Consider the following 144,179-nt stretch of genomic DNA (forward strand, 5'->3'; position numbering starts at 1 on the left):
TATCTTTTATTCAAGATAGAGAAACATTATGTTTGAAAGTGAGATAAGATCAGTTGATTGGATTTACTCCTAAAGATTTTTTAATTACTGGAAAGACCTGAAAGAGGATACTTGGTGAAGTGCCTCATGGTTCTGAAGTTGACTTCATCCTGTAGAGCACTTTTTATCAACAATTTTGTGGATAAAGTAACTTCATCAAATTGGCCAATAATGCAAGCCTGAAAAAAAAGGGGGGGGGCTAAAAGTTTGGATGACTGAATTAAAAATTTGAAGGACTAGCTAATTCAACCATTCTAAAAATGTTTATTGAACACCTATTATGTTTCCGGAAACTTTCTAAGTGCTGGGGATCCAGTGAACACTTCAAAGTCCTTGGCTTCGTGGAGTTTATATCCTAGGGAAGAAGATTGACGATAAACAAGTAAGTGTATAAAATAGTGTCATGCACTGACAAATGAATTGAAGGAAACTGATACATTATCAAAGGGGAGAGGGAGTAATGGCAGAGAGCGAAATTCTGGGGGAAGAGCGGTCCAGGCAGAGGAACAGCAAGTGCAAGAGTCCTGAGGTGGGAACAAGGTTGGCACGCAGGGAGGCTAGCATGGCTGTGGCTGGCGAACGACAGGGAGAGTGATAAGAAATGGAGTCAGACAGGGGCTACTCAAAATGCTGTATCAGTGATTCAGAACAAACCAGACAGCCCTGAACCACAGCGTATATGGAGTCACCTAAAAATAGTTGGACAGTGTTAGGATAATAAAAATATAATAAGTTCTGGGTTTTATTTTGTGAAAATCAATCACACAAGGAAACGATGAAGGAGATATATGCTATCAGCAGTTTACATGAAAAAGATCTCAAGGCCTTGGTAGGTCCACAAGCTCTGTGAGAGCTCATATGAAGTGATGGCTTTAACAGACACACGGACCCACACTTAGCACCAATTTAGACTAAAGTAACAGAAGTATACCCAAATTAAATAACAGAATAAACTAATATTCATTTTACATACAATATTTAAAGTATAACATTTGATTTGGTATGATAAATTTTAAGAGAGCTATTGATGATTTAAAATGTTTCCCATTATTCGATGACAAAGATGCTGAGAAAAATAAAAATACCCACTCATATATCTTTTTTCGGCTTCTCATCTCGTCTGTTCTGAGCTCTGCTTATTCATGTATTTATGTATTTATGTATGTATGTATGTATGTATGTACTTACTCCCTCTACACCCAACGTGGGACTCGAACTCACAACCCTAAGATCAAGAGTTGTATGCTCCACCAACTGAGCCAGCCAGCTGCCCCATGAGCTCTGCTCATTTAAAACTCTTAGTTCTGAAGTGAGAAATGATCCCATCTGGACACAGTGGTTTTATCAACCGGGAGGTTGAGACTGCTATTTTGGGCTCTGCATGCCACTGAGCCAAGAAGAAAGACGTAGGTTATTATCCTGGTTCTGGCTATTGATTGTAGCTCTCAAGCGGGGAAATCAGACTGGTGAGCACAGGGAGGACAGGGAGGCTTATGGCTGGAATCCAGGGAACTCTACCTACTAACAGTTCCATAGCCAGTGATGAAAGCTAGCGTGCAGTCATAGCGCTCATAAAGACCGCTGACGTCTCACACCCTTTAGGGATGAAGAATTGGTTCACACCGTCAGGGAGGGGACCCTACACAACCAATGTTAGCTGGCCGAGGCCACGGGGAACGTGGAAGGAGAGTGACATTGCAGCCTGTGACAAATTACAGAAACAAAGACTAGAGCAGCCGTGTAGGTTTCTTTTGTTTTGTATGTATTTGTGTATATTCACCAATTACTGATTTTCCCTCTCTCTCTTCCTATAGTATATAAGAAGTGTTGGTGATGGTTGCCTTTATTCTTAGAAATTTTAGGCAGAAGATAGATTAAAATCACCTGGAGACAGAGATCATGAGTGATGAGATCCTGTGCCTCCTTTTTTGAAAGAGTGACAGCATCTTCAATTAGTTAAGGAATATTTGTGCGATATCGTTATTGTTACTGGAAGTGTGAATGTAAGGTAGAAAGGTGAGAATAAATGCTGAATAGCCAAAGGGCAGGATTTGTCTGTTCTTGCCCTTCTGTGCTTTCCTTTGTAGTTTAGAGAAAACTGCATCTCCTGGATGCCCCTGACAGCTGGCTCCTCACTATGGAATGTAGAAGAACAGGAAAAGCCTTTTCTTTCTCTGCTACTTGTTGGGCCCCTGGCAGCAACGTAGGGGCTGCACAGGTGGTGGTCCGGTCCACGGTCCTGCTTTCCTCCGTGGCAGCACCGTTCCAGAAGCATCAGCAGCAAGCTCTCTGCAGCCTCAGCAGAACAGTGGTCATGGGCTCTTGGTTACACCTTGTCTCTTTTTTCTCCTCCATCCAGAACCGTGAGAATGGCTTCCTGTAGTTATTAGTCTCTGGATAATTTCACATTTTCCTTTTTTTTTTCTCTTCTAGCCTTTCCAACCTTTTGATAAGCAATTCCCAATAAAAATTCCATCTGTTCGAAATAACTAGTAGGGCTTCTATTTCTCCATAAGGACAGACACTGATACAGATGAACCCCTGGCTCAACCTATGCAAAGAGAAACATGGAATAGATGGGGAGGGAAAGGATGGTCCATTGACAGGCCAGGAAAACTGGAGAGATCAGATAATAGGATGTCTTTATCAAGTGCAGGACAACATCCTACGATTTCTGAGGTGTAGCAGCTGCAGGTAAGAATGGGGTCCAGAGTGTGCCTTGGAAATAGTGGCTGAAGAAGAGTGGAGGTGTCGTTTCAGTGGGATTGATGAGATCATTTAACTGTGATGCAGGGACGCTACTTGGTTCACTCAAATGGCCATTGACACAAGGACCAATGATGCTGGGATATGAGATAGGGAGAGAGATGAGGACATGCCAGACCATGTCTTATAAAATATGGTAATAATTTTTTTATTAGAGAAATACCTTTTATTTATTTATTTGTTTATTTCAGAGAGAGAGAGTGTGAGTGGAGGGAGGGGCAGAGAGAGAGAGGGAGAGAAATCCTCAAGCAGGCTCCCTGCTGAGCACGAAGCCAGACACGGGGCCCGATCCCAGGACCCTGAGATCATGACCTGATCAAGAGCTGGAGGCTTAACTGAAGGAGCCCCCCAGGCACCCCTAGAGAAATACCTTTTCATAGCCAAGACAGGATACCAGTAATCACATGAATTATTTCCCCCTCTTCAAACTGCTGGACAAATGCGTAATGAAAATGTCACAGATTGCTCTGCCTTCTGTCTCAAGCAATAGCCTTAGAGCTGCGGGCAGTGACTTAATATGAACATGCACACTTGGCTTTGTAAGCATACTGGAATCTTACATTTTCCTCCAGGTGCATAAAATAGAAATAATAAAGGTCACAGATTAATATTTGCCTTTGGCTGAAGTCACTGCCACTCTTTAAAAAAAAAACCCCGTGCTACAAACATAATATAAAAAGAAATATCACAAGATCCAATGTTTAATGGTCCAGCAAGTGCACTATAATTAGCCGATACACTTTTAGGATGACATGAAATTATCTTTAGTGAATAATGGGATTAAGAAGAAGAGTACCAGAAGTTATGCATGCTTCTCCCAAATGTGCTGTGGGAATGACTTCATTTTACACTATATTTATGTATTAGATTCCTTAACATCTCTCTCTCTCTTTTTTTTTTTTAGAGAGAGAGAGAGAGTGCAGGTGCATGAGAAGGGGGAGGGGCAAAGAGAGAGGGAGAGAGAAAATCTCAAGCAGGCTCCACGCCCAGCACAGAGCCTGATGCAGGGCTCCATCTCACCACCACCCTGACATCAAGACCTGAGCCAAAATCAAGAGTCAGACGCTTAACTGCCTGAACCACCCAGGCGCCCCTCCTTAACCTCTCTTTTGCCGACATCTTTGCAGTGATGGTACAGTGGTATTACCTGGAGTTTCTCTTCCGGGGAACACAAAAATAGCAGCAACACATTCATTTGGTATCAAGAGAACAAAATTTGTGGCAGTGTTATGCCCTTAAGAAGCCAGCACTAATTTATCTTTTAGCTGGATTTGCCTGGGAAGTGTTTATATCATATTTACACCCTCTGTAACTTATGCCCACAAAACCGTCCCTCCAGATAGAACTCATTAGAATTGGTATTTTACCCTGGAGTCCACTTTGCTATTTCCCTTTATAATTAATGTATCGGGGGCCCCATTAGCATTGTTACATAGGCTCCAACTCTACCAGCTGGAGAAAAACACTGTATTTAGTCACATGTTCTCTGCACTAAGTTTTCTTTTCAACTGGTAACTACAGCCCCGAGTCCACTAAATTCAGCAAGTTAAAAATTTTATGTAGGCTAAAAAGGGATAGGGGGACACAAGTCTGAGGAATGAATACTTGATGATTAAAAATCTGTCTCTCCAGGGGTGCCTGGGTGGCTTAGTCAGTTAAGCGTCTGCCTTCATCTCAGGTCATGATCCCAGGGTCCTGGGGTCGAGTCCCACATTGGGCTCCCTGCTCAGTGGGAAGCCTGCTTCTCCCTCTCCCACTCCCCCAGCTTGTGTTCCCTCTCTCGCTGTGTCTCTGTCAAATAAATAAATAAAATCTTAAAAAAAAACTATCTCTCCAAAGATCTTTTTTTTTTTTTAATTTAACTGTAGGCTACTCCTTGAGGTACTGATTTGTAAGTATAGAGCTGAAGGATAATTTTTTAAGATTTTACCAAAATCAACTAATATTTAATTATAAAGCATTCTCAGCTGTGCACTGTGATCTGTTCTCTACTCTTTTGTATTTCAGCTTGTCTGGTTTTTACATCTTGGATTGCTTTTCTGTAAGTCCTCTCAAAACTTGTTATTTCAGGGGATACCAGACAGATCTATGTGGGAGCTTCAGCCACGAAGGTTGGAAGACAGAAATAATAAAGGACAATGGAATGGAAGATTATTGGTAGTTGCCGGTTGTTACCGGGAGCGCAACAAAGCAAAGAGCCAGGCAAATGTAGAAATGTATAGAATATATTTTCCAACATAAAAATAGCTTTATTATTTTCTGGTAACAAAAATGATACATGCTCATTATAAAAATTTCAAATACACAAAAATCACCCAAACACCATAGTCTGCAAAAGACGTCATTTTTGGCAAAGATCTCTATATGAAACACATACTATTTTAAAATATTCAGTATTATAAATGGGCCCATATTGAACATATTATTCTATAGCCTCCTTTTTCATTTGCTAATATTTCAGGTACAAATTTCCATAGCAATAAACAAGACCTAAATAATTTTTAACGATAGTCATATATGACTCAATGGTATATATGTGCTAGAATTTATTTAATCCATTTTCTATTAAAGGATATTTAGGCTGTTTCCAAAGTTTGTTATTGTTGTTGTTTCAAGATTTATTTATTTGAGAGAGAGAGAGAGAAAACAAGCAGGAGGGGCAGAGGGAGAGGGAGAGAGAATCTCAAGCAGACTCTGCACTGAGCATGGAGCTCGACACAGGGCTTGATCTCACAGTCCTGAGATCATGACCTGAGCCGAAATCAAGAGTGAGATGCTTAACCGACTGTGTGACCCAGGCATCTCCGCCAAAGTTTTAAAATCATAAACATCATAAAGTACTTCTTTACCCTCATGTTTACATACTTGTGTAATTTTTATTCATTAGGATAAAATCTAAACAAATTGCTGGGTAAAAGTATATCATTTAAATTTTTGATACATATTGCCAAATTTGATACATACTGTCTTCTAGAAAGTTGTACCAATTTTCACTCCTGTCAAGAATGAACAAGAATGCCCCTTTGCTCATATTCTTATAAATTACTTTAATATTTGCCAACCTGGGAGGATACAATTAATGCAAATAAAATAATAAACATATTTATTACCATTTATATTTTCAAATAGGAGATACCTTTAATTTTTAAGTTACCCCTTTTCAGAGCAGATATTTTCCTGGATTTGAACAGAGAGTCTTCGGTTTGCATCCCCATTCCAATATTGGTGTGACTCCGGACAAGAGTCATTTTTTTTAATATCATTTTTGCTGATCTTATAGTAACAGAACCCAGCTCAGTAGGCATTCAAAGCATAAATGATGAATGCATCTACCACACTATTAGACATCTCAATTTTTTTTTTTTAAGATTTTATTTATTTGACAGAGAGAGCACAAGCAGAGGGAGACAGAGGGAGAAGCAGACTCCCCGCTGAGCAAGGAGCCCGATGTGGGACTCGATCCCAGGACCCTGGGATCACGACCAGGGCCAAAGGCAGCCGCTTAACCGACTGAGCCACCCAGGTGTCCCTAGACACCTCAGTGTTAACTGAATCTCAATCTCCCTCCCACAAGTAAGCTCTTTCTACCTGCTTACCCTCCATTGCAATCAATGTTGCTCTATAGGAAATATTAAAATTAAGGAGTCCATAAAAGACTTTGGAAATATTTCCTTGCTATTTATAGAGATAACCACAAAGTTTTCAATGAGACAGATGACATCAAGAAGAAGGCTCTGAAGTGAAGATTTGGTAGGCAATGTAGATCTTTGGAGCAAAAGTGTTTCCCAAGAAAATACTTGCATGTCAAGTTCAATAGACCATCAAGTATATATAAATAATTTGACAGAAAGATGGAAACAAAATATCACAAATATCAGTTTATCCCCTATCAAAATGTTGGTTTACTATTGCTTAGAAATGGTTTGGGAATATTTTCCACCATGAAGCAAATTTATAAGCAATGTACACAATGTCTAATTCCTCTTTCCAAAGATATCTCAGATATTAATATTTGACATTAATAACTTTTTATCCACAAATAGCGGGATGGAAACATCTAAGCTAATGAGTGCTGGTAGTATGGATAATAGAAAGATTCACTTTGGGTGCAAGGTAGATGACAGTCTTGATACCTTGATATCAAAGATTTGAAGATGTTTTAAAGGACTATTTGGTTCACACACTTTACAAATACTTATTGGGCCGTATTACGTGCCAGGTACCCTGCTAGTTGTTAGACATACAAAAAGGAGCAGGATATCGCCCCTGCCTTCAAGGAAGTTTCAGTTTTGTGGAGAAGAGAGAAGTCAACAATTCTATGATGGGGTGATAGGAAGGCGAGGTAAGTGTAGGTGCTCAGAGTCCTTAAAAGAAGCCAGTTGAAGATGCCATCAGTAGCCAGATAAATGTCCTGAAGAAATCCCAGGTCAGTGGAAGAATAGGGTCTGTTATGACTGCTACAAGACACGCCATACCACCTCATGCACACTAAGAGAAAAGCAGCAAGCTACCCTGGAGACATCAGCTGTCCAACAGGGTAAGGAGAAACCTCTGCGAATCCCTAGAAAGAGCTGGCAAAGAAGCCAGAGTCTAAGTCCAGATAACACCCTGAGATAGCTCCGTGAGGCTGGTCTCTGAGTGCCACCAGTGAGCACTAGAATCAAGACTAAAATTCTCCCATGGTAGTTTCCTTTCACCCATGCATTCATTTATTCACTCGAACATAAGCTCCATGAGGGCAGGGATCTTTGTTGGGTGTGATCTTCACTGTGTCCCCAGCTCCCAGAACAGTGCCTGACACAAAGGAAGCTGTTGATAAATACTCATTCAGTGAATGAATGGTTGGATCAGCGAATATATTTAACTCACATCTAAGGACTGTAGACGTGGGTAACTGTTAACAGAGGAGCAGGATAGTGAAAAAAGGCAGAAGACCTGGCAAGGCTTGTGTGCTTACTGAACACTTGTAGAATCAACGAATGACTTTTCACATCAGAGCTTGAATCTACGGGGGCTTCTTTGTACAGTGTGGAGTACGAGAAAGAGCGTGGGCCTTGAAATCAGACAGATGTGCATTCAAATCCCAACTCTTCCAGATCTGGGAGTACCTCAGGCACATTCCTTAACCTCTCTAAGTCAGTCTTCTCATCCCTAAAATGGGATTTGGACCTTCGGGGTGGCTGCGAAGGATAAAGAGGAAAAAACACGGAAAGCTCTGGACCCAGCTCCCTTTGCTCTCACCCATCCTTCCGGCCCCAGAGCCGGTGTTGTGCAGAGCTCTGGGAGAGTGCTGGGTCCCCAATCCCTGGATGTCCATCCTGGAGCCCCGTTTCTATTTCTTCTCCTCCCTCTCTCTCTCCAGCAAACTTCCCCAAAAAGCCTTCCTTCCCCTCTCGAAAGTGCACAGTAACCTCCTCACCCTTTTACTTTCAGTTCCATTGGTTTGGGGTTCAAATAACAGATGTCACCAAACTGTTGAGTGGGCTAGTTGCCTTTTCCTCTTTCCTCTGTATCCTAGGAGCCAATACAGTGCCTGGATTCTGGCAGATGCTTAGTAGATGCTACTCATGGTAACCCTCACTTCCTATACTCACCACACCTCAGGTCATAAAAGCTGTTTTACACAGGCTAACGTACCACCCCATGAAACTACACCATTATGCCGTGAGTCGCAGATCATTATAACAATTCTCAAGAAGTCAATAAAAGTGATAATGCCAGAAATCCCATACCTATTTTCAAAAACAACAAAATATTTTCTCTATGCTTTGGGGCCTTATAAAATGGGACAAAAACCTAACAAGTAAATAGGATCGGCCTTGGGGATTGCCCATGGTGCATTATGAGGATGAAAATGAGCAGAATTCTTTACTAATTCATGTTTGCTGATCAAAGGGAACACTTGGAGGCTCATTCTTGGTTTCTTTGTGTACCTGAGTCTCCACCTCATGAAGCCATGGAGGTGTCCTCCCATTGCCCATAGCGGGATGCAAGATTAAATTCCTATCAATTAACACTTTTTAACACACCCACCAGAAGGCAAATCAGGGAGGACTGGATCACACAAATTCTTCTCATTTCCAGCCACACTGACATCTGCTTGCCATATCATTGATCAGGTTATTGCCAGCTAATCTGACTTGCTCTATAAGATGTCCAAAGTAGTCATACCCTAGAAAGGTGACCTCATCAAAAAAGATTATTGATTAACAATATTTCTAGGGGCACCTGGGTGGCTCAGTCGTTAAGCGTCTGCCTTCGGCTCAGGTCATGATCCCAGGGTCCTGAGATCGAGCCCCACATCGGGCTTCCTGCTCAGCGGGAAGCCTGCTTCTCCCTCTCCCACTCCCCCTGCTTGTGTTCCCTCTCTCGCTGTGTCTGTCAAATAAATAAATAAATAAATAAATAAAAACAATATTTCTAGAGCTCCTACTCCAATTAAGCAGAATCCTAAGTAATAGGGTAAATATAAAAGAATTTTTAAAAATGATTACTCTCTCAAAAAACATACACCTAGATGGCAAGGTAGAATCTACTGATCGATAACCATTGGAGAACACTTTAAAGCAATGGTTCTCGAAGAGAGGTCTACACAAGCAACAGCATGAGCAGCAGTGGGAACTTGTCAGAAAGCCAAATTCCTAACCCCAGAACCACTGCATCAGAAACTGGGTGGGGTCCAGCAATTTGTGTTTTTAACAAGACTTCCACATCATTTGGATGCACATTAAAATTTGAGAAACACTGCTTTAAGTCAAATAAGCACATTCAAATCAACATAATTCCAACAGACTACAAATGTGCTGAGCCATGGTTGGGGGCTTGTGTTAATCACAGCTTCCTTTATGACCTCTCATTGAAGGTACTGGGAGGTCCAGATTCAAAGTGAAAAACAGTTTAACATAAAGTCAATTCTTGATTGTCTTGATTACCTCTTTTGAGTTATTAGTGGCAACTTCACACAATCCCAGGCCAATTTCCCCAATTCAGCCAAAATACTTTCAGACTTTCAGACTATATTTCTAAGATAAGCTAAATCAGCTTCATAATGGCTTACAGTATATAAAGCCACACATCAAAGACTTTTATGCTTCCTTTCATTAACATGTATAATCAAGAGTTTCCAAACTAGGACAGGTCACAAGAATTGAAATCATACAAAGTCTAGTGCAACCCTTTGCCTCTACTAGTTTTGGCACATGGGCAATTTGGGAGCATTGTCAACACATGCCATGAACCTATGGGGAAGACCGCAAGGGGCAGTCAGGGCCCCTGAGGACCAGCCTGAGCATGACCTCTCCCAACTGCTTCCCTGAGCCTTTATGTGGCCTGCCAATCAAACTAAGGCTTTCAACCTCACCATGAGGCCCTTTTTCCCAGAATTATAGCTTCATGTTTCTGACCTTGGTCTGTTAACCTGACCCTGATTCCTGATGACTTCCTTCTTTAATCATGTGTTCTTAAATCTGGACTCCAATCTGACTATGATTAACCCAACCCTACTAATTCACAAAGAAGGAAAGAAAAGGAAGAAAAGTGCGTGAGCCTATTCCTTTGATGCGCAGAAGACTAGAGATCTACCCTTTTATTATAAATGTTCTAGAGAGGGAAATTCCATTAACCCCATGGAAATGGTTTTCTTGGAATGTTTCCATCCATCATCATAAAGACAGTCCTTATCCCCACTTTATTCAGCAATGTTTACTAGCTGAATTTTTTATTATGTGGGTTCTTAGAGATAATTTAATTCAACTTCACTTGTAAGCAAACAACAGCTGTGTACAGGCTACCATGCTAGGCCTTGAAGAGATGGCCCCGACATACTCAGAGTCTGAGAGAGTAATGTCTCCTCCCCCCGCCCCCCCCCCCGCACCCCCCCTCCCCCCTACTCCCCCACCTCCTTGCAAGATATTCATGTCCTAATCACAGAAACTTGTGAATTACTTTACAGGAGAAAAGAGACATTGCAGATGTGATTAAGTTAAGGGTCTTGAGATGCAGAGATTTCCATGGATTATCTGAGTTGTCCCAATGCAATCACAAGGATCCTGACTAGAGGCAGGAGGGCCAAAGTAAGAGAAAGAGGTGATGAAGAAAAGGTCAAAGAGAAAAAGAAAGAGAAATCTAGATTCAAAGATGCTACATCGCTGGATTTGAGGATGGAGGAAGAGGCCACAAGGCAAAGAATGCAGGCAGTCTCTAGAAGCTAGAAAAGGCAAGGGAATGAATTCTCCCCTAGAGCCTCCAGAAAGAATGCCGAGGACTTCTGACCTCCAGAATTGTAAAATAATTAACATATATATATATATATACCCAACATGGGGCTCGAACTCACGACCCTGAGATCAGGAGCGGATGCTCTACCGAATGAGCCAGTCAGGCACCCCAACTTATATTGTTTTAACCCACTAAGTTTGTCATAATTTATTATAGCAACAATAGGACATTAATACAGGTAGTTTACAACCTAGTAAGAGAGAGAAGATGGCATAGGTAACTTTGGTACAATTCAGAAAGTGACAAGTATATAATAGAAACACAAAAACAATGCTATGGAAATGCTGATGAAGCGAGTACTTCTGGCTGGGGGAAGCTTCCCAGAAGACGCAGTTCTGCTGGGCCTTGATGGACTGGGTAGGATTTCAACAGGGGGAGACCCAGTAAACAGGAGGAGTAAAGGCACAGAGTTGGCAGGTATAGGATCAAACAAAAAGCTGACCTAGGCCCTTGTGACCAGCCATTTTCTCAGAAACAAAATTTACTTGATTAAAATTTCATAAATTCTACTCAGGATTATGAATGTCAAATTCATTCCTAAGTTTGTAAAAAAAAATTGTAATAATAGCTAACAACTATATGATATGTGATAAACTATCCTAACAGCTTAAATACAGAAATCCAGATCTTGGGCAAGAATCCCCTCTCTACAGAGAACATGTCATAGTCAAGAGTGAATCTGGCTCATTTTCAGGCAGGCAGGCTTGACAGGGATGAGCAGAAAAAATACTAAGTGTTAATTAAACAAAAAGGTAATTCTTTAAAAAGGCATCTGTTAACATTTACAAATTAGACAGTTCCTACGACCTTCGTGAGCAAGCTAAACACAACAATGGGATTTAACTGAATTGAACCTACTTAGCAGACTGGAGGCTCTGAGGGCTCATGCTGCTGCTGATGAAGAAGACAGGAGAATCCAGTCCCTTTTTTGGTAGGTTTTGTTTGTCTGAGGTCAGAGCTCATGATCTTAAGTAATTTTGACCGGCTCTAATTTAGCCAAAGTGTAAGCCTAGGAATTGGGAAGGAAGGAATAGCATTGTCCAGATTATTGATCTGCATGCCCCAAACTCACCATTGATAGTCCTCATAGCATGACTTACGGTGACAATGTTTTCCCAAGATGGTACCTGTACTCAGGCGCCTTAGCAATACTTGCTTTCTTCTTTATCTTCTGGTGAAATCGATTCCCTTTTGTGCGGTTCACATTCGTTCCAGGAGAATTCGCAGGAACAGCTGGTCTCCACTGGGCTGCTCCTGTAAGAATGGCCTGGAGCTTCTGCAGAAGGGTCCATAAATGTACCATAGGCCCTTGGGTCCTGGGATAGAGCTGAATGCTTTGGAGGCCAATTTTCTTGACAAGAAGAACTGGGCCTGTTGCAGGCATCCTCATTTCTCTCACTGCCTGTCTTTCTGTCAAAGCCCAGAAACGTAACCTCAGACTGGCTACATTCAAATGGAACTTTCTGAGTCACTCCATCTTTTCTCGAACCTTTATCATGAGGTGGTGAACGATTATTCTGGTTTTCATCATCTTCCACTGGAATACTTGGTACGTTCTCCAAGAACAGAGGAGAAGGACACCTGAAGGACTTTAGAGAGGTGGGAGGATCCTCAGCAAAATATAACCTGGCTTGAGTACTTTCAAGAGTGGTTAGGACCTAGTTAACCAAGAAGCAAAGAAACATTTGCATTAAGCTTCCATAACCTCTCCTTTCACCTTTTTTCTATCTACCTATTAAGGAATATTCTCTTATTTTCATGAAATAAGTTCAACTATAGAGTTCTGAATGGGAAGGTATTATTAAAGATTAGCTAAACCCTTTCAGTTTCATGAGTAAATTAAAAGACTTGAAGCTAAGTATAAAAGAAACCGCACTAAAGTAAATATCAAGAGACCTGAGTTGAGGCTTAGATTCGCCACCAACTCTGTGTGACCTCGGGTGAGTCTCTGTACATTTTTTACTTCAACCTTAATATGCGGAGTACTAGAAAGGGTCAGGGTACAGGGGATCCAATCTGTAGTTCTCAAATGTCAGAATTACCTACAGGAGCCTTCTTAAAATACAGATTCCCTTGGCCCCAACCTATAGATCATCACCGACAAAATATGAAGATAGGGGCCCAGGAATCTATATTTAAAAAGCTTCTCACTTGATTTGGATGTGCAGCCCAAAGTGAGAACTTTTGACCAGATTTAAAAGAACATGTAACATCCCTTCACGCACACATGCAATTTTTAAAAATACATTTAGAGAGCTTTACTATTTACAAAGTGCTTTCACACACATTATCTCATTTAATCTGCACAAACACTATTATTCCCATGTTACAGATAATAAAGCTGAGGCTCAGATAAAGGGAATAAATATCAAGAGCCAGTAAGGAGCAGATGTGTTGCTTGACCTCAGATCTGGCTCCCAGTTCCATGTTTCTTCCACTATGTATCTCAAAGCTCTTTTTGGCCCCAAGATTCCAGGTCACATAGCTCTTACTGGTGGTGCCACGCCTAAAATATAGCTCTCCTGACTCCCAGGCCAGTGCTCCTTACATTCTGATTATGCTGACCTCTTGTTTAAAACCCTTTCATGGCTCTACAATAGACTCAGGATAAAACCCCAAATCCCAGAATGGAATTCATGTCCCTCTATCACCTGGAACCTTCTATTATTTTAAGCACTCCAGCTTTTCCCTCACCATATTCCACTTCCATGAACTGCCTGCTGTATTAGTGTCATAAAATCCATCACCTCTGAGGTTTGCAGGTATAGATTCTCTCGACTAAAATGTCCTCTTACTGCTGCCTAAATTCACCCTGTTCTTTAGACTATAGCTCAGCCATCACCTCCATCGACAAGCTTCCTTCACTTGGCTGGTATGTGTTCTGACTCTACGTTCCCATTTGACCTGGGCTTCCACCTATCATTACGCTTATCTCTCCGTACTGAAATGCCACGTTACCTAATCTGACTCTCACTTTGGACTGTGAGTTTGAGGGCAGCAACTATATCTTGATTACTGGTGTACCCTCAGCACCCAGGACCAAGTCTGGCACATGCAAAGTAAGCACTAGCTAAGTATCTGTTGAACAAATAAGCAAATCAATGCATGGATGATTAAATTGATGAGTAAATTTAAAAAATCAATAGAAGAAATATGTAATGCATTTTTAATAGACCAGATCTCTAAATGAGCGTTGAATAAATTCTCTCCAAACTACTCACTTAAGTCTTTTCATTAAAATTACTCATTTAAGTCCCACCCAACAATGACCTCTCTACCAGAGTACCAAATAATGTGACTTGTGACTTGGAAAAACTATGAGGTTAGAATTCTGTGTTAGGGGCTGGATTTGCCTCATTGATAAAGAATTCACTCAGACACAATTTATCCAATTTAGATTTTCCATGGTTTTGTGGGCTTGGTTTTGAATAAAATCATGTGTACGCACTTCATCCATTGATGGTCTTAACTTTGCCCGCGTGGTAGCACACTGGCCTGCCAATGAGAAGAGCTTAGCAGAGAAATTCCGAGGACAGGGATGCACTTTCTTATCTAGAAATGAAAGACATGAATCGAGGCCTCTCTTCTCCATCAACTCCATAAGGAGATCCCTCTAGGAAGAGAAGAAGACAACTTTATCTTTCAGAACTCTACCCCAAAAATGACCGAGAGATAGGAACAGAGATGAAGACAATTCTCACCAGCTGGATATGCTTTGGATCATCTAACACCACTTTACAACCTGTCAGAACTTCCATTATTACCTATAGGGAATATAGAGAAAGTCAGCTACATATGTTAAATATATACATAGAATTAGTTGCAGCGATTAACCTTGACAATAGGTAACGTTCGTTCTAATTAATGACTATATTTTACTATTTGACTGATTACATAAAATTAATGTATAAGACAATGAGTAACAGGAAATCAATAGGTCTAAAAGTGAAAGCCCTTAAAAAAATTCTTAGAATTTAGAGCATTCCTGGCGGTAAGCTTTCCTCCTTTGTTGACTGGTACTTGGTACTCACAATCCCAAAGCTATAGACGTCCGTTTTAATGGAAAGTTTGCCCTGTCGGATGTACTCTTCGGGCATATACCACAGATGTTTACTGCTGCCGCTGGTCATGCTTATGGTAGAGCTCTGATGGTCCAGGTGGGGTCGGAAGTGTGCCATGCCAAAATCAGTTAGTTTGGGGTGGAACTGATCATCCAAGAGTATGTTTGCACTAAAATTGTAATCAAGGACAAACAAGACAAAAACACAAAGGCATTCCGGTGAAAAACAAAATGACAAACTCACCTTCATATCTGGTTAATTCCAAACGCTGACAACACAAAGCCATACATAATTTTCTATGAATTAGAGGGCATCTTCTCATTTTTCTTAAAGTATAAATACAAGTATTATATAAAACTCTAAAATGAAAACCTGGGGCGCCTGAGTGGCTCAATCAGTTGAGTGACTGACTCTTGAGTTCAGCTCAGATGGTGATCTCAGGGTCCTGGGATCAAGCGCTGTCGGGCTCCGTGCTCAGCAGGGAGTCTGCTTGGGATTCTCTCTCTCCCTCCGCCCCTCCCCCCATTCATGCGCATGCTGTCTCTCGCACTCTCACTTTCAAATAAATAACTCTCTAAAAAAATAAAATGAAAACCTGACCTAAGAACAGTGGACTTTTCAAATTTATAGATACATGTAGGGAGTTGGTGGATAAAGCTGATCCTTTGCCAATAGGAGAAACTAAAGTTAAGCAAAGTAGCTTTCCTTGTGCTCTTCTGATACATAATGAGAACATGAAGTGGGTTTTAATCAGCTAATAATCAAATACCTGTTACGTGCCCAGAGCTGTGCTGTGGAATGTCCAGCCTATCAGCAGAGAGCCACTAACCTGCAATGAGGTGAGGAATCTTTGGTAGCTCTGCCTTAAGGATAAACCTAGTCCACTGTCCCATCTCTATGGACTTTCTATGGAGTAAAGGCAAAAATGTCTTTGGGACTTATTTAAAATATAAATATCTGCAGAGGTAAAGGCTAAGTGCCTAAAGTCAGTTTTAGCTACCTGTCACATTAAAAGCCTTAATAATCACTTAACATCTTGGCTGACAGGTAAGCATCAGCTTACTTTTACCTTCAAAGGGCTGCCACAGCAGGGATGCAAAAGGCTAAGCCCACGCATTTCACATGGCCCCCACTGGCGTGAGTCCCGCCTCTGTCTTACCCTGGCTCCGTGACCGCAGGTGGCTAACTTCACCCCCTACGCCTCAGTGTCATTTTCCTCACAAGTGAAATGAGGCAAACAACAGAACTCACAGAACTGAACACAAACAGCCTACTACCCGGCATACAATAATGCCCAATAAAATGGTAGGGAAGATGAAAATCAGTAACGAATCATAAGGGAGCAGATGGATATTGACAAAACAGGTGGGTGGGCCAAGAGAAAGTAATCTATTTCTCACTTCTGCGTGGGGGCTCTTCAGAGCTTACTTTTTGTTCCCTGAAACCAAAGCTTCTAATACTAGGCCTGCCCATCCAAAACGCAAGTGGTATATTTGTAGTGCTACACGTTGTTATTAAAAGTGGTAACAGCGGGGCGCCGGGGTTGCACAGTCAGTGAAGCGTCTGACTCTTGATTTCAGCTCAAGTTGTGGCCTCAAGGTCATGGGATCGAGCCCCTCGATGGGCTCCATGCTCAGTGCAGAGTCTGCTTGAGATTCTCTCTCCCTCTCCCTCTGCCCCTCCCGCTCATCTCTCTGTCTCTCTAAAATAAATAAATCTTAAAAAAAAAAAAGTGGTAATAGCTATGGGATAAGAACAAGAAATTCTTAATCCTGAACAAATACTGGTTCTTACAAAAGTTCCAGAAGTCCCTTGCTCGCCCTGTATAGGTAGGCTGACAGGCAGAACCTAGTTTCATAGGTCTGAATTGCAGGTGTCCTAATAATCCAGAGTACTCAGAGTCCTAGTTCTGTTTTGAGGATTCAAAGCTGAGACCTTTAAGAATTCTAGCCCGGGGTTGCCTAGGTGGCTTAGTCGCTTGGGCATCTGCCCTCTGCTCAGGTCATGGTTTCCAGGTCCTGGGATTGAGTCCCATGTCGGGCTCTCTGCTCAGTGGGGAGTCTGCTTCTCTCTCTCTCTCCCTCTGCCCCTCCCCACTGCTCGTTCTCTCTCTCTCTCTCAGAGAGAAATCTTTAAATCTTTAAAAAAAGAAAAAAAGAAGAAGAAGAAGAAGAAAGAATTCTAGCCCGGAGTTTGTCTAGAACCGAGTTAACAACAGACAGCATGAAGACATTTCTCAGGACCCTTTAAGGATCCAGAACACATTCTAAACTTGATGTCACTCTCTGTCTTTAAGGGTGGCAGGAGAATTGCAAAATCCAAAGAGCCCACCTCATGTATCAGTCCCAAGGCTCTTACCTGTTGTGTGGTCCTTGCATTTATGAGAACCTCAGAGAGGGCCCAGCCCTCCAGACTTGCATCAATAATCACAGTCCTCATTTTTCTCCTGGCCTTGTCTTTTCTCCGTATATTTCAGACCTGGCAGCTCCTAAGGCCAGCCTGGGTCCCGCACATCTAGGGCACTCATCATCCATCTCATTTGGAAAACAGCGTTGACTATCCTGACAAACCTCTGAAGATGTGGAGTCCACTAGAGCCGGATCCTACCTTCTCTCCAGCTCCAGATAAGAACAGGCATTTTAGTTCAAAATTACTTCTTCCATAGGTATGTGTACACCTCAAGGGCTCCGGTCAAGGAGGAGCCTTCTGAAGATCCCAGGATCATTTCGGAGCGCCGGGGTATTTAATGCAGGAGTTTGCCACGTGTGCGGGGAGGTGAGATGGGTAGAGAGTTTCGTTAACTCCCATTAGCAGGACCCCACCTTCTGCCCCTCCGGCTTCTGCCGCACTGACAGCCTAGCTCTCTTCTGCACACACCCCCTCCCCCTCACGCACACACTGGATTTCAGCACAGAGGGACAGAAAGACTCGAATGCCAGAGTCTCAGTGTCAAACATCTTGCCCTCTTCTTCCTCAACTCCGGCTCTAAAGAAGGTATAAAATCATAACGTAAAATGCTAGACCCATGAGGATGCAAAAGCCGAATTTGTAAAACACTTAGAATTCCTGAAGAATAGGTCTTTTCTAAGCACAAAAGAAAAAAAAAAAAAGCCTCAAAACCAAAATCATTATCTAATCCCTTTATTTGCCCCTCAGCAAAGCTAGTGGGAAGCTTTCAGCAGCTGTTGACTCATGCTCTTGACAGACTTAGGGGGAACAGGTAACCACAATGTGTGACACAGTAACACGCACAGAGGGCTTCGGGCCAGTGAGGGGCTGGCAGTCAGAATGTGAAACCGCTCTAGGGAGCTGCATTTACACTTTTAATGGTGATATTTGGTGAAAAGACCAGCAGACTTTTTAGTGCATTAACACGAATTTTGAGTGCAGTGATTTACTCCGTTCTAAAGAAAAGTCAACAGGAGCTGAGGAAGAAGAATGTTCTGTTTTAAGAAAGTAGGAACTGCAAAACCCCTTCAACAATGAGGTCTACCCTAATTCTTTCCCTTACTGCAGCCTTAAATAGAACATTCATGCCGTGCCTTCCACTATCATGCAGGTCAATGGAATATGTTTATCCTATGGGGCTAAGAACAGATTAATGAAATAAAGACAATATAAACTAACTGCAATCACATAACAGTATAATTGAACAAAAGGGGCGGCTTGCTAGCTATCATGCTTACCAAAGAGATAGACAAGACACATGTAATGGCCCATTCAATTCAATTTAGTGTCTCCACAACCTATTTCTGCTATTCTTTCCCACAATGCTCCTTACTGTAACACAGACCATCGCCTCTCTAGATGATACTTCTAGTACAGGATCAGTGGTGGTACACTGAGGAGAAGGGGCAAATCCTACACAAGGTGGTCAGTTTGTGTCCTGACTCTGGGGAGTAACATACTTCATGTTTCTATTGCCAGGGGTCTCCACGACAATTCTTTTTGAGGGACTTGAACCTCCCAAAGGCTACAATAATTGCCTTCTTTGCACGTCAGTTTTTCTCCTGATTTAGTCGAAGCCTTTGGGCCTAAAATATAAATACAAAGCATGATGATGCATCTAGATTATAATGCAGAATTTGAATGGAAGTGCAAATACACACTTGACATGTAAGCACATGACTGGTTTTTAAAAAGACATATTTGTAAAGGATTTGAGGGGGAAGTTATTGGTACAAAGTAGCCCAGTCCCTGAGTGCCTGGCAATTCTCCGGAAAAGTCTGGACTCCAACAAATTGGTCCCAGAGATAAAGAGGATCCACCGGCCTCTTGGTGACAGCCTGAGGCAACAGGACATCTTGCTGTTACAACACCGAGACACCTCTCACCAGATGAGGCAAGATCTGACTTCTCAGGGAAGCTACAGGTTACTGGAAAAGGGCATACACACCCCCTCCCCCACACTTCAGCATGCCCAGCATCTGATGCAGCTGAAGCCCTTTCTTCCCCCTTCGATTGTACGACCTTCTCTTTCTTTTCCATTGAACCCAGGCAGGACTCAAAGACAGTATTAAAGGTTGTTACTGCTTTATTGATGATTTATGAGTCCTAGACTCTCTGTGTAAAGGCCCAGCCAATTAGGCATACTCCTGTGTTAAATGTGAGATTTCGTCTCTAACCAAACTAGCGCAACTTCCCTAAGGCTGAGTTTCCTCATGGGTAAAAAGATCGGAGGAGGCTTACCTCTCAGGGTTGTTACAAGGATTAAATGAGAAAATGTATTCAGAGTGCCTGCTACACAGGGAGGGCCCTGAAATATACTCTGAAGGATGTAGGCTGGCCTTTGTCCATCCTACATTCACCTTAAAATCCCAAGAAACTTGGTTGGGGATCTCTAGAAGTTCAAGGCACCAGTCTGAAATAACAAAGGTACAGGGGTTGCACGATGACCCTGGAGATCTGGGGATCCTTGGGTTAATAATTAGTTTCAGGGTGTCTGCTGAGTTTCAAAATAGTTCCAGAGAAGTTCTGGAAGAACCTGACTAACGTAACATTTCCAGATACTCTAAGATCATGGAGAGAAAAGAAGAATCGTTTGGCATATATGTGTGCATGCATGTATGTATGTACACACGTGTATAAATAAATGGATGTTGGGGTTTAGAGACAGTGACGGCAAACAAAACTAACAAGGACAATTTAAATTTATGTACTATTTAATTGTGCTGGCAGCCCTTAGAAAAAATAAACTTATCTGGAAATTTTCGAAGAAGGGAGACACTAGGGGAAAATAGAAAAATTGGAGGAAAAAGAATTGTTTATATCTAAAATGTTTCTGAAAAACAAAAGTACATTTTTGGTGGGGGAGGAGGGAGGTGGGAGAGGAGAGGGAGGAGATTCATTAATTAAACAATCAACCCATCAAACAAACATACTTTGCGTTCCCTGTAGGTTTTGCATCCCTACTAAACACTGAGCTGAGTGGGGTCCTCGACACACACATCAGGTCTGGGGGGTAAATGCAGGCGGAGCTTGGGTCCTCAGGCAAGGGTGTCACGATCGTAGGAAGGGGCCAATCTGTGACTTCCTAGCCTCCCTCCCAGCCACTCAGTGTTTCTAGTCCCTCACAAAGGAAATTCTCCACACATTCACTACGGCCCTACATCTCTGATCAATCTCTCTTTTTTAAGCATCCATTTTTAAGCATATGGCTTTTCCCTTCCTTTCTTTCCTAGACCACCTCCCTCGTATGAAAGGCTGTTTCACTTGGCAGGAGACACATGGCAATACGGACTGAGAACATGATCTTATAGGAAACATTAGAAATGTTCACCGAGATTATCTCGGCTTTGGAAACATTAACAGGAATGAATGCCTGGGATGAAAAAGGCCGAGGATAAAATGCATTTCAATTTAAAATCGTTCATAAATGTGAAAACAATTAAGCTGGCTAAGGGATAGGATGGAAATAACAAGGTTTACTGCTTTCAGATGCTTTTATGTGATCCTGTAATTCAAAAACATCTTCGTTTCCCAAATAACAGAGCCTTTGCCAAGAACAGAGACTTCAACTCTTTATGATTCTTTACTTTAAATCCTTTTCCTCCTTAAATTCCACCATCTGGACGTGAATTTTGTTTTTATAACATTCTCTTTGAAGAGTTGAAATTACTAAGACGTTTTTGGGCTAACCAAACCACTAGACTTCTTGAAAGTACCTTTGAAATGTGGGCTTGGCTTCCTCCTTGGGTGTTCCGCAGCTGCGTCCCTGACGGTGTCGCCTTAGAAGACTATGTATTCTCACTGCTTGAACAAGACAAAGATTCCCAATGCTGACCTCCAGGCTTAATCTCCCCTCAAAGTCTGCTGCCTACTGCCATTTTCACTAGGAGTCCAATGTCAACATTTCCAAATTTGCACTCGTGATGGTCTCATCTCCTGCCTGATTTCCCTGTCTCTGCCCATGAAACCAACATGCTCCCAGGAATCCTGGCTAGGAACACTTAATTGCCTAAAAAGACCATGATTCGGACCCACACAAACATAGAACCCCACCTCCTTCCCCATCTGCAGACATGGGATAGAGGTAGATTACAAACCTCTGTAAATCAGCTTTCTCCTCTGTCATACTGAGATAAGACCAATGATATCCAAACTCAGGGTTGTTGGGAGGAGTAAGTTATTCATTCAGCTTTTATGTCAGGTCTAAAGTCAGGCTGGCCTTCACCGAGTTCCCTAATCTGTCTGCAGCCTATCAGCTCCCCTGAATGCATTAGCACTTCCCAATGGTCTGGCTAGACAGTGCTTAGTACTGTTCGGGGACTTTCTTTATACTGTTCCCCTCACCTGCAAAGTACTCCTCCCTCCCTTATTTTCATTCAAATCCTCTTTGCAGCCCAAGATTCACTTCCTCCCTGAAGTTTTCACTCCGCTACTCTGAATTCCAGTGGTTCTCCTTCCCCCCAAGTTCCCATTGTGCCTCCTCCACTATACCATCTGGCACTTACTCAGAAGCCAGCTTATGTTGTTTACCTAAGCATAATGTTGAGTCTATAGCAGATACCAAGCAAGCAATCGTTGATATAATCACTTAGTGACTTAAGAGAATTTGAAACCATAAGTGGACCTAGACCACTCCGCATATGGCAAATAGATGGCCCAAATGCTGCCAAAGCATCTTCCCGGTTCCTTGGCAGACATCACTAATTGAGTTCAGAATGCCCCCACCCCAGGTTCCCTTTCAACACTGCAGGTGGGAAGTCATTACCAATCCACCAACGACGGAATGTGGGATGAAACAGATTTGTCTTCGCTGCTCTAGGATCATCACTTCCTTTTCAGATGCGGTAAATGAGCCCACATGGTCGAAATGACTTGTTTTTTGCAAAATAGCTTGTTAATGGCAGAGCCGGGACTAAAGCCTAACCCTCCTTTTTCCGTTTGCTACTCTTTCAATTTACTACAGTTAACCGAAAGAAACATCTTTTTGTTCAGCTACTCATAAAAGATAAGAAACTGTTGATTACCGAGCAAACGTAAAATGAAATTTCTCTCTTCTTTCCTTCAGGTATATACAGATAACCGTCGAGGCAAAACAACGGTTGATGGGTGAGTCACAGGAAGACAGATTTTAGCTCAAAAGAAACGAAGTTCCAATCGTTAGAGCTGCACCCAAATGGAGCACTAACAACACACCGTGCAAGGGTCCAAGGACAGGCTGGATGAGACACTTAGAGACAGTCTCCATGACGCGGCAGGAACGACAGCTTACTGCCAAGCCTGGCCCTGGGCTTTACACTCATTACCTCACTGCACCCCCACAGCGCTGGGAGGAGGGTGCAGGCGTCACCTGCCCTCTTCCGGACGAGGACTTTTATTTTATTATAACAGTAGAACATAACCCTTAAATAAAAATTTTAAAAACATGATAGAAAAGTAAAACATAAACCATTAATCAAAAAGCCATAGTCTCTCCATCTACATAAAACCTTGTTCATATTTTGGTATGTTTTAATCTTTTTTTTTTTTTTTTAAAGTAGGCGCCATGCCCAGTGCAGAGCCCAACACAGGGCTTGAACTCATGGCCCCGCGATCAAGACCTGAACTGAGAGCAAGAGCCAGTGGCTTAACCGGCTGAGCCACCCAGGCGCCCCTTAATCTTTTTGAAAAATTCATAAATTTGTAGTTCTACAAAGTTATAACTGTATACTGTATACTAGTTCAATTTGGCTTTTTTCACTTAGTCTTACTTTATGTGCATTGTTCCATGCTATTTCATACTATTAAAAACAAACAAAAAAAACATTATTTAGTAATGTCAAGTGATGTATGACAAACTCTCCTGTGATTCATCAGTCTGAGGTCCAAATGCAGAAAAGAAAATAAAGGTAACAATATCTTCCATTTCTTACTCCATCAAAAACAGAGCCCTGACTTAGTCCCAGAAAAGGTCACTGCTGAACACATTTCGAGATGTCCTTTTTCGAGCCAATTATCAGGGCCGTGCAATAAAATGACATCTCTCCTAGAAGCTGCCTCTCCTTCCAAAGAGTGAGAAAATGTATATGACACGAACAAAAGAATAGGAATCTCAGACTGTCCTCAAAGCACTAGGCTGTACAAACAGGGACCAAGAATCAGGGAGGCCCAAGTTTAGAGCAAAGTGAAGAGTTCATTTAAAAGAATCGGGAGGGTAATCTGGGTCAGCCAATTCACATTTGGTCAAGACTGCTGGAGGCTGAATGTCATCACCATCAGATGTTCAGTGCCCTGAATGAAATGGGTTGGTCCCATTCCAGTTCCCAGAGAACAGGTGCACACAAAGAAAGGGGGGGTGGGATGTACTGTTATAGTTGGTACTAATTAACATCCTTGCTGGCAGGCTCAGCAGAAGGGTCAAGAGTTCGTTGGCAGTAGAAAGGGCTGATTCGCTCTGGAATCACTGATTCCAGGGACACACTGATGAGCTGTGTGAAACCACAATCTCAAAGAAATGCCCACAGCCCTGGAACTCCATACCCTGACACGTGCCCAGGCGGGCATAGTCCATAGATAGTTACGTTTGAGTCCTCAACTCCTTTGGGAAACCCAGAAAGGCAACACTCCTCAGCAGCCCCTTCACCAACTAACAAAATAGAATATGCTGGTAGCACATATCCAGACTAAACCCTGCCTCTTCCATGAAATTCTCTGTATTTGACCAGATATCTTTTGGTGCTCTGTATCTGTAATACTGTTGGGCACTCTGTCTAGCAGTGTTACTGAAATTATTTTATAGTTGGCCACATCCAGATAAGTACCTGAGATACTGGCCTGGAAGAAACAGCCTCCTTCTAAGTGTGAGACATCGTAAGAGACTCCAGACCTTTCTGTTCCCACCTCTAGTCCCAGAAACGCCTCAGAGTCCCTCGTAAGGGCTTAGCTTATCCTACCCAGGTCCTCAGCCTGGTTAGCATGCACACCCACTACACCCCTGCCCCCCACATTCCTCATCCCTCCCAGGAGCCCTTTCCTTCTCCAGTCTTGTCCCTTCCTTTCCAGTCAAGCCATTTTTCTCACTTTCATTATACACTTGGCAACTCTTTAGTTGACTCCTTCCCTTGAACAAATGATTGCCTCTGCTAGGAATATTCTTTCCTGTTCTTTTAACCAATCCACTGTCATGACCCATCTCCTCAAAGGCTGGGCTTGGAACTCTGCAATTAGAATGAACCTTCTTAGACCAGGCAGGCATTGAGCATCTTAGGTGTTTCACTATATAGTTTCTGTGTTTGTGTTATCTCTCTGATCACCAGGTTGAAACTTCAAGGATAAGACGATGATCACCAGCATCTACCCCACGTGGTCTAATACAATGCTCTGCATACAACAGATGTTCCACATATATTTGTAAACTAACATAAACATGATTTTCAAAATGTTCAATAAATATATGTTGACACAGAAGTGATTTTTCTTAAAACAGAGCTTAGTTTGTGGGACCTACTTTTCAAACACAGTAAGTTGATGATGGAGGTAAGTGCCATGTATAGAATGTTTGTGGCCCCCCCCCAAATTCATATACTGAAATCCTAACCCCCAATGGGATGGTGGGTGGAGGTGAGACCTTTGGGAGGTGATTAGGTCAAGAGGGCAGAGCCCTCATGACTGGGATTAGTACCCCTATAAAAGAAGGCCCAGAGAGATCCCTTGCCCCTTCCACCCTGCGAGGACACAGAGAAAAGATGGCCATCTATGAGTCGGAAAGTGGATCCTCACTAGACACAGAATCAGCTGGTGCCATGGTCTTGGACTTCCAGCCTTCAGAACGGTGAGAAATAAAAGTGTGTTGTTTATAAGTCACCCACCTTCTAGTATTTTGGTTATAGCACCTGGGATACTTACCACTTGGTTAAGAGTGGTAAGTAAAAAAGACAGATTGGCCATCATATCTCTTAGCCTTTGCCATCAGATTCCTACCACATCTTCACTAATTATAAGAGAAGCTACCATTTGATGAGTGCATTCTCTTTGCCAAGCATCGTATGTACTTTATGGAATTTAATTCTAAAAGATAGATGCTATTATTCTTTTATGAGCATCTTGCAGAGGGAAACACTGATGCTTACAGAAATTAAGCAGTTTGCTCAGAATCACATTAAATGGAAAGTCCGTTTCTTAAATTAGATGTCTCTGAAACATTAGGGGATAGTGAGCTAAGAGGAAAGGATGGGAAGAAGGTGGGGAGGAAAGTCGATGAAAAAGAAAAATCACTTGGGCCCATTTTGCAGAGCACCAGGCAGTCATATCTCTCCCCGTGACGGCAGTGGCTGCAGCAGTGTGGCCCAGATCCCTCCTCCAGGACCCAGGGAGACAACAGTTCCCCAGCCAGGGAGAGGGGGCTGTTGATGGCACACAGCTAAACCCGTACCTGGAACCTGCCCTTGGTCGAAGGGAGCTGCCTCGTCCAAGTCATAGTGCAAGTCACAGCCCCACGCAGGGCTGGTCAGACGCAGGGGTGCAGAGACCCGAGCACCCTGCCGCACTTCAGGATATCTTCGAAGGGCCATCCCAGCACCAGTGCTCCCCATGGCAGTGACTGAGGCCTCTACTACCATATCCCAGCTCAGCTTCTCCAATTGCCCAATTCCGCCTTCCTCCTTCCCTCCCTTACTCCTGTTGTTCCTGAGAGCCCTCTAAAAAACCTCCTGCGGGCAAGCCTCTCCTCTGAGCCTATTTCCTGGGAACCTGCCTGAAGACACCTATCCATAATGAAAAAGCGGGTGTCAAGGCCACGGCCCAAGCTCTCACCTGATCCCTGGAGAGAGATGCTGGGGGGCATGTCCACAGCTGCGGAAAACCCTGGACGTGGGCAGAGGCTGGATCTGTAGCCCTCCACCCTGACGCTCCCTTTGTTCCAGCTGGTGGCCTTCCCTGTCCCCCAGGCCCGTCAAGGACCAGAACCTTGACACTCTTGCTTCTCACCCCTCTCTCCCATCAAGCTCTGCGTTCAGGAAAGGATGTGATGAACTCAGTCACACAAAAGAAAAATTAATAACATTAATGTGTTACTGCTTGGGATGGAAAAGAAGCTAGACTTACTTTAAGTTTAAACCAGAAGAAGAATATATGTACAGAAAAATTCCAGATATTTATTTACTCAGATAAAATATATTTAAGAACCTACTGTGCTGAGCTGGTGGCGAGGTAGGTGGATTGTTTCTGGTTGGGGGTGACCACCTCAGCCCTTCGGAATAGACTTGACTCTGTTGCTGTGCATCTTTGACCCAGGTCCCCTGAGGGAGCACCCACTCTGTGCTGATTCAACGGGGCCAGCAGAGTTGATGACTTAACCACAATGCCACAGGAGCAGACACCTATGGGCTGTTTCCGCACACGCCCAGGACTCAGGAAAAATCTAGAGTCTTTTTATATGGAGTTCATTCCACCAGAAAAACAAAGAAGTAAGTAATCAGTCCCTCTTTTGCTCAACTCAAAAGCACACTAAAAGCTTTTTCAAGATACCAGGAGATGGTTCAGAAGAGGCAGAAGCCTTTTAAATTCAGTCATCCCTGCTATTCAGCAAAGGTATATTTACCTACTTTTGGACAGATTAGAGATGAAGGGCACACAGGAAAAATTCACCAGGGGGATTTTGCTACAGAGTATCTACTCTCTGTCTGAATGATTCTTTAGGTCTACTAAGAAAAAAAAAAGAAAAAAGAAAGATGGAAGATGTTGCTTCTAATGTTCTGATGTCTCAGAAATGCACACCGGGAGCTGCTGCTTGGCTGGTCACAGGTGAATACGTAAAGCTAAGAGGCTGCAGGCTCAGGGGAATCAGCAAAACACTCAGGGACAAAGAATTTTAATTACTGTCTACTGTCTACTGCTGTTATCTTGCTGGGAATCTCTGTATAAGTCACTTAACCTTTCCTTAAAACTCACTTAAAAAGAAAAAAGGGAGATTAATACAGGTTCATTTCAAAGTTTAGTGTCAGGTATAATTAGTAAAATACACAAAACTGTCTATCCTATGTTGTTCATTAGTAATTCCCAAAGATAATATAAACTCTCCCTTTGGCCATGTAAATGTAGCTTTTTAAATTGGGTAGATAAAATTTTCATTAATAAAAAAAATAAAATCACTGTAAGGTACACCTGAAACTAACTGGATATTGTATGTCAATTATACTTCACTAAAAAAAAGTAAGATTTTACATACTTAGATGAGAATTCTTTTTTTTTAAGATTTTATTTATCTTGAGAGAGAGAGAGAGAGTGAGCGCACATACGCACGGAGGTGGGTGGGGAGGGGCAGAGGGAGAGGGAGAAAGAGAATCCCAAGCAGATTCCACACTGAGCACGGAGCCCGACACGGGCTGATCCCACGACCCCGAGACCATCACCCGGAGACCATGACCCAAGCCAAAACCAAGAGTCAGACCAGACGCTTAACTGACTGAACCACCCAGACACCCCTCTTCGATGAGAATTCTTAATCCTTAAACACACACACATACCACGGAAACTACAGGTAGAAAATAGTGTGAAGTCTGACTCATCCGCGATGATGAAAGGGGCTTTCAGGTGCAACCTAAGGCTCTGGGATAATTTACCTTGATACACTGCCGCTGATGAGCGAGCATGGCTCCGTGTTGTGCAAGTACTGAATGGCTTTGGAGGTTCCTATTAAAACACTGATTCGAATGTGCCAAGAGAGTGGGGCCGTGTTACCCTAAAAAGACAACAGTAGTTGGTTTGGTAATGAAATGTGTATACTCATTACATAGGAGTATGCCAGAAGAAAAGCAGATGGTGAGGTGGGGTAAGGCGAGGGTATGAACATTTTGGTTTCCCACAACCTATTTGTAATTCAAGATACATTTTCCTCTGCTGCCAATGGTACTAGGCCTTTTTATAGCCAATGGAAATACCCAATAATTTTAACATTAGCTTAATCAAAATATGGCCAGTAAGGTAACTCTGCTTAAAAGTTCACTAATAAGGGGCACCTACGTGGCTCAGTTGGTTAAGGATCTGACTCTTGATCTTATCAGGTTCATGAGTTCAAGCCCCACATCAGGCTCTGCACCCAGTGTGGAGCCTACTTAAAAAAAAGTTCATTAAATAAGACTTAAAAATTATTTGTGGCATAATAGTGTGGGTAATTGAGAATAATATGTTTTTATTCTTACCCTAACCGAGACTTAACCTATTCAGAATGAATTTTTAAACTTATCTTTCAAAAACATGAGAAATCAAGGCATTTATTCAACCTCTTTCTCTTTAAGGAGTCTGTATCACCTTTATGTCTATCCTTCGTATTCAATGGTACTTTGTGTGAAGTTATGCAAATAGAAATTATCTAAGAAGAGTAGTTAACGTAAACTCATTTGAGATATGGAATCAATAAGGACTAAGGACCCCACAAATCTTTTGGCCACCATGCTGCACAACACACAATAACTCAGGTATTTATGCAGTCTTTTTTTAGAGTAAGATATTAATTCATGGAAAAGTCCTCTACTTCCTTGGGAAACCCATTGTTGGCTATCTCTTTCTGTGAATACATGTTGGCCCCCTGGATCCCACAGGACGTTTCAGCAGCTTCTTCAGGGCTTCAGGGGGTCAGAGCGTCAGGGAGAGTCATAGGTGTGACTTACTACACACTGTAATCTGTCAAAAAGGGATCCATTTCTCATATATGGATAAACCAGGCAGAACTTCTCACTCTCTGTAAAATAGGCAGCCAACTCCAGTATGTTTGGATGATGAAACCTTGAAAGAAAAGATTTTTAAATCCATCAGATTGTTTATTCAAATAGGAAATGAGCAGCACTGTGGTTTGGGGGTGATAAGGTGAGATGGGGAATAGGTCTAAAGCAGAATATACATTTGGCCAAGGGAGAAGTTATCTCATTGGACACATGACAGATTTGTTTCCCAAATTGGTCTAAAGAGCTCTAACAAATACTAGCCATTTTTTGATTGATTGTGATCATGCAAATATAAATAAAATATCCAAATATAAGACAGAAAATTTAAGAGAGTGACGATTTCTTAAGATTTGGGAGTCTTGGGAACTTGACAATAAATAGATGACACTACCTGATATTAAATTATGTTTATCAATACGAAACCCAACGTAACTTATTAATAAAGATAATACAACTGAAACTATTTCATTGCTTTAAGTATACTGTATAAGTCACCAAAATAGAAGAGTACGGAAGACTCTTTTCATTCATCCATTTAAGCATTACTATGTCAGATACTGTGCTAGGCATCAGTCACACAGCTAAAGGAGACATCCAGTGTCTTCATAAAGCTGTACTGTTATCTAAAATTCATGTGATTGGGGCACCTGGGTGGCTCAGTCGTTAAGCGTCTGCCTTCAGCTCAGGTCATGATCCCAGGGTCCTGGGATCGAGCCCCGCATCAGGCTCCCTGCTACGTGGGAAGCCTGCTTCTCCCTCTCCCACTCCCCCTGCTTGTGTTCCCTCTCTTGCTGTGTCTCTCTCTGTCAAATAAATAAATAAAATCTTTAAAAATAAAAAATAAAAATAAAATTCATGTGATTAGTAAAGTCTGATGTTGAAGAACATATCACTGATTTTGAAATGCCAGCGTTCTATGTCAGTGTAGAATACATTTTCAGGCTCCTTTCCTTTAAAACTCTATTTCTTTTTTTTTTTTTTTAAGATATATTTATTTATTTGAGAGAGAGCGATAGAGACAGAGAGAGAGCATGCAAGCAGGGGAAGGGGCAGAGGGAGAGAGAGAATCTCAAGCAGACTCCTCACTGAGCATGGAGTCTGATGTGGGGCTCGATCTCACAACTCTGAGACCAAGAGTTGGATGCTTAACTGAACCATCCAGGTGCCCTGAAGCTCTATTTCTTTTTTTTTTTTTTTAAGATTTTATTTATTTTTTTGAGACAGACAGAGAGAGAGCACAAATGGGGAGGAGGATCAAAGGGAGAGGGAGAAGCAGACTCCCCACTGAGCAAGGATCCTGATGTGGGGCTCGATCCCAGGACCCCAAGATCATGACCTGAGCCGAAGGCAGGTGCTCAACTGACTGAGCCACCCACGTGCCCCAAAACTCTATTTCTTGAATGCCTGTATCATCACTGTGAAAACCAGTGGAATCCAGGTAAAAACTATAAAATATAAAATGTGAAATTCACCTGTACCATGAACTCAGTTCAAATTAATTATTTACTGAATGCCTACTATGTTCTAGACATACTTGGGGATATTAAAATAAAGCTTTTTTTAAAGACTCTATTTATAAAGACTTATTATTAGTTTCTTCAATAGCAAAACTTTCCTCTAAAATGCCCACACACATCTTCAGATTTCTCGTAGTCCTCCTTCCTTAAAGAAGGAAGTGTGTGTGTATGTGTGTATATGTACCTACACAAACACAGACATCTTTTACTTTTAGATATGTCAAAAATGCCTGTGACACAAGATCCCTACACCTATTATAATTCAGACCATCATTCCATAATGAAAAGCAAGGGACTGGAAAGCAGTTGAGCTGGCATATTCGGCTGCCTGAACAGCTGATCTATACCACTATCTGCGAGTCCTGCACCTTAAAATAATTCAAAAAGATAGAAATCTTTTTAGAAAGAAGATAGCAGTCCTCATATAGACATAGCCATGGCCTGGTGCTCTGCTCTCCTGCTCGCAGAGCGGAAATGACCATTTGCTTATTTTTAGATATTACCAATCCAGCAGAAAAACGGACACTGTACCAGTTAGTGAGGTATGGAACGTGAAGCAGCCATCGAGAAAGACTACTGGCTTTGCATCTACGGACCCTTCTCACCCATCCTTTCACTGCAAATTTTTAAGTCGGTGGGATCTTAGATTATGTAGATCTTAAGGTCTGCAGATACGATAGCTTCAAAATCAATTCGACAAGTACTTGTGAGTGCCTCCTACAGGTAAAACACCATACAGGCACCCAGGTGGGGGAGAGCAGACAGACCTGAACGACAGACAGACCTGGGTGTGACTCTCTGGCCTTCTTTTCATCAGCTCTGTGGACTTGGGCAAGGATTTAATCTCTGTGAGCCTGTATCTTTGCTGGGGTCTGAACTGTGTCTCTCCCCCACACGCAGCTCCCTCCCCCAACCCAACTCCTATGTTAAAGCCCTAACCTTCAATGTAAAGGTGTTTGGAGAGGCCTTTGGGAGCTAGTCACGCTTAGGACTGGAACCCTCACGATGGAATTACTGCCCTTATAAGAAGAAAAACTGGAGAATCTCCTCCCTCTCTCTCCACCATGTCAGGACAGAATTAGAAGGCAGTCGTCTACAAGCCAGGAAGAGCACCCTCACCAAGAACCTAATCTGCCTTGATCCTGGACTTTTCAGGCTCCAGAACTGAGAGAAAATAAATTTTGTTCAAGTCCCCTGTTTCTTTTGTGATGGCAGCCCTAGAAGATGAATATTCTTCAACTGTAAACAATAATTATGACACCACTTCCCAAGTTTCTTATGAAAATTAAGTGAAAAGTTAAATATGTAGCCAAATGCCAGGTCCTCAAAAATTATTACCTCCTCCCTTCCCCTTGGGAAAGAGGGGAAAGAAAGGAATCAGAAGCCACACCCTAAGGAGTTTACAATTCTGTTTAAGGGACAAGGGTTAAGTAACTCTCTTAATATTGAACTAAAAAAACTCATCTTCAGGCGTCGGCTTAGATGTGACTTTTTCCGAGAAGCCTATTCTGCTGCCCAGCCCCCAGGTTACCATGTTCCCCTCCCTCAGTGCTCTATATGTCTCCATCTTACCACTTTGTTTACTGAAATTGCTGTTTACTTGTGTACTTCTCTCCTAACCCCACTCCAGGTAGCATGTTCTGAGAGGAGAAGGCTACATCTGATTTATTCATTAATAAATATCTGAGGAGACTGAAGAAGATTTAGGAAATGAGTTGAATTTTCTCAAAAAGGTAGGATCTACCTCAATTTCCCCATCTCCAAAAAAGGGATGAGGGCAGTATTTACTTCACAGGATTGTTGTGAGGATTAAAGAATTAATACATGTGATGTACTTGGTATAAAGCCTAAAACTAAGTAAATATTAGCAATATAAATAATAATAATAGTGGGGTGCCTGGGTGCTCAGTCGTTAAGCGTCTGCCTTTGGCTTAGGTCATGATCCCAGGGTCCTGGGATCGAGCCCCACATCGGGCTCCCTGCTTAGCAGGAAGCCTGCTTCTCCCTCTCCCACTCCCCCTGCTTGTGTTCCCTCTCTCGCTGTCTCTCTGTCAAATAAATAAATAAAAATCTTAAAAAAAAATAATAATAGCACACCAAGAATATTCACCATCATAGAGTTGTTAATTCTCTCTAGTCATACATAAATACCTCACCAGAACAAATCCAAATGGATCAGATGTATAAATGAAAAAAAATGAAACCATAAAGGTACTTGAAAAAACCATGGTAGAATTATTTTATAACCTTTCACTGGGGAAGGTCTTTGAAACTGTGATATAAAATTCAGAATCTGGGGCGCCTGGGTGGCTCAGTTGGTTAAGTGTCTGCCTTTGGCTCACGTCATGATCTCGGGGTCCTGGGATCAAGCCCCACATCAGGCTCCCTGCTCAGTGGGGAGCCTGCTTCTCCCTCTGTCTCCTGCTTTCCCTGCTTGTGCGCGCTCTCTCTCTCTCTCTCTCGCTCTCTCTCTGTCAAATAAATGGGTGGAGTCTTAAAAAAAAAAAAAGAAATATATAAAAATAAATAAATAAAATAAAATCCAGAATCCATAAAAGAAAATATAGATTAAATTCACTACATTATTCTGAAACCAATAATACATTATATGTTAATTAATTGAATTTAAATTTTAAAAAATTCACTACATTAAAACCATTTCCACATAGCAAAAACTAGAATAGGCAAAGACAAATGTCAGTCTGGTAAAAAAAAAAAAAAATTTTGTATCTCACAACAAGAATAAGGCTAATTTTCTCTAATATATAAAATGCTCCTACAAATCATTAAGAAAAATACCAACAGCCTATTTTTTTAAAAAAAATGGGCAAAGAATAGTATCAGATATTTCACAGAAAAGAAAATAGGTCTCTTAATATGTGAAAAGATTCACTCATAATAGAAAAAGAAATTTAAACCATACTGAGAAATCATTTTCACCTAGCACACTGGCAAAAATTAAAAGTTAAGAATAAACGCTATGTTGACAAAAATATGGGGAGCCAGGCGTTCTTATATATGCCTGCTTTAAGTGTAAAGTGGTATTTCTTTTGGAGGACAATTTGGTATTATGCAATGCATATAACCATTCGACCCTGTAATTGTATTTATGGGAACTCAGATATACTCAAACAGGTACAAAATAACATATATACAAGCTTTTCTTGTTGCAGCATCATTACTTTCTAATATTAAAAGATTAGAAAAAAACTAAAAAATCCATTGATATGAGAATTGTTCATTAAATTACAGTACAGCACACAATGAAATACTAAAATAAGCAAAGTGAACAATATATTTATGCTACCCGTGGTGTGAAAATAAGAAAACAAAATACACACATGCTTATGCATAAAGTATCTCTGGGAAGATATACAGAAAACTGATAACTGTTGCCCTTGGGGAAATCAGCTGGGTGGCTGAAGATAATAGGGGGGAAAAAAATCTGTTCTTGGTTTACCCTTTGGCACTTTTGGAATTTTGAAATTTTCCAACTTATTACTCATTCATTAGCAAATAAATAAAGCTTAAAAATAGAGACCCTCTACTATTACAATTTGGGTTTTAGTTTTTGGTTGACTAAATGATATGTGTTAAGTTTTTATGATTAGACTTCTAATGTTTTGATTTCTGGTCCCGGGGATAAAAGAAGGATTTAGTACAATGCCTCCTCCACCACCACCCATTTCACTTATTGCTTTAGAAAATATCTGAAAAGAATATTTTCTTTTCATAAAGGGTGATGAGTGAGCTCCATAGGGTTAAGGGCCTTTGAGGAGCAGGCTGGACGGCTGCAGATATGAATATATATGAACATGAAGTCATTTTAGTTTGTCTCCAAGGACTCCCGGGCTCATGAATGAATTCCCAGAAAACAGCACTTGATTTCTTTGTCTAAACTCTCTTCCTGAAGAGGGTTATACTGATGAAACAGTTTCTTGACTAAAATGTCTCTTAGGAAGGAGGAAATGGTCAAATACATACAATTCTAATGTTCCAGGAGTTATTTGACATTGAGCCATGTTAAGCACACATGATTTAACCCACCTCCTTGTGACAGTTTCTTGTTAAAATATGTTCAAGTGAATTATGTGGATGGTGTATTTTAAAATGTATTCTAAGGAACAGACTAAAGCAGACGTCAAAAATGTACCCAGTGTTCTCACAGCCAACCCACATTTATTACCTCTAAGCATCAAAGATGCACAAAGCTGAAAACCAGGCAGACAGAGAAATTCCAGACAAAATATACTCACAGTAGTAAAACTTCAAGCTCAGATAAAAACCTCTTCCAGTGTTTCTTACACTGCATTTTTTTCTCCTAAATATCATATAGAAAAATGAGAAAAAAAATTAAGGAAAGGATCTCTATTTCTGGGATTCTTAACCCAGGGTCTATAGTCTTCCTGCAACTTAGCTGCCCTTTTTGATGTAAATGTATATAAGCATTTTGTCTGGGGAGAGGATCCTTAGCTTTCATCAGACTTTGAAAAACCCATTACCTCCCAAACAGATTGAGAACCACTGCTCTTGAGGTAGAAGTTTTTCATGCAATGTGTCCTATTGCTGTATTTGATATTCAAACCCTTTTACCATATTTTGTACACATTTACATAAATTCAAAAATTTTATATATGTATTTAAGGAAAATCCCATGACAGAAACTCCCCACTTGGTCTCAGAAAGAATCCAGTTTGTTGTCGCTGTATTCTGGTTAGGAGTGATTTCACTAATTTGGCATTTCTGATTTGGGTCATTTGGAGATGATGACTCAAGTTTACCTTTGTAATAATTTTGAAAAAATGGGCTCACTAAGACATTGAGAAATATAACTCCTTATTTCAAAGGCATTTCAGAAGCTAGCCCAATGCCTGACACATGAATATTTATTGAATATATTAATGAATTCAATAATATTGTACGAGCACCTACTCGGTACCTGGTATTGTTCTTGATGGCTTTGTACACCTTATGTCACTGCATGTCTCCGCATCTCCAGTTCCTAACTTCTACCACAAAAGAGTTAAATATTCTTAGGCTCCATCAGCTGTAAGTTTCTATTATTTGTAAATTGCGAGACAGGGCAGGGATTTTAGAGCTCTGTTCTCAGGAAGAAAGGGAGAGAAATCCAACAGGAATTCTGGAAGCTATTTTCCAAAAATTAATACAGGAAGTCAGAAACAATAAACTAGGCTAACAAATCATTTTCAAGAACCGCTTTACGAGAATTTACATTTTAAAAAGCCGTTGTCCCGGGAGCCAAGTGGATTGGGTCTCAGTCCTATTTCTAATACTCAATATTTGTGACTTTTTGTCACTTAACATCCCTGAGGTCGTCGTTGTTTTCTTAATCTGAAAAATGAAGGGGTTAGTTTTTGTGTTCATGCTAACCTAGCACTCTTAATGCTCAAAGTTTGGTCTGTGCACGAGGAACACAGGCTTCCCTGGGAGCTGGTGAGCAATGCTGAATCTCAGGTCCCTACCCAGGTGTGCTGAATCAGAATCCGCATTGTAAGATCTCCAAGTGATCCGTACGCACCTAACGATTCTTGTACATTTCCCCACTTCCGTCCCTTGAAGACAGGTTACTGAGGTACTGAAGTTAATGTCCCAATTTTAGAAAACCACATTTCTTTAAAAACAAATGCTCTGTGGCTAAGTCTTTGTTAAATTATCCCATCTTTCCTGATGTGAGTGTAGGACTTTGTACAGTCTCGAAGTCTCTGGTAACTTCGTTAGCTCCTGTCTTTTTACTCCTAGAGATTAGCAGCTAAATTCATGAAAAGGACATACATGCTTCATTCAATTCACCTAATGAGCATTTACTGAGCAACTTCCATGGGCCAGGCCCTGTAATAACGCTCTCGGATACAAAGATCGGTAAGACTCTTTAAAGAAAACCATCAAGCCCATTGGGAGAGGTGGGTGATGAAGTCGGTATGGGAGATAACGCTATGAGGCTGCGGCTGCACGTCGGAGCTCTGGCTGTCCCTCCCGGGCTCCCGTGACCTTTTATACAAATCTCTGCTCAACTACTTCTCACCCTGCAGGTTCATCTTTTCTTTACCTGACCGTTTGTTTGCCCCGTAAGACTGAGTTCCCCAAAGTCAGAGGGGGAGACGAACCATGAGAGACTCTGGACTCTGGGAAACAAACTGAGGGTTTCAGAGAGGAGGGGGTGGGGGAAGGGGGTAGCCAGGTCATGGGTATTGGGGAGGGCACGTGTTGTGATGAGCACTGGGTGTTATACGCAACTAATGAATCATTGAACACTACATCAAAAACTATACAGTGGCTAACTGAACATAATAAAAAAAAAAAGACTGATCTCCCTGAGGACGTAATTATGCCTCATTCATTCTTGCTCAGCACCCAGCCCAGCAAGAGTTTAATAAACGTTTATTCACCGTTGACTAACAATGAGGAACATGAAGAGCAGCTCTTTGGGGTGTCTGTGTGCACCCCTGTCTCCTGACTCCTGAGTTTGACTCCCCAATACCCTTTCTGCTTTCCTGGCTGTGGCCACTCAGCTTTCTCCTGAGCTCCTACTCTGATCATTGCCTTGCTCCTCTTACCCGAAGCCTCCTCCTTCCAGCCCTCCTGAACTGTGATACATGACAATTTATAAATATCAACCTGTGGCTTAGCCTGTGAAGCTACTTGGAACAGACACTGTCCATCCCAAAAAGAACAAGAAAACTGGAGCAGACCAGAACAAGCAAAGTGCCAATGGTCCTGCAAGGCTTCTCAGAAAAGTCCTCCTCCTTCGACACATCTGGGGATGGGAAGAATTTCACTTCCACATTCCTGCGAGACAGGCATTCATTTCACAGTCTTTTCTCCAGTCACCTGAGCTCATATATCTTATTTCCATTTATGAAACTTTGTTTTCAAATATACCTCCTTTCAGTGTTGATGAAAAATGACACATTCTAGTATGAAATATGAGCAAATAAATGGAACTGATCTCCTGTGATAGTAATTCTTTCCATACCTGTTTAAATAATTTAATGGCATATGTTCGGTTTTGGATCTCCGCTCTGTATACCTCAAAAATCTCCCCTTCTCCAATTAGGAAGTCTTTGTGGAAATTTTTGGTTCCATCTCTGATGTTTTGAAAGCTCATGGAGAATTTAAACAATATTCCTTAGGAAGGAAAGTTGGGAGAAGATAAGTTACTTTTTCTCTTCTTAAGAATCAATGCCACCATTATAAAGAACCAGGACTTCCATATTAGAAATATATCAGAGCCCAGCAGAAAACCAGCAGGGCCCAGGAACCCAAACTGAAGCCCACCATGTGCTCTCTGCCCATTTACTCGGGTCTGGCACCCACCATTCCAGAGAGCAAATGGCTTTTTAGATATCTGAACAATAGCACTGTGATTCTATTACCCTTCCAAAGAGCTCAGCCAAAGAACTTAGTTGGGGAAACTTTTCCAAGATTCGATTTCTTTGTCATTAGATCAATGGGTTGCTTTTGACTCACTATGAACCTAAAACCATTTAAAAAAAAAAACAACCAGAAACTATAGAAGTGGAAATTTTGTTATGACTAAACAATATTCTCCAAGCATGACTGATAGAAACATTTTTCATGAGCCAAATCCTCTCTATTCCTAACTTACTTCCTCAGAGTAAATTAGGAAGATGCTTTAGCTTTTCAAAAAATCATCTAAAGCAGAGATTGGGAGAAAACATTTAAAAGGTAATTGAATACATATCCAAAGGGAAAAGCTTAGCTAACTCCTTCGGAGCCCAATTTTGGCTCTATTTCCACATTTTATGTTTGATTTAGAACTTATTGTTAAATCTTAAAGGACCAAAACCTTATCCAACTTTATCCAACTTTTCTAATTCTCTTTTGAACCAAAGAATATGCAGATCTAGTGGTAAAGAAGAGGCAAAGCAGCCTTACTAGCCATTAAAGTTTATCAGAATGATTCCCAGGTAGAACTAAATTATTCTCCCTGCTAATAAAGTAATAAAGTTGATAAGGAAAATAATGGGATTTTCATAGTGACCTTCAGCATTGCTCTACAGACATCTCTAAAGATCTCTGCAAGGGCTATGGAAATTTCTAAAACTATATAAAACCCAATGTAATTTTTAAATGTTTTCTGATGACACATAAAAATGCAAATTTCACTAATGGAAAATATGAAACCCCCCTAAGGGAAGAGACCACTATTATATTCTCTATTGGCCAATGGATTTTTAAAATATCACCATAATATATCATCCATCAGAGCTCTGTGTCAGTCAAAACTGCAAGTATTTTGATATCCATGAAAATTTTACCCTGAACCTGCATATTAATGAATAGTTAATAGGTTTATTGGCTATTTCTCTGTGTAAGTTAACTTAAAGCAAAACACGATTGAAAGTAAAAAAAAAATTTTTTTTTACCTTTTTCATTACGTTCAGGAATAAGAACATTATCCACTGTGACATTAGCTGTTTCCTAAGAGAGGAAATACAGACTGAAGTAATTCCCTTTCATAAGTCTAGAAAGAACAGAACCTTAACAGAAATCCAAAGCTCCCTCTGGACTATACAGTGCAATAGAGTAGAATCTAATTTAGAAAAAAGCTAGTAGAAAGAAAAGTTACTTTATTTAATTCAACAGTATTCATTGCTATATACAGTTAAGTCTTTCATACCACTGCAAAAACTCAATGTCATGGTTATAGTCAATTTTAAATGACTTCTAATGCTATAAAAACGATCACTGCCAATTTATTTGTTCCAATAAAACCAACAGCAACATGCAGAACGCCAACTAGAACAGGAAAATTAAAAACTGAATTAAGACAAATGCACAGCTCACAGAGCTCTTAACAGTTCTAAGCCTCATCTGTGATAGATCACTGTGAGGAGAAAGCTCTTCACTCTTAAAACACTCACAAATCTCTAATTTCCACAATCCCCAACTAAACAAAGAGTAATGAGAGAGCTGAGGCTTTTCTGGTTTGAGAAAAGTACCTGCAAATCCAGCATTTTTCTGTCTGACAATTTCATTCCCCATGCTCAATTATATATGCAACAGGATTCAAGGTTCATTATCTATGCACATACACTCTACCTTGGGTAACATGTTTGGAAATCCATCTCCCTGATGACTCTGCTCTGAAGGATTCAAGACTGCTCCTGAAAGAGAAATAAGGGAAGCTAGATACAGAAAAATTTTATGTCTCTAATAAGCATGTTTTTTTTTCCTTTCTTAGACTGTGAAAATAAACACCTTGCTAGTAATGTTAATTTCTAAAGCTCAGTTTCATTCTCTTTGAATGGTTACAAATTTGCATATGTGAATAGCTTTCTAAGGATCAAATATTATGCAAACATGCTTTTGTTCAGTTAACACATAAATACCTACCTTAGGTTATTGTTAGATAAAATATTAAAGGATAAAGCAGAAAACTGAAAGGAAAAAGCAACATTGTATCAGCTTTTTGCCCATATACTTTAAAGTTTTATAATCATGGGATCATATCTCCCTAGGTTACTTTATTTTTTATCCTATCTTATGCCATAAGGTGTTAGAGGTGTGTGTGTGTGTGTGTGTGTGTATGTGTGCACACGCATGGTCAACCACAAACACCTACCACCCCTTCCCGAATGCACACTGTAACTTCTGTCTGTTCTTTTTGAATTGAGGTAGTCTATGTAGTTTCCTACAAAAGACGAAAACCCTGAAATATTTTGCTGTCACATTGGACATTTTCATTCAGACTTCAGAAAAAATTTAATTCATCTTCTAGTTTTCTGAGATTGTATTCTATTTTAAAAATTATTTTGCTTAGAAGACCGGCAACAAAATGTAATCAATTAATAACAGACCTCCTTGAACAAACTACAAACCAATTAGACCTGGCAGACATTCTATAGAACATTCCATCCAAAAACGGAAGAATATACACATATTTCACAAGTGTACATTGAACAAGCTCCAGGATAGACCATATCTTGTGCAAAAAAATGAGCCTCAATAAATTTGGAAGGATTGAAATAATTCAGAGCATATTCTCTGACCACAACGGAACTAAAATAGAAATCCATAACAGAAGGAAATTTGGGAAATTCACAAATACATGAAAATTAAACAACAAATCCATAAGTAACCAATGAGTTCAAGAAGAAATCACAAGGGAAATTAGAAAATACTCTGAGATGAATGAAAATGAAAACACAACATACCAAAACTTATGGGATGCAGCAAAAACAGTGCTTAAAAGGAAATTTATAGCTGTAAATGTCTACCTTAAAAAAGAAGAAAAATCTTAAATCAATTACCTGAATTTTTACCTTAAGGAACTAGAAAAGAAAGAGTAAACTAGACCGAAGGAAGCAGAAGGAAAGAATTAAGGTTATAGTGGAAATAAATGAAATAGATAACATAAAAACAAAAGAGAAAACGAATGCAACCAAAGTGGGTTCTTTGGAATTATCACAAAATTGACAATCCTTTAGCTGGACTAACCAAGAAAGAAAGAGAGGAGACTCAAATTGCTAAAACCAAAAACAAAAGAGGAGACACAACTACCAACCTCATAGAAATAAAAAGAATTATAAGAGAATATGATGAACATCTGTATGTAAAAAATTAGATAACTGAAATGACATAGACCGATTCCTAGAAAGACACAAACTGCCAAAACTAACTCAAGAAGAAATAAACAATCTGAATGGATGTATTGCAAGGAAAGAGACTGAATTAATAATCTAAGATTTCCCACAAACAAAAGCCCTACCACACATTTAAACAAGAATTAACATCAGGTCTTGGGGCGCCTGGGTGGCTCAGTTGTTAAGCGTCTGCCTTTGGCTCAGTCATGATCCCAGGGTCCTGGGATCGAGCCCCGTGTCGGGCTCCCTGCTCTGCGGGAAGCCTGCTTCTCCCTCTTCCGCTCCCCCTGCTTGTGTTCCCTCTCTCGCTGTGTCTCTCTCTGTCAAATAAATAAATAAAATCTTAAAAAAAAGAAAAAAGAAAAAAGAATTAATATCAGGTCTTTACAAATTCTTCCAAAAAAGAAGAGGAAGTAACAACTCGCAAATCATTCTATGAGACCAAGGACTAAAAATATGTCTGGATGAAAAGGCCAAAACAAGGATGCTGATTCAAAAGAATTTCCAGCCTAAGAGCCCTGAGTCTGTCATATAAGACCCAAGATCACTCAAAATCATTCTTGTTGAAGTGAATAAATCTAAAGTGGAATAAACAGAACAGGTGACATTAGAAAATTATTTTATTGACAAAGATGAATGGAAAAAGCTTCATGAGCTTTACTTATCAGGTTGCTCTAAATGGAAGGCAAGGCGCAGCATCAGAAACAGACAAGACAAATAGAGGGAAGTATTAGGCCACTGTGAAATGGATAGCAGACAAGTAAGGTAAAGTTAGAGGCCATGACACAAAAACAGCAGTAAAGATAAAAGATACATCCCAGGGTTATTCTGCAGGTATCATCTGCACTAAAATACAGGGCGGGGGATTGAGGGTGGGAGTAGAGTGGGGTGTGCCCAGGTGGCTCAGTGGGTTAAGCTGCTGACTCTTGGTTTTGGCTCAGGTCATGGTCTCAGGGTCCTGGAATGAAGCCCTGAGTCCTGCTCCTGGGGAGTCTGCTCAAGGATTCTCTCCCTCCCTCTCTCTCTGCCCCTGTCCCCACTCAGGCATGTGTGTGCACGTGCACTTTCTCTCTCTCTCTCTCTCTCAAATAAATAAATAAATAAATCTTTTAAGAAAACAAAATACAGGGAGGAGAATCCAATTATATTTTGACTTCTAATCATATGATAAAACTAATTATAAAAGTATATTTTACTCAAATATTGTGATTCTGTTTATGATTCAAATAGTTTCAGAGTTTTGGATGGAGAGCTCATTCTCCTAGCTAAGAATAAAACATTTTAAAAAGTGTAGTTTCTAAGTAAAAAATTTTAAAAAAACTTAACAAGTGGTAGAGAGGAATGTGTTGTATAACTTAGGCAACAAGGAAAGAAAATTTCACCAAAAAAAGAAAAAAAAAGTAATAAAAGCCTTCAGATAAAGCCTCAGGTAAGGAATCAGTGACACGGCATGACCAGTCAATGTCTTGAATAAAATGCAGTATTTACATTTACAAATTACATTTCCTATAAAATGGACTGAGAGCCACATCAAAAGAATCATAAATGTTTACCATAGTTCACAATTAAATGGATAGCTCGATGATGCCCCATCTCCTGGAGAATCTGTAAAAGGTCCCCGATGGTCTTGTTTTTCTGTGCCCAGGACCAAAGTAATTCTCTTGTTCCACTTTTACCTTGGTCTACATATTTTTCAATGTGACGAACATCCAGCCAGGTGCTTGAAAGTCGCTCCGCTGTGGAAATTGCAAAAGGAAGAACCAAAAAATAATTTACTTTTATTGGAATACTTGTTTGGGGGCACTTTATATGTTTTATTTCATATTATTTATAATTTTTATTTTGAACTTAGCATCTACTTCCCACCCAACTTCTCCCAATGTTAACATCTTACATTACCTAGTACAATGATCAGAACCAGTGATAACTCAATTGCAGGCCTTATTCTACTTTCACCAGTTTTTCTACAAATGCCCTTTTCCTGTTCTATGATCCCACCCAATTTCCCACAGTGCGATTTGTTTTCACTTCTTCCTAATCTCCATTCTCATGGTCTTCAGTCTTTCCTTGTCTTTAAGGACAGTGAAATACTATTGTGTCCTTCTCAGTGCATAGTATCAGGAGGTTCATGATGTCGGTGTCCTATCACTAGTGATCTTGATCTTGATTGCTTAGTTAAGGTGGTATCTGCCACCTTAGTAAGTTCCTTTACTATGAAATTACCTTTCCTTGTAAAATTAATAACTATGTTGGGGGAGATACTTTGAGACTATGGAAATACCCTGCTTCTCCTCAGATTTTACCCATAAACATTTGCATCCACCAGTGGATCTTTTCTATCGTAATAACTATCGTGGTCTTTGCTTAATGGTGATCTTCTATTTTCCCTTCCTCCACCTAAGTTCATTAACTATAATTCTTCTGTAGGAAAGTGCTATCTATTCTCCCCCATTTAACTAACTTATTTATATCAGTATGGACTTACGAGTGTTTATTTTATTCTATAGCTTAAAATCCAGTATTATTATTATTATTATTATTATTTACTTTGGTGCTACAATTATTCCAGCTCTGTCCATCCAGGTTGGGTCCAGTGTTATGACAAGCCCCATAATTTTTGGAACACTTCCTTATTTTCTGACCCTACAAGATACTCCAGGCTCATTTTGCATTTCCCCCGTCCCAGCCCTGGAATTAATTACTTTTCCCAGGAGTCCTGGTTCCTTTTATTAGATAATGTGTTTAGAAGGCAAGATGTCAGTGCTGGATGCTCTCATGAGTGCCAGGGATCCATTGCTTCCAAGCAGACAGAGCTAGGAAAATATGTGTATATGCATTAACCCACACACCTGTATTTCTCTGTCTGTACACATATTGAAAACCATGATTTTATACAGATACCTGTGATTCTAAGTCAACACCACATGGTGTATTTGAGCTCTTCCTCATTTGTAACTTTATTCCCAAACAGCAAGAAACTTCGGTCTCATTATTTACAATGTCTTTACTTATTTGTTCAATACTACTACATTCAGAACTGCTAACCTATACCCCTATGAGAAACCCTTTAACCAAAATACAGCATTTATGTACAAGTCCTTTTGCCTTCAGTGTAAGAGTATTCAGGTAAGAGCCTATTTTCCAAAGTTACTAGGTTAGTTCTTTTCTTCCTCACTCCCCTCAGTGTGGTTACTCATTTGCAATAGTTAGGGTCATTTGTTGCAGTTTTAATGGAATGCTGTTTTAAATTTTTGTTCAATACTCTCTTGCTGCTGAACATTTTTGAGCAATTAAAAGCTAATCTCTGGGTAGGATCAGGGAAATGTTCTACTGGGATACTAGGATTTTAATTGTTCAAAAACAGCGTATATGACTTATTTAAGGTCTTGTATAAATATCTTAAAGCTGTACTTACTGAAAGTATATGAATTTTTATGACACCCTGAGTTAGTGGGACTCTTCAGATAAAAAAATTATACTGTCTTTGTGCACAACTTCCAGATTTTGAAGTGTATTTTATTTGTTTTTAATTTTTTTAATTTTAATTTTTTAAAACATTTTATTTATTTATTTGAGAGAGAGAGAAAGCGAGAGGAGGAACACAAGCAAGGGGAGTGAGAGAGGGAGAAGCAGGCCTTCTGCCAAGCAGGGAGCCCAATGCGGGGCTTGATCCCAGGACCCTGGAATCATGACCTGAGCCAAAGGCAGACCCGTAACGACTGAGCCACCCAGGCGCCCCTTGAAGTGTATTTTAAGGCAAAGGAAGGAGAGAGAAACCAAATGACAGATCAAATGGGTGTCTTTTTTGCCCCTGGGATAATACTCCTAGATTAGCCCAGTCATCTTGAGCACTAAAATTAGCAACGCGGTTTGGAATCAGTGATGATGATGGCAGCATCCTCTCATACCTTTGTCCTCTGGAAAGTCTAAAAAAATTAGGAAGCCAGATGCACATCAATAGATAAAATCCAGTTATCATCTGAGTGTGGTCATGGGGACCCTCGACACATCACCATAACTGGTTATGGAAATCAGTCTTCTCTTCCTCTGCCGCACATAAATTTGGAAGCTCCTCTCCAGCAGTAACCAAGGTAACCTCACTGAAAGACTCACCTATTCACCAATGATATTCTCCAAAGGTTGATGTCCTTTTAAAGGACAAACAGGGGCTCAGATTGGAGAAGTGCAATAAGACCCCTATGGAACTATCTGTGTTCAGTCTATTTCAGACTCTAAAGTTTTAAAAAATTTCTTAGGAAACTACTACACCAGTTATAGTATTTCAATCAAGACATCAGAAAGGCAAACATCTTCTGATCTAATATGGCATCCCTTCTCCCCACATTTTCAGTCCTTGAAGGGTTTCCTGGGCTATTCAATTTCCTCTAACTTTATGTTTTTGCTGAGAGTATAAGTAAATCCTGAAAGTTGATAGAGATCACAATATGAAATCATAACTGCCCCTCTTTCTGTAAATGAACAATTGACTTGGTAGTTATTACCAGTGCCTACCAATATTTCCAGTCCTCTACCCCATCAGAGAGGGAGGATTAGGTCTTCCTGCCTTGGGTTAGTTATGCCTATGTGTCTCTTTCAGCCAGATACACGGAAGAGCCAGGGCACAATGCACCAGGCTCCCATTCCCCCCACAGCAATGGTAGAAGCACATGTCAATATGGGGGTGCCTCAAGATCAAAGCAGCCTGGATTGCTGGGCCACCACATGGAGGTCAGCTGTCCTGGACCCTCAGTGCTCTTCCCACAAGCAAAGGTAAACTTCTGTTATGTTAACCACAGACAGTGATTTTGGTGGTGCTTGTTATTGCAGGCTGACTTGGGTCTATCCTGATTAATACACACACAGTTTTATCTTGGGTGTTCTGTTACTTCAGTCATATCTTGCATCAGAAAAGAGTGAAAGGAAGTTGCAGCTCTTGTGACTACATTTCAAAGGATGATAAAGTTGAGACATTCTATATGAATGCATGCTTAGGCTGTAGAGGGAAAAACAGCTACACTAGAGTATCTGACATCATTAAGTCGGAATGTCTTTGCCTTTCCTCCATATTTTAAGTTCTGGCAAGAATATTTTATTATTTCTTTCTTTGAAGACATGATGTCTCATGAAGAGACAAGGACTATCCAAATGTCAATATATATTTTAGACAGCTTATCACTAAAAAAAAAAATAGAAGGGGACCTTCAAAGCAAAAATACTTGGCAAGACCTAGTAACTCTATTTTAATGTATTTCTTTGATGATGTAATCTGCCTATTTGGTTGAGGCACAACTTTCATAAACATTTTATTTAACTATTTCTAGAAGCTCTTAGAGGAAATAGTGCAAATCAGTATAGTTTGTTAAAAAGAAAACCATAGGCCCCAAACGGCATCACTTAGGCCAAGTCACCAAACAGGGCTTAATACCTAATCTAACTGTAGTGTCAACCTCCCCCGGAAATATAAATCTTAACCAGCCAGTCAGGAATTTTCTGATCAGGGCCAATGAAGTAATCTGTTACATGGGCCCTCTCTATCCCCAAAGGAAGATGAGGTCATCTGCATGATAAGAAACCTTGCTCTTCTCCCTAAGGGAAAGTGATCTTGCCAGGAACAATCCTTTTCTTTTGCCAATAACTTTCTTGCCCCACCATCTTTCCTATAAAAACCTTCCATTTTGTACAACTCCCTGAACTCCCCTCTATTTGCTAGATGGGATATGGAATCATTAAATAAAGCCAATTAGATCTTCAGATATACTTGGTTGAATTTCATTTTTTTTTTTTAACAAATTCAAACATTTGTTTAATGTGCTAGCAGTACAGTAATTGCATACATCAAGTGTAAATGGAGGGGCACCTGGGTGGCCCAGTCAGTTGAGTGCCTGGCTCTTGATTTCAGCTCAGGTCATGATTTCAGGTTCATGAGATCGTTCCCCGTGTTGGGTTCCATGCTCAGTGTGGAGTCTGCTTGGGATTCTTTCTCTCCCTCTCCCTCTGCCCCTTCCCATGCTCATGCACTCTCTCTCTCTCTCTCTCTCAAATAAGTAAATCTTAAAAAAAAAAAAAAAAAAGCATGTGTGGAGCAAGAAGAGGGTTCCCTAACTAAAGATGAGGGCATCATGGGGGCACCTGGCTGGCTCAGTCAGTGGAGCTTGGGACTCTTGATCTCAGGGTTGTGGGTTCAAGCCGCATGTTGGATGTAGATTACTTAAAAATAAAATCTTATAAAATCTTAAAAAAAAAAAAAAGATGAGGGCATCATGGAAGGCTTCCTAGAGGAGTGGTTTCTGGAGCCTGAGCCAAGTTTAAAACTGTAAGTATTTCTAAAGAGAGGCCACTGCTTAAGGAATTATTGGATGGAATATACTATACTGGGGAGGAAAAAGAAAATCACTGGAATTTCAGTTGGAAAACAAGATAAAGAATGAACTCTGAGGCTCTATTGTCTTCAAAAGAGAAAAGTCATCAGTCAAGACAGAGGACCCTTGTGGCCCCTTGGATATATGCATGAAAATGTGGGTTTAGGGGTGGCTCTGCCATTGACCTATGGTGCAACTCTAGGCAAGTCACTGAGCAGTTCCAAACTTCTCATTAATAAATATCCTTTGAAGTCCATTTGAAATCCCTCCCAAAACAGACACTAAGTTTGGTGGCCCCTCTCTGGTGCGCTGTTTATAGGAGCACTGACCTTAAAATACCTCCAGTCTTTAGAACACTTCCCAGTCTCCAAATTAACATTCCAACAGGGGAACACTAAATATCAAATTTCAGCAAAGTGAAAGTTTCGGTTTCTACTTTTTCTATTAGTAAATTAACTGGCTAGCATTTATAGAGTATGAGGCATAATGTAGATATAATGAACTATATCAGTTAATAATATTTATACAACATACAATAGGCTTTTAAAAAATAAAATAAAATAAAACAGCTCCCTCTCGGGGCACCTGGCTGGCTTGGTCAGAAGAGCATGCAACCCTTGATCTCAGGATTGTGAGTTCGAGCCCCACATTGCGTGTACAGATCACTAAAAAATAATAATAATAATAATAATAAACTTAAAAAAAAAAACCCAGTTCCCTCTCCACTTCGAATCTTTGGGATAAGACATGACATGACTTTGGGATAAGACATGAAGAGAGAGGACAGCCTTGTGGGCTCTCACAGTCAGGGAGGAGCATGAGGGTGTGACATTGTCATCAGTTAGACCCTGAGACCTGGCCTTCGCTGCCTACATGCTTGTACACTTTGTCTTATATTTTTCCCTAAGCTCTTCTTTCTGGGTTTCCCCTTAACTCAGAGAAGTGAAACCCCAAAACCACCCTTCCAGGTGGTGGCTTCTGCCCTCACAAGACTTCCTACTGGCCCAGACCACCCAGACCATTTGAGCTAACCCTGACTTGAGCCTGTGCAGAGAGACCATGGAGTGACCTCTGGAATGACCTACAGTTACCTTTACCTCATTATAATTCAAAAATCTCTGCCCAAGGAGGAGCCTCAGCCTCATTTACATAGCACACAAGATCCATAGAGGCATGTGACCTCTTGCCTGCCTCTACATAGGATGACAAGGCTTCCCTAGCTAAATATTCAGCCTACCCCTAAATAAGAGAAACCCATTCACCCTCTCTGTGGGAGTCATGGCTTTGAAAGCCATTCCCCATGATCTCCTTAATTGCTGCAAATGAAAGTGTTCTTTGTGGGACAACTGAACCCGTGCCTGACTCACCAAGGCAGGGACTCATGTTGGTTTGGTTACAACATCAGCTCACTTTACAACGGGGGTGGATTGGGGCAAGGTTTAAGGGCTGAAAGACGAGAAAAGAGTCTGTCAGATGGGGAATTTTTGCTGATGGGGAATTTTTGCTGATGGGGAATATTTGCTGAGTGACAGACAGAGGCCCTGAGTGTTAGCATACAATCTGAAACTCTAATCTGAAAGCAAACAAGGCCAATAGAAGACTTCTGAGAAGGTGATGCCAAGGTGGAAGCTTTAGTTTTGGGAGGATCCATCTGGTGGCAATAGTCTCACAAACAATATATGCACATAGAAAGGTAAAAACACTTTATGGCTCACAGTTCTCACAGTAGAAAAGGAATAGTTTATAGCTGCTAAGGAGAGCTGGAGTTAACTTTTCAAGTCAGATTTCCCACATAATTCTCTTCTCCATTTTTAACTTTCTGAATTTCCCTTTTAAAAGGGCAACAGGCCATGATTCTGTGCCCTCTCATCCTGTGACTTGAGGCAAAAGAGATGCCAAAAGAGCTGAGGTTTGAGTTTCCTAACACTGACCAGGGTCAGAGGGTTCTGAGTTTGCACTGGGTCTATATAAAGCAAAGGCATTTTTTCTAATAGTAATAGTTCACCGAGTAAAACTGACCCAGGCTCAGCTGAAATGGATACTGCATGCATGGGTTGCTTCCAGGATGAGAAATGAAATATATTTTCTCTTTCTCTAACTGGTGATTCACAGCGCAACCTTAATAGCTTTTCTTCAATGATGACGCATTCTGCACAGAAACACCACTAAGCAGTATTATTAGCATCCATATAGGAACAGATTCTAGAAAACAAGAGCTTCAATGTGATGGGACAGGAACACAGACTCTTGACATGTTAGTTATATCCTTCAATATTCATAGTTTTCTCTAATCCTTCTTTGTTTTTTTCCAGAACATAGAAATTCGTTTCTTCACAGTACTAAACAAAGAGTAAACTTCTCAGTGACTAATTGTGTTGTTAAACTTGAGAGCACTCTAAAGAAAAAGATAAATTAAGAAAAATATGCCGTAGGCAAGCATTGTTTAAATCATTGTTTTTTGGAAGGCAGATCTTTTGTTTGAAAGGCATCTTGGCATAATAGAAGCCAAAAAGTCCACCTGAAAAGTTCAGGTTATCTGAAGACACTGATTGCTTAATAATCATTTAATGTTCAAAGTTCCTTTTAGGCTTTGTTTTGAGAGGGCAGAACTATCTAGGTAGTGCTAACCACCGGGGAATTCAACTGCAGAAATCACTCTCCATATGCAAATATGTCTCTGAAGGGGTTTTTTAGAATAACGCAACACAGCCTTGTTTGGAATCTGTATTTGCATATAACCACATGCCAAAGCCCCTAGTAAATTAAGACTGCCTTCTTTTGTTTTGTGATAACATGATGGGAAAAGGAAAAGATACCTCTGTTCTTTCTTCCTACAAAGCACACAACACAATTAGGCCTTTGATTTATTTATTTAATTTTTTAAAAAGATTTTATTTATTTGAGAGAAAGAGAGAGAGACAGAGCACAAGCAGGGGGAGGGGCAAAGGGAGAGGGAAAATCAGACACCCCACCGAGCAAGGAGCCCCACTCGAGGCTCGATCCTATCTGATGCAGGGCTCAATCCCAGGACCCTGAGATCGTGACCTGAGCCGAAGGCAAACCTCATAACCCACTGAGCCACCCAGGTGCCCCAGGCCTTCTTTTATTTATTTATTTATTTTAAAGATTTTATTTATTTATTTATTTTATTTATTTGAGAGAGAGAGAGAGAGAGAGAGAGCACATGGAGGGGGGAGGGTCAGAGGGAGAAGCAGACTCCCTGCTGAGCAGGGAGCCCGATGCAGGACTCAATCCCGATCCCGGGATCATGACCTGAGCCGAAGGCAGTCGCTTAACCAACTGAGCCACCCACCTTCTTTTAAAAGAACATTTAACTGAAGATATTTTTAATTCCAAAAGAAGTCAAACAAAAGTCAAACATGTAAGTTGGCTCAACTCCTCTTACCAGACTATAGCATTAACACCCACTAGCTAATAAATTTTACCAGAAGTAATTCTTTGCCATACTTAAGTTTATTTTTTACCCATACTTGAGCAGGACTTATACTCCATGGCAGGGCTGTGCATGATTTTTCAGGTATCCTTCCATGTGCCCTGCTCCCTCAATCCCAGATTCAGGTAAGCACCTAATATTAACTACCTCTGTGAAAAAAATTTAAGAACAGTTCACCCTCAACACCAGCATTTCAGTCCGCAGCTCAGAAGCTGTGTGATTCCATACCCAGGTAATGATCAGTACTATTTCCCCATGCTTTCTTCCTTTGTTAAATTTCTTTATAGAATTTGTTTAGGCCTGTAGCCTATACAAATTGGCAAAATCAAATTAGAAAATCCCTTGTAGGGACCACAACTTGAATCTAGTACAATGCTTTGTTTGATATTCTTTCCCAAGAGGTTTTGGATGTTTCACAGACATCTGTTCGTTATTCAATCATAGATATTTACTGAATGCCTACTCTGTACTAGGTACAATTTTAGATGCTAAAGGAGTAAGAAGGAAACAAGGCAAACAAAAAAATCTCCTGCCCCCTTGAAGCTTATTTCTAGATAGGCAAAAAACAAACAAAGATATATAAAGTGTGTGAGGGATGATAAGTGATGTGGGGACAAATAAAGCAGGAAAGGAGCATAAGGAGCATGGGGGGCTGTCAATTTTTAAAAAGTGGTCATAGTGGCTAATAGTTAAAAACACAAAGGAAGTGAGGAAATAAGCCTCAGGGTTACCTGCAGGAAAAATGTTCCTTGCGTGTCCCAGGAGAGGCCAATTCGGCTAGCGAGGAGCAAACAAGAAGGAAGTGAGAGAAGCCATGTAGGACTCTGGGGTTTACTGTGAGACGGGAAGCTACTGAAGGGTTCTGAATAGGACAAAGATATAATATCCTTTGCATATAGACTTTAGCTCACTGGCCACTGTGCTGAAAAGTGACTCGAGGAGGGCAAGGGCAGTAGCAGGGAGCCCAGTTAGGAGGCTGCTGAAATTATCCAGTGGGATCTGATAGTGGTTTGGGCCAGGATGGTGGTGGCGGCCGTGGTAAGAAGCAGTCAGATTATTAGATAGAGCCTGAAAGCAGAGTCCACAATACAGACTGAGAGACAGGATGTGGTTTGTGAGAGAAAGCAAGAAGTCACAGAAGGCTAATATTTTCAGCCTGAACAAATGAAGGATGGGGTTGCCATTAGCCAAGATGGGGAAAAACTGGTGGAGGGAAGCATTTCTGGGCTGTTAAGTCGGAGACATCTGTCAAGTAGGCAAATATAAGAGATGGTGCTGATGTTGGAGAGAGAGACCCAGGCTAGAAACGTGGCAGTTATTAGCATATAGACAGAATTGACAAGATAGTGGGTATAGAAGATAAATAGAAGAAGTCTGCGACTAATCCCAGGGGTTCTCGGGGAGGTCAGAGAGATAAAGAGGAACCTGCAAGAAGAGAAGAAAATAAAGAGTGTACGTTATAGAAGTTAAGAAAGTGCTTCAAGGAGGAAGGAGTGATCAACTGTATCAAATAAGAGGGAACTGAGAACTGACCTTTGGAGTTAGCCTCTGTGACCCTGGATGAGAGGTATTTTAATGGAGCAGTGGGGGATGAAAGCCTGATTGGAGCAGGTTCCAGAGAAAATGGAGGGCCTGGAATATAAATAGCCCTTTTACAGAATTTTATCTTAAGTAAGATGGGAGAAATTCCATGGTCGTCAAAAGAACACAGGCTCTACTCCACTCTCAGGGAGGGGAAGCATCACTCTTCATTCCTTAAGTGTGGGCTGCACATAGTGACTTTCTTCCAAAGACTATGCAAAGAGGGGAAGAGAAAGAGTATCAGTGTAGAAAACGGACAGATATGACCTCAACTCTGGTTAACATCAACAGTGCTAAGTTATGTAAATAGTGGGTACCCCTGATATGATGTCATGAAAATGGCACTTTACCTCTGCAGGCTGCCTCTCAAAAATCCGTAACCTCAGTCTAATCATGAGTAAAACATCAGTCAAATCTCGGTCAAGAGATATTCTACAAAATGGTGGACCAGTACTGACCAATATTGACCAGTACTCCTCAAAACTGCCAAGGTCATCAAAAACTAGAAAAGTCTGAGAAACTATCACAGCGAAGAGGAGCCTAAGGATACATGATGACTAAATGTAATCCCAGATGGGATCCTGGGAAAGAGAAGGGGGGTTAGGAAAAAATGAGGGAAATCTGGATAAAATATGCACTTTAATAATAATATATCGATAGTGTAACAAATGTACCATACTAATATGTTAATAACAGGGGAACTGAGTGCAGACTATATGCAAAAGATATAAAAGATGAGGATTTTTTGTACAATCTTCTAAAGTTTTCTGTAAATTTAAAATTGTTCTAAACAATGAAGTCTATCTAAACACTTTTTTTTTAAAAAAGAACATAGGCTCTGGAGTCTGACCACCTGATTAGGATCCTAGTCTGCACTTTACTAGACTGTGACTTGAGTTATTTAAATTCTCTGAGAGTCAGTTTCCCTATCTATAAAGTGGAAATACAGAAAGTATCTACCTCACAGAAGTTTTGTGATAAATGACATAATCCATGTGAAGTGCTTAGCACACAGTGTCTGGCAAATAGTAAGCACTCCATAGATGGCAGCTATTATTATTATTATTACTCTTATTTTGATTCTTTACTGAATAGTCAAAGACACACTTAATGTGACTTTATATTTAATTTGCTTTAGGTGATTAATAATAATTCCTAGGATAATTTTATTTCCTTTTTTGAGAGGAAGAAAACTGAATACAACCCATTACAGACTACCTGTAAAAGCATTTCTTTCTCAGCATATCATAAGCGTTGAAACATGTCATGGTGTGAACTGCTCCAAACAATTTAATCCAAATACCACCCTATGGTAATGTAATGAAATGACTTGTCACCAGAGGCTCTGTTACCGCATCTGTAAGGTAGTATAAGATAAGTAACATTTTCAGTTTGGGCTCCTCCTTTCATTACAAAGCCATAAAATCATAATCAACCAGAGAATGTAATACCTTGTGATTTATTATTCTTAATAACCATATGTGATAAAAGTGATTTGAAGAATAAAATGTAGAATATGTTTTTTTTTTAAGGCGGCGCCTGGGTGGCTCAGTCGTTAAGTGTCTGCCTTCGGCTCAGGTCGTGATCCCAGGGTCCTGGAATCGAGCCCCGCATCGGGCTTCCTGCTCAGCGGGAAGCCTGCTTCTCCCTCTCCCACTCCCCCTGCTTGTGTTCCTGCTCTCGCTGTGTCTCTCTCTGTCAAATAAATAAACAAAATCTTAAAAAAAAACCACACACACACACTTTTTTTTTTTAAGATTTTATTTATTTATTTGACAGAAAGAGAGACAGCGAGAGCAGGAACACAAGCAGGGGGAGTGGGAGAGGGAGAAGCAGGCTTCCCGCGTAGGACAGAGCGCGCAATGCGGGGCTCGATCCCAGGACCCTGGGACCATGACCTGAGCCGAAGGCAGACGCTTAACGACTGAGCCACCCAGGCGCCCCAATATGTAGAATATGTTTAAAGATAAAAAACAATTAAGTGGAGAAGTGAAAGAGTGTGGTAAAATAACTGGTATATTAAGATGCTACTAAAGAAGAGAATTTGGTCTAAGCAATGGCTCCCAAACCAGGCTGTGCATCAGACTCACCTCTGCAAAACACAGAAAGATGCTGGATCCTTAAAGTAGACCTGCTGAATCAACAGCTCTGGGGGTGGGCCTAGGCATTTGTATCTTTATTTTTTTTAAAGATTATTTATTTATTTATTTGAGAGAGAGAGAGAGAACATGAGTGGTGGGGGGTGGGTGGTGAGAAGCAGAGGGAGAGGGAGAAGCAGGCTCCATGCTGAGCAGAAAGCCTGACGCGGGGCTTCATCCCAGGTCATGACCTGAGCCAAAGGCAGACACTTAAACCGACTGAGCTACTCAGGCATCCTGGCATTTGTATCTTTAAAAGATTGCACAGATCATTCCGGTTTGTGAAGGACTAAGCTGCCATATGATCTTTGTCCGACCTTTGTCGGAGCTGCCTTTGTAAATACAGTCTGATATTCACCATCATCAAGAATCATGATCAGCTTGAGAGAGTCTTACCTATTACTCTTGCATTGCTTTCTATGTGGAATTTTGGACACTCTGCATCTTCAGGCTCTCCGCTGTCCTGAGCATAATAGGGGCTGTCTCCCTGCTTCAGTCCTCCAGTACTCTCCCCTTCACCCTCTAAGGTCAAGTTTTCCCTCCCTGCACTTCTTCCTGTCTTTCTGCTTTCACTGTGCCAATAGGGAAACTCAGCATATTTAACATGGGCAGTTGCCCTCAACCGCCCTGAACGGAGTCAGGCTTCCCTTCTGGCTGAGCCAATAATTCATGAAGCAGCTGCTCTGTTCTAGGTCTCCTTTCAGAGCTATGTAGTCTAGCTATGTGCACAGTAAATTATAGTTGGAGAATCAAGGAACAGACATTTTAGATTCTTCCCCTATGAAAGAATATATAAAGGAACAATGGCCAGACTCTACATAAAAACAGAAATGTGACCCACAACGCGCATCAGCCAGTTCAGGATGCCGATCTACTATATACAGTAACTAGTCCGGGAAGTCATATTAGCATCTGTAGCAGCTAATCCAGGAAGCCAAACAATAATCCCCGCAGCAATCAGTCCCAAATAGTTAGGACTTAATTAACAACTGCCACTTCCCTGATTTTTGCCCCCGCTTCCAATTCAGGACCATCTGGAAAAAGCCAAGTATGCACCCTCAACAATTCCATGGAATGCTCCCCTGCTAGTTAGCCTGTCCGTAGCTTCTCCATGCCAACTGCCTCCAATAATGGCGGACCTGAAGCCTTCTCTTTTTTCCACTATCAAGCTTTTCCACTCCCCGCTTGCCTTTGGGCCTCCATCAAATGCAAGTGATGGTGGCTGGCTCCCCTGCTTTGAATAAATAGCCTTTGTTTGTTCTCATTTGGCTGGTCTTCATTAATTTCCACAACTAGAAAAAAATGGGGCTGCATGTTTGAAATGGCTCACTGAATTGTTCTTTCATGGCTGCAACGAATGTACTTTAGAGAGGCTCTGAGATGTAGGAGAAAGAGCAGAGCAGTCAGCACTTGTGAACTTGAGGAAGTCACGGTCTGGAAGAGTAGCGTGGCTGTGGGTAAGGCCACAGGCAGTGGATCCAAACTGCCATGGTTCAAATCCTGGCTCTGCTACTCCTTAGCTGGGTCAATTTGGGCAAGTGTAACTTAACGTGTACTACAATTTCCTCATCTGTTAACACATTGGTGATGATAATAGCACCTGCCTCACAGGGCAACTGTTAAGTGCTATATGAGACAACCCATGTAAAGCGTGAATGTCTGGATTTCAATGCCTAGAGAGGGAGGGAGAGAGAGAGAGAGAGAGCAGCAATACGGGGCTGGACTTCCTGAAAAGCAGCAGTGACGTGGGACTGAGGACTAACTGTCCTTCTTAGATGGGACATACGCTCTTCCATTTTCAGTCTTCATTCTGTTTTACACATTTATGCTAGTTATCTGGCCCCATTGACTACCTGTGGACTGGAATAAAAAGATTATTCTCTCATGAACATAGTAATTCTAGGAAACCAATGGGTGCTGAAACTGCCCATGTCATCCATTTCAAAAAGATCTGGTGTAGGAAGAATCTTATCCCTCAAATGCATACTCTATGTTTTCCAGAAGTCAAAGAGTCAAGTATTCTTTTCTGACATTTTTACATAAGGGTCATACTTTAAAATTACAGAGCTTATAATATAGAAACCATTTTCATTTTTTAATTTAAATTCAATTAATTAACATAGAATGTATTATTGGCTTCTGAGGTAGAGGTCAGTGACTCATCAGTCTTATATAATACCCAGTGCTCATTACATCACATTCCCTCCTTAATGTCTATCACCCAGTTACCCCATACCACCACCTCCCTCCCCTCCAGCAACCCTCTGTTTGTTTCCTATGATTAAGAGTCTCTTTGGGGCGCCTGGGTGGCTCAGTTGGTTAAGCGACTGCCTTCGGCTCAGGTCATGATCCTGGAGTCCCAGGATCGAGTCCCGCATCGGGCTCCCTGCTCGGCAGGGAGTCTGCTTCTCCCTCTCCCACTCCCCCCTCTTGTGCTCTCTCTCTCTCTCACTCTCTCTCTCAAATAAAAAAAAAAAAAAAAAAAAAAAAGTCTCTTTGGTTTGTCTCCCTCTCTGATTTCATCTTATTTTATTTTTTCCTCTCTTTCCCTATGATCCTCTCTTTTACCTAGAAGCCCGATGCCACATTCCACAAAGTATGACCATATTGTTCGTCAACAACAAAACTTTTTTTCTCATAGGTCTTCTGCTATTCTTGCTTAAAAAAAAAAAGGTGATTTCAGAGAATTAAGGCTAAGTTGTTTTGACATGATTGTGTTTATTTTCAACTAACATTAAATGTGTCATCATGGAAGATCAAATCGAACAAAAGTGCCTGTACTTAACAAAACAAAGATATTTTTTCCTGAATTATTTCCGGTGGTCACACTCAAGACTTCCAAAAGGCAGTTGCTCAACTTCCCAATGACTGCTTAAAATGGTTTTAAAGCCAACTTTCTAGATCGAAATAAAAAGACATCATCTAGCATAAACCTTCATGCCACAAACTGGGTAAGTAAGCAAGAAATATTTAATTAAGAAAATTGGGAGCCACATTAATGACAGATAGTATTTTACTTTTCACCTGAAATTTAACTAAGATGGGCACTTGGAAGTGTACTGAAAACACCAAAGGATAAAATTAAAGGCATAAATGTGTTTTAATATGAAAATTATATTCTAGGGTGATTTTGCTCTAAGAAGACATCACATAGGCGTTCTGATTTAAAATATTCTGAACCAAGTAAGGCAGGTACAGTTGAATAAACATTAGTTTCATGAGGGTAGCTGCTTTTCCCAAGCCTCCGCTCGCTTAATCTTGCACAGGTACCCAAAGTGTCTTTGAAAGAGAAGGGGGAGCTCATCTTCGGGTGTCAGGGAGTATTTGGGTTCCTCCCAAGGCGAGGAATGCACAGCTTCCCGGTCGGAAGCCCCCGGGAGGCCGCGCTGTCCCCTCGGTCCCAGACCCGCAGTTGCCCGGTAGCGAGAGCGGCAGGTCGGACTGAGCATGCGCGCCGCGGCCCCGCCGCCCTCCCCCCGCCGCCGCCGCCGCCGCCGCCGCCGCCGCCTCCGAGGGCCGCACTCACCGAGGCCGCGCCAGCCCAGCTCGCCGTCGCAGCTGTCCAGGACCGCGCAGAGCTCGCCCAGCAGCGCGGGCGGCATGTCGAACAGGAGTGTGTGCGCCGTGAGCGCGCCGCGGGCCCCGCAGCTCCGCGCCGCCGCCGTCCAGGCCATGGCTCGGCCGCCGGAGACCAGGGGCCAGTCGGAGGGATGCGGAGCCCGGGCCTCGCCGCGCCCGTGAGGTGCGATTACACAACCGCGGAAATCCTGCTTCCCCGACGGCGGCCAAGGCAGCAGAACTTGCCGAGCCCCACAAGGGGCGGGCCCCACATGACGCAAAGCGCTGCTCGGCAGCGATGCCCCGGCGGACGCCTGGCCTGGCCGCGGGGTCTCCCTGCCTCTGCGCGGCCCCTCTCACAGGCCTTACGTTTTGAACAGTTCTTTTCGTTGCTCTGGGTCTGCGACGCGACTGGAGAGACAAAGAAGGGAGCGAGAGCTGGGCAAAGACGAGGAGGGCAGTCTACTACCCCTTCTGCCTGCCCTGGCATGGGCTGTCTCCTGGCCTGGACGGACAGAACACCTGCCATTACTTCTTTTAAAATGCATTTTGCTTTACCCTGCCAGAAAGCAATGTTTATTGAGGAACAGTTGGAAAACCCAGAAAAACTGAAAGAAGAAAATAATCACTCAGCTGAAGACAACCATTCAAGAGGTTTGGCACATCTTCCAACTTTTCCTGAAGTTGAACAGATAAATGTGCATATATGAAGTGATTGTTGGGAAAGACAAAAACAAAAACAAAAAAATACCAACAACAGGAAAACAAAAGAGAGAACAAAGCAAAAGAAAGTTGTGCTCATTTTCTTCATGAGGCTGCCCATTCTCCATATTGCTACTTAGTTTTACTACATTCTTTTCTCCCTGGGCTTTCTTGATAAAACACCGTTCCACTACTTTTTTATTCTTCAAAGTGTTTGACAGAATCGTTTGCTTTCAACATGGAGTTTAAATAAAATTGACTATTGTTTTTGAAATATTCTATCGTATATGCTGTAATATCCCATCATAGGCATGATACAAATGCTACTGATAAAAAAAGGAGATGCTTTGAAAGTGGTGAGAAAAACCCAACCTTAATGACTGTAGAGTGGACAATTGCCACCAACCGAAGAATAGCAACCCTATTTGAAACCTTTCAGATTTGTACTCTTTGGCAATGGTGCCCCTTAGAGACCAACATTTGATGATACACTATCATTTTGCACCCCTACCCCTACCTGAATTTCCAGGTCGTTCTCAGCTAAAGTATACTACAAAATACACTTGAAAATTAATAAAGACAATACTTTTTGGGCAAAGGTTTCTATATCCCTTTGTTCAAATAGCTAAAATTTCATTGTCGATCTGAACACGCTTAAGAAGCCCTATACCTCTCAAAGGGACTACCTGAATATACTGAGCAACAGAGGCAGGATACAAGTATTTGACAGCTATTGAGTTGGTGAATTGGTAGAACAGGGGATCCAAACTTCAACTCTCCTACGTAGAGGAACCAGGAATCACTGTCGCTGAGTCAAACAGTCAACATGGCCTGCTTTTCCAGATCTTCTGATTTACAGAGAAGCAAGAATTGTATGTGAAAGCCAGATTATGTGAAATCTATATGGATTATGTGAAATGTATTTTCAATGTTGGCAGTTAGTATCAGACCATGCTTCCTCCCTATTCCTTAAAATTGCCTTTGACTTTTGAATTTTAAACCATCCGGTTATATCACTCACTGCTCTTCACTGTCGCTGTCATCCACTGCTCTCCCCCATCTTAATTCTTCCCTCTCGGTTTTAGACTATATAGCTCCTGCTCACTGCAATTTTCTCCAATACTAATACAATTTTCCACCTTAAAATGAACCAAAAAACAATCTTTGGTGATTTGAAATATTTGTTGAGCAAATGATGATCTTTCCAATACCCTGTCCTCCCACTTCTTTGACTCATCCTCTCCTCCAGTAATCTTATTTTCCAGCCTACTTAAGCCAGTCACTCCCATGATCATTTCCTAGAACTTGTCATTATCAATAACCATGCCTTCTGTAATTTCTATTTCATGAATCCACTCTAACCACACCTCCTGTCCTTCTAGGGCATTCCCTCTAGTACTCTGACCCCAACAATCCTTCCCCCTCACCAGGATACCAAATCGAAAATCTTGCCACCTCTTCTCTGGCCCCACCCTCTTGATGTCCTTACTTTTCTCTTTATCCATAAAGTCCACGCTCAATTTTTACAATCCCTCTCTTGCATATGCTTTCCATTCTCTTGCTCCTCTCTGGCTTTGTTGAGCTCTCTTAACAAATCTACCATCCTGATTAGATGCAATTTTCTAATTTTGGGCTCTGCACCCGTGTACCAGAATGTAGCTGGGGGTAGGGTGGGGAATAAAAACCTGTTGATTGGACTCAATTTAAAATCAAAATCATGACTTTCAAATGGGTCCTTTATACTGCCAGGCTGTCGCACTGTGGGCCTTTATCCCATTTACTCTGCTGGTCCCCTTTACAACTGTTTTATGCCTTCTCTTTTCTCAACTCCCATTACCCTCTCCTCCATCCTTGTGCTCAGCTAATGATCTTGAGAATATTTATTAAGAGTACTGATGTATCAGAAAAAAAAAAAAAAAAAAAACTTCCACAGAATCTCAGCATCACCATCTATCTACCTACCAGCATCTTAACAGACATACCTGCCCTCGCTCCTTTTCCATAGGTCAATTGTGTAGGCTCCTATCTAAATCTGCTCCCTTCACCTGGGCACTAGATCTGATCTCCTTCCTGCCTCCTACTCAAAGACATCAAGGGCAGTTGTTTTCACTCTCAGCTACATCATCAATTTCTCACTCTCTACCGTATCAATTCCATTGGCATACAAATACGATGTTATTTTTTCCACCTTAAAATGAACCAAAAAACAATTTGATGCTATCCGCCCCTTTGATGCCATAATTACCCCCATTTCTTCGCTCCTTTTCATAGTAGATTTGAATATTCTTACTGTCTCCCAACTTTTCTCCTGTTATCTTCTCTTAAACCAACTCTAGAGCCATCCCTCCTACCTTACTCCACTTGAAACAGCTCTCAGAGTCATCTATGTCCACATCATTGCTGAATATAACAGTCCATTTTCAGGTCTCATCTTATTTGACTCATCTGTAGTTTTTGATACAGGTGATCTCCCCCCCCCCCTCCTTCTTGGACACTTCCTTTGTCTTCCAAATTCTCTTACATTTTAGCTTACTTCACTGGTCACTCTTCAGCCTCCCTTGCTGTCCCTTCTCTTCTCCCTTAATGTTGGGTTCAGTTCATAGTTCTACGTACACCCATTCCCTTGGTGATCTCAGCCAGTTTCGAGGCTTTAAATACCATCCATCTACCAAGGACTGCCAGCTGTATATGGTTAGCCCAGACCTTTCCCTTGAACTTCAGACTCATGTCCAAAATTGAACCCTTGATGCTGAACCTGCCCTTCGACATTCTTCCCCATCCAGCTCACTCTATCCTTCCAGTTGCTTGAACCAAAAACTATAGAGTCAAGCCTGACTCTTCCATTTCTTCCCAGCCCATGTTCAATCCACCAGCAAACCCTGTCGACTCTATTCAAAATATATTTAGAATCATACTTTCCTCCTCCTCCACTACTGCCACCCCGGTTTGAGCCATCATCATATCTTGCCTGGTTTACTACAGTTGTCTTCCAACTAAAGTAGCTTCCACTGTTGCTTCCTATAGACTTTCCTCAACACTGCAGCCAGATTCATCCTTTTAAATCAAATCTGATTATGTCTCTCATTTGTTTAGAAGCCAACAATGGCTTCTAATTTCAGTCAGAGTAAAAGTCAAACTCTTTGTACGATCTGCATTTGCTCTCCCCCTCCCACTCTGCTGTTACCCTCTGATCTTGTTTCCTTGTTCATTGTGCATAACCACACTGCCTCCTCGCTGGTCCTTGAACACACCAGGCAGAGTCCCACATTAAAGCCTTTGCACTTGCTATTCCGTTGCCTGGTATACTCTTCCCATCTTGCTACAGTCTACCCTGACCTCCATATTTAAAATTGCAGTGGTCCATGCACTCAGACTCAGGCTGGCACATGACTGGAACTGGCAATAATATATGGCTTGGGGACCAAATCTCATTCAAATTTCTCCTTCTCTCTGAATCTAAATAGGAACATGCAGCAGCTCTGGTCATCTCTAGAACAATTTTGCAACCACATGGATATAAATACTAGAATGAAATGAGCCTTGGGGATGTCTCGTGAGAGAGAACACCAGATCCTTCATAATGGCATTAAGCAGCTCTTTTGTTCTATACCTGGAGAATGTCCTGCTTGTGGACTTAGAATAATATCACACAAATTCCTAAGTCAGTTTTTAAACTAGGAATCTTGTAATTTGCAGCCAAATGCATCCTAATGGGTACACCAAACAGACATTTGGTGATAGTTCCTGGTTTGTTGATGGCCTATAAAACTATGGGAAGGAAACTAACCTCTGTCCAAAACTGGAGTTCAATTCTATACAGCTATATCTCTGGAATGTCAGATGGGCATGGAAACTGCACTGTAAAGAGAGACAGCTGGGTCCTGGGAGAAAATAAGTGTTAGTAGAGAATGGTTCTGGCAGCATGGTTGGAAGCAGAATGAAGTTCTAGATGCGCATGAGACTGCACTAAAAGTCCACAGACCCAGACCTGCACTGCACCCCATGCACCCACTCCCAGCATACATGCTTCTGGAAAAGACATGGCTGTGGTTAACCCTCACACTCTTTCACTATGTTTTTTGCCATGGGACGCTGACTCCACTCCCCTCCCACCCCTGCCCCAAATTTCAGATCCTAGAAAAAGAAAGTTTCCATTCCAGCTGGAGGCAAGAGAGTGAGTAATGAACTGCAAAGAACCACAAATGGAGATGCCGAGGGAACGCCGCAGGCTGCAGCACAGATAGAGTATTACCAGTGACAAAGTCACAGGCATCAGAAGCCTAAGAAATAAAAAATCAGGTGAGTTAGGTAACAGCTCTTTGCATATAGGAAAAACTATCTCGGTGACAGCTATTTATCCCGCATCCCTAAGGATGGATGCTCAAAGGACAACCAGCGTGGGATATAGATTTTCTGGTTTGGGAAATAATTTCCAAAACAAAGATCACTAACCTATCCCATCTTTGAACCTTATCCTATCCCTGGGCCTTAGAAGGTTCTTGGTGCATTGGGGTTCAGGGGGGAGGTAAAGGTCAGTAATGGGGTAAGAACATTTGTGGTGCATATTACTTGCTAATTTTAAGAAGTAAAAGTGGATGCTTTTAGGCTTTCATTAAAATGACCTAATATTACTATTGGTGGGAATGCAAACTGGTACAGCCACTCTGGAAAACAGTATGGCGATTCCTCAAAAAGTTAAAAATAGACTACCTTACGACATAGCAATTGCACTACTGGGTATTTATCCAAATGATACAAACATAGTGATTCAAAGGGGCATATGCACCCCAATGTTTATAGCAGCAATGTCCACAATAGCCAAAATATGGAAAGAACTACTAATGGAATACTACTCAGCCATCAAAAAGAATGAAATCTTGCCATTTACAATGATGTGGATGGAACTAGAAGGTATTTTGCTAAGCAAAATAAGTCAGTCAGAGAAAGACAAATACCATATGCTTTCACTCATATGTGGAATTTAAGAAACAAAACAGATGGACATAGGGGAAGGGAAGAAAAATAAAACAAAAACAGAGAGGGAGGCAAACCGTAAGAGACTCTTAACCATAGGAAACAAACTGAGGGTTGCTGGAGGGGCGGTGGGTGGGGGGATGGCGTAACTGGGTGATGGGCATTAAGGAGGGCACTTAAAGTAATGAGCACTGGGTGTTGTATGCAACTGACGAATCACTAAATTCTACCTCTGAAACTAATAATACAGTATATGTTAATTAAATTGAATTGAAATAAGAATTTTAAAAAGAAAAAACTGACCTAATAATCATAACATGCAATAATTATTCCTCCAGTTCAATGTGTGTGTATTTTTAAAGATTTATTTGAGAGAGGTGGGGAGGGGCAGAGGGAGAGAATCTCAAGCAGACTCCCAGCTGAGCACGGAGCCCGACACCAGGCTCAATCCCAGGACCTATGAGATCATGACCCATGAGATATGACCTGAGCTCAAACCAAGAGTCAGATGCTTAACCGACTGAACCACCCAGGCACCCCTGATATGTGTGTATTTGTAAAGAACTAGGCTTGCACTGTCTTGTAACTCAACCTTTCCCCATTGAAGATATCAAAAACATTGTTCTAAAAACCTATTATTTTACAACATGATCTATACTAAGATTTTAACAATTATCCTTTCAGGGTTGATGGAAGGGTTACTGGTGATTTTATTTTCTTTGTGTTTTCCACACTTTCTAAAGTTAACATGTATTGTCTCTATTAGAAAACCCTCAACTATATTTCTTTCAACATTTTCATGCTTTGTCTTATTTCACCATTTTCTTTTAAAATCATTTTCACAGGGGCACCTGGGTGGCTCAGTGGGTTAAGCATCTGCCTTCAACTCGGGTCATGATCCCAGTGTCCTGGGATCCCTGCTCATGCGGGAGCCTGCTTCTCCCTCTCCCTCTGCCCCTCCCCCCTGCTCATTCTCTCTCTCTCTCTCTCTCTCTCTCACTGACTCTCTCGCTTGCTCTCAAATAAATAAAAAAATCTTTAAAAGAAAATTAAAAATAAATAAATAAATAAAATTGTTTTCACAGTATTTTTCACTCTGGAGTGTGTTGCTATAATAACTTTTGCCTAGTGACCACTGACTTCTAAAATCTGAGTTTTATAATTGAATAGTTTTTAGTCAAGGGCTTTTCACGATAATTTCAATATTAGCTAAAGCTCTATTTTGAGGCATTTATTTATCTATAGAAGCACCCCAAACATGTGAAATAAATCTGAGATTATGGCACAATTTTTTCTTTTGCAGTCAAGACTCTACTCAGACTGTTTGCAATTTGATAATGGAAAATGGCTTAGAGATCCTAATCCAACTACTGCATTTTACAGATGGCAAAACTGCTGCTGGCTATGTGAACTCTGGATGCAATGTTTGTTGGAGAAATACACGCAAAAAAATCTCATTCAAGATTTCCAAATTTCCTTGTCAAGTTATAAGCACAAATCCTGTGCATTTTCCCTCTCAAGGATTTGGCTCTCTTTTCCTTGTTATTTAGTAAATCCCCGAAATAAATCCTGTATGAGTCTATTCAGGCTGGCATTAAAAATACCACAGACTGCATGGTTTCAATAAGAAAAATTTATTTTTTCACAGTGCTGGAGGCTACAAATCCCAAGATCAAGGTGTCCACAAGGTTCAGTTTCTGGTAAAAGCTCTCTTCTGGCTTGTAGATGGCCTTCCCTGGGTGCATGCACACACATTCAAAGACAGAATGAGCGAGCGAGAGAGAGAGAGAGAGAGAGAGAGAGCACACCAGCATTCTGGTGTCTCTTCTTATAAGGACACTGATCCTATCTGATCAGGGCCCTACCCTTATGACCTGATTTAACCTTAATGAACTCCTTACAAGCCCCTTCTCCAGATTCAGCCACAATGGGCGTTAGGGCTTCAACATATAAATGGGGGCACACATTCAGTCCATAACAAACCCTCTGCACAGAAGTTCAAGAAATAATGTCACATCATTGGGTTTCAGAATACACATTCTAACACTTGATAATTAGTTATCCATATCTTCTGGCCTTTCATAGTGGTCATAGTTCCTCTTGTTCTGTACTGGATTTGTTTCATTGTTCCGAAGTTTTGAAAGAAAAATAAAAGCTTGGATATCTAATCTGGTGCCTTGATAATGAAGGCAATAAGTCCGGGTATGAAAATATCCGGCATATTTGGATCTAAAAATATCAGTAACTTCTGATAAAATGGCCTTTCTTCAGGGCTTATTCTTTTTTTTTTAAAGATTTTATTTATTTATTTGGTAAGAGAGATACAGCGAGAGAGGGAACCCAAGCAGGGGGAGTGGAAGAGGGAGAAGCAGGCTCCCAGCGGAGCAGGGAGCCCGATGCGGGGCTCGATCCCAGGACCCTGGGATCATGACCTGAGCCAAATGCAGACACTTAATGACTGAGCCACCCAGGCGCCTCCTCAGGGCTTATTCTGACAGTTTCATACCATTAGTCCCTCATCACACCATCTTTTATGAATTTTTGCTTTTTTTTTTTTTTTGGTCTCTTATGACGATACTCAGTGTTTTCTACTTACGTTACTGATTGTTTCTTCTGTTTTCCCAACTGACTCTTCCTTTGGCTTGTACTGTGCACCCACGGGCTGAATTCTGTTGATCTTTTTATTCCAGGTCTTGAAGATTTCATATAATCTCACTCTTCATCTATTATCTCTATGTGGACCACTCTCATATTTGTGTCCTCAGCCCTCACCTGCCCCACAGAGTCCCTCACTCCCGCCTCCAGCGTTTACTGAACAATTTCATCTCAATTTCTTTCTTTCATCTCAATTCAGCATGCCCTGAACTGATCACTTCCTAGAAAATCAGCTTCTTTGTGTCTGGTTGCAGGAGCCAAAAGAACTCTTAGTAATTTTGATTGACTGACTGATCGATTGATATAGTCAGAAGGATTTACTGAGCACCTGCTATGTCAGACATTATGCTGGGTGGTGCTTATTTTCGATTAGTCACCAACTGTTACTCTTCTGTAATGTCTCTCATGAGTGTCTGGGCCTTTTCCAATTTGTCTGAACTAGTTATTTCATGTTTGGATTTTTTCAGCATCTCCTACCTGATGAACCCCTAATTATCTTTCAAGATCCTATTGAAAATTCACCACCTCTGTGATGTAGGTTGACTTGTAGGCTCCCATGATATACATTTAAGTCTTAACCACTGATGCCTTTGAATGTGACCTCAATTGGAAATATAGGCATACATGGAACATATTGCAGATTCGGTTCCAGACCACTGCATTATTTAAAGCGAATATCGCAATAAAGTGAGTCAAATAAATTTTTTGGTTTCCAAAGCATATAAAAGTTTATACTGTATTTCACTATACTGTAGTGTATTAAGTGTGCAATAACATCATGTCTAGAAAAAAAGTATATCCCTTACTGCCACTTGTTTACCTATTTAAATATCTTTGTCCTCAGCAATTTTTTACCCAATCATTTTAGTAGTCATGGATGATTCATTCTTGTCTGAATAAATTATCATTATAATGATTACAAAAAAAATATATTGCTAAAAAAACCTAACCATCATCTGAGCTTTCACAGGTAGTACTCACTGTGCAGATCACCATAAAAAACATTATAATAGTGAAAAAGTTTGAAATATTGTGAAAATTATCAAAATGTGACAGACACATGAGAAGTGAGAAAATGCTACTGGAAAAATGATGCCAATTGACTTGCTCGATGCAGGGCTGCCATAAACCTTCCATTTGTAAAAAACACAGTATCTTCAAAGTGTAATAAGTGAAGTACAATAATATGAGGTATGTCTGTAAAATCTTTGCAGAGGTAATCAAGTTAAGATGAGGCCATACTAGAATAGGACTGGTGTCCTTATAAGAAGAGGGAAACTTGGACACAGAAATACAGAGGAAAGAAGGCCTGGTGATGATGATGGCAGAGATTGGAGTGATGCAGTCATAGGCCAGGGAAATCCAAGGACTGCCAACACCAGAAGCCACTTAGAGAGGCATGGGACAGATTATTCCTGAGAACCTCTATAAGGAACTAACCCCTCTGACAACTTCATTTCAGACTTGTGGCCTCCAGAACTGTAAATGAAGAAATTTCTGTTGTTTTAAGTCACCAGTTTGTGTTAATTTATTATAGCAGTCCTAGCAAACTAAAACACTCTGTGAAGCCATTTATAATCTTCCCAAAGCTCTCATTTCTTTTGTAGTCTCTTGCCATGATTTTTTACTTGCTATTTAATGCCCTTTAAGTAAAGGAAAAATGTCATTTAAAATTATTGGTACAAATTTTATCATTGATCTTTATATCATGCAATACCAGTTTTAAATGAACTCATATGTGGATCACCAAAATCACACAGTTTGTATTTCATAGCCTGTATATACATATACATTTCATTCTTACTAGAACTGTGGAACAGCTGCATATGCAACTAACTCAAAATATTTTTATTTCACTTCTTGAGATGTGCACATTCTACTAACACTCTCTACCTTTAGCTTACTGATAAGGATGAACAGGAAAAGAAACTATGGTTGCCCCTCTTTCCCTTTCCTTCAATAGCTTCATTTTTAGTGTTAGTGATTGGCTAATATTGGGAACTGACAGAAGTTAAAAAGGATATGATAGGATTCCTTGGACATTCATGCTTCTTATAACACCACTGCCTTATTTTTGCATTCACAGTAAGTTCTGATTGGTAAAGAAAGATTGGTAAAATGGCCCTTGGCACTGTCTATGCCCTCCCACCCCTTTCCTTTACTAAGTTGTAGGTGTAACACACTTACCTCGTACTGGTTTTGAGTCTACTCTAACTCCTGTGCATTGTAGGTCCAATAGAATCCTGTGCACATGGGGCATCTTGAATGCTAAATGTAAGTGGTTGACAAAGAAGAATGGACACTCACATATTGTGTAAACCTCTTCTGCTCATGCTCATGCTCCATTGTGCTTTCACTCATAAAACACAAGTTGAAAGGCAAAATTATTAAACATTTCAAAATGGTGACAACTGAGCATTAAACCAAGTGCAAGTTCCTTTTGAGAGCAAGGCCCTGTGCAATTTCGCAGGTTACATGTCAATGAAGCCAGCTCTAGTTTGAGTCCCAGTTAATCCACAGCCTTTTCAATATTTGGAATTGTCAACCTCTTAATTTTAGCCATCTGTGTAGAGATACCTCATTGTGGCATTTATTTGCATTTCTCTAATCATTAACGAGGGTAAGCACCTTTTTAAGTTTTTTAAGCCATTTGGGGTGTGTGTGTGTGTGTGTGCATGTGTGTGTGTGTGTGTGTGTGTGGTGTTCTTGTTTGAGCCTTTTGCCCATTTTTCTATTGGCTGCCTATTTCTCTTCTTTTTCTTCTTGATTTGTAACAATTGTTTTTATATTCTGGGAAGGAGTATTATGTAGATTACATAATGCCTTCACCCATTCTATGACTTGGTTTTCACTCATAAATATCTGATTACTAGTTCAAATTTTTAATATAGTTTAATTTGTCAATATTTTCCTTTGAAGTTAACTGCTAGTTTGTATCTGGTTTCAGAAATCTTTGCTTTTCTCCAAATCATAAAGATATTCTACTATTGTCTTCTTAAAGTTTTATTGCTTTGTCTTTCACATTTAGATCCACAATCCGTCTGGAATTTATTTTATGTAATTGGTAAGAGGTAGGGGATCAAACTTTCCTAATGCTATTTTTGGTCAATAAAAACATGGATTTGCAGCTCAACTCCAGTTTGTCCTATTTAACAACTCCCTTTATGATTTTATATTAAAATGAGTAATATGCTTATAAAATGAAAATCATAAAAGGTAAGGTTTTTCTGCTCATTTTTATGGAAGTGAGTTTAGTTCTTTTGACCAAAGCTTCCAACAACATCAAGTTTAAGGATTTAGTTTCATAATAGACAGTTCCACAGCTATTCTGAGCTCCACTTATTAAGTCTTTTGAGTGTTATGGTTAAGGTGGGGACTAGGCAAATGTGGATGGGTCAAAGTAAACTCATCAAAAAATTCCAAGGAATCCTGGGATGATATTACTCTGGGCATATCTACACCTCATATTTGTATTGACAGCAAAACTATGAGTATTCACTCTGATCCATTGTATTTGCCATCATCATTTCTTTTAGATTAAAACGATATTCCCTCTTCCCTGCCTTTGGTCATGGCACTCTCCAATGTATTCTACATCTGGCACACAGTGACCTACCTTTGTTTATCTATCCAGTCTCATTCTTTGTCATCTCTATCTTACCTTAACTGAGCTTTGCCCCCCTCTGAACCTACCTGCATCACTCCAGTCTTCTCTGGTTGGCGCTTGTCTTCTGTGCTCATGGGGCATTACCTCCTTCCGAAAGCCCGGTTTATAGAAAGTGCTCGAGAAATTTAGGGAATATTATTAATATTAAAAATAATTAAAAGTGTATCTCCCGTGTGATTATTGAAGGATTATGTGAACGAGATGGGTATTTGTTGAAAGGACGGATGGATGGGACTTCGCTTCTATCACTTTCAGCAACTCTCCAGGTCAGAGGATTTAAAAAGCTTGTTGAGGAAAAATCTGAGAAAAGTTTCACTTTAGATGACGCACAGAACGTAATTCATTTCCTCTCCCGCCCCAACCTGCAGCAACCTCCTTCCTCTCAGCCTAACTGAAGCGTTGGGCTGAGCGCATCGATGAGCGCGGGCTGCGCTCGGCTAGTTGGGGCTGGATCGCTTCACCCCGGAAGTGGGTTGAAGGCCGTTGAGCCCGTGTCGTTTCCCTAGCTCGGCGAGGTCGTTGGGGTGCTGCTGCCGACATGGCCGACCCCGAGTCCCGCTACCCCTGCTCCTCCATCGAGGACGATTTCAACTATGGCAGCTGCGTGGCCTCCGCCAGCGTGCACATCCGAATGGGTACGTTCCCACTCCCCGTCCCTGCGGGCCGCCCCGCGCCGAGCCTGCTGCGCTGTCGGCCTCTGGGGGTGACTTTCGGCTTCCTCCGGCAGCTCCTCCCCGGGCCCGGCTCGCAGGCGGAGCGCGGGTCCCCAGGGGTTCAGAGGAAAGCCCTGCTTCCCGCTCCCCGCCCCCGCGCCCCGGGCTCCGCGGAAGAGTGCCCTCCCCCGGGAGTGGGGAGGAAGAGCTCCCTCGGCTCGGCGGAGGCTGCCAGGGAGAGCGCGGCTCTGGGGAGGCGTGGTGGCCCCATAGCTGTGCGCTCTGTTCGGGAACCTGAACTGGAGCTCCTCCCACTTTCATCCTGCCTACTCCGCGTAGAAAGGGACATGGAAACCTCGGCAGCCTTAATTTGCCATCTTTGTATTAAAAGAAATCAGGGGTTACTTTTTAAGTTGAAAAGAAGTTTATTATGTGATTATTGTGATGTACACCTGAATGCAGTTATTTGCTTGCATGTTTTTGGTTTAGGGGGTGTGGTCGCGTTTCAGGTTTCTGTTTACTTGTCTGTCCCCTTTGCTGGATTGTAGGATCTGTGAGGACAGGGACCATATCTGTTCTTGTTCACTATTTAGTGTCTCGCAAGACCTGGAACTCAACATAAGTTTGAGTATTAATTGAGGCAGTTGCTGGAAATGGAAGCTTTAGAGGTCAATCAAAATGCAATATTAAGTTTTAAGTTATGCAGTATTTACTGAATTTAAAATGCTTAGAAAATATAAAAAGCTTAGTTTCATGTAAGTGGAATTCATTGTCCGTTCTAGTTCAGCCAGTTGATACAGAAGTTGTCCCATATTTTCATCCTATCCCTGTGGCTGGAACTTGTTCTGGAAAAGGAATTATGAAGATCTGATGCACTAAGAATCTTGATCCCTAACATCTATATTTCTGGAATTGAATTTTGGAGTGATTTTGGCAAATGAACATAGTTTTTTAAATTAAATTTTTAATTGTGGTGAAACACATTTCATTAAAAATGTACCATCTTAACCATATTTAAGTGTACAGTTCAGTAGTGTTAAGATAATCAAGTTGTTGTGCAACCAATCTCCAGGACTTTTTAATCTTGTAAGCCTCAAATTCTGTACCATCAAAGAACTCCCTGTTTTCCCCTCTCCCAGTGCCTGGCAATGACCATTTTACTTTCTGCTTTATGAATTTGGCTTCACTAGATACCTCATAAGTGGAATCATACAGTATGTGGCTTTTTGTGACTGGTTTATTTCAATTAGCATGTTTTTAGGTTGTATCCTTTTTTTTTTTTTTAGAGAGGGAGGCAGGGGAGGGGCAGAGGGAGAGGGGGAGAGAGAACCTTAACCAGACTCCATGTCCAGCGCAGAGCTCTTCTTGGGGCTGGATTTCACAACCCTGAGATCATGAGCCTAGTCAAAATCAAGAGTCTGACACTTAACAGACTGAGCCATCCAGGCGCCCCAGAGTGTATCCATTTTGTAGCATGTGTCAGACTTTCCTTTTTAAGGCTGAATAATTTTCCATTGTATGACAAAACCACATTTTGTTTATCTGTTTATCTACTTGTAAATACCTGGATAGCTTTCACCTCACTATGAATCATGCTGCTATAAACCTGTGTGTACAATACCCCCTTGGGGTCCTGCTTTCAGTTGTTTTGTCTGTATACCCAGAAGTGGAATTGCTGGATCATATGTTTTAGTGAAAAACCTATTTTTCCCTCCTGAATAGGGAAAGAACCCAGTTCTTCCTCCTTTGTTTCTCCTTTACTGCTCACACAGAACACTTCAGTTTTGATACTTGTGGTCACCAAAAGTGTGGGATTTTTTTCCACATCAAACAGTTCTCCATGACACCAGCTCTGTGTCCTACAATTGAACTCAATTCTGACGCTACCTCCCAGTGGATAGTATCAGATCCCACAGGTTAAGGTCTCAGTCCCATAAGACTGCTCCCACCCCACTCCAGATGCAGTTGTAAGTAATAGGTCCCCAGGTCCCCCCCACCCCATAACTTGTCAGACTTGGCTATAGATCGAAGGTTCGCATGTTGGGTTTGATTAAATTTACCAGAGCAGCTCACAGAACTCAAGGAAACATTTATATTTACCAGTTTATTAAAAGATACAGATAAACAGCCAGATGAAGAGAGATGTAGTGGGAGGTCTGGGGGGGTACCAAGCACAGGAGCTTCTGTCCCCAGAAAGTTTAGGTGCGTTACCCTTCCAGTATGTGGACGTGTTCACCAACCTGGAAGCTCTCCAAACACCTACTGATAATGTTTTATGGAGGCTTCCTCACTTAGGCATGATCAATTATTAACTCCATTTTCAACCTTTTTCCTTCTTCCTGCTTCAGCAGGGCTGAAAATTCCAAACTTGCTTATGGCTTGTTCTTTCTGGTGACCAGCCCTCATCCAAGAGCTCACGTAGCGTCACCTCAGTAGAACAAAAGACACACCTATCACCCAGGAAATTATAAGGGTTTCAGGAACCCTGTGTCAGGAACTGGGGTGAAAGACCAAATATTAGAATGAAAGATGCTCTTAGTGCTCTTATCAGTTAGGAAACTACAGGGGTTTCAAGAGCTCTGTGCCAGGAACCTGGGGCAGAGACCAATATATATTTTCTATCATCTCACAATATGGTAATTGTATTTTTAGTGTTTTGGGAATCACCATACTGTTTTACATAGCGACAGCACCATTTTATATTCTAACCAACATTGCACAAGTGTTCTAATTTCTCTGCATTCTCACTGACACTTGTTCGTTTCCCTGTTTCTCTGAAAGTAGCCATCCGAATGGGTGTGAGGTGATATTTCATTGTGGTTTTGCTTTGCATTTCCCTAATAATCAGTGATGTTCAGCATCTTTTCATATACTTATGGGCCATTTGTATCTTCTTTGTAGAAATGTTATTTAAGTTCTTTGCCCTTTTTAAAAATGGACTTTATTTTTTTTTAAGCAATTTTAAGTTCACAGCAAAATGAGTGGGAAGTAGAGAGTTCCTACATAATCTGTCCCTACCCATACATAACCTTTCCCACTTTGTTATAATCCATGAGCCTAAGTTGACACATCATTATCACCCAAAGTCCATAGTTTATATTAGAGTTCACTCTTGGTGTTGTACATCCAATGGGTTTTGACAAATATGTAATGACATAGATCCACCATTATAGTATTATATGGAATAGTTTCATTGCCTAAAAACCTCTCTGTGCTCTGCCTATTCATCCTTCCCTCCCACCAGCCCGTGGTAACCACTGATCTTTTTACTGTCTCCATGGTTTTACCTTTTCCGGAATGTCAGATCGTTGGAATCATACAGTATATAGCCTTTTCAGATTGATTTCTTTTACTTAGTAATGTGCATTTAAGATTCCTCCATGTCTTTTCATGGCTTGATAGCTTATTTCTTTTTAACATTGAATAATATTCCATGGTCTGCATGTACTGGTCTTCTATTCTATTCCATTGTTCTGTATGTCTGTCTTTATGTCAGTACCACACTATTTTGATTACTCTAGCTTTATAATAAGTTTTGAAATCAGAAAGTGTGAGACTTCAAACTTTGTTCTTTTTCACTATTATTTTGGCTGTTCAGGGTCCCTTGAAATTCCAAATGAATTTTAGGATGCATTTTTCTATTTCTGCAAAAAAGGCCATTGGGATTTTGATAGGGATTGATGTGGGATTGGGAGCAAATGGTCAAGAAAGAATTCTGGAGATTTTTTTTTCGGTACAAGGAGGTGCTTTTATTATAGTACAGGGACAGGACCCGTGGGCAGAAAGAGTGGCGCTTTTGCCGTATGAAGCTGGTGGTTATATGTGTACTGTTCAAGGGGGAGGGTACATGCAGGGAGTATTAGCTCATAAATGTCTTATTTGAATTTCTACTCATAAAACTGCTTTCTCAAGATTTCTCCTGTGATTATCACTCAGCTCAATATTAACTATCAGTGAGATGTACAAGCAGTCATGAGACCCTCTAAGAATGTAGCAACCAGCACTTATTTGATCCTTATCAAAACTATGCAGGCTATAGGTCAGCTTTCTGGGCCAAAGGTGAACATTTTTCTGTTTTTATCCCTCATCAGGGATTACATTAGATCTGTAGCTCTTTTGTGTATGGTATGGACATTTTAACAATATTCTTCTAATCTTCTAATATTGTTATGTGAACATTGGATGTCATTTATTTGTGTCTTTCAGCAGTGTTTTGTAGTTTTCAGAGTACAAGCCTTTTACCTTCCTGATTAGATTTATTTCTAAGTATTTCATTCTTTTTGATGCTATTGTAAGTAGAATTTTTTCTTAATTTGCTTTTCCTTTTTGGCTTGCTCATTATTGGTGTATAAAAATGCAACTGATTTTTGCATGTTGATTTTGTATCTTGCAACTTTGTTGAATTCATTTGTTAGTTCTAACAGCTTGTGGAATCTTTAGGGTCTTCTACATGTAAGATCATTCACTTTGTCAAGACAGATAATTTCACTTTTTTTTCCCTTTCCAATTTGGATGCCTTTTATTTCTTTTTCTTGCCCACTTGCTCTGGCTAGGACTTCCAGTACTATGTTGAATAGAAGTGGCAAAAGCCTACATCCTTGACTTGTTCCTGATCTTAGAGGAAAAGTTTTCAGTTTTTCACCGTTGAGTATGATGTTAGTTGTGGGCTTGTCATAAATAGCCTTTATTATGTTCAGGTAGTTTCCTTCTATTCCTAGTTTATTGAGTCTTTTTATCATGAATGGTTGTTGAATAATGGCAAATGCTTATTCTGTATCAATTGAGATGTCATCTGTTTTTGCCCCATCATTCTGTTAATATGGTGTATTATATTGATTGATTTTTGTATGATGAACTATCCTTACATTCTAGGAATAAAACCCACTTGGTCATGGTGTATGATCCTTTTAATCTGCTATTGAATTCTGCTTGCTAGTATTTTGTTGAGGAGTTTTGCATCAATATTCATCAAGGATATTGGTCCGTAGTTTTCTTTTATTGTAGTGTCTTTGGCTTTGATATTGGGGTAAAGCTAGTTTACAGAATGAATTTGGAAGTATTCTCTCCTCTTCAGCTTTTTGGGATAGTTTGTGGAGGGTTGGTTTTCAAACTCAGCTTTTTACTATATGTTTGTTTAAACCAATAAGGCACTCTCAGATTGCATTCATCTGTAAAGTGGACACTGACCAATGTGATACATTAGAGTAATTAAGAACTGTTACTGCAAGAAAAGAGAGTGGATTAGAACTCCTGGCTACCACATAGATAACAGAGGGAGAATGGGAGTCTCTGCTGATCCCAAAGGTGATCAAGAAAGAGAATCAGTTACTTCAGGGAAGGACAGGGATAGAAAATGGCAGCTAGTGCAGCAAATTACATTTCTGTGGATGTGGTATCAGATGTGTGAATAGAAGGCATTTATTAGAGAAATTTTATTGAATTAGGATACTGTCATTAAGGAAAAATTTGAATCATTAATATACAGTTAATAGATAAACTACATTTTTTTAAACTACATTTTTAAAGGGACACCTGGGTGGCTCAGTCGGTTAAGCATTTGCCTTCAGCTCGGGTCATGATCTTGGGGTCCTAGGATTGAGCCCTGCATCGGGGCTCCTTGCTCAGCGGGGAGCCTGTTTCTTCCTCTGCCTGCCACTCCCCCTGCTTGTGCTTGCTCATATCTTTCTCTCTCTAACAAATAAATAAATAAAATCTTAAAAAAAACTACATTTTTAAAAAAGCAATCCCTTTTTATTGCAGGTAAAGGTAGTGAGGAAATAAAAGTTTTGGAAGTCTCAGTTGCTGTCCTTAAGGCATTAGTTGGGTTGGCCAGTGGTCAAACTAATCTGTGATAGCAACTTAATGAAATTCTAAACTGCCAGGTCTGGAGGGAATTTAGGGAAGGAAGTGAGAGTGTGTGAACCAGAATAATCTAGGAAAGCTTCAAGGAGGAAATGGAATCCCAATGGAGGGCTGGGTTTGGATATATAAATACTAAAAAATTTTTGTAATAACAATATTGTTATTTTCTCTGGAATTACAGTCCCTAACATAATATACACATATGTTTTACAGAAAACTAAGTTTCAAGACACTTGTCTAAAATAGCATAGTTCTTTGCAGTAAGGTTGGGGGCTAGAAACCAGGTTTCATAATCCCTAGGTAAATGCTCTTTCCACCTGTCTGCATATGTAGACTGTTTTTAAAAGAAATAATTTGCCTTATACTTGATTTACCTTCCTATGTCTCACATCGCTATAACAATGCTGATCAAAATACCAGAAACTCAATAATTCATGAATATTTAAATAATGCAGGAGCATTTTACTTAGGAGCTCTGATAATTGGGTTGGTAATTAAGCTGACTACATCCGTATTAAAAAAACCGGTTCTCATCTGTCTCTGGTTCTTTACTAAATAAATGGTAAAACAAAAATGCACCCTCACCCCCACTTTTAAAGCAAATTAAGCTTTTTTTTTTTTTTTTAAGCAGGTTAAGTTAGCTAACCTAATGCCTTAAGGAGAATAACTGTGACTTCAAAACTTTTACTTCCTCACTGCCTTTAGATGCAGTAAAAAGAGGTTCCTTTAAAAATGTAATGTGTATGTTTTCTGGGAGATACTTTTGGAATATTCTATCTAAAATTTCATGGCTCATTGGGGGAAAACACAAATCATGAAGCTACAGACAAATTATGTGAGAATGAATTTCTGAGTAAAGTCTCTATCTTGAACTCTTTACGGTACCAATTAACCTAGTTTAAGTAATTGTAATATATATGTAACATATAATAGTCATATAATATATATGTATTATATATTATATATATGTATATATATTATATATTATCTAATATATATGTAACATATAGCATATAATATTAAGCTAGTCTAACATATATGTATATTATATATGTATATATATGTAACATATAATATATATGTAACATATAATAGCATATAATATTAAGCTAGTCTATTTTAGCTATATGTATATATGTGAAACAACTAAAACATACTATTTTATAGACTCAGAAGCAGAACATTATAATCTATGGGATTATATTATACATTACTGCAACTTTGTATTTTCATTTATATTTTTTTTTTATTTAAAAAATAGCAGTACATATAGCTTTATTATATTCTTTTTAACTACAGTGGGCTTTCATAGTATGTATGTACCATAATTTATTTAATCATCTCCTCTTGATATTTATATTTGATATATTTAGGCTGTTACTTTTTTATTTCTTCGAATAGTGCTGTAGGGAAAATCCTTCCATATCTTTGTGAATTTCTCCAAATACTGCTCTAGGGTAAATTTTCAGAAGTGAAATTATAGGGTCAGAAGAATATGTGCATTTTAGATGTGATTGATGTCATCAACTACCCTCCAAAGAGATTGTACCTGTTGACTCTCAACAAACAATATATGAGGGTACCTTTTTTGCACCCTCACCAACACGGAGTATCATCAAACTCTTTAATATTTGGCAGTCTGTTGGAGCCGGGGTTGGCAGACATTTTCTACAAATAGCCAAACCGTGAATATTTTCAGCTTTGTGGGGCCTTGAGGCCTCTGTTGCAACTACTGAACTCTGCCTGCGTAACGCAAAAGCAGCTGTAGATGATACATACATAGGAGCACGTAGTTGTGCCCAATAAAACTTTACTTATAAAATCAGGTGGTGGACTGGAGTTAGCCCATGAGCCTTAGTTTGTGACTCTCCTGGTTGGTAAAAAATATTGCCTTGTTTTAATTTTGCATTTTCCTTTATTTACAAAACTATTGGGCCTTGTACTGATATTAAGGATATAGCAGTGACCAGACAACATTTCAGTCTTTATGAATTGTAATTTGGATGGGGGAGCTGGGGAGACAGACCTTAAAGAAATAAGCAAATAAATAGATTACTAACTTTGATAAGTTCTCTGAAGACAAGAGAGTGCTGGAACAGACGCTGCGGTTTCAAGTGGCAGCAGTTTTAGTTAAGGAATGGTCAGGGAAAGAGCTCTTGAAGGAGATGGCAGTGGTGATCTATGAGAAGCAGCTAGCTACATTTATTAATTATTTATTGCTTTATAAAAAAATTACCCTCAAACTTAGTAGCTTAGAACAACACATAGTTATTATCTCACACAGTTTCTGAGAGTCAGGAATCTGGAAGAGGTTTGGCTTGGTTCTGGCTCAAGGTGTCTCATGAGATTCTACTCAAGATGGGGGCTGTGGCTGCAGTCAGCTGAAGGCATGACTGGGCTGGAGGGTCTGCTTCCTGGAAATCTTACTCATGTGGATGTTGACAGAAGGCCTCTCAGTTCTTTGCCACATGACCTTCTTCATAGGCTGCTGTGTGTCCTCATGGCATGGAACCTGGCTTCCCCCAGAGCAAGTGATCCATTGGAGAGCAATTAGGAAGCCATAGTGTCTTTAATGGACTAGTCATGGTTATCACACACCATCACATCTCCCTTATTGTATTCATTCAAAGCAAGACACTCAGCCCAGTCCACACTCCAGGGGAGGGGATTTAGGCTCCACCTTTTGAAGGTCCGTGTCAAATAATTGGTAGGCATGTTTTAAACTACCACAGCCTTTCCTCTGGTCACAAGTTTTTCTGTTTTCCACTTGCAAGCTAATACCCTCTAGAAGTCTTATTCCAGTATAGCATCAGTGCAAAATCTAGAATTTTGTCATCTAAATCAATTTCAGATGTGGATGAGGCCTCTTGGGTGTAGTTCCTTAATATCCTCTGAGTATATTTCCTCTTGAAGACTTTGGAACTAAAGAGACAATCTGTACCCACATACCCAGTATCCAGTGGTAAGACAGGCATAATGTGGTAGTGTTTTTTCCAGTAAAATTCTTCCAAAAACTTTGTGGGTTTCCTGTGATTCTTAATGGTTCACTCCATTAGATATAAGCCACACCCAGAAATGTCTTAGAGTGAGCTTAGAGGAGTGACAATTTCCTCAAGCTTCTCAGAAGCCCTATTGTTTGAATGGTTTCTCTGAGGTGCAAAATTGGAAATTTGTGAGGTTTTAACAAAGGATTTTATGATCACGTCCTCTGTCTCTCCTCTTGCATTTTAGTGTAAGCAGTAAGAGGCCAGCAAGTACCTTCAATACTTTGGAAATCTCCTTAGTTTGATGCCATACTTTGTTAGGTACATTTTCTACTTTCCATGTTCCCACAGGTGGCAGTGTTGCTAATTTTTTTTTGCCACTACAAAACAAGGATTTTCTTACTTTCCTCCAGTTTCCTTTTTTAAAGATTTTATTTATTTGACAGAGACACAGCGAGAGAGGGAACACAAGCAGGGGGAGTGGGAGAGGGAGAAGCAGGCTTCTGCCGAGCAGGGAGCCCGGTGCGGGGGGGGCTTGATCCCAGGACCCAGGGATCATGACCTGAGCTGAAGGCAGGCATTTAACGACTGAGCCACCCAGGCGCCCCTTTCCTCCAGTTTCCAATAAGGTTTTCCTCACTTCCCTTTAAGCTGTGACCCACAGCCTCCTCAAAGGTATCATCCTCCTATAAACAGTTTCTTCAAGGTTTTTTGAGTTTTTACCTTAAAGACCTGCTGTCTTCCACCCATGCCTGATTCCAAAGCCTCTTCCATATTTTAGGTTTTTAGTTTGGCAGGACCCCACTTTCAGGTACCAAAATCTAAACGAGTTTTCTATTGCTGTGTAACAAATTACCACAAAACGTAGTGGCCTGAATAAATATTTTTTTTATCAGTTTTTGAGAGCAAGGCATCTTACTGATTCTAGAGCAGGATTTGTCATAGGATCTAGTCAAAATGTTGGCTGGGGCTGAAGTCAACTGAAGGACGTACTTCCAAGAAGGCTCACTCACATCACTATTAGCAAAAGACCTTTTTCTCACTGGCAGTTGGCAAGAGACCTCACTTTCTCACTACATGGATCTTTCCATAGGACTCCTTGAGTTTCCTTACAACATTGGCAGCTGGCTTCTCCCATAGCATTCATTCTCTGTGGGGCCAATAATGGCCTCCAAGAGGGTGAAAACTGGTTCTTGAGGTGGAGGGCAAAAAAAATCTCAGATTTTACACGGGTTTGTAGCCTTCCAAAGAGCCATGGTACATAAACAAATGTAGTTTGTTTGTGGCATTAAAATTTTATTGGAGGACTATTAGGAAAATAATATCCAGAAGGCTCCTTAGGCACACAATGAAAAAAGGTGGAGAAACAATGCCTTAGAGTGAGTCCTCTAAGAAAGAACAAGTAGGTAACTGTATTACTTTTTTTTTTTTAAAGAAATACTTCGGTTGATTTATTTTATTTTTTTAGAAGATTTTATTTATTTATTTGACAGAGAGAGAGAGAGATCACAAGCAGGCGGGGCAGAGGGAGAGGAAGAAGGAGGCTCCCGTCCTAGCAGGGAGCCTGATGCGGGGCTTGATCCCAGGACCTGAGCCAAAAGCAGACGCTTAACCGACTGAGCCACCCAGGCACCCCTAATTACCTTTTTTTTTTTAACTGAGGTATAAAAAATTGCCTCTTATGACTTAGTATTAGAAATAACACACATTGTCGCTTGGCCTTACTCTTTTTATTGGAAGTGAGTCCCTTGAAGGGAGTGTCAAAAAGTGTGGATGTTTTAAACCACCATTCCATGTAAAGAAGGGTAAAGGCATTCCAGGCAGGGGAAACAGTAAGGGCAAAGCCCAGACAAAGAAGGAGTTGGCGTGCTTGGGGAACAGAGAGGTAGGTAGTGTGGGTAAAGCTAGTGAGGAAAGGAAGAGTGGTGTGAGCTGAGGTTGCAAAAGTTGTATATCGGGTAGGGCCTTGTAGGCCCCATAGAAGCTTTTAATTTTATTCTAAGTGTTTAAGCAGGGAGTCACGTGACATGGTTCATTTTATAAAAAGTTCACCCTGACTGCTGCGTGGAGGATGGTTTGGGACAATAGGTGGGACAGGAGTGGAAGCATGGAGACCAGTAAGAAGAGGGCTTTAGTAGTAGATGAGAGATCCTACAGCTTGTAACTAGAAAGATATCAGAGGAGACCAAAGAGGTGGACGTGTTGTAATTTGTGAGCGGGAGCTCCAGTAGGTGTGGATGGATTGGGAGAAGGGAGGCAAATCAGAGATGATGCCCACATTTTTGGTGTGGGGAATGTTGGTGCTGGTTACTGATGAGGAGACTGGGAGAAGGACAGATCTGGATAGAAATGAAGAGTTGCTGTTTTGACCATGTTAAGTTTGAGTAGAAAGGGGGTAAATAAAAGTAGAAGGGGGAGAAATCAGGATTCAGAAAAAATTGAAAGATAATTGCTGTTTGGCTTATATTCTTTTCCTATCGGCTCTTTTTTTTTCTCTGTGAGCTTGGTATATATAGCCTTTGCTGTGTTTTATATTAATTATTCAAAATGAGTGTCAAATGTTGCTTTTTCTTTGAATTTGATTTAAGATCCTTTTTATTTTTTATTTATTTTTTAGAGATTTATTTTAGAAAGAGAGTGTGCCCATGCACAAGTGGGGGGAGGGGCAGAGGGAGAAACTCAAGCAGACCCCCTGCTGAGTGCAGAGCCAGATGCAGGGCTCCATCCCATGACCCTGAGATCATGACCTGAGCGGAAATCAAGAGTCAGAAGTTTAACCGACTGAGCCACCCAGGCGCCCCTAAGGTCCTTTTTAAAAAGGGTCTAGAAAAGTTGTAGTCTAGAAAATCGGCATAAGGATTATTTTTATGACGGATTTATTGGCTTAGCACAGGTTTCTTTATTTTTTTTAAAAAAAGATTTTATTTTATTTTATTTTTTTAAAGATTTTATTTATTTATTTGACAGAGAGAGAGAGCACATGAGAGGGGGGAGGGTCAGAGGGAGAAGCAGACTCCCTGCTGAGCAGGGAGCCCGATGCGGGACTCGATCCCGGGACTCCAGGATCATGACCTGAGCCGAAGGCAGTCGCTTAACCAACTGAGCCACCCAGGCGCCCAAAAAAGATTTTATTTTTAAGTAATCTCTACACCTAATGTGGGGCTTGAACTTACAACCCCGAGATCAAGAGTTGCATTCTCTGGGCGCCTGGGTGGCTCAGTTGGTTAAGCATCTGCCTTTGGCTCAGGTCATGATCCCAGGGTCCTGGGATAGAGCCCTACGTCGGGCTCCCTGCTCAGTGGGGAGCCTGTTTCTCACTCTCCCTCTGCCTGCCGCTCTCTCTCTGTCGAATAAATAAATAAAATCTTAAAAAAAAAAAAAAGAGTTGCATTCTCTACTGACTGAGCCAGCCGGTTGCCCCAGTTTAGCACAGGTTTCTTTAAAATCTTTTTCTATTTCAAATATTTACTGGTGATAACTAAAAAACACAGATTAGCAAGGAACTGAACAATGCAGATCATCTTTAGTCATGTTGCTCAGAGAAAACCATTATTAATACCTTAGTGTATATTCTTCCAGTCTTTTATTATAGTCGTGCATACACTTGTGCATACACACATATACAAATAAATATTAAATACACTATTTTGAACTGTGGAACAGTTCCAAAAAGTAAAAATTAACATTAACATTCACCACTTAATTGAGAAAATATATGAAATGGGTTTGAGTTATGTGAGGTACATATAATAGGGTATCAAAATTAATGAATATGATTTTTTTGCAGTCTGGAAAATCCCTTGAGGGAATAGTAGTTTGGCCTTTAGTTTAGTAATTAAATTTGCAGAAAGATAGCCCAAATAACATTGTCTGTGACAGTAATATGTGCTTTTCTCTGCTTTTGTGAAAAAGGTGGAAATGACCTTCCACAGCATGCAGACATCAGGGCCTTTTTAAGAAAGTAAGTTATACATCTGTTGTGGAGATTAGCACTGTTTATCTCCTTTCCGTTCAAGATATATACCTACACGTGGGCCAAAATACAACTGGTAATCAGTGTTACTGTGAGTCATTGGTTAAATTATCTGTTCAGTAAAACCTATTTAAGACATCAGGAAAAACTCACTGTATATTTTGGAAAAGGTAACAGAGGGAAACATATAAGATACGATTTGGGGTCATTTTAAGGATTAAATCTTTCGTATTTATGAAAATTCCTTTATTCTTATAGAATATTTATTACTTGTTATTTGGCTGACATGCCATCAAAGTACTTCATTCTCATTTGGGAAGCCAGGTTTTTAGTAGGAATTCTTTTCAAAGAGAACATTTATTGTATGAGCATTGCCATGAGAAGCAAGAGACGATGTTTCATCTTGTTTATTGGGTGAAAGTCATTCAACAATGTTTTTACTGCCTGCCTAAGCACAGTCAGTGCTCTACGGAAAGTTCCGTGGCTCCGCTATTGTTTTAGAGTAATACAGTTGAGTGGCAAAATTCACCTTTCATAAATTCATTATAAATTATTTAAAAGCAAATAAAGAGGTGCCTGGGTGGCTCAGTCATTAAGTGTCTGCCTTCAGCTCAGGTCATGATCCCAGGGTCCTGGGATCGAGCCCCGCATCAGGCTCCCTGCTCAGCGGGGAGCCTGCTTCTCCCTCTCCCACTCCCCCTGCTTGTGTTCCCTCTCTTGCTGTCTCTCTCTGTCAAATAAATAAATAAAATCTTTAATAAATAAATAAATAAAAGCAAATAAAATGTACTGAGTATTGTGTGCCATCCACTTGGCTGGATGTTGGGTATAAAAATGAGTGAGACATGTTCCCTATTATTAGGGAGATTTTTAGTCTTTATAGTTTAATGAGAGCGAAGGGCCAGTAGACTTATTATAAAATGAAGTGATTAGAAGTATGTTTAGGGCCCCTTGGGAACAGAAGGAGCATTTAATTCAGACTGGAGAAATCAGAAAGGCTGTGTCTTGAAAGATGACTAGCAGCTAGGGGGGTGAGGGGAGAAGGGATGTTATTATCGGTATGTGTACATAGAGGAGGTGGAAACAATGTTTTTTTTTCTTTTCTGAAACTGGTTGTGAGTTGGGTGTTCACTGTATCTATATCATCTCTATGTCAGACGACTTTACTAAGTTTTTTAATCATTAGGCTTTGGAGTTGATTTATGGATGCTAATAATAAAATATGGTGAAAGTAAGAATTTCTTATTGTATGGAAACTAGAGGCAGAAGTACTGTAAGTGAGAAATAAAAGCAGGTGAGTGAAAGTAAATTTATATATTTGCCTTTTAGGGATAAGTTTTCATTTTGAGAAAGCATTTGTACTGCTTGGAAATTAAGATTCCTTTCTAAAGATTTATATCTAACCATATGTTTTCTCTTCCTGGTTTTCAGTCTCAAGATAGATTTGTTGTTTAGAAATGTTCTATTTTTAATCCTTTGCTTTGTTGTATGCTGCTGTGTACAAATATGTGTTTCATACTTTCTTTTTATTTTGATGAAAGCATTTTCTTTTCTTTCTTTTTTTTTTTTAAAGTAAGCTCTATGTCCAATGTGGGGTTTGAACTCAACAACCCCGAGATCAAGAGTCGTACGCTCTACTGACTGAGCAAGCCAGGCGCCCCATTGCTGAAAACACTTTCATTATGGGCTATTAATTTTTTTTTTAAACTCATGCTTCTTGAGGGATGGTTACCATTTAAAATTTGTGATTTCTTTGGAAGTGTTGTTGTTGTTGTTGTTTAGTTTAAGTTACAGACCACATTATTTGGATTAAGATTTAAAGATTATATATAAAAATTTAATGTTTCTAAGAACAGATTTTGATCTTGCTGTTCTATGATAAATGCTTAAGAAAATAGTCATGTGTAATTATTTTTCTTTTTCAGCCTTTCTAAGAAAAGTCTACAGCATCCTTTCTCTGCAAGTTCTTTTAACTACAGTGACAGCTTCTTTTTTTTTATACTTTGAGTCTATACGGACATTTGTCCATGAAAGGTAAGGTGATGATTCTGAAACATTTTCAGCTGCTGCTTATGATCAAAAGGCCATATTATAAGCAAAGTTCTTTTTTTTTTTCTATTAACTTCTGAGGTTAGAATGTAAAAAAGGTTCATTATTAACTCATAAATAAGACTAGTTTTGTTTTGATAAGAAAAATGTTCTGCAATATGGTATTTACCTCTGAACTTTTTAGCTTATAGTTTTGTAGGGTTAAACCTTCATCTCCTCAGATATAAGAATTTTTACTGTATGCAGCTTTTTTAAGTTTTTTGGGTTTTTTTTTTTGCTTTTATTATATCTATGCCTAGTCCCCAAAGCCTAAGACAGTGCTTGAAAAATAAAGGTACTTAATAAATATATGTATAATTTTTCTTAGTGTTGGCTCATGACTAGGATAATTTCACTGAGAATTTTCACTGAGAAAAGGAGCTTCATATGGTTCATCCCTAATTTGTTTAAGATCTGACCTCCAAAATAATTATTTCTATGGCTGAAAGTTATATAGGTTTTGTATATTAAAGGAAAATAAGGAATGAATATTTTCTTGGAAGTAGACAATTTTATCATCCCTCCCCCTACAGAAAAAATGAGTTTGCTATTTGGGGTAGAGTTCTTTAATTTAGATTACAGCTATATAGTAAATGTATATAAAATTTGCTTATTGTTTAATAGCTATTCTTTATTGTATTTCTGTTAAAAACAGTATGCTAATTGCAAAAATGATTCAGATATGCTCGAAGTTCATGAAGTAAAAAGGAAAAGTCTTCCTCATTCATTGTGGGCTCTTTTCTTTGTCTTGCTGCTCCTCCCCAGCTCACACTCCTCAAATTCCCTGAATAGAAAAATCATTTGTTTTGACAGTTTCGTGTGGTTCCTTCCAGATTTCCTTTTCTTACTTTCACAAACAAAGAAAATAGACAAATTTTATTAAATGGGTTAATACTATTTATACTGTTTCTAAACTTAAAAATGCTTTTAATTTTGTCTTTCAGTCCTGCCTTAATTTTGATGTTTGCCCTTGGATCTTTGGGTTTGGTTTTAGCATTGACTGTAAACAGACATAAGCATCCCCTTAACCTGTACCTGCTTTTTGGATTTGTGAGTATTTTGACAATATCTGTTACTTTAACATTTATTCCTGTGTGTTAACTTTATTATTTAATTGAATGCAAATATGTATATAATAGCAGAACGAAGTTAATGTTTTTAAGAAGTTCAATAAAGTTGAACTTTAATAAGTTCAAATTTATTAAGTTTCATAAGTTTATAAGTTTAATAAATTACAAATAATTTTAGAATTTTTAACATTTGTCGGTTTCAGATTTTTTTTTCCCTGTGACTATTATGGTATAGTGGAAAAAATCGTGAAGTGGAATCTCATGACCTGGCTTTGCCACTTTCTGGTTATGTGGCATTTGGCAGGGTGTTTAGCCTTTCTGTACCTAAGTCTGCTCATATGTAAAATGAACACATTGAAGTGGATTATCTCTGTGATACTTTGGACCCCTGATCTCTGATTTTCTTAGGAAAAAATTATAGCCTTAATTTCATAGATCTTAAGTTAAAATCTTTATGATTAACTCCTCATTGTTAATTTTTATCTTAGTACTTTGTTCTTTTAAAGGACCACTTTGCTCAATTGATGTGCTCTACTAATACCTTTTAATATCATAAGTGGGGAACTTTAGCTCATGTTTGTTTAGAGGTTTCTAAAAATGAAAACCCAAACTACTACCTATAAAAACCCAATCCTATAATATGACCAGAATAAGTTGGTAAGGCTCAAGTCATATGTTTCTTAAATTATTTTTCTTGTTCTCTTATCCAGTATGACTTTGGGTTCTAACCAAAAATTTACTTCAGAACATTTCAAACTAATATTAATAATATTTATAGTTAAATAAGAGTGAAAATGCTATTTACCAGGTTCAGTTGCTTTAAACTAAAGAAAGTTTGTGAATTCTGGTAACAAGTTTATGTTAATATGATGAAAGAAAAGTCATGATTTCAGAAATTTCAATTACAGGAAAGGTTCTTCATTTAAATCTTAGGTTCTTTCGTTTCCTGAGTACTGTTTTAGGGTGGTGTTACATTTTCCTAGTATTATCTTTTCTCCTGTTCATACTCTCCTGTTTCCTTTGGATACTTGAGTATGGGGTAGGATTTCTTACCTAAAATCATGTCACAAATATCAAGAGTGAGGTTTAATCATATTTTTCCAGAAAAAAATATTTCCGTCATCTTTTGCTACCACTTCTCTGACACTGCCAGCAACGTTCTGACAAAATGGGGCAGTGCCTTCATTGCCTCCACATCTGTGTACAACTTCTAATGCCATTTTTGCTCTAGTTCTGATAGGTTTCTTGATTTCAGGTGGGGAGATTACAGGGAGTGCTTCTACCAAGAGTATGAGTATATAGCCACTGATGTTACTTCTGGCTTTGCCTTTGTGATATGGTCTGTCAGATAGTTGGTAAAATCTAACAAGAGTAAGCATTTATTTATTTATTTATTTTAAAGATTTATTTACTCATTTGAGAGAGAGCCCGAGAGTGAGTGGGGGGAGGGGCAGAAGGAGAGGGAGAGACAGAGAGAATCTCAAGCAGACTCCGGGCTCAGGGTGGAGCCCGAAGTGGGGCTCCATCTCTGGACCCTGAGATCATGACCTGAGCTGAAATCAAGAGTCGGACGTTTAACTGACTGAGCCACCCAGGCGCCCCTACAGTAAGCATTTAAAACAAAATAAAGGAGGAGCTGTGCCGCCAACCTCCGTTGCCACTGCCGTCGCACCCGCGTTGCAGCCGTGCCGCCCTACGCCATTGTCTACTTCCCAGTTCGAGGGCGCTGCGAAGCCGTGCGCGTGCTGCTGGCTGACCAGGGCCAGAGCTGGAAGGAGGAGGTGGTGACCAAGGAGAGCTGGCTGCAGGGCCCGCTCAAGGCCTCCTGTCTGTATGGGCAGCTCCCCAGGTTCCAGGACAGAGACCTCACCCTGTACCAGTCCAATGCCATCCTGCGACACCTGGGCCGCTCCCTTGGGCTGTCCGGGAAGGACCATCGGGAGGCAGCCCTGCTGGATGTGGTGAACGATGGTGTGGAGGACCTTCGCTGCAAATACGTCATGCTCCTCTACACTAACTATGAGGCAGGGAAGGAGGAATACTTGAAGGCAATACCAGGGTACCTGAAGCCTTTTGAGACGCTGTTGTCCCAGAACGAGGGGGGCCAGGCCTTCATCGTGGGCAACCGGATCTCCTTCGCCGACTACAACGTGCTGGACCTGCTGCTGATTGACCAAGTCCTGGACCCCAGCTGCCTGGACTCCTTGCCCCTGCTCTCGGCCTATGTGACGCGCCTTAGTGCCCGGCCCAAGCTCAAGGCCTTCCTGGCCTCCCCCTGAGCATGTGAACCGCCCCATCAATGGCAACCGGAAACAGTGAGAGCTTGTGGCAACCCCCGTGGGAAGCGGGGGCAAACTTCCTTCCTTTCTCCAGGACCAATAAAATTGCTAAGCGAGAAAAAAAATAAATAACTAAAATAAAATAAAACAAAATAAAGGTATGTAGTTAAGGAGAAAGAGAAGCTAGAGGATAAAACTCAATATCCCTAAATCTTTTATTTGGGATATGAGTTCAGCTACATGTGACATGGGTGAAACAAGATGGTTTGCTTCTCTTTCATGTAAAAATCTGTGTGACTGTGTAGTGAAGTTGTCAGGGGCCCAGGAACCTGCTATGGTTCAAGTACTCCTAAAGTATTGTATGGCATAAGAAAGCTCACCACCATATCCACATTCCATCCAGTTATTTAAAAAAGTGAGAGGAGAAAAGGGAGAGCAAGCCCCTTTGCTTTTAGTATTTGTACACCTCTCCACTCACATTCTTTTTTTTTTTTTTTTTTAAGATTTTTATTTATTTATTTGACAGAGAGAGACACAGCGAGAGAGGGAGCACAAGCAGGGGGAGAGGGAGAGGGAGAAGCAGACTCCCCGCTGAGCAGGGAGCCCGATGCGGGGCTCGATCCCAGGACCCTGGGATCATGACCTGAGCCAAAGGCAGACGCTTAATGACTGAGCCACCCAGGCACCCCTCTCCACTCACATTCTTTTGGCTAGAATAAAGTCCTATGACCAGATCTAGGTACAAGGGAGGCTGAGAAATGTATTGTTTAATCTGAACAGCTAGCTATATGTCCGGGTAAAAGTTCGTTAATAGGGAAGAAAGAGAGAATGAATACTGGGGAACAGTTTCAGGACTGCCACACTAAAGTGCTACATAAATATTTTATTCTTCCTGTGTTTGTGTGTGATATTGAAGTTTTATGAATGTGCATATCATTTGCAATTTCATTTTTACTTACAGAGAGTGAGAAAAATGGAATTTCCCATACTATTTCTGTATCTTCCTGTTACAAATATACAAAATCTAGTTAGGGTTTAAAGAGTGATAGGATCACTATGAGAATCTAAGTCTTCTCACTCAATACACTGAGGTCTCATTTTCATTATGGTAGGCTTATCATGTGTCCCATGTAATTCACAAGGCTGCTCTGAAGCTAAAAAGAGATCATGTATATGGAATCACATGGGATTCTTAGAAATTAGAACATGTACATGACATAGTGTCAATTTTATGTGCATTTATGTAATTTTAGTTTCTTTTTTTAGACACTATTCGAAGCTCTGACTGTGGCCTTTGTTGGTAAGTCATAATTGTGCTTCTATATGTTAAAGTCACGTGTTAATGTAGATAAATCTTTTGAGTTAAAAGGTGTTTGGGACTAAAGCTTAACATCATGGGATGTCATATTTCAAATACATAGTATAGGATGAAGAATTTGTAAAATATAAGCCAAATTAAATGTTTATACTTTATATAGTTCAACTAAGCTTAGAGGAAGTGGAAAAGAGTTAGGAAAACAATGGGAATGAGAATAATATTCATATATGTTTATCCATTTATAAAAACAAGACAACTGTAGCTAATCTTTCCCCCCCTAATTTAGAGAGATCTTAGAGGAACTGATAAAATATATTTTGAGCAATGTATTATCATTATCACATGAGCCAAGCCTCTCAAATTGCTGCACTGAGCTGTGCTTTATTATTATAACCCCATATTTCATCAAATGGCCCCACAAGAAACTTGGTAATTTCTGCTTTATCTTAGATGTTAAATACGTCTTTGAAAGGAAGTGTCTGTTATAATTATTTGGTGCATGTAATGCCTCAAGTAAAAAATTTCATGATTTATTGACAATAAAAATTCAGATTGTCTCAAAATGATTAACCTGGGGTACAAAAAAGGCTAGAATGAACTATTACTGTCAACAGTAAATTGTTAATTATTATGTTTAATATATTTGTCTTTTGTCATTACTGCTTTTAACCTTTCTACCCCAGTTTTATTGAATCTGTATATTGTTTGGTAATTCACTTCTTCCTTTTGTAAAGGAATCATAATATAAGTAATAATAGCTATTAAAATAAATAAAATTGAAATTTCTCAACATAGGAAGTATTAATATTTACTTATTATTGTTACTATCTATTAATGTTATCATCAAGTCCATCTCTGTCCTCCTTGGCTCCCACCATTTGTAACAGATGTAGGAGAGAGATCTATTTCAGGGTTATTGGAATTGGGGGTAGAAATACATAGATGGAACATTATTTTCCTCATTAATTATAATATTCTTTCTACCTAATGTTACACTAAAATTGTTGACAAGCAAAATAATCTCATGTTTTTTCATTTCTGCATTCACTTTCCTAATCCTGTAGTGATAGAGAAATTCCGGTAATGTAGCATTTAGGAATAGAAATTAATCCTTGAAGAATTAAAAATTACTTAAATGGTTTTGGGTTCAAAATACTTAACTTCCTTTAAAGGGGTTAGATTTAGCGTTTTGTTAAAATGCTAAGCAGTTGTATTACAATTACAATAGACACAGTCAATCTAGATGTTCATTCTAAAAGTTCAGAAGGGAATTTGGTATGTATTCAGAAAACCCCCAATTATGTATTCATTGTATGCATTTTTGGGTGTAAAGCAATTAGTGGTTGGTTCCTGTTCTCGGCAGGGTTGGTGAATGGCAGACAATCCCAGACGGTCCCAATATTTTTCTTGCCTAGTTTCTTTGATTGGACTGGTGAACTGGGTATGCAATTAACCAGGTGATTGCTAAAATTGCTGCTACTGCCCAGAAATTCCCAGCCAGCCACAGGACCCAGAGTCATCCCTATTGATATTTAAGTCATAAAGAACAATCACCACAGATGGTGATAAAACTAAGCTGGGACAGAGATAGGTGAGAGTCATTCTACCATATCCCTCAAACTCCAAACCCGCTAGCTCTCCAGTCATTTCTTTAGCTTCATAATGATGTGACCACCTTATTTTTTATGAATGACTGTTTATTGCAGTATGGGTATGGTTTTACTGTACCAGTATTAAAGGCTAAATGAAGAATCTTTTCATAATTATTTTTATTGGCAAGAGGTACAGGGGAAAAATAGCATTTCTGTTAAATGCCAGGAAAAAAAGCTGTTTTATATAGAGTATGTTTAAATGCATTTTAATCAGTGTTTTTTAATTTTACAGTTACTTTCTATGACGTGTATATTATTCTCCAAGCATTTATACTGACTACTGCTGTATTTCTTGGTTTGACTGTATATACTCTACAGTCTAAGAGAGATTTCAGCAAATTTGGAGCAGGGTAAGTTATATATTCATGGCTATGATAGATAAATATCTTTAACATTATAGGTCATCTTAAGAGAAGTGCTATACGTATACTTTAACTTTGAATATTGTCTTTTAAAATGGAGGGTGATGAGGGGCACCTGAGTGGCTTAGTCGGTTAAGCGCCCAACTCATGATTTTGGCTCAGGTCATGATCTCATGGGTCATGAGATGGATCCCCGAGTAGGGCTCTGTGCTCAGTGGGGAGTCTGCTTGGGATTCTCTCTCTCCCTCTGCCCCTCCCCCCTCATGCATGCTCTCTTTCGCTCTTGTGCGCACTCTTTCAAATAAATAAGTAAATCTTTAAAAAAATAAATAAATAAAAATAAAATGGAGGTTGATGAGAGGACATTTCTCTGAGTACTAACTAAAGCCAGGCTCTACACTTCCAGAACATACAAGGAGATGGAAAGTATCTTTGAGTCATTCGCTTCTGCTCTATATTGAAAGTGAAGGGAATGCCAGAACTCCCCCCCCCCCCCCCCACTTTTCTAGAGAGGCTAGGCTTGTATGCTCTATGAATGCTATGGAACTTACCTACATTATTTAGGTCTTTGTCTTAACATAAATGTTACCAAGACCATCCACTTCTTTGTGGCAAAAACAAGGTAAATGACCCAGGTGTTGGTGATATCTGCATAAACTTTAAAAACTTTTTGACCTATCTTGATTGACCTGTATCCTTCTTCAAACTAATAAATATATGGAATGATACTTTTTATATTAGGATAATGGTACACTGTTTCCCTTACCTGGTAAGAATGTATATACTCGTCTAAGCTCACAATGGCTTCCTCTTGACATATCATCAACATCTTCTGTTCTTTTTCCTGTTACAACACTAAAAATTTACAAAACCTCTTGCAAAACATTCTTTCATCCCCTTCCCCACCCCCCAATCCAGATTACCAGAAATCTTTATTGGGATAAAATATAATTGGTCAGCCAACACTGACAGTGGTGCAAGATGCTTAACTAGTTGCATTAGAATGGAGTGTGATTTTGAGAGAGAGGCAACTTTTTCTTTTTTTTTTTTGCTTCCTACTTTTTGTGTTTTGGAGGCGATACACATTCGTGTGGTATATATGATGCAAGATTTGCTGTTTTCTTCTTTCCATCCCAGTCTCCAACTGCACCCCTCCTTCCTATCCATTCTAGTGTAGTCTCTAGAAATCCCATTCTGGTAAACAATCTTACCTATATTTCAGCCTCTTCCTAATATATTTTTTCTTCTTATTTCAGCTGAAACTTGATTCCTCCTTGAGAACACTGTTCTCCAGCTGCTCATTCTCCCATACCTCATATAGTTTCGGGTGGGGGATTAGTATTGAAACTGCTGGATTAGTATTGAAAACCCCTGGTGCTACTTTCATTATTTCCTTAGAGTGCTGGAAATTCATTGCTTTAAGGTTTATGTTGTAACATTTGAGTATCTGGGTATACATTTCCCAGTCTTCCTCATTACTGCCACTGATTCCCTTTGTTCAAGCTTCCTCAATTTTTTCTTTTTTTTTGAATTTTAAGTAACCTCTGCACCCAGTGTGGGGCTCAAACTCACAACCCAAGATCAAGAGTTGCATGCTCTACTGACTGAGCCAGCCGGGTGCCCCCAACCTTCCTCATTCTATAAAGACTTTAGCATCGAACCACATGTTAGGCCCATCTATCACCTTAGCTTCTCAATGTGTCTGGACCTCTTCTTCAGCAACTTTTCATTTCCCTGCCATGGCTACACTGTGGACCTTGTTGCCACTAGAGATTGTTCCACTGAAGAAATCTTAAATGCCAATGTCCGACTTTCTTTTCTTTTTTTTTTTTTAAATTTTATTTATATATTTGACAGAGAGAGACACAGCGAGAGAGGGAACACAAGCAGGGGGAGTGGGAGAGGGAGAAGCAGGCTTCCTGCTGAGCAGGGAGCCCGATGTGGGGCTTGATCCCAAGACCCTGGGACCATGACCTGAGCGGAAGGCAGACGCTTAACGACTGAGCCACCCAGGCGCCCCCCGACTTTCTTTCTTAAGCCTTCTACTCGCTCTCTCATTTCTTTGCGCCCACAGCACCTATCTATTATGCTTGTTCTTTAACAACTGCTGTTGCTGTGATAAACTTCTTCATCTCAGACTTAGGGGTCTCATGTCTTCATGTTTCCATGAAACTATGCCAGGCTAACTTATTAGCCTGTGAATAGGGTAAAACCTCAGTTGAGTTACAGTTTTTAATACCACCTTCCCACACTCCTTGGTGCAAAAGCTTTGGAGTTTTCCTAAGGTTTAAGTATGAAAAAGTAAGTCCTGAGTCCATTTTAATCCTGAAGGATCTATACTATGTGGTGGCATGATACTTCATTCTAATTTAGGTATTCCAAATGTATCCAGAGAAATTTTGTGGCCATTCTAGCATGAGAACTGAGAGCTGGAATGTCACCATGCCCTCAGTTTACCACACTGGATTATAATACTATGTATACTTAATTTCTGATTTTATTTTTTTGTTGTTAAATAACATATTTTGCATGATTTCAGTCCCATAGTATTTAGTGAGATTCATTTTATGATACTTAGTAAATGTTCTTTGTGCACTAGAATGTTTGTGCATTCTATGTTAGTAGTTATCTCTGGTAATATTTTTGCCCTAAAACCTACTTTATTAATCTAGCTACCCCAGCTTTCTTTTGATTGTGTTAACATGGTATATCATTTTCCATCCTTTTATTTTTAGCTTCTTTGTGGCTTTCTAGTTAAAACAGTTTTCTTATAGGCAGCATATGGTGGCTCTTGCTTTTTTTTTTTTTTGAATCCAATCTGATCATCTCTGCTTTAATTAGAGTTTTTAGATCATTGACATTTAATGTGATTATTGATCTGGTTGGGTTTAAGCCTACTATGTTGCCATTTGTTTTCTTTCTGTTTATCTCATCTGTTCTTTGTACCTCTTTTCCTCCCTTTGGATTATTTGATTTGATTTATCTCCTTTATTAATTATTAGCTATAGCTCTTTTAAATAGGGGTTACACTAGGTTTTACAGTATACTGCCCTTCCTTCCTTCTTCTTACTCCAGATTTTATTTATTTATTTATTTAAATAATCTCTACAACATGGGGCTCGAGCCTATGACCCTGAGATCAAGAGTTGCATGCTCCAAGGACTGAGCCAGCCAGGCGCCCTTACAGTATACATCTTTAAATCATCATAGTCTACCTCTAAATAATAAACCATTTCCTGTAGAGCATAGTTACATCTCCTTTCCCCTAGCTTTATGCTGTTGTTGCTATAACTTTTAGTTCCACATAAGTTATACACCTCATAATATATTACTATTTTTGTTCCAAACATTGAATTATCCTTTAAAGAGATTTAAAAATAAACGAAGTCTTATGTTCACCCGCATCTTTGTCATTTCTGTTCTCCATTTCTTTGTGTCAATCCAAATTTCCATCTTATATTTCCCTTCCGCCTGAATGATTTCCTTTTAATATTATTTTATTTTTAAAAGATTTTATTTATTTAGAGAGAGAGAGGGAGCGGAGCGCACGTGCACACAAGCGGGGGTGGAGGGACAGAGGAAGAGGGAGAGAGTGAATCTGCTTAGTGAGGACCCTGACAAGAAGCTCAATCTCGTGACCCTGAGATGAAAACCAAAGTCAGCCAAAACCAAGAGTCAGACACTTACCAACTGAGCCACCCAGGTGTCCCCTTTTAATATTTCTTATAGTGCTGGTGTCTTATTCTCAGCTTTTGCATGTCTGAAAAAAATCTTTATTTCACCTTTGTTTTTGAATGTTATTTTTGCTGAGTGTAGGATTCTAGATTTTTTTTTTCTTTTTGTTTTCAGTATTTTAGTATTTTGGTTTATGTATTTTTGACAAGAAATCTTTTGTCTTCATCTTTGTTCTCTGTACATAATGTCTTTTATCCTCCAGCTACTTTTCATATTTTCTCAGTAATTGTCAGTAATTGATTAACATTTTTAGTAATTTGATTGTGATATTCCTTGGTGGTTTTTTCATATTTCTTCTGCTCCTTGGATTTATCAGTTTGAAAAAGTTTTCATCACATTTGGAACATTTTCAGGAATTGTTTCTTCAAACATTTTTATGTATCCCCTTTCTCTTCTCTTTTGAGACTTCAACATACATGTTAGGCTTCTTGATGTTGTCCTACCTTTCATGGATGCTCAGTTTATTTTTTTTCCCCCAATTTTCTCGCAGTGATTCATTTTGGTTAGTTCTGTTGCTATTTTCAGTTTGATAATCTTTTCTTCTTCAGTGTCTATAATCTGCTGTTAATTTCAACCAGAATATTTTTCATTTGACATAATATATTTTTCATTTGTGGAAAATTAGTTTAATTTGTATCTTTTAAAAATATATGTCTTCCATTTCTCTTTTCATAGTGATGCTTTCCTCTACCTTCTTGAACATACGGAATATATTTTTTTAATGTCATTGTTTACTAATTCTATCATTGTGTCACTTCTGAATTTGTTTCTATTGATTCATTTTTCTCATTGTTATAGGTCATATTTCCTGGTTCTTTTGCATGCCTTTATAATTTTTTATTCGATGCTGGTCATTGTAAATTTTAAATTGTTGGGTGGTGAATTTTTTTTTGTTTTCCTTTAAATATTTTGGTTTTATTCTTCTAGTAAGCTGTTAAGTTCCTTGTAAACTGTCTGAACCTTTTTTTTTTTTAAAAGATTTTATTTATTTATTCATGAGAGACAGAGAGAGAGAGAGAGAGAGAGGCAGAGGGAGAAGCAGGCTCCCAAGGAGCAGGGAGCCTGATGCGGCACTCGATCCCAGGACTCTGGGATCATGACCTGAGCCGAAGGCAGACGCTTAACCATCTGAGCCACCCAGGCGCCCAAAACTGTCTGAACCTTTTGACGCTTGCTTTTAAGCCCTTGTTAGGTGGGTCCAGAACAGCATTTAGGTTAGGGCTAATTTGGCCGTACTATTGAGACAATACCTTTCTAAGAATTATTCAAAGCCCCATGTCTTAGGAGGTCTTTCCACTTTGGCTGGGGTGAATGTGAACTATTCCTGGCCCTGTGTGGGCTTTGAGGATTGTTCTGCCTGCTTCTCCATGGTGTTTCTTCCCCCAGCCTTTGTCACTTCTTCATATGTATGCATTGATCTGTGCTCAGCTAAAGACTGGAAGGGAATTCTCTGCATATCACCAGAGCTAGCTAGCTCTCTTTATAGATCCCTCCTTTCTGGAACTTTCCTCCACAAATCCTAGCCACCATGGCCCCTCTGACCTCTGAATTCTTACCACTTCAACTCAGGGAGACCAGGGGGCTTCATATGGGTTCTTGTTGCCACGCTTTGGTCTGGAAACACTTTTGAGCTGGGTCAGTTACAGAGCTTACCTCCTTCGCTTCCCTTATCTCAGGAGTTACTGTGCCGTGCTGCTTGCTGTTCAGTCATATGTTTTGTGTGGTTTTTATTTAAGGAGAGAGGGTAAATTTGACCCCAGTACTTCCTTGTGGCCTGAAGCAACAGATGTGTGTTCAGGCTTGTAAGTCTCATATTTGATAACAAAGGACTGACTGCTTAGATGTCCTTTGTCATATATTTATACTTTATGTTATAATACATAACTATACATTATATATAATATGTATGAATGGTAACTCATGAAATTATAGCAGTGGCAAATTTATTATTTGCATATATTAATTTCTATAATACATTAGAATAAAATAGGGAGTACATTGGGAACTTTAATAGATATGCATGTTCACAGACTAATTTGACATTGTTATTTGGTTTAAAACTGCAGTTATGTTTCATTTGTTCATGTATATATTTTCTAAAAGTCTTATAGGTCTCTGTCTTAAAATGCTTCTAGTGATATTTCTGCTTATATCAATATTTTCTTTGTGTTCTGGTTGAAAACTTTAAAGATGGTACTTCCAATTAGTTTTGTTCACCATAAAAACAAATGTTGAGTAGATGGCTGTTTTTTCAATTTCTGAGTATTCTACAGTATTCATTGTATATTTATGAACTCTTATATTTTACTTATTCTTTGGCAATTATCAGGATGGATTTATTTCTTCAGAAAATGTTGCATCAGCTTACATAGTTGGTAAAGGAACACTATTCTAAATTACTAATATTTTGTTTTTATAGACTGTTTGCTGTTTTGTGGATTTTGTGCTTGTCAGGAATCTTGAAGGTAAGTTGTTTTTAAAATAGTAACTTGAAATATAATTCTGGCCATGTCAGTATAAATAATCTCAAAAAGCTGTAAGAGGTACTCTTATGATAGGGCACTTAGTTATAATTATCTGGAACATTTGTATATAGAATGATTAAAAAATTATCTTAAAAAAATCAAGGTCTTATGTTAATATTATCGATTAAAAGAAAGATGAACATATGATTTAAATTACAGAGAAAGAGGCCCTCACTTGGAACTGCTAACCTCCCAGTGGCACATATAATTCTGAAAAAGAAATATTTTTTTAAAATAATTTATATTTGGAATGCTACTGTTCGAAGTTGTGGGTAATTTAATAGAAAGGAGGATATCCATTGATTCATCCATTCATCCTTTCATCCAACAGAATTGAGGATGGACCTGCCTTGCCTTTTTCTAATTTTAACATTTGCATTCCAAGTTGTAAAGCATTAAATATGTATATAGCATATATAACTCAAGAGCAAGTAACTTAAGTATGCTTAATACAGTTCTTAAATATAAACTGATTAATTTCTTGCCTATAGTTATTTTTCTATAGTCAAACAATGGAGTTGATCTTGGCTGCTGTGGGAGCCCTGCTTTTCTGTGGATTCATCATCTATGACACACACTCATTGATGCATAAGCTGTCACCTGAAGAGTATGTATTAGCTGCCATCAGCCTCTACTTGGATGTCATCAACCTATTCCTGCACCTGTTGCGCTTTTTGGAAGCAGTTAATAAAAAGTGATTGAAAGCAGTATATGGAAACTGATTGATTAAGTAATAAAGTTTGAGATATAATTAACTATTAAATACTTTTGTGACTTTCTTCGTATGGTATGTACTTCTGAGCTATTATATAGTATACTAGTAATATCTGTATTACTATTGTATAAAAGTGATTATAATAATAATTCTGATTATATGTAATATATATTATATTAAATATGTGATATAATTACTAGATTATATACTAATAATATAAATCTTACTATTCTTTATGGTATCTCATTTCTAAATCCTTGATTTAGAATCTCAGGAGATATCAAAATTCTGTTTTTCAGTTTTTTCAATCCTAAATTTGCCATGTGTAGATTGTTCATCTGCAATTCAAAAATAATTTCATGAGTAGATTAGACTGTCAGTTTATCTGTGTCTAGTGATTTTATCTAAATTTTTCCTTTACAGTACTTGTGTCCTTATCATTATAAAGTATAAATTTCCTTCTACTAGAAGATTTTGATCTTATTTATTATTTAGAAAGGAAAAAGTGTAAAAGGTAAATTCCATCGAATTATTCAGCATTATATTAAAATGTTAATGACATTTCATTATACAATGATGAATTAAAAATGAAATGTCTTCTTGAAAGTCAGATATTTTGACATAAAACATGACATTATTAGTTTTTTTTAAGTACAGGTTCCATATAAAAATTATAGCAGTGGCCAAGCAAACTTTTGCAAATGCCTTCACTGTATTAGTTTGCTAGGGTGCCATAACAAAGTACCACAGACTGGGTGGCTTAAACAGAAATTTATTTCCTCACAGTTCTGGAGGCTAGAAGTCTGAGATCATAGTATGGTTTCTTCTGAGATCGCTCTCTTGGCTGGTAGATGGTCATCTTCTCCCCGTTTTTACACGGTTTTCTCTCTGTACTTGTCCTGTGTCCAAATTTCCTCTTCTTACAAGGACACAAGTCATATTGGATTAGGGCCTACCCTAATGACCTCATTTTACCCTAATTAGCTCTGTAAACACCCTGTCTCCAAATATGGTCACATTCTGAGATACTAGGGCTTAGGACCTTGTAATAGTCTGAATGTTTGTTGTCTCCCACCCCCATTCCCAATTCACATGCTGAAACTTAATGACCAGTGTGCTAGTATGAGGAGGTAGGGCTTCTGGGTCATGCTTAGGTCATGAGGATGGAGCTTTCATGAATGGGATTAGTGCTCTTACAAAAGTGACCCCACAGAGATCCCTCACCCTTTCTGTCACGTGAGGTAACAGTAAAAAGACACAATCTTCAAACCAGGAAAAGGGCCTTTAGACACTGAATCTGCGAGCACCTTGATCTTGGACTTCCTAACCTCCAGAACTGAGAAATAAATTTCTGTTGTTTATAACTACCCAGGCTCTAGTATTTTGTTATGGCAGCCCAAATAGACTAAGACAGACTTCATCATATGAATCTCGGGGGGCACAACTCGGCCCATAATACCCACTAAGCATCATTCCCTAGCTATTAAGTTGAAATAAATTAATAATATAGATTTAGCCTTTGGTGAGTTTTAGATGTAAATTTGACTCCATCCTTATCAATTAATTGTTGAATACTTAGTTGCATGATGCTCAACTCAAGTTTAACATAGTATAGTGGGTGAGAGCATTTAAATTGGAATCCTTGCTGTGCAACCAACTGATGATGTGACTTTTGGCAAGTTATTTATCCTTTCTTAGGTCTTTTGCCTCATCTTTATAATAGGAATCGTAATACCTACCTTATTGGACTATTATAAGGATTAAATGAGATGGATATGTCATTTAAACTAAGTGCTTAGTTAACGTCAGCTACTATTAATTCTTGTTGGCAGTCCAAAGGCAGAAGGCACTGAATTGTGACTAAAGATAATAAGCAAAAACAGATGTGACATTTAAAAAATGTAAAACAATGCCATTCTTTTCAGTAAATTATTTTTTGGTTTGGAAAATAGTTTTTTAATAAAAATAATGTAGACATGTAATTCATTTATCTTTTTTAAAGGACTTAAATAAAATTTTAAAAATTGTTTTAATTTCTTATATGACAAATGTTGTAATTTCTAAGATTGTAAAGAGATCACAAGACCAAGAAGTTTGAAAACCACTGATGCAGACTATTATATTTTATCAATGAACCATAATTATTCATACCTTTTCCTGTCGAAGAATTTTATATGGTTCCTTCTTTTTTACTGGCAAAATCAGTGCTGCTCTGTTTGTCCCTGTATGTGTCCCAGTGTGCATAGATAGGAGTTTGCCTAGATAGGGGAATATACCTAGAAGCAGAATTGCTGGATAAAAGGGTACATACAACTTCAGTTTCTTATAACAAGTAAAGGTGAAAATATGCAGACTCCAGAAATATATTAAAAAGTGGAATTAGCAGGACTCAGAGCGATCGGCAACTCCATATGCAAGGTACAAAGTATAGCCAGAGGTAGGAGGAAAACAGAGAGCAGTATCTGAGAACTGTTTTTACGGAATGTAATTTTGGGAAAGGTGCAGTGGGCTCTGTCTGCCTGCGTACATTTTTTTTTCTGCAGGCCTCCTCACACAAGGCTTTGATCCACTTGATGCACTTTGGGGAATTAGTGGTGGCAGCAGCCAGCTGTGGGCCTTGGAACAGCTGGGAATTTTGCTTGTTCATCTTTGTAGAGCTTTGCCTTGAAGTCATCACCACCTAGAGCCTGGACAACATGGGGTCACCGTCTGAATCCCAGAAGCCTTTGTAGTTCTCAGTGATTATTCAGGTTGGGCGTTCCATGGGAGAGCCCTGACTGCAGAGGCCCTACTGGCTGGTGCTTGTTGTGTAGCATGCCTTTAAGGTGGGGAACCAGTGCACTTCTAGTCAGGTATTCAGTGCTACCCACTGTGCCTCCTGTCCCAGGGGCTTCTTCCAGTTCGGTGAGGGAGCTGAAGCAATGTTCCGTGTGACTTTTAAGCCTGGTCCCTCCATCAGGGGCTAAAGTTTCCTGAAGCCGGTAATTTAGTTTGTCATCTTTGTATACCCAACATAGAGCCTATCACAGAGTGCAAGAAAGACCAAGAAAGAATTCTTGAGACATCTTTGGTGCAAAATGGTGGTTTTATTGAAGGATGGGGACAGGACCTGTGGGCAGAAAGAGCTGCTGCACCTGGGTCTTGAGGAGTGGTGATTATATACTCCGGAGTTGTGGTTAGTAAGGAAAAGGGAGGTTTCAAAAGAACTTTGATATGCTAAAGAGGATGGACCTCCAAGGTACCTGTAGATACCAGAGGTCTTGCCATTGTCAAGTTAAGGTTCTTTTCCCCTCTAGCAAGGTATTAACATTAAGCCAGGAGATTCCTGGAAGAATATCACACATGTCCCACCCAGGAGTGGGGGGTGGGGGGAGGTTGCAGGGTGTCAGCTTATGCTTTGTCCTCAGCCTGCCTTTCGCCTCCTCATCAGTTTTGACAAATGCGTACATTCATGAGATCATCACCCCAGAGAGGAAAATTTAAGGGCTTCAAGTAAAGATGATTTCAGTTCCGATTCTCCAAGAACACGTGATCTGGGATGATTCCGTTTTAGGAAATCCATGAGTACCGTGTGAACCGTGATGCAGGACCTGAGAATGTAAAGGTCAGCTCTGAGCTCACTACTTGGCAGGCAGGGTCACCTGGCCAGGATCGCTCTTGGGGTTAGAGTGTCGGAGCTAACCGGCTCACGCACAACGCCCTCCCGCTATTTTCCTCATTGTCCAAATCCCCCTTGGAAACCCATAGGGGAGGAGTCAAGCTCCAAAGTCGCACTTCCATCAAAGGAAATACGTCAGCGCCAGACTCCGGAAGGACCCGCCTCTCAAGGCTTTCCGGGGCATCTTGGCTCCCGGCGTGCAGTGCGCCCGCCCGGGACTCCCAGGAGTTTGTGGAAGGGGCTGCCCGGAAGGCGGAAGTGCGGAGGCTTCCGGTCAGCGTGGTTCTGAGTGCGGCGTCTGAGTTTCCGGGTGAGTTCTCCGATTTCCCGGTCTAGTGGGGAATGGAACTTGGCGCTAGATCCCGCCGTCCGTAGAGAATCTTGTCTCAAGCCTGGTCGCTCTCTGGGTAAGATTGAGCCCGGCGGAGACGCAGACCTGCTTCAGGGACGAGGGTCTCCCGTGGTCTTGGTGGTGGCCCCCGGGCTTCCCTGTGCTCTGTGCGTGGTGGAGCCCTCCTTCTTCGGTAGTCTCGCTCAGGTTAACCTGGGCCCTCAAGGTTGTTGTTTACCTCAACCCTTCTATCCTTGCCCCTCGAAGTTTTGGGTTGTTGTAGACAGGGGAACAGAATGAGTTGTGATGGGCGTCCAAAAACTGTAACTCCACTAGTTATCCATTCAACAAAAGCACACTGCATTGGGGCATCCAACGGTGAACAAGGTGTATTTAGTTAGTCCCTGCCTTCGTGGAGCCTACAGTCCACCGGGGATGACAGAAAATAAAGTAAATAACTTCAGATTCCTATTTAAAAGGAAAGAAAAGGATGATATGGTGGAGAATAAAGGAGGGGAGTCTATAGGGGTGGGGGTCAGAGAAGCCCTCTCTGAGGTACTTAAGCGAAGGAGCAAGCGTTAGGAAGATCATTCCCAGGCATAGGAGCAGCAAATTGGAAAGGTGCTAAAGTGGCCATAGTTTGGACTTTTAAATTTTTCTTTCTTTTTTTCCAAAATCATGTCTTAATGTTTTATTTAACTGCTTGATTGTGTATAATAAATTGCACATGTTTAAAGTGTGTAATGTAATTTTTGATATTTGTATACAAACATCCATCAGCATAATCAAGATAGTGTCATAAATCACTCCCAAAAGCCTTCCTCCCAACCCTTTATAATACCTGTAATTCCTTCCCATTCCTTCTCACATCCCATAATGTCCCTAGGTTGTCACTGATTGAACTTTTTTCAGATGTAATTGGTACTTGGGGATGGGATGGAGCTTGGAGCATGAGGTGTGACAGTTGAAGGAGGCAGGGCTAGGTCACAAATAATCTTGTAGGTCATGAATATGAGGTGGGATATCATTAAAGAATTCCATGAAAGAATGAAAAGTTCTAAGTTTTTAAAAGCTTACACTACGGGCACCTGGGTGGCTCAGTTGGTTAAGCATCCAACTCTTGATTTCAGCTCAGGTCATGATCTCAGGGTTGTGAGCATGGAGTCTGTTAAGATTCTCTATCTCTCTCCCTCTCCCCCCACCCCCTGCTGGCACTCTCAGTCTCTCCCTTAAAAAAAAAAAATTAAAAGCTCATACTAACTGCCATATGGAGTATTCAGGGCTGAGGCTAAGGGGTGAAGAACAGCAGGAGTGGAAATAGATAAGTTTAAAATAGCTACATTGAATTAAGGGGAGGATAATGAGGAAGACAGGTGGCATGTCCTATAGGCTTCAAGGAAATCAAGTGTAAAAACATTTGGGGGGCATGGGTGGCTCACTCATTTAAGTCAGACTCTTGATCTTAGCTCAGGTCTTGATCTCAGGGTCCTGAGTTCAAGCCCACGTGGAGCCTACTTAAAGAATACAAAAAAAACCCCATGAAAAAACAAAAGCCAACCATTTTGTAATTTGAAGTTGTTGCATAAATATGAAGTGGTAATGCTCTTTGCATTTGGGGGGAAATTAAATTTCTGCATCTTGTGTGGAAACTCCAGGAGCTTTCAGAATTGGCCTGACTTATTGTTTGCCAGCGACCATAGGGAGTTTGATTGGGTGCTCTTGTTATTTAATGCCTGTATATGCCATGTTGACCCTCACATAATTTGTCCATTATGCCATCATAAATCATGAACAGAGTGAAGTTTTACTTTCCGTTTGTTCATGTTTTGTAGAGATACCTTTTGACCTGGTTTTCCAAGGATTTGCCCTTTTTTTTAATAGTAAATTTTTGCTTTTGTATATGTATTTCTGTTAGCTTTTCAGGTAAAATATGGCTAAAAGCTTACGGAGTAAGTGGAAAAGGAAGATGCGTGCAGAAAAGAGAAAAAAGAATGCCCCGAAGGAACTCAGCAGACTTAAAAGTATTCTTAAAGTAGATAGTGATGTTTTAATGAAAGATGTTCAAGAGATAGCAACCGTGGTGGTACCCAGACATTGTCAAGAGAAAACTCAATGTGTGGTACAAGATGAAAAAGGTGAGTTTATGTGCTTCATTTTAAAAATAATAATTCTATCAGTTTCCTTTTGTGACTCTTTTTTCCCTCTTCGACTGTCCTCCGATCTTTCCTGCACGTGATTCTATGCTAAACTATTTTAAAGCCAGTTCACGTGAGTAGGCATGTTTTGGATTATTCAGGGTGTGCCTTTGGTGCTTATACAAGAGCCTGAGTGTCTCAGAAGTGCACAGTACAACAGCAGTAGACAAACGTAGATGCAGCCTCATTGGAAGGGTACACTATTCAGTCAGGGACTGGGCAAGATAGGAGATCTTTCTTCATTTTATCCTTTGCAACATCTAGTTCCCGTTCAAAAAATCCTTATATGCCATTACATTATTTTCCTGAAAAATCAGAGTTTCCCTGTATTCGATTTCGACAGATTCTAGGTACCTCTGTCTTAATCATAGTCTGCAGTTGGAGGCTGTGTATAGTACTAGTTTCAGCACGGGAAAAGGCTCCTTGGGTTTCACATCCTATAACAGTTTGGCAGCAAACTGAAATAAGTGCGCATAATAATCAGGCTCTTAAAATAGAAGTATATTTATGTGGGGTCCAAGGAAGAGAGCAGCGACCCTCAGCCTTCCAATCGGAGAAGTTTTCCCTCTTGGCTGATACTCTCTCAAAGGCCAGTTTCTCCATTTGTGTTCTGAATTCTCTCCATTCTCAAGGGCTGTACTCATGCATCCTGCTTATCAATCTCTTTTCACACTGGGTCATTCAAACGGCATAAATGTGTTCTGGAATGTCCCTTCTCAAAAAAAGAAAGAAAGAAAAATCCTTCCTTTGATCTCACACTTCTCAGTCTGTTGCTTTATTTCAGCTCTCCTTGAAACTTCTTAACACTTGTGTCTCTGTTTCCTCATATGTACACTGCCTCTGCCCATTTGCTCTTTTTTTTTGGTCATTGAGGTAAAAGTCACAACATAAAATTAATCATTTTAATGTATACAGTTAGTAGTATTTAGTACATTGATGATGTCCGACTATCACCTGTTTCCAAAACATTTTCATCACCTTAAAAGGAAACTATACACATAAAACAGTCTCTCTCTCCCTTCCTTCCCACAGTCTCTGGCAACCAACCACTAATGTGTTTTCTGTATCTATGGATTTACCTATTCTGGATATTTCATATAAATGAAATCATAACACGTGGCCTTTTGTGTCTGACTTCTTTCATCTACCGTAATGTTTTTGAGGTCCATCCGTGTTGGAGCATGTATCAGTACTTCCTTCTTAGGGCTGGGTAATACTCCAGTTGATGTACATACCACATTTTGTTCATCCATCCTTTGGTGGATGGCTATTTGGGTTGCTTCCACCTTCTGGCTGTTGTCAGTAGTGCTGCTGTGGACATTTGTGTACTTACTCTTGTTTGAATACATGTTTTCAGTTCTTTTGGGTTTGTTTGTACTTATGAATGGAATTGGCTAGGTCATTTGATCATTCTGTTCACTGGTTTTTATATCAGGCGTGCCATTTTACATTCCCACCAGCAGTGAATGAGGGTTCTTCACATCCTCGTCATACTTGTTTGTTTGTTTGTTTCTTTCTTTCTCCTTTCTTTTTTTGGGTAATTGCCTCATCCTACAGGGTGTGAAGTAGTACTTGTGGTTTTGATTTGCATTTCCTCAGTGACTAATGCTGTTGAACATGTTTTCGTGTGCTTGTTGGCCATTTGTATATCATCTTTGCAGAAAGATCTTTTCAAGTCCTTTGCCCATTTTTAAATTGGATTGTTTGTCTTTTTGTTGAGTTCTAGTGGGAGTTCCTTATATATTCTGGATGCTAGATGCCTATTCACTTTTGAGTCTTAGATTTATTCTCTAGTTTTCTCTCCTGCTTTCTGTTTTCTCTTGTTATACTTTCTGATTTTTATAGCTTTATTATCTATTTGTTACATTGATTTGTTTAGTTTTGCTATTGTATTTTTAATTTCTGAAAGTTCTTTTTTTTCTTCTTTCTTTGTTATAGCCTGAGGTTCTTAATGGACATATCTTCTCTGATCTCATTAAGGGTATTAATTATAGTTTGAGAAATTTCGATCTACTCTATGCATTGTCTGTTCTCTTGAGTTCTTCCCCGAGTGCCCACCTTCCATTCCATTATTTTTGTCTTTCTCTTTCATGTTGGAGGCTTTCTCCAGTATCTGGTGATCAGTGGTTGTTTATATTTAAAAGTAAAGCACTGAGATGATGAATGGAAGCCTTCCAGGGAGGGGACGAGGTGTGGGGGAGGGCTTATCAACTGTTAGACTTGCAGAATGATTGGACTGAACCTAGGTGGTTTTGTTGTGGAGGATCTATATCAGAAACTAGATCTCTTCTCTTCTGTCATCATCCTCAGAGAGGAATTCTTTCATTTCCTGCCCATGTCCATGTCTGGCTACCCTCCTTCTTGGAGTTTTTCAGGAACTCAGTAGGGATAGAACTAAGGGTGAGGGAGTCTCTCCATTTAGTAATCCACCTGTTTTCAATATGGTTGCTCATCTCTGCCCTCAGGTTCGCGTTTCCCCTTATTTCATTTTCTCAATGAGTTTCGTAAGCCACAAACCTAGTAGTTACCTTGATCTCTTTTCCCTTTATCTCCCACCTCTAAACCATTAGCACATCTTTAATACCTCCAAAATACAGCAGGAATCTGTCCATATTCCTCCTCCTTTCATGTTTGCACTTTAAGATGACCATTATCCCTTGCCTGAACGAAGATAATAGCTTTTTTACTTCTTTCTTCAGCTCTTGCTCCCTTTCGATTCATTTTTGACATATCAACCAGTATAATATTTTTGGAATGTAAGGCAAGTGATGGCATTCCCTTGCTTAAAGCATCTCATTGTCTTTCCATGTGCTCATCAGAGCCTACCAGGTCCTACTTAATCTGGTTCTGGTGCTTTTTTTTAAAAATCCACTTAACACAGGCTACAGTTTGCTTTGTTATGCTCCCTTCAATAGAACGTCGTAAGCTCCATGACAGCAAGGAGCACATTTGGACCATTGTATCCCCAGAACCTAGAACAGTACCTAACAATCATTCAACAACTAGTTATTGAATGGCTGATATATAGCAGGCACTATTCTAGGCACTGAGGAAACATGATAAATATAGGAGAAATGGCCTCCATCCTGATGGGATTTACATATCAGAGGAGACTGAAAGTAAACCAGATAGATGAATTAATATAATGTCAGGCAGTAGAGATCATGGAAGACCCCATATACCCTGGTGAGTTCCCAGGGAAGGACATTCTGGGAAACATTCACAGCAGATAAGGTTGGTGATAGATGTACCGCAGCATGGCCGCACTGAACTTCCTGCCAGGCCTTCTGTTTAGTGGAGCTGGATCTCTGGGTGTTGCCTGGGTAAGAAAGAGTGGCAGCCCAGCATATATCCTTTCTTTTCTTTCTTTCCTCTCTTTCCTTTCCTTCCTTCCCTTCTTTTCTTTTCTTTCATTTCGTTTTGTTTCATTTTTAAGTAAACTCTACCCCCAGTGTGGGGCTCAGACTCATGATCCCAAGATGAAGAATCACATGCTCTACCGACTGAGCCAGCCAGGCGCCCCTATATCCAGGTTTTCTTTCTTTTTTTTTTTTCTTAAAGTTTTTATTTAAGTAATCTGTACACTCAACATGGGGCTTGAACTCAGGATCCTGATGAGTCGCATGCTCCTCTGACTGAGCCAGCCAAGCCCCCCCATCCAGGTTTTTCTTTGTCATCTGCCCATCTCTGTCATCACAAGCTTGTTGCTTACTGCTCCACTTCTTCCAAGTACACTTCTTTGGAAGTGGCCAGCCATTCCTAATAGTTCATTTGCTTCTAAGGCCTGTCCATTAAAAGCGTCGTTGCGCTTAGTAGGCTCAGCTGTCTTATTTAGCTCAAGAAAGCACTTAATCTGAGAAATGTTCTTCTGACTCACAAATGCTCACAGCCATACACTTACCCTTCATGCAGTGACTCAAACCCATACATCCTAAATGTATGTTTCCTGTTTAACTTTTACTATTCCAAAAATGGACACTCATGACAACATTCTTCAGAAAGTTTCTTAGTCACTAAATGACATCTCTAGTTCCTTATAAATACTTTTTATGTCTTTCATGGTTGTAGGAATACATGGGAGCATGTCTGAGTCCATTGAATGTGCTGTGAGGAGTGTTCAGTGTTAGTCAAGGAGCATTCCACAGAAAAAGGGACTTTTTTCTTTTGCAGTTTCAGACCACTTTCAGTTCTCATGTTCTTATTGCATTCACATGCTTTTTCACAAGATCGTTTCTTCATTCATGAGCATGAATAGTTTTCTGTCTTTTATTCAGATGACATGAAAATGGAGACTGAAATTAAGAGAAACAAGAAGAGTCTTCTAGACCAGCATGGACAGTACCCCGTATGGATGAACCAGAGACAGAGGAAAAGGCTGAAGGCAAAGCGAGAAAAAGGGAAGGGGAAAAGCAAAGTAAAGGCAGCAAAGGGTTTAGCCTGGTAGACTCTTAAAAACTTGAAAACTCCTACATGGGACAGGCCTTTGGTTAGAATGTGTACATGGATTTCAACTTCCACCAAATGAAAACTTGGTTTCCAGATTTCACTTGGCCTTGTTCTTCAATTCAAACCCAACTTAACTCCTCAACTTTGTTTTGGGAGCTTGAATAAAATCTTTGATGAATGAAAGCTACACCAATACTTTAATTGGATGCTTCCCAGTGTGCAGGGATTCTCAGACATTGCAATTCTATCAAGTGTTACTGTGGTTGTAACTGTTGGGTCTTAGTAAAAACAAACAAACAAAAAAGATCTACTGACAAATTTGAGGTGATTCAGGTTTAAAGAAAACTTTTATATAATTTAAAATAGAATGTCAGTGGATCTTATAAGCACTACTTGTTTGGAGTTTTGATTTTAATTTAGAATAAAAGATATTTTGTCAAGATCTTGAAGAGCTTTTCTTTAATACATCCTTAAGGTTTTCTAGTAGTAGAGAAGACCACCTTCAATTAAATTGTTAAAAAAAAACTTAAGTTTTTTTGGTAGAGTATTAACATCTACAAATTAGTATGCTCCATCTGTTTAGTAGATAGATCATCCTGGGAACTAGTTTAATGGTCTTCGGTTTTTATATTGTGCAGCCTAATATAACACAGCATTCCGCAGAGTATGTTTCTCAGAAGCAGTTTTTCTGAATGCATGGTGAAAAATATATTTCATAGTCACATCAGTTTGGGAAATGCTACATACTTGGAAGATTCACAGAAAGTATCAGTATAGTATTCTAGAGATCTAACAGTAAAGAAAACTATTCAACTTTAACTCTTTCAAACTAGTGTTCTGAAGAATAGAATATACTGTTGGAAATGCTGGTAAATGAGATGATTTTCGTTAAGTCTGTCTTGCTACAGTTTACTAATTTCACTCTTGTTTAAATTTATTTTTAGTTAGGGAATTTAAACTTTGTATTCCCTCTGAAATTTCACGGTAGTCCTTTTAACCATCCTTATATGTTCACTGGAATAACATTTATTGAGTGCCTACTAAGTGCTAGGATCTTTTCCAGATGCTCGGGACACAAAGAAGGAGACTGAGGAGGTTTTGACCTTGTGAGCATCTACTCAAAAGAGGCTGTTAGCTTCAGAGGAAAACCAAGTTAAAAGTGAAGTGGTTGGGGGTGGGAGGGATGGGGTGGCTGGGTGATAGACACTGGGGAGGGCATGTGCTATGGTGAACGCTGTGAATTGTGTAAGACTGTTGAATCACAGACCTGTACCCCTGAAACAAATAATACATTATATGTTAAAAAAGAAAAAAAGAAGATAGTAGGAAGGGAAAAATGAAGGGGTGGATATCGGAGGGGGAGACGAACCATGAGAGACTATGGATTCTGAGAAACAAACTGAGGGTTCTAGAGGGGAGGGGGGTGGGGGATGGGTTAGCCTGGTGATGGGTATTGAGGAGGGCACGTTCTGCATGGGGCACTGGGTGTTATGCACAAACAATGAATCATGGAACACTACATCAAAAACTAATGATGTATGGTGATTAACATAACATAATAAAATTTTAAAAAAATAGTGAAATCTATTAGAGTAAAGTCACTTGGTCATCAAGACACAGATTTATGCCAGGCATGCACTAGGCTGTGACACCATATAGAGAGAAATAGGAGGACGTGACCTAAGTCTTTGAGGAGATTTGAATCTATAAAATTTAATGCCAGTAAAACCTTAAAATTATTTTATATAATAGACTTTTCTCAATTTACTCAGTGATGAGTTCACCAAAAGGTTGGTGGATAATTTTTAAATACTTAAAATAGATTTTCTCAAAAGAACCTAATAGAAAGAAAATGGTTGGAAAAAATAAATGTTATCCATGGCCTTTTTTGCCTTTTGGTATAGTTACGAACAAAAAATATTTTGTGAGGAAAAAGTAAATACATGTGTGTCATGAAATAAAAAAGCTGCTAACATTATAGCCACTGGCAGTATCAGCCTAAATACACTAGCTGAGTTATTTACTTGTTATGCCATCATAGGAGTTGGCTGCATTAGTGATGTTACACACTTGGGGTTTCCTTAAAACGTAGCAGCGTTGTCTGGTATTTTGTAGCTGCATTTGCTTTAAGTTGAGAGCAGAGGCCAGTGCCAGGGACATGTTCATGTGTTCTGTGGCTGATAACTTCTCATTTGACTCCAGCGGTAGCTTTGAGCTCTCATCCAGGGCCTCTCGATGTGAGGACGTTCACTGAAGTTTGTCTAGTGACGAAACGTGTCTATGCAGGATTTCACCTAAAATAACACCACTGCTAAAAAAGTTATTTGGGAAACATGCTCAGTTGTCCTATGGCCTCTCAAAAGGTGGCTCTGAAAGAGAAGTTGTCTTGCACGAGGGTGTGACTGGGGCCTCTAAAGCACCCTGAACTGTACGGCCGGCAAGATTCTTCCCACCTCCAGAGCTTGGCAGGAAGTTGGGACTGGCATTCCAAAATGAGTGCAGGGGTACAATCACTTCTTTGTTGCTTTATTCTTAAAAGTCGTACATTAAGTATAGCGTAGTCCTTTCATCTTTTACATGATTAGCTTATCTTTTTAAAATTTGTCAGTTATTTGGCTCATCTGTTCCAGGGAATTGCTGTAAAACCACCAGAGGGAGCTCAAGCTAAGCACCAAATCATTTTTGGAATTAAGAGTGGGCTAACTCACAGTAGGAATTGAATATAACATTTCATTTTTGTTTTTTAAGAAATTAAATTTAAAATTAGGGGACTCAAAATTGTTTTCACTTATTTGTTATCTGTTAAATAGGCCTTGGTCTGTATTATTTAATCCTAAACTCCCCAAAGTGTTAACTCACTTAATCCTCCCAGCAATACATTCTATGTTGGGTTCAATCCATTTTGCAGGCTCAGGATTTATAGACCTTTTCTCAAATTTCAGCTTCACCCACCCTGGGGCTCCCTGGGTACTCCTGTAGAATGGGCTGACCCAATCCTAAAGGTGTGGCCCGAGTCAGTGGTGCCAGAGCCCCCAGTCAGAGTTAGGTGAGCTTTAGTCGAAGCTCCAGGTGGAGTTAAGTAGTGGCTTTGAGCACCTCTTTTTTTTTTTTTTCCCCTAGTGTCACACTGATGTAGATATGATTGTTCCTCCCCTAGTTCACATGCTGCCTAGAATAAAAATGCAGCGGAACATATTTGCTCATTAGGAAATGTGGGTATTTTCAAAATTTCTATATCTGGGATACAATTTTTGGGAGTTGGAGAATTCAAAATAACTGGCTATAAATGCCTTGGTTTAAATACCTGAAATGGATTGTTTGTGACTGTGAGGGTTTGGGGTGTATAGTTTAGATCAGGGAAGCGGTGGCCACAACATAAGTGGGAGGAATCCAAAGAGATGTCAAGGAATTCGCAAATTTATAAATACTGCAATCGAGAAGCAGATGTTGGGCTGTTGATGCAGCTTGCTAGCTAACTTCTGATGCCACCTGGCAGAGTGATTGAAATTTGTGCTAGCCACAAGATAGGATCCTTTTCCCCTGAATGCCACTGCAGCAGACACATACTAATCTTACAAGGGAATGTTGGGGTGGGGGAGGGGTGTGCGTGGAGAGCTGTTAAGGACTCATGCCAGGTCAAAGGCCACTGCTGTTCCTGGGGCCCCATGAGGCAGCAGGAGAGCCAGGGCCAGATTTGTGTCTACTTACAAAAAACCCTAAATTTTATGTAGTTGAATGCCAGTGGTCATCACCTATTTTAGAGCAGGAGAAAAATACGTGATGTCAAATTAGACTCATTTGGCAGAATAATAGTAATGATAACAACCAACATTTAGGGAATGTGTTAAACACTTTACCTATGTTATTTAATTTAATCCTTAAAACGATGCTGTGGGATCAATAGTCTTACCCCAATTTTCAGAAGAGGAAACAGCTTTGAAGAGGTAGGTATACCTGCCCAAAGTTATGCACCTATTAAGATGGGAGCAAGGCTGCCCTAGACTGTGGAATGAATGCCCCTGATGGGAGGCTTCAGAGAGACAGACTTTGATTCAATCTAAGGAAGAACCTTCTAACCGAAATTGAAAATGGAACAGGCAAACTTTGGGGCACTAGCCTGTCCAACTAATGGGGGACAGCCACTTGGTTGGAACGTAGCAGAATGGATTCAAACGTGGTACTTGGAAATCGGGTTGAAAGTTGTGGAAGTCCTTTTAGCTAAGAAATGCCTTGCAGGAAGTTGTCATGTCTGAGATGTGTTGTGCTTATTTCACTCTTTATAGTCTATTGGTGCTCCACGATTACAGACTTAAGTATCTTTTTGGTGGGAATAACAAAATCTGAAATCTTAAATTTGTTAATGTTGTTAAGTCTGGTATTTATTCCTCTAAGTTACACTTTAAAGTATGGAAAAACTTTTATAAACATCTGCTTTAAACAATGAATGGGGTAAAGTTCTTCACATTTCGATTTCAAGAATGGCATAGTTTTATAATACATTGTTTATAACATACAGAGTGTATTTAATTTCCTAAAGCGATGACTTGTCTTGGCATTATGCTATCTTATGAAACACTTTCTCACTCTCACGTTGTGTCTTTATAGTTTTCAATATCGGCAAAACCTTTAAATAGTCTTAGTTGGGTGTTGTGTATCATTGTACGGTAACTGCTAGTACATATGGTATTTCTGATCCGTGTAATAAAGTACATTTGTCATGTATCTTGTGATCTGCATACCTTTCAGCTGTTACTTCATAAATCTGTTCCATCGGAGAACTGCTTTGTACAGCAATGGTTGAAGCTGCTTTTAATAAACTAATATTTTGTGTCTTTTATATGTAGTCAACAGGGAGTATTATAGACTTGTGCCTCTGTGGAGAAACATTCCACTAAACTTCTTTTCTCTTGACAATAATGGAAAAAAATAGCTTGGGAAAAGCACAGATGTTTAAGAACATATGTTGTTTGCTCCTAAGAGTCCGCTGAAGATCTTTAGTATTGCTCCAAGGTTTTTTTGTTTGTTTGTTTGTTTTGTTTTTTAATGCTATAGAGAAGAAATAGTTTGAGATATGTGATGGCGGGGTGGGGGGCAGAGTTACAAATTTAAGTGAGAGACCAGCGTTGGGTGCTATTTGTCAAAATTCTAAAATGCCTCACCTTACGTGAAGAGGCGCTATTCTTGAGCAGAGCTGTAGGCAGTTGGCCAAAGATTGGTCATTCCCACATGCTTCCTTCCCTACTCAGCCAAAAGCATTCTGCCCTAGTTTTAGTCTTTGTTCTGCCCCAAACTTGAAACTGACAGGGTCTTCACAAAAGCAGAGGTATTTAATAATTCAGGTAATCCCTTGAGTAATTGGATAGGAGCTATTGTCTTTCTTTAGCTGTAGAAATTTGCTCCATGAGTCAGCTCTCCGCAAACTAGGCAGTTGGTTATCAGTAACTATAGGAAAATATTCTTGGAAAATGCTAAAGAAAAGGAAGCTATATGCCTTAGGTGAAGTTGGTAGGGACATCCTGCATAAGCCTATGAATCTTTAAGAAGAGTTGCCATAAAGAGAATGGGAACCAGCTGTTCCAAATCTCCACTGACGAAACGGGTTTTAACTGTAGCAGAAGGGATTTGGGTTAAATGTAAAGAAGAACTTCCTGAATGTGAGTGTTATTTAAAGCCAAGTATGGATTGAAAAGAGACTGTTGAATTGTCTCTGGAGGAGAGAGAGCATGCTAGAGAAAGAAATGGAAGGGGACCGAAGAGCAGGAGATCCCCTTCTTAATCAAGATGGTTTAAATGTAATTCTGCCCAATAGGTATGAGGGCTTTATTCTCTTTTCTCACACTCACATCTCAGGTTATGAGGCTGAGAAGGTCAGACCCGAAGAATAGACAGACTTCAGTCATTAGAACTAAAATGCCAGAGAACCCCCAGGTCTGGATGTCCTTTTGGTATAATTCTTAATTGGAAGGAAATGCTAAGGTGTGACCAATGGATGAGGAAGTGGACCCATGGTTAATTTTCCACCCTTATCATTAAAGATCAGTGTACACACTGAGTTCACAGTGTGCCCGGGGGGAATTTGACACTGAGCGATTTCTGGAAAGACAGGTGGTTGGTAGGCTGAGACTCCTGGGCTTGGGATGGGTTGGGAGGCCTGGGGAGCAGTTACGGCTACCATGTCACTGTGCCAGCAGAATATTTTTACCAGGAAGTCTCCAGCAAGACCAGAGTTTCAGATCTCACTTGGCACTTTGAATTCCAGAGAATGGAGACTAAGGTCAGGGAAAATTGACCTTTTTTCTTCCCTGCTGGCTGTCACCTGCCCCTCTCCCCACTTGACACTCCCTTGGCACCTCCCTTTTCTTTGCATATCTTCGCTTTCAGTCTTTCTCCTTCAGTCTGTTTTTCTTGCAAATTATTTTTTTAATTGTTTTATTTAACAAAAGTTTAAAGCTGTAAGTCAAACATTTTTTATTTACCTCTTAGGGGGAAAAATTCTACTAAGTTTAAAGTGTTTCTTGTTTATAAATGATGCCAGGTGTTTTTCTCTGTGACCCAGTGACCATAGTAGAAATAGATTTCCTGCTTCTGTGCTGTTTTTCTCCATCACTTTGTCTTTCTCTCTTCCTCTGTTCCCCCCCTCCCCCTTTTTTCCCCCTATTTCTCCACTGTCCTCTTCTGTGTGGATATTATTTAATTTCCTCCTCAGGCTCAAATCACCACCCTTCTTGCCTCCTCTGTCTCCCTCCCTGCTTGGTTCCTCCCCTTTCCTCTCAGTTTTCCTACTCCTTATGGTTCTTTTCCTCTTCCTTTTCACCTTCCTCTCCTCACCTTAACTGGATGCGTGACTAGAAAATATGCTTTACAAAAGGGGCAGGCAAATGGGCTGGCCATTTGTTTTTATAAATAAAGTTTTAGTGGGACATAGCTACTCACGCGTTCATATATTGTCTATGATTACACTTGTGCTACAGAGGCCGCGTTGAGTAGTCATGAATGATACCCTCTTCTGGTCTGCAAAGCCTAAAATATTTACTATCCAGCCTTTCAAGAAGTTTGCTGAATCTTGCCTTAAAATATTTTTGTGTTAAAATATTTTTGTATTTTTGTTCTTTATTTGGAAATTCAGGTGATTTGGATCAGTTTTGGATCTCCCGTCCCTACTTAATGAAATTAAGTCGCCTTTTATAATTGCACGTTCCCCTAAATTTCTTACTTGAAGGCAATGGTGTCCAAAAGAAATAAAGAAAACCTCATCCTGACTATCAAACAAGGTGGGTAACACCAAAGGGTTGTTGTTTGTGGTGTGTTAGTGTTGAGATGTGTTTCCTACCTTCCACCTCTGACTGGACTCTTTTTAGTCTTCGGGGAAAAAAAATTCCAGTGTAAATATTAAAAAAAAAAATCTAACAGCTAACTTTTATGTCTACGAACTGTTTTTGGAAATGTTAGATGCTAGAGAAAAGGCTCTGTTTTAATGTAACATGGCACCTAGATTACTGGCACGTAGAAAAGCATTCCAATTTAGTTTGATTTGGTGGGTGGTCTCGTTGAGAATTTTGTTCACGAATACACTTACAGGTTGGTTTCATTGACATGAAATTAATTCAGATTAAAATAGCCATAGGATTTAAGGTTGAAAAATGTTTTATTTATTTATTTATTATTTTATTTATTTATTTAATTTATTTATTTTAACCCTGTGCTTTTTAACAGATGAGGAAAACTGAGGTCCTGATTTTCCCAAGATACTAGGAGTTCACCACAGAGTCCAGGAGCCCAAGTCTTTATTCTCAGACCAGGCTTTTTCTAAACCATAATGCAGTGACACCTAGTGTGCAAGTGTAACATTCTGACTAATGTCAAGATTAATTCTGTTCCTTTCCTTTCTCTAAAGAGAGGGGCCGCTCAAATAAATAAATAAATACATACATACATAAATAAGGCACAACTGACTGGGTGGCTCAGTCGTTAAATCTGCTTTCGGTTCAGGTCATGATCCCAGAGTTCTAGGATCGAGCTCCACTTTGGGCTCCCTCCTCAGCAGGGAGTCTGCTTCTCCCTCCCCCTCTGTCTGCCACTCCCCCTGCTTTTGCTCTCTCTCTGTCTGACAAATAAATAAAAAAATAAAGAGAGGGGCCGCTAAATGAAGTGAGGGTGTGTGACTGGTGGTCTTTTCTGCAGGTCTACTTCAGCTGTGGTTGAGAACCAAGCCTTTCCCATTGGTGGCCGTGTCTCTTTGCTCACACGTGGTGCCACATCTTTTAGTTGAAACAAAACAACAACAAACCATCCTCTTCCCCGGTGCCCCCCAGAAAAGGCTGTATCTTTTTTTTTTGGTCTCTACTCTTGTAATTCAACCTGTGTGGTTGTCAATTTTATTTTCTTTTTATGACTTTTATTATTTTGTATAACTTCTATGGTTTATTATAATTTTTATTAATTTTTTCATATACATGAAAATAACATGTATCTGTTGTAGAAAACTAGAAAACCAAGGAAAGTCTCAATGAAGTACAATCATTCGTAATCCAAACACCCAGAGAATATATGTATGTGTGTATATTTTCATAATTGTCCTAACCCTGTATAATTTTATATTCTGCTTTCTTAACTTCATATCAGGAGGATTTTTCCCATGTCACTGAAAATTCTTGAAAAGTGTTGTTTGAGAAGTTCCTTAGGGGCGCCTGGGTGGCTCTGTTGTTAAGCGTCTGCCTTGGGCTCAGGTCATGATCCCAGGGTCCTGGGATTGAGCCTGCATCGGGCTCCCTGCTCTGTGGGGAGCCTGCTTCTTCCTCTCCCTCTGCCGCTCCCCCTGCTTGTGTTCCCTCTCTCGCTGTCTCTCTCTCTCTGTCAAATAAATCAAAATTAAAAATAATCTTTAAAAAAAGAAAGTTCCCTTATATTCTATCTTGTGGGTAAACTGTAAATTTTCTTGTTTGCCTATTTTTGGGTACTTAAAGTTTTTCAGAAAAATTTTTTTTTCGATAAAAACATTTCCCAGTAATATTAATGGTCTTACTAATCCTTATCTGATTATATTCTTGTAGGAGAGTTCTAGAAGAGAACAAACTTTTCTTTTTCTTTTCTTTTTTTTTTTTTTGAGGACGAATTTTCTTAATAAGACTCCCAATCCACATTGCCAAACTACTTTCCCAAAAGGCTGAAACAATGAATAATTCTTCCAGGAGTGTGTGTCCACCTGTCTGAGACACACGTGAAGAGCTGTAAATTAAGCCTTTTAAAACATTCCTTTCAATATGTCACTCTCCAGCTAGGAAATTTCCCGTGGCTGCAAGGTCAAATCTAAACTCCTTAGTGAAACTCCTCCATTTCTTCACTTGCAACTGGTTTCTCAACCACTGTGATCTGGCATCCGCCCCCATCTGTCTGCCTGGAGGCATCAAAGAAACAGCCCTGGACTGGACAATGTGTCAGGAAATTAGGGTTCAGACCCCAGCCCTGCCCCTTCATAGTATGTGACCTTGGACAAATAACTTAATTTCTCCGAGCCCTTTTCCTCAGCTTTAAAATGGATATAATTAAAACTGACCTTGATTTGTGGGGCTTCTATGAGATAATATATGCAAGAAATGTTTTTAATCTGTAAATGTTAGGGGGTATATTGTTATCGAGACTACTCTTGGGGGTAATGTGGTAGTCATTAGTGTTGTTTGCCAAATATTTCTGATTTCATTTAGGCTTATGGTAGAATTTCACTCTCCCCCACCCCCCCCCCCTTAATTTAGATGTGGCCACATGACTGACTTTGGCCAACACAATAGGAATGGAAGTGACAAGTGCACATACAGACAAAACCTCGTAAGAGCTAGCCCTTAGACAGCAGCCCTCCCGTTCTCTCTCCCATGGCAAAGGGCAATTCTGGAGGTGGTCACTCCGTGAGCCCGGCTCCTGGACAGAGAATATCAGTGTGGAGAGGAATCCCCAGTCAACCAGTGATGGACGTGTATCTTGAGCAAGAGTTAAGACTTGGCTTCTCTAAAGCCTGAGGGTGGGGGTTGTTTGCGATTGCGCTCTAATCTGGTGATCTGAGCCTACTCTTGGTCCTTCTTCCTCTGTAAAATTTGGTATCACTGAGGTTCTTGAAGCCCTCTTTTCTTTTGTCTTGGTGCCATTAATTCTCTTGGTGTTTTCCTCCATCTCTAACCTGTCCTCAGTCTCCAAAGCATTCTCTTCCTTCATTTTCCACTTAAATGTGGATATAAGATGAGCTTTTGACCTCATCATCTCCTTTTGGTATATGCTTACCCCGGCCAACTTTATTTATGTTCACAGCTTTCAATATTATGTCTCTTTTAACACTGCATGCTTGAAAGAGTTTTCCAGTTTGAGAATCACTGGTCTACTCTTTCCTTTTTACGTCTTGAGGGCTGGGACTCTAGACTGGAACCAGATGACCAGCTGGCTCTTCCACTTATCCACCTGGGAGAGACTTAACCTCTCTGTGCCTCTTTTTCTGCATTTATCACGTGGGGATAATTATAGTTCCTACCTCCTAGGTGGTTGTGTGGATTAAATAAAATACAGGTAAAACACTTCCAGTATCTGGAAGTACACAGTCAGTTTACTGTACATGCGATGGCTCTTTTGTTGTTGTATCTTATCTCCCTCCTTCACTCCTCAAGTGCTCTCTCTGGTTTCTGGTAAGATGTCCTTAGAAGTAGAAGCCCTATAACAAATATCTGTTGTAGGAATAACATCACATTGATGTCTAATATCCAGAGTGGAAAATTAGTACCCTTGCCCTAAAGATACTTTGCTCAGTGTTTGCTTGTTTTTTTAGTTGAATTGTTGCCTTTAGGTGAGTCAGGCACTTCTCTAAGTTTTTTTTTTTTTTTTTTTTAAGATTTTATTTATTTATTAGAGAGAGAGGAAAAGCAAGTGAGAGAGCATACAGAGGGGGGAAGATGCAGAGGGAGAGGGAGAGAATCCCAAGCAGACTCCCCGCTGAGCGGGGAGCCCAATACAGGGCTCGGTCTCACGACCGTGAGATCAGGACCTGAGCTGAAACCAAGAGAGGGACACTTAACGGACTGAGCCAGCCAGGTGCCCCCAGGCACTTCTAAGTTCTTACAGTAATCCTTACTCCATACTGTTTTCTACACAGTTAATTGACTGACCCTGGGAGGAAGTCGACCTGCAGCAAACCTGCTCTGCTAATCCTCACTAATCTTCCCCTTGAATCTTCCAGCCCTATCACCGTCAGTGCACCTTAGTTTCCACTGGCTTTTCTCCTGACTATGTATTTAAAAATTTTTTTTAATTTTAATTTTAACTTTAATTTTTATTTTTTTAAATAAAATTTTTATTTATTTATTTGGGAGAGGGGAAGAGCAAGCAAGAGAGAGAGCAAGAGCACGAGCAGGGTGAGGGGCAGAGGGAGAAGCAGACTCCCTCTGAGCAGGGAGCCTGACGTGGGGCTCGATCCCTGGTCCCTGGGATGATGACCTGAGCTGACTGAGTCACCCAGGCACCCCCCAAAACCTTTTTTTCTATTATGGTAAAATATACATAACATACAGTTTACCATTTTAGCCATTGTTAAGTGTACTATTCAGCGGCATTAAGTACATTCACAATGTTGTGCAACCATCACCACTATTATTAGTTTCCAGAACATTTTCACCATTTCAAAGAGAAACTTTGTCCCATTAAACAATAACTCCCCATTCCATTCTCCCTTCAGCCTCTAGTAACCATTATTCTGTTTTGTCTCTATGAATTTGCCTATTCTAAGTATACCTCATACAAGGGGAATTATACCATATTTGCCTTTCTGTGTCTGGCTTTTTCACTTGGCATAATGTTTTCAAGGTTCATCCATATTGTGACATGTGTCAGAATTTCATTCATTTTAATGGCTGAATAATATTCTCTTGTATGGATATACCACATATTTTTTTCCCCTTAAAACGTCAGTGGATACTTGGGTTATTCTACTGAGAATATCTTGAGGCTCAACATGCTGCCGGCTGATCCAAGTTCTCTACTCTCAGACAAACTTCCCTTCTTGAAACTCCTTTGTCTGAACGCCTTTGCCTCAAAGTCATATACTGAGTGATGAAAATAATGGGGAAGAAGATCAGGAAGGAGCAGAGGGAGAGTTCACAGACTACATAAATGTAATAGTGATAGATTTTTATTTCTTTTTACAAAAAATATTTTAAAAATTGCTTGTGGTTAACAATTACAATCATGTTGTAAGTTTCACGTTTTTGGTAGCTGATTTTATGTGTTTTTTTTTTTTCAATCCTTTTTGACTGCTACAAATAGCTTTTGTTTGTTTGTTTAGAAAGTTGGTGGTGGGACATACACAGAGCCTCTCAGTGCTTTAGTTAATACTTACTTGTGACATTTATTGTTTTGTTTGGTGATTTAACTTCTGAATTTGGGGGGGTTGTATATCTCATGTCTTTGGCGCTATGTTTTAAGTTTCTCCAGGGAGGAGACCATTCTATAGTTTGGCATATCCAGATAAAGAACATACATCTCTTAAACGACTTGATGCATATTTGGCTCTCCTTAAAACATTTCCTTTTAATTTGTTTCTTCCAGCAACATCCAAAACAATAGTATGCAGCTAGTAGGCATGCGATAGTCCCCTGCTTAACAAATTGGTTAGTCTATTGATTCCAGCTTTTCAGAGCTTGTTTTTCTTTTTATTTTACACTAGAATATTTGAAATATTCATCTTCCCTTATAACCACTGACATTCTTATTAGGATACATTGTACTGATCCTGAGCTGTAATACAAAGTTATCAGTTTGTATCAGGCCTACCAATGGAAAAAAAATTCAGGGGCAGAGGATGAAGTATTTCCTTGCTAAATTTTATCTTGGTCTGTGGGCCTGTTTTAGTTAGCATCCCTGGTTTATGTAGTAAAATATTTTAGTGTTTATTATAGTATCTTAATTCCCTGAGATTTACCAAGGACAAATGTGATCTTAGTATTATATTGTATTTCATTTCACAGGTTTGTTTCATAACCTCAGTAGTTATTTCTATTTGCAATTCTGTTTCCTTTCTAAATGTGTTAATAAAATGCTTGCATTAAGATTGGCTTGACTCCAGAATCTGATATGGTCATTCTTCAAGTAAGTGATAAAACTTGTGACAGTATAGCTCTTGGAGATCTTTGGATGCAACCTAACTATACAAGTGGGGAAACTCTTAGTTCCTTATAGAGTTAAATTAAGGTCAGACCTGGTTTCCGACACAAAGTTCAGATGTATTGGCAGATCCCCATGCTTGCATTTATTATACTGTAATTTGGGGCTTAAAGAGTTATATCCAGTCCATCCCCAACATCTGGATAGTGTTTATAACGATCACATTTGATCCTAATGTAATTTTGTTGGGGAATTCACTAGAATTCCTCTGTTGGCTACGTTACAACTGAACATGAGATCTGCTAAAATATTACCAAAAACTAGTGAATATCCATAGAGAATACAAAAATAGATAGATTTCACCCCCTATCCCACCCCCCTGCATCATGTTCATCTATCTGGGCTTCCTTGTCTCCATTGATAAAAATAGGGGTGCTGCTTTAACAGTGGCCAACATTTGTCAAGGGTTTTGAACATGGAGAAGCAGAGCAGGCACAAAAATATTTCAAGGATGATTATTGTACACGTGCAACCACAAGGGCAGCATCATAAGACTCAACAGATATGGATGACATGAGCTTGATGGGGATTTTTCCTTTCATTTTCATTTTGATTTCGATGGTATTCCTTAGGGTTAGGAAAACATCCCTTGGAAAGTAGAGCCAAAGGATTGGTTTTAACCACCCTGCCCCATTCCCCCCCCCATCAATGGAAGCCCCAAATGAATCAAGTTGGGCCTTTTAAGGGCTGTAAAGGGAGCCTTCAATTATGTGAGGGGGACGTGGGGGAGGGTACATGGGAAGTTTGGCCATGCAGTTTCAGGACCTCCCAGCCCTGCCAGCAGGAAGATTATTAGCATATTTCATGTAATTTGTGCATAGCTATGTACCCTTCCCATGAAATAATTTTAACACTAAAAAAGAGACAGATGGGAAAAGAAAAAGACAGATAGGGAAGGACAGAAACTGTAACAGTCTTTAGAGAGGGAAAATTATTTCATTAAATCTAAAGAGCATATGCTTTTCTGATGTATAGCATATGCAAGTCTATGCAAATTATTTAATAGCAGGGCGCTCAGAGTAATTTCCATTTCCTCCCTCGCTTATGACGGGAATATTCCTTTTAATCAGATTAGATGACATCCTCTGCAAACTTTTGGGGGTTTCAACTTAATTTACCATGCTAAGTAGTTAGCGTAATTTGAAATAAAGCAATCAGTGGGCTGACATGAAGCCAAACCTCATTTGTATCTTTGAGATGAGGAGCTGGCCGGCTGCGTGAGCCCCACAGGACTTCTCCCCCCATCTTCTCCTCTCCCATTCCCCAGCACCCGAGACCTCAGCAGAGTTTCCAATGGCCAGTTGCCTGGTTTTGATGGCACCTAGGCAGATCTGCTTCCCATCCGCAGAGCCTGCCTGCGATGCTGCACTCCATTCGACCTCCCCTGGCTACCACAATTTATGGTGCTGCCTCGAGCAATGATGGAAAGATGAATTCACACGCCTTAAAAACTTTTTCACCTGGGCAGGTCATGGACCCCTGAAAGAGTTTTAGAAATGGTCTGGAGGGGACCTACAGATAGTCCATTCCAGAGGTTCTGGGGAAAGGGAGGAGCAATGCAGTCCAGTACCATGGATGGGCAAGGAGCGTCCTTGCAGGCAAGAATTCCTGCTGGACACACATCTGAAAGTGACAGCTGCTTATCAATGGTGTCTGTGCTGCAGGAGTAGGGCCAGTCCTTGGCAAAACCGCGAAGCTTGTTTGGGGACGTTGTTCCTGGTTGAGCAGGCTTTGTGATGCACAGCTCCAAGGGGTGCCACGGTCTCGCAGTCACGGGGCTGTCTGTATAGTTGATACCTACAGTTCTCCAGCAGGTGGCAGTAAAAGGTCTTGGGGAGAAGGTTACTTCTAAAATCTTGCCAAGTTGGTTTGGACTAGACCGGAGGCTGGTGGGCCTCGTCTTTCACAGGTCCTCTTCTTTGGGTGGTGATGTTTGGAGAAGGGAAAGATTTTAATTGCTTAAACTAATTCCCGGCAAAGTGTTAGCGGATGAAGTTTAAATATCATCCACACTAAGGCTGCTAGGGATTTGCTAGCTACCAAGATATAAAAAGGAGACATTTAATGGTGAAGTTTCATGTACCAAGACAAGTAGTAAAGTTTCTTTCCCTCTTTTTTCTCCAAACGCACCTTCCCCTCAAGGCAACGGGATCTTGGTTTTGAGGCACCGAGAACTGCTCCCTGTGGCAGAGTCAGGCGCTCCTTACTCAAGTTTTGTTCCTTTGGATGTGACAGATGGAAAAGAGCAGGCTGCAATCAATTAACTCTTTAAAACTTATGAAGGGGGCACCTGGGTGGCTCAGTCGGTTGGGTGACCGACTCTTGGTTTTGGCTCAGGTTGTGATCCCATGGGTCATGGGGTCGAGCCCCCACCTGGGGCTCCAGGCTCCATGGGGAGTCTGCTTGAAGATTCTCTCTCTCTGCCCCTCCCCACTCACTCTCTGTCTCAAATAAATAAATAAATCTTTAAAAAAAAAAAAATAAGACTTGAGAAGGACATCATGTAGCCAGAGCAGGCCCCTTCCTACACGCAGAGAGGAAATCGAGGCTCCAGGTTTCTGAGTGCCTACTGTGTTCTTCCATTCATTGCTTTCGCTCATCCCAGAGGCAATCCTTTACAGTGCTTACCATTTCCCCCATTTCGCAGAGACAAGGACTTCAGGCAAGTTCAGCCACTGGCAGGAAGTCTCCGTCAGCAGGTGGATTCAGATCTTAACCTGCCTGACCCCAAAGCCCAACCTCATGTCAGTAGAGCAGTCTAACACATGACTCCTAAAAATCGGACCAAGGGTGACTTCTTTTGGTGATTTTGTTTTTTTGTTGAATAGGTAAAATATATGCATGATAAATTCAAGTACACAGTCACAAAGAAGTCTCTGTCCTTCTGGCCCTCTCCCAAGACCATGCTCTCACTGGCAACCACAGTTAATTTTTCCTGTGTATTCTTTCAGACATATTTTGAGCTTTTAGAAACACGTATGTACATATTCTTTCCTCCCCTTTTATAAATGTAACACTCTGCACACTGTTGTATCTTTTTTTTTTTCCACTTAATAATGAATCCTGGAGGTAAGCTAGATAATTATTTTTAACAACTGCAGAGTGGGAAATACTTCCCACTGTAGGTACACACCGTAATTTTTATTTAGTTGAACTGATTTATTTAATTCAGTTTGATGAATCTAATGGAACGTATATTGTCAAATGCCTATACTCCTGTCAGCGTAGTCAGCCTTTAAAAACTTCTTGAGGAACAAATGCCTCAAGACTGGAATAAGCATATGGCCTCCCAGAGTCACAAAACAGCAGGTACATTTGCGAAGAAAGGTTTTTTTTGCATTTTAAAAATATAGTATTACTTCTAATAGGTGTGCTTACACACATGCACGCATCCAGACACACCACTGGAAGTAGAATGAAAGACTCCCGAAGAAAGTACTAAAGATGTATAAGAAAAGTTTTCAGTGCCTGTAGGATCCTTAAGCCTCTTTCACAGTAGTTGAACAATGAAACGTAGTCTGTGGTCTGTCTAACCCTCAACCCTTTCTTTGGGATAGGAGGAGTTGGATCAGTAAGAAAACTGTAGGAATAGATCAGCCCTCCAGAAAAGAAAGAGAAGGAAATAACAAAAGAAGGAATTCTAAAATCTCTAAAGATAAAGAGGGAAATTCCTTTCTAATCCAGTAAAACTTCAATGTCTTTGGATAGAAAAAAATTCTTTTGGAGCTGATGTAAATATTGGTCTGCTTTCTATGTTGACACCTTATTAAGATGAATTACAACTTTAAAAGTGCTTGAGAGTTCCCTCAAAAGGTGGAATTTATCTCCCATTAATTTTTATGCTCTCTAGAAGTTACGGAGAGCTTATTTAAAGAGAGAGAAAGAATGAGAGAGAGCGAACACAACAGTTTTTTCCCCCCAATATCCACCTACATTTAAGGTCAGGCCCTTTCTAGGAATTTCCAGTACATCAGTGGAACACCTGTGATGATGAGACTTTCAAATATCCCACATAGTTTCATTTTTCCTCCTAGGTTTTCTGTTCAAATGGCAAATCTACTAAGAATCTGTTAAGTGTTAATATTGATCCAATATTTCTAGTATGGTACTTTTATTTCCACATTTGTGCTATTAAAGGAATCTTGCCCTATTTCTAGGACCCCTCCCAGTCTATTGCAAGCAGTCATTTGATGTCCAGGGATCTGGAGGCTGGTATTCTCGAGACTGACCGTCTGCACGGCTCCCCTCCACACCACGCAGGAGCTACACCACCTCCTACCCCATCTCCACGCTCATCTCCTCCCTCATCTACAGGCTGTGTATTTGCTGGTTGCAAAGGACCTCAGAAGTAACAGTACTAAAGCGCAGGAGTGGAGAGTGACCAACATTTGACTTAAAGCAGAAGCTACCAGAGTGAAGGAGCTACATGTGACCTGGTGACAAAATGGAATGAGCTGGAACACGTAGAATCGTGAAGTTTTATATTTGGAAGAAACCTTAGAAGTCATCTAGTCTAGTGGTTTCTGAGGCTGGTCATAGGCATCAGCTGAGAAATATCACACACACACACACACACGCACTGGCAGGAATGAATTTACACCACATCATGCAGGTGCAAGAAATGTCACATCATTTATCCAGATCAGATGAAGGCAGTTGTGACCAAGGAAGGGGGACTCCCTTTCTCTCTGGGTGTATAAATGTTCGTGGGGACTTTTGTGTGATTATAATAGTCGGCTATTGCCGCAATGAGGTATCACAAGCTCAGTGGCTCATAACAATACTTTTATTTCTTACACTCACAGGGCTGTGAGTTAGAGGGGGCAGATCTGCTTAGGCTACAGGTTGGGTTCAGGCATGCACCACGAGGCTTTCATTTGCCTTCAACCAGCGGCGACTCAGAACATGTTCTTCTCATGGAAAATACCAGGAATGCAAGAGATCAGACAAACCATGCAAGTCCACTTCAAGCCTCTGCTGTAGTCACACCCCCCAAAGTTATTCACGTGCCCAAGCCTAGTGGAAGTGGGACAGTATCCCCACCACAGTGGGGGGGGGGCGCTCCAGAGTTACATGCAAACGGTTTGGATGTATAGTCCTATTAGAGGCAAGCGAAGAACTGGACCAACGATGCCTATCTTCATCTGGCTTCCCAGACATGGTACTCATGGTTTTTTGCCTGCTCCTCTGGATAGTCCTGCTAAGTTTCTTTTGTGGACCCTTTTCTTCCCAAGCATTCAACACTGGAGATTCCCAGGGCGCATTCTTCTGCATTCTTTTCTCTTTGCTTGTATCCCCTTGTTCATCACAATGTAGACTCATGGCCTTAAATACTGAGGACATCCACAGTTCCATCTACACCAGTTCTGAGGCCCAGAATATACCCTTTTGGATGCCTAACACACATCTCAAACTCAGTATGTATGTCCCACTGCTCTACCTCCAGCCTTCTCTCTCAGTGATTGGACAATCCATCTCCCAGTCAACCAACCCAACAACCTTGGATTCATCATTGAGTCTGATCTTTCTCTCACACCATTATCTGATCTCTAGGCATATGCAATTGCTTCTACCTTCAAAACGGAATCAGAATCTTATTTCTTACCACCCTCACTGACCATCCTGTCTGAACCAGTCATTTCTCACGTGGACTACTAAGATAGCCTCCCGACCCATCTCCCTGCTTCTACTTTTGCCACCTATAATTTATTCAGAATAATCCTTTCCAAATGTAATTCACATCAAGTCAGTCTTCTGCTCAAAACCCCATTTCACCCAAACTAAAAACCCAAATCCTTGCAATGCCCTGCAATACCTAACACACCATTGGTTCCCTACCCTTATTTCATATCCTACCATTCCCTTCCTCACTTACTCTGCTCCAGCCATTCTGACCTCCTTATTGTTCCTTGAAAGCACCAGGCATACTCCTGCCTTAGTGACTTGGCTTTCTCTTTCTCAAATACTCTTCCTCCAGATATCTGCTTTTCTCAGACATCTACCTCAGACATCTCCCTTACCTCCGTTTAGTCTTTGCTTAAATGTTACCTTTCCATGGAACCAACTCTGGTCAATATATTTAATATTGAACCTGATGCCTCTCCCCAATCCTGATTCAGTACTCCTGATTACCCTTAACATGCTCTACTTTTTTTTTTTCCAAAACACTTATCACCTTCTAACAGTATATCATTTATTAATTTGTTATGCTTATTATTTATAGTAGGATAATTTGTCTGACAGATGGAGGTAAGATGTCTTGAGGACAGGACATCTTTTTTGTATTAACACAAGGGTTCTGTATTCGTTAGCAGTAACTTTTTCTTGGTGCAAATTCATAAATTACTTGTAGGATCCACTTCTTTTTCTCATTATCCCATGATAATAAAAGTATAACTATTTGGTTTCTAAGCAATTTTAAACACCCTTGTAAATTTGGGCTCTGAAATTGCAAAAACAATTGCAAATTTGGACTAAAGTCACTCAATAAAATATGATTATGCTGATAATATTATACTAATTTTTATTTTAGTTTAAATGAAAACACACAAAACTTGCTTCAGAAAACTCTCTGGACCTCCCAGAATAGATCTATGGACCCCAACTTTGGAATCACAGCCCTATGGAATGGTAATTTCTTAGCTAGATGTTAAGGTCACTCAAAGGAAAGCAGTGAGCTTGGAGCCCATGAAATGTTTCTTATGATGTTACATGTTCACCTTGTGAAGCAAAGCATAAATCATGTTTTTCCTTCCAACCCCCTCTCCCCACCCATAGATCAAGTTCAAAGTATTAGTAAGCAGGTTGAACAGGAAGAGGAACCAGTATTTACTGAACCCCTAATAAACGCCAAGTGTTTTTTATATACCATCTCATTTATTGTCCCATCAAAACTACTGAATTATTTCCCCACTGTTACAGGACAAATTCAGGAAAATTTGATGACTTGCCCAAGGTCACATAGAAAGTGGCTGAATTCTTTCAAAAATATTCTTTATTTGACAAATTTCAGACTTAAGGAAAAGTTGTGAGAATTGCACAAAGAAATCTATATTCTTCACGCAGACACCCCATTGAAAACTGGCCAATTCTCCCAGTTATGTCCTTTACAGCAAAGAATCTAATCTAAGGACACATGTTGCACTCAGTTGAGTTTCCAGTCTCTTTATCCTGGAACAGATCCTCAGTCTTTTCATGACCTTGATGTTTGTGAAGATTATACACCTGTGATTTTTTTTAAATATTTTTATTGTTATGTTAATCCCCATACATTACATGATTAGTTTTAGATATAGTGTTCCATGATTCATTGTTTGTGCATAACACCCAGTGCTCCGTGCAGAACGTGCCCTCCTCAATACCCATCACCAGGCTAACCCATTCTCCCACCCCCCTCCCCTATACACCTGTGATTTATAGAATGTCCCTCAGTTTGTGGTTTTTTTTCTGATGCTTTTTCATGATCTTTTTTAATTGCATCTTATCGAGAGACATGTGTCTGTCCTGTTACTGGTAGTGTTAACTAACTTTGACCTCTTGATTAAGATTGTGGTGTCTGCCTTTGTCTCTCTACTGTAAAGTTATTTTCTCCCTTGTTATTAACAAATGTTTTGTGGGGAGATACTTTGAGACTACAAACTCTCATTCCCTATTCCACATTCACCCACTACTTTTGGCATCCATTGATGTTTCTTGCAAGAGTTAATTATTACTATGGTAATTGCCACTATAGTGATCTTCCAATTCCATCATTCTTTCTGTATTTATTGTCTCACTTTCTGCTTTAAGGAAGAGCTTTCTCTTCATTTCCTTCCTTCCTTTCTTCCCTCCCTTCCTCCCTTTCTTCTTTCTTTCATACACTCACTGTTGTCAGTGTAGGTGCATGAATTACTACTTACCAAGTGGATTAAAATCCATTACTGTCATTATTTATTTTGATGCTCAAATTGTCCCAGATTTGGACAGTGGGAGCTCCTTCAAATTGGTTTCAAATCCATATCTTCTAGATCTGGAGTTTCTTTCATTATATGCTTTATGTTACATTAAATAGAGATAGAGGAAAAAATAACTGCAAAATTAGAAAAGAAATGAAGTAGGAATGGTGCATGGCATGAGTTAAAGAGTCAGGCTTGTAATCACCAAAATCTTGGTTAAAATCCTGGCCTAGTCTCATCTTAGTTGAATGATATTGGGCAAGTTCTTGGCCTTGCCATGTCTGCATTTACTTATTCGTAAAGTAGAGATGATAAGATTTGTGTTACTAGGTTACTAGGTTGTAAGAATTACAAAAGATAATGGGTTGTATTAAGGGGTGTGACACAGTGTTTGGTACACAATTAGTATGCAGTACATGGTGGTAAATATACATAATTATGAGCCACACTCTTCGCTCCTTTAAAAACTGGAATGGGACAAAAATCTATCTCACAGAATTATTAAAAAGATATGAAGCAGCATATGTAAAGCCATCTAGCACGTGTAAGTATTAAAAAATGTAACTATGAGGATTGATATTATTATTTTCTGAGCTTCCATTTCCTCATCTTTAAGAGGGCAACGCTATCCACATCCCAGATTTGTTGTGAAAATGAAGTGAAGCTACCTACGGAAAACTCCCAGCCCAGTGCTAGGTACTTAGAATGCACACCATAAATAAGAAGGGTGGTTATTGCAAAGCAGATTTAAGAACATCTGGAGAAGTTTTAGAGAAGGAAAATACCAGTTCACCTGAGGAAAATCGTGCATGCTCTCGTGTGTGTGTGTCTGTGAGTGAAAGAGAGAGAGAGAGAGAAGCCAAGCTAGTGACTACCACTTACCGCTCTCTGAATCTGAGTCTCTCTTTTCCTGCATCACTGCTCACTCCTCTGGATTGAAGGAGAAGGCATACTTACATGTAATTGGTTTGGTCAAGTGCAGTGATTTAGAGATGCACTCACATTCCCTAATCTCATTTTTATCCACTAGCCTCTAGCAGGGATTCTAATCAGCCTCCCCACTGATTTACTTCACTTCCTGTAATGAAAGAGCACTCAGAAGTGACAAGAAAGCCGCCAAGGCGGTCACTGAGGGCTCAGCACCTTGGCTGAGATGGATACAAGGAAGGCTCTTTGAATAGGAAAAGCCACAGATCAGCATTAATGCTTGCACGTTCATAAGTCCTGCCTTAGTTTAAATTTTCTGTTTTCATTCAAAACAAATAGCATTCAGTAGGTCTGCAGGCAATCAAGTCAAACGCCAAATGAAGTTTAGCCTTCATAACCAAGACTGGTGACATGGGAAATTTCGGTTCTCGGAAATAGGTCAGGAGGGCTTGGAACACCTCACCAAGTGGTTGCCTCTGAGAGACAGCCTAGTACTCTCCTTGCTCCTTCATTCATAATAAATGCCAAAGGCATTTCAGAATCAAGTATTTTACCCAAAAGAAAGGCAGTCGGTTCAAGGCTTTAAACACAGCTGGGGGGGCGCTGACGGTTGAAGGGCTCAACAAGGAATCCAAACACCATTTGTGTTCCTCGGGTGTGCGGGGCACTGCAGTCCACACAGGACACAGATTATTTTATTTCATTCGCACCACAGTATTGGGCTGTAAATACTGTTCTTAACTCAAGTTACGGACTAGGAAACCGAGGTAAAGAAAATGCTTTTGCAAGGTCACGGGGCAGTGGCTCGGTGAGGATTCACACGGAGGCAGCCTGACCCTGGAGTTCAAGCTCGCATCCTCCTCTAAATACCAGAGGGATTAGGGTTTTGTTAGTACTGCTCTTTTGTTGATACTTCTCTTTGGCTGTGGAGCTGTCACTTGCCCTGGGAATTCACCTCGAGCTGAGTAATGACGTCAGCCGATACCGAATCCTCTCTGGCTGCGCCTGCGCCCCCTGTCCTGGGCCCGGTCCCATTTCTCAGACCAGCCCGCCCGCCACCTGCCCAAGGCGCCAGGCTGTGCGCAAGCAGTTCGTTGCAGAAACGCCCAGCGCTCCTTTGTCCTGTTTCTGTGACTTATTTTCAACAGTGATATCTAGCTCTGTGATTTATGTCCAGTTATTTAACTTGCTGGCCTCTATTTCCGAATCTGTACTCTGGATGGTTGGAGGAGATGTTCCATAATAGTCCCTCCAGCTCAGACTGGCTGAGTTTCTACATGGCTGGGTGACTACTTTCTTACCTCTCTTGCTCAACCTCTCCAGGAATCCATCCCCTCCAGAGCCCTTCTTTGGCTTTTTAATCCCCCTTGTAATTTTGTCTCCCCTTTTCTCTCTTCTTCTATCCTTTCTCTCCTGTTTTTCCCCCTTTCTCAGCTTTCTTGTGCCTGCCTGCCCACCACCCCTTCTTTCCTTCCCCTCTCATTTGATTTCCTTTCTCTGCCCCTTTCACTCTCTTGCTATGTCCCTGCTCATCCCCTCTTGTCTCTTGGTCTCTCCTCCCTCTCTCTTTTTAGTATCTCTCTTTTCTCTGAATATTCTCTTCTCTCTTGCTCTTCCTCACACTTTTCTTTTTCTTTCTTTCAACCCACCTTATTTTCCCTTTGCAGCACTGTTTAGATACAAGTGGAAAATACCAGAAGGATTGACCAAAGGAAATGCAGAATGGGTGGTACATTTCTTTCAAAAAAGAGGAGTGTACACTTAGGATAGTTACAAGTTTGGGCACTAAAAATATGTTATCTTTGGGCACCTGGGTGGCTCAATCGGTTAAGTGTCTGCCTTTGGCTCAGGTCTTGATCCCAGAGTCCCGGGGATCAATCCCACATCAGGCTCCCTGCTGAGCAGGGATTCTGATTCTCCCTCTGCCTCTCATCTCGCTCTCTCTCTCTCAAATAAATAAATAAAATCTTTAAAAAAAATATGTTATCTTAGTTTCTCTGTGCTGATAATCTCATCATTGTCATTGCAAATATGTTTGAGGTTTTAATTCAACAGGAGCATTTTTTCCTTGGGAGTTGTGCATTTTTGGTGCCTTTCTGGAATAACCTGGGTTCCTTCCTATAGTAAAAATAGTACTTACAAATTGGTAGCTTTCTTTAGAAAACTTGAAACAAAAGAATGATCCTCAAAAGACCCAGATTGAAACTTACACCTCTTTCAGCATATCAGATTGAAAATTCACAAATTAGGGGCGCCTGGGTGGCTCAGTTGGTTGAGCGACTGCCTTCAGCTCTGGTCGTGATTCCGGAGTCCTGGGATCGAGCCACATATCAGGCTCCCTGCTCAGTGGGGGGTCCGCTTCTCCGTCTCCCTCTGCTACTCCCCCTGCTCATGATCTCTCTCTCCTCTCTCAAATAAATAAATAAAATCTTAAAAAAAAAGAAAGAAAATTCATAAATTATATCAGCTGAGTGGATGCAGTCAGTGATGTCAATATTTTATCTTGTATTCTTTCTCCGTGCTTCACAAATCTATTTTGTATCCCTTCATTTTTAAATTATTAAGGACTTATCCTTTTCTAAAAGGCTTCTTATATAGCCCAGATATGTTATGTAGAAAAACTGCTTTGTTTCTTGTAATGAATCCTCCATTAACCTCATTGACAGACAGACATCGGTTGCATTTTAGCAATGTCTTTAGAGTTGCATGATCTTTCAGGAAACAACAATTTTTTTTCTAGGCCTCTTTTCTGTGCCAACTGAATTGACACAGGCTTTTTAAAAATAAAACAATGTTTAGGAACAACCTTTATTTTAAAAATCACTCATGCTTATAAAACATGTTGTTTAAAACATTTGTGTTGGTCGGGGACTTTATACTGTTTGCTCTTGTAAACACTCAGATCCTTTCAAGGTTTCCAACTCTTATTTCTCAGGAGGAGAGGGTAATTGCTAAAATCATCAATATGCCTCCAATATTGTATAAGTCCTACCAGTATTTTTAAAGACATGGAGATAGACCTGTGTTTGCTCTGAAGGGATGAAGGAATTGTCTTTGATTCCTAATTTCTATGAAATTTTTCACCTAATTTTTTCTTAGAGACCTCAGATAAATCATAGCATTTTGAAGGGGCTAGGTTGATATTTGGTTCAGGAGGGACTCTACCCTCCTCTCAGAATCTTGGATTCTAGCCCCAAAATATACATCAGGTTTGGAATTTAATTTAATTCTTGGAAAATAGTTTCTTCGTAGATTTTTTAATAAAAAGGAGATTTCAGAAGTCTGATCAGGTGGTCTCCACACAGAGACCTACAGACCACTTCCTGATTTGTGCATGACCTCTTGTGTAAGAGGACCATGGTTGTTCAGTCAACCGGCTTAACCAACAGCTGGGGTGGCTCTGAAGGCCTCCTGCTGTGGCTGATGTGGGCTTACATTTGAAAGTGTCCAGGCCCATGGGAGCTCCAAAATTAGAGTATCTCCCCAGGAGGTCTCACAGGAGAATAAATGAGCTCATTAGTGATGTGTAGACTATCCATAAAGGCCTCTTGCCCTGAGACCCAGAAAATATTAAAGAGGAGAAAAAGCTTAGCTTCTGAAAGGCAAATGGAAGTCGAAAGATACCACAGAAAGAGCATGCATTCAATGGAGAGGTAACGACGGAAGAAGACATTGGATCTGCTCTCCAGGAATGGACCTTCAAGAGAAAACCTGCTCAGGACGTCGCTGGTGGAGGTAAGCCATCTCCTGCAGCCTGCCGTAATCTCATGACTTCCAAGGGGAGTTGGGGGGTGGGGGGGCAAGGTCTGTCAGCTCCTGTCTTTACAGAGGAATGATCGCTTTAGCACCAAGACCCAATACCTCCCTTCTTTCCCAGCTTCACCCTCCTGGGAACATTCTATGCTGCTAAGATGGTATTTCCATAGAGGCACAGTTGGCCAGGTGTGATCCGTCCTCATTCTGATGCTTAGACAGAGCAAGACATCACCCTGCAGTTCGATGGCCCTCTGTGTTTCCTACTGCGCAAGGTAGCTTAGGCTTTTTATTATCAGACACATTGCTGTTCAAAAATGAGATGCCTTATAATTCTGACAACACTCAACAATTTGGATATCCTTTTATAAAAAAGAAAATCAACACAAGTGACATTATCTTAAAATTGGGCAACCACTGGAGCTGTGGCTATATGGTAACATGGAGTTTGCTTTGTGCTGAAAACAACTCCCCGAATCCCAGTCTCTCAATCAAGAGTCATGTAACCAACAGCCAGTAGATGGCACCATGAGCATCTTATATCAGATCCAAGGCTGAGAACATTTATCTTCTCAAAGCTCTTCTCAAAATATTAAGCAAAACTTTGACTGAAACGCAACCGTATTTGGACAAGCAGGTTTATTTTACTTTAGTGCTTTGTTATTAGAAGCATACATATGTGTGTGTATATATTTTACTATCAAACCCTAAAGTTATGGAAAGTATCCTTGATGGTTAGGATAGACTGTAAACTTTTACAGTATTATTTGCAGGCCGATCTTTCAATTTCTTATTTCAGCTAACTTTTTCCTAATATGAGGTTTAGTGGTTATGTGGCATACCATTGCCCAGGAAAACTCAGGAGAATATTTTTAATGATCTAAGTACCCCTGTAAAAGAAACTCTTTCTTATTGGAAGAAGCAGAAATGCAGTGTAACACATTGTGTGTGTGTGTTTTTAAAGAACAACATAAAAAATGTCTTTATTCCAATGAATGCGTCTATTGGGAGATATGTACACAAACGCGTAACACAAACAATAGCTCCTGATCAAGATTAACAAATAAATGATATGGTTTGTAGAAGATGCCATCCTTATTTCAGACTCCACTCCACTTCCAAACCTGAAGATTTCAGAGTAGGAAATGACTCTAAGAATTCAGTGGTAGATACAGCATGTGGAAGAGAAGCTATCTCTTAACTAAACAAGCCATTGCCTTGGGTGGAAGTCTGAACAAAACCTTCAACTATCTCTTTGCCAACATTCTCCCTGCTGAGTGAACAGTCAAACAAGACCTGGTAGAGATGAAGCAAAAAGTATAAGGCAGAGTGGAGGGTGAAAGACTTAAGTCTTACACCACAAGTGTATTTGGAATAGAAACAAAGTCGGGGACAATTATCAGAAGGGTGGTAATGAAAGACACCAAAGTCCCAGAGGTACATATAAAAGGAGAAACTGTGGGAACATTCAAGACTCCAGATGAAGAATGTACACACATGATGACGAGCACTTGTAAGCAGGAGTACAAAGTTAGCTTCCTGGGATGAACATTGTTTGGTTATAATTTTATTCCATTTGAAGATGCAAGATCTGCCTTCAAGGATGCCTCTTTGCCCTTTTCAATGGCACTCCTTTTTTTTTTTTTTTTTTTTGGTATGCAGTATTTGAAAGACTTACTGATCTCTTTTTAATCCCAAATATTGACCTCTATCATTAATTCTTAGTTTATTTATTTTCTAGCTTTGACACAGAATTATATCTTGTAGAAAATAAAATAATTATTCCTTGAGGTAACCTGGTAGCAAAGGGGAGTTAGAATCTTGGGGATGTCCAGAGAGGATGAGCTGGTGTTGGGTTTCTGTGGGAATTTCAATCATTTAGATTGCAAGTTGGTTTGAGGAAATGCCTCAGGAAGTTGAGTGGAAGAAGAGGGCACAGGAACCGCTGGAAGAGAGAAATCTTGTTCAGTGGCACCCATGCCCAAGGCCTGATGTTAGCGGTCATAAAGTCTTACGTGTCCCCGGGAGTGCTGCTCTATTGGGGAAAAATGCTTGTGGCGTTTGGGAGCAGATTAAAATGCAATTGGCTTTAAGGGTCTTCATATCACCCTTCCCCTAGGCAAGTACATTTATGAGCTCATTGACCTTGATGCACAAGGTTGAAAATAGTGAAAGGGAGGCCAAGAGCAAAGCCATGTTGACTTCAGTTGAATTCGAAACATGCAGAGAGAGAAATCATTAGAGTTTACCAAATGGAAACAGAGATTGGTCTGTGGGGAAAGCAGTTTTACTTTCAGTCTTCCAAGTAGATATTTCAAATGGCAAACCATAAAAAGTAAATATGAAGACTATTAAGGAATTGCCTGAAACACACAAAAAGGGACTGGGCCATTGTTCCAGCAAACAGGTAATCACAAGAGCAGTATTGCTTTAGTGTCCACAGGAATGTTTCAGACTTTCAAGGGGAGAGAGCACGGAGAGCAAATATCCCTAATTGCTTCTAAATGGCTAAAACAAGCTAAGTCTGATGCTTTCTACTTCACAGCGGAGCTAGTGATGTTGGCAAGTCTGGGAGTTTATTCAGTTCATTCAACAAAGGAGTATTATTGTGCGGTTTCTACAGTTCTAGTCTTTGTATCAGATCTGGTTTTGAGTTGATGCTCCAACACGTACTAATGTGTGATTGTCAGCAAGTTTCTTAACTTCTCTGAGTTAAGACAATCTTATCTACTTCAAAGACTAAACGAAAACACGTTACAATGAATATAGAAATATTATCATTCACATTGATAAATATTTACTGACTGCCTACTATATTCTAAACACAGACGCTCAATAAAATTTTTTTTTCATGATTATTTATGCCCCCGATGCTGGTTTAGGACTTTGTGTCATGGGGGAGAAGCTGTTTCCCCCAAAGACTGAGGAAGCCAATGTGCAAGAGCTATTTTGCAAGGCCCTCTGAAGAGAGAGCTTATTCTTCCCTTCACAAAAACATGGGAAAGGAAAGGATTATTACTGTCATTTTAAAGAGAAAGAAACAAAGATGTATTACTGGATTTCCCTGGTGTTTTCATTGTTATTCTTTCTAAGTTTTCTTCTGAACCTCTTTCTGCTACATTCTGAAATAAAATGTCTTACAGACACAAATAATTAGTGGGGACTCTGGCCCAACATCTTACAATAGACCTGCTTCTTAAAATGACTATGTATTTGGAGGTTCTACATTTGCCAGCCACTACCTCAAATCATAGGTTAGATCAATGTTGTGGGCTTGGCTTTCTACCCTAGTCAACAGAAATAATTCAGTCTTTAAATGAGAGAGAGAGGGAGAGAGAGGTGGGGAAGAGAAATGCAAACTAAAGTAAGCTAAAATGCTCCTACTCAACAGAATACACCCCATATTTGCACGTAGGCCATTCTTCTCTCATGGACTTGGCTGTGCACCAACTATTAGTGATAGCTAGAAGAATTAGATGAATTCTCTTAACTGCAAGAATTATTGCTGCAGAAGTTTGTTAATCTGGAGCAAAAGTAGTACCATAAGCTGTCCTACATCTGATACACATAGTTCCTTAGGTTTGTCTAATATCTGAATTTTGTCTACTTTTACTATTGTATTCCTAATTTGTAGAATTTTTATTTGCTTCACTTTCAGTCTGTTCTGTCACTTTTTCTAGTTTCCAGTCCTCCAATGAAATTTTCTGGCTTCACTTTTCTTGGTAAAATGTAAATATATTTGTTCTGTAGTCTTCATCTGATAATTTCAATCCCTCAGATGTTTACATGTCCGCCATCTGTTATTTCTTCCAGTTGTCACTTGAAGTGTCTTGCTTTCTTGTGTGCCTGATTATTTTTGTCTGTGTGTTGGACACTGCATTTAGGACTAATCTGAGGCCTAAAAACCTGTCTTCTTCTAAAGCATATTATTTGGCTTCAACCAGGAGCCTGGGAACACTACCAATCTGGGAATATCTTAATCTCCTTTTAAGGCTTAAAGTTTCCTGAACAAGCCAGATGATGCGAGATGTAAATCCATGTGAAGACTGGGTTATTTTCAGTTCATCCTTCTACTGATCTTAAGAAGGAGTTTACCAGAGTCTTTGCCTTTGGCAAACTCTAGGCTTTTACCTTCATCCTTTTGATCCTTTGAAGCCCACTCAAAGTACAGCTAAGTTTCAAAATTGTTTCTTACACATCAGCAAATGCCCTAAGGGCAGAGCAGCTTTGAATCCTGGGTTTACCTCTCTGGGGGTCTTGTCTTCACCTGGATTTTGGCCCAGCGATTCTTCTCTACTTTGTTAGTTCTTTGATGATTTTAAGAAGATACGTCTGCTCTTTTAGTTTTCTTCAGTGGGAAGCCATTTAGACTTAGTCCTGTTATGTTTGGAGGACTGCTAATGCTCTGGTTTATAAGTAATGGGGTTCTGAAATGGGTATGAATATGTGCTCAATTCAGAAAATGATTGTCTGTAAAATGAAAGCTAAATACAAATGAAAAGTGATCTGCAGTAGCAGAAGGGAGTGTGAAGCCTTATTCTTCTCCTGTTTATAGCTTCTCAACAGTGTGGAATTTTAGGTTTGTTTTTTCTTAATAGAATTGAGAAGCACTGTATTTAAAAAATCCGTAAGTCTATCATTCTACTGTGCAATAACCAGCTACAGTACATCAGCAGCTGACAGTGATAAGCATGTAACTCTTGCATGGGTCTATGTGCTGTCCAGGGTGTAGGTGGAATTCATGTCTTATTCTAGCACCCAAGCAGGAGGAACAGCAGCTAACTGGGGCATGTTCTTCCCATGGCAGAAGTGAGAAGGTCCCAGAGGGATCAGGGGATGCAAGCGATGACTTTTAAGGCCTCTGCTAGGCATTGTTGCCCTGTCACTTCAGACCACATTCCTCTGACTGAGGCAAATCATATACCCGAGCCCAACATCAGTGAGATGAAGAGGGAATCTGAAAAATAATCTAATCTGCCACAAGTAGGTGTTCCAATTAACTGCCAGATGCTATGAAGTAGTGGTGTTTACAAATTAGCAAGTATTTGGTACAGATTTGGTGATGTGAAGTCATGCTTCCAAGTACTAAAATTCAATGAACTTTTAAGTTTTCTTAAAGCCCTCCATACTGATGGTAATTTGACATTTAGAGCTTTTCCATTCACTCCTACTTGCTAACAAGTATCTAAAAATGACTAATCAACTAATAAATATTTTCAAAGTATTTCATATTCTAACGGACATGGCAAAAGTTAATATGATCTTAATAATGTTGAAACAGTTTTTAAAATATAATTTGATTCTTTCAATTTAGTTTTTATTTCTGCTATTATATATTTTAATGCACAAAATCTCTTTTAGTCTCTGAATATTCTATGTTCTTCTTTTTAAAAAAGTAAATTCCTATTCTTGTGTCATGAATGCTTTATCTTTCTTAGGATATCAATAACTATCTTTGACTTTTTTTTTTTTCCTGCAGCAGAGTCATTTACTCTATTGTTTTTTGCTCTTTGTTGGATTGGACCCCTTTCTTTCAAATAAGATTTCTTCAGATGCTTGGTGATCCTTATTGTCTGCTCATATTTAATATTTGAGCTGGAAGAAGATGACTGGGACTTTGTGCCTGTGGGAGCAGCTTGGAGTTAGCTGGTCAGGCGGGTTTGATTGAGGATTTTGATTGAGGATCTTCCTCTTAGGCTAATCACATGACCTAGAGGAAGACTCTTCCAATCACGATTCTGGAAGCTCCATGGGGAAGAAGGTTCAGTGGTCTCAACATAAAGAATGTCACTTCTCACTTCATCATTATGTTTTCAGCATGAAAGCTTTGTCTTCAGCTGAACCTGGTCTCCCCCAGTCTGAATACCTTCCATTTCCCTGTCTGTAGAGACTGAGCCCCCTGTCTTCTGCTGGGGTGCAAGACAGGCAGTTGACCAACTGCATGGCGTCAGACAGAGAGATCTGGTGAAGAGTTAATGATTTCACGTGCCGACTTCCGACAGATCCTTCTGTTTTGAGTCCATCTTCATCCCTACAACCAGAGATATTGTACCATGAATATTTAAAACTTTGTGGGTCCCCAGTGTAATTCAGGTTGCTTGTCAGTATTCTTAGTTGTTGGCTTAGGATTTAGCTCTTAAGTCTGCTAAATGCATTTCCATTTGTCCATTAGCTTTTTAGCTTTCAAAGTGTTGTTGTGTTCTCTCTCTTTCTCTTTATCCTTGTGGGTATACAGTTTAAAATTTTTTTCTTTATTGTTGCTTTAGTTGGGTTTTGGGAAAGAGCAGAGGCTATGGCCATCTTTAACCACTAGCCTGCTTAACTTTTCTAGATAAAGTTTATTCTGCTTCAAACCCATTACCTGCTTGAGTGGCCATGGATTTGTTCTCATTTAGAAAGCTCCTTTCATCCTATGTTGTCAGGCAGAATCCTCGTTTTAAGTAAAAGCAAAAGGCGGGACTTGGCAGCAGTCTGGGAGCACTCTGTCTTTCCTGTCACCCCCTGTGCTGCCCACTGCAGTTGCCTTGTACTAGTCTCTGCCCTCTGTCTCTTCAGCCCAGTGTCCTGGCCACGCTTAGTGATGCTTCTCCCAGTAATCCTCCCCTGACCACAGAATCAGCATCTCAGAGCTATCCCTCTCTATAAAGGGATGCTTCCTCTGCTGTTTTGTCCTCCATCTGTTCCCCAGGCCCAGAGAAACTCAAACTCCCCTAAAGGTTCAACTCCATCACTTTTACCTCAAAGGCTACTCAGATTAATCTTCAGTGTGCATAATCTACACAAACTACTACTTATTCCCCATCCTGAGTGAGGGCTGGTGGTAGTAATGATGGGGGATTCGTGTCAGTGTTCTCTAAGGCTTATTGGTTAGCTTAGAGACTCAATCTAGATTTCTCTTTCTGGGATGATGATGGGCAAAGAAGATGCTAAGGCTACCTATTTTTTTTTCTTAATAATTTGCACTGTTATGCTTTGTTTAGAAACCCTCTGCCCCCCTCTTCCCATGGGCTTCTCTCTCCCACTTCTTGCTTATTCCACTGGGTTTTTAATTTACAAATTCCTGTCCTCTGTCTTATCTGGGCTCGAAACATTGACTCTATGTGAAGAGAGGCCCTCTGAGATTGGGGCCATCCATGGTCCTGTGTGGTTGTAGTCCATTTCTGTCACTGGGTCAGGGAAGAAATGGGAAAATCAATCAATCTGTCACCAAGTGTTAATGAGCTTTCAGTCTCCCACTGCACCACATCACGACATCCTCTCCATCACTCTGGTACCTAATCACTTGCTGGCTTTCACGGCAGCTGTGGGGGTCGGGTGTAGGATTAAGCCTCTATACCAATGAGAATTAGAGCAAGTATGTTGTTGAGGTCCTATTTGAGGGGGATCTACTCTGCTCAGACCCCTATCTCATAGCCTGTTTCTCAGTCCTCCAACCTTATAGATGGTGCAATCTCGTATTTATAGGTAGAAAAACAAGGCTGATGACAGTTGTGGGTATTGGCATATTGAACCTTTAATATAATTAAATGTATATGTTTATTTACATTGGAGATTCTTAATTGAATGAGATAAATCACCTGAGAGACTTATTCAAACCATCTCTTTTCTAATTCTAGTATAACTTCCAAAGGATATGGTCTCCAGATGGAAAAACTCTGCCATAAAATGTCACTGTTATTGATGAAGTACATTATATCCCTCAGGTATTTTAGGCTGGAAAAATCTCGAGAACCACTAATTGTAAGTGGCTCACTTATTGAGATTTGGGGTGATAGTGTCCTTTTAGTTGAGAACAACTTGGTTTTAAAATACATGGAGAAAGTTTATTTATTTAAGCTTTCGTAAAACTTCCAATTAAAATAGCCCCGTAGTACCAATTTAAATCGGCAAACTATAGGATTTACAAATTTGTTTTGCGAATGTATTAAAGCTGGGTAAATTTCTGTGCAGATTAGTAAAATTTTTTAGGAAACAATATGACACTGTATCATCAAGAAATTTAGGACAA

At 40.2% G+C, this 144,179-nt stretch overlaps 4 protein-coding genes and 1 long non-coding RNA gene across 8 annotated transcripts in view; 4 read left to right on the top strand and 1 right to left on the bottom strand.

The window, feature by feature from the left end:
• Positions 1–5,402, top strand: part of LOC116642649 — a 27,269-nt gene extending 21,867 nt beyond the window's left edge. The window contains exons 4-5 of the long non-coding RNA XR_004301356.1: positions 342–421; positions 4,876–5,402. This is a non-coding gene — a long non-coding RNA (uncharacterized LOC116642649). The remainder of the gene's footprint in view (positions 1–341; positions 422–4,875) is intronic.
• A 5,792-nt stretch (positions 5,403–11,194) lies between these two features.
• On the bottom strand, positions 11,195–70,615 carry IRAK3 (interleukin 1 receptor associated kinase 3). Of its 3 annotated transcripts, none has more exons than XM_032420431.1 (12): positions 70,547–70,615; positions 42,986–43,168; positions 39,889–39,953; positions 39,213–39,267; positions 37,799–37,950; positions 35,061–35,125; positions 29,234–29,348; positions 28,187–28,305; positions 15,114–15,312; positions 14,784–14,846; positions 14,531–14,695; positions 11,195–12,740 (listed from the first exon to the last, which is right to left on the bottom strand). In XM_032420431.1, exons 1-12 carry the CDS (start codon positions 70,599–70,601, stop codon positions 12,225–12,227), a joined length of 1,752 nt encoding a protein of 583 aa, XP_032276322.1. In that variant the 5' UTR covers positions 70,602–70,615; the 3' UTR covers positions 11,195–12,224. The 3 variants fall into 3 exon arrangements, with proteins under 3 accessions (XP_032276322.1, XP_032276321.1, XP_032276323.1); XM_032420430.1 differs by lacking the exon at positions 70,547–70,615 and adding an exon at positions 58,491–62,162; XM_032420432.1 differs by lacking the exons at positions 28,187–28,305; positions 29,234–29,348; positions 70,547–70,615 and adding an exon at positions 58,491–62,162.
• Positions 70,616–70,956: 341 nt separating this feature from the next.
• On the top strand, positions 70,957–99,851 carry TMBIM4 (transmembrane BAX inhibitor motif containing 4). The gene is made up of 7 exons (XM_032420433.1): positions 70,957–71,155; positions 85,918–86,026; positions 87,025–87,130; positions 90,696–90,729; positions 92,632–92,749; positions 98,916–98,961; positions 99,513–99,851. Exons 1-7 carry the CDS (start codon positions 71,059–71,061, stop codon positions 99,717–99,719), a joined length of 717 nt encoding a protein of 238 aa, XP_032276324.1. The 5' UTR covers positions 70,957–71,058; the 3' UTR covers positions 99,720–99,851.
• On the top strand, positions 88,185–89,922 carry LOC116642565 (glutathione S-transferase P-like). Its single transcript, XM_032421060.1, is given in 4 exon segments — positions 88,185–88,189; positions 88,406–88,489; positions 88,781–89,423; positions 89,425–89,922. Coding segments are annotated over 4 exon segments (777 nt in total). The 3' UTR covers positions 89,470–89,922.
• A 3,744-nt stretch (positions 99,852–103,595) lies between the features above and the next one.
• LLPH (LLP homolog, long-term synaptic facilitation factor) lies at positions 103,596–110,749 on the top strand. 2 transcript variants are annotated; one of them, XM_032421033.1, is made up of 3 exons: positions 103,596–103,704; positions 105,641–105,860; positions 110,195–110,749. In XM_032421033.1, the coding sequence occupies exons 2-3, from the start codon at positions 105,656–105,658 to the stop codon at positions 110,362–110,364; spliced, it is 375 nt and encodes a 124-aa protein (XP_032276924.1). In that variant the 5' UTR covers positions 103,596–103,704; positions 105,641–105,655; the 3' UTR covers positions 110,365–110,749. The 2 variants fall into 2 exon arrangements, with proteins under 2 accessions (XP_032276924.1, XP_032276925.1); XM_032421034.1 differs by lacking the exon at positions 103,596–103,704 and adding an exon at positions 103,711–103,801.
• Positions 110,750–144,179: the final 33,430 nt, after the last annotated feature.

This window comes from Phoca vitulina, unplaced genomic scaffold (genome assembly GCF_004348235.1).
Source record: "Phoca vitulina isolate PV1807 unplaced genomic scaffold, GSC_HSeal_1.0 scaffold23, whole genome shotgun sequence".
NCBI lineage: Eukaryota > Metazoa > Chordata > Mammalia > Carnivora > Phocidae > Phoca > Phoca vitulina.

Bases quoted from the DNA above. Each gene is read 5' to 3' on its own strand.
- TMBIM4 (XM_032420433.1), top strand. From the start codon at position 71,059: ATGGCCGACCCCGAGTCCCGCTACCCCTGCTCCTCCATCGAGGACGAT. The intron at 71,156-85,917 runs GTACGTTCCCAC...TTTCTTTTTCAG, and splicing joins CAGCGTGCACATCCGAATGG to CCTTTCTAAGAAAAGTCTAC. The intron at 87,131-90,695 runs GTGAGTATTTTG...TTCTTTTTTTAG, and splicing joins TGTACCTGCTTTTTGGATTT to ACACTATTCGAAGCTCTGAC.
- IRAK3 (XM_032420430.1), bottom strand. From the start codon at position 58,638: ATGGCCTGGACGGCGGCGGCGCGGAGCTGCGGGGCCCGCGGCGCGCTC. The intron at 35,126-37,798 runs GTATGGAAAGAA...TATGATATTTAG, and splicing joins CCATTAAATTATTTAAACAG to GAGAAAAAAATGCAGTGTAA. The intron at 28,306-29,233 runs GTAAGTCACACC...TTGTCTTTTTAG, and splicing joins TTGACAGATTACAGTGTGTA to GGTAACACGGCCCCACTCTC.
- LLPH (XM_032421033.1), top strand. From the start codon at position 105,656: ATGGCTAAAAGCTTACGGAGTAAGTGGAAAAGGAAGATGCGTGCAGAA. The intron at 105,861-110,194 runs GTGAGTTTATGT...TCTTTTATTCAG, and splicing joins TGTGGTACAAGATGAAAAAG to ATGACATGAAAATGGAGACT.